We start from the raw sequence: 121,896 nt of genomic DNA on the forward strand, positions 1-121,896 counted from the left end.
CATTTCAAGTCCTCTTTTGCAGGGCTATTTACAGCTGAATTGTCTTGCAGTTGTATATCATGCCATGGGAATGGTACTGCAAACTATCCAGTACATCAGGGAAAAGCATATGTGGTCTATGCAACTTTCTTTGCTCCAGCCTCTGTGGTCTCCCATTCAAGCATTCCATCACTCAGGCCCTGCTCTCTTTCCTTAGAAAGATTTTGCCTATCCTGTTTTATTTTGACACATACATAGCTGACTTTTTGACCAGACTTCATGGTAAAAACCTTAAGTATAACTTGAAGTTCTTATAGTAACATTCTACAAGCAGGGCATGTCCAAGGGACATGAAAATATAAAAGCTGGTTGTGCTTTAGTTACACACTATGCTGGAAACTGTGCTGATTGAATTATCAATGGTATATTGTGCTTACTTGTGTTTGACTGCCTCATCAATTTTCATTTGGGAGCTGAACTGGAATTTGGAGGTGGATATAGTATTAATTCGGAAGGAAACTGGCTGCAATAAGGTTGGAGATAAAAATCTTTTCTGGTGGGAATCTGGACTTGTATCGTGGCCAAATTGTTAAAGAAACTTTTTACTGGAAAACTCATCTTTATGCAATACTGTTACTTTTATGCAATACTTTTTAGAGAAAAAGTGAATTAAACATGAGGGTGATTGGACTAATGGGGAAAAAAATACCCCAACAAACCCACAAAGTAAAAATCTGGAAAAAGATACTTTCTGGCTACAATAGGCTCTCAAGAATAAACCTTTTACTGGCAATGCCCACTACACAGCTCCCATGTCTGTGTAAGTAGTTAGGCAGTTCTCATCATCATTGGCACTTTACATTATTCAGTTGGCCACTCTGTCAGGAACGTAAGATCATTATAAAACGTTCACAAAGCCATGCATAGCTACATCATCTGCCCTATAGCTCATAAGTATTATTGAAGCACATGCTACATACAGCACTATATAATGGTCTGCATTTTTTAAAATCTAGGTAAGAGTTTGGCAGGGAATTCTGATTTCTGGCATTGGTCAACCTCAGACACCAAAACAGAGCTTCTTCAAGCTTTGAAGGAGTTCAGTTTCCTTCCCAATTGCAGATCAGAGGTTCCCACAATTGAATTGTCCCTGTATGGGGTTTCTCGCTCTGCAAGTCCTAAGTGTAAATCAGGGCAACAAGATGACAGCAGCAGGGCAGAAAAAAGAAAAGAAAAAGTAAAATTTGAAGGGTATACGCTGGTTGCAGTCAGATGTAAAGCAATGAAAAGCATCACAGGAAAGGAAGCAGGAGAATCAGTGTGGAATGCTATATTTGGGAGAGGAAAAAGCAGGCTAAAGTGGAGAATGAAATTCATTAGAGGGCTCATAAGACACAGGGAGGAATGAATATAAGGAAGAAAAGCAAAAAGTGACTGAAGGGAGTGGAAAGACTGAGTGAAAACTGGAGAGAGGAACTCCTGCAATCAATAGAAGAGTTGAAAGCTGACAGCAATCCAAGAATTTAAATTCAAGGAGCGAAAGACTGGAGCCAAGCTGACTGTCAACATGAAAACTGAAGTCTGGTCTCCTAAGGAAGAGAGGACTTGAAATGGAGAAAAAAAAAAAAATCAGGAAAAAGGAAGGAAGCTGAACTTGATGGCACATAGAAAAAAGTAGTTGGATTTCCAAAGAGAAGAAAGATAGAAGGAGAGTAGGGATTGACCTGACAGGAGAAGGCAACAAGAATGTGAGTCTGACACCTCTGCAGGGGCTCTGGGAGTGAGATGACAGGTGCCTTGATCCAGGTCGCAGCAAGACCTAGAAATTCAAGAAGCAAGCAAGGAAGAAGGTGTAAAAAAAAAACCTTCATGGGAAAGCTGACAAAAGGCAGAGAAGGGTTAGTGGCGGTCATACCACCCATGTGGTACTGGAAAACTGCAAGCAAGAGACTGGTGTTCAGCAAAGGAGCCAATTTGGGATATGCCATTGTGGTCTGATGCCTAGAGTCCAATTGCTTTGCGGGGAGTGCTGTGGAAAGGACAGTTCTGTATTTCTTAAACCAAACTGTATACTCCTAAGACTACCATGGGCCTGAAAAGCTGTGGCTGCAGCTTGTGCCTGGTGGCTTGAGAAGAAAGGGCTGTCTTAAATGAGAGTTTTAACCTTTTATATTAAAGTATATTCTATTTCTTTGCATGAAACAGCCAGTAAATTTTAGAGAGAGGACAAGCAATCAGAAGGAGCAACAATTTTGCTGTCATAGTGGAAGACTATGGGGGCTTTCCCAAAGAAGTGGGCTTTCCTGGAAGTTCAGAGTTGCAACTCTCCTTTAAGACATTCATAAAGAGGAGCTGTCTCTTACCTGGATGTGCTTGGTTGGAGAGATTGCTCTTAGCCACAACATTAAAATTAGATGTCAGAAAACTCAAGGTCAAGCTTTAGTTTTTATCAGAGCTTTAAATTTTTAAAAACTTTAAAGATTTATTTAGAAATGGTCCATGGCTGGAAAGCTCATGGGAGCGTTTAGCAGATCTGCAAAGCAGCTCTACTTACTTATACAGAAGGCCTCTTCTGCACCAGAGCAATTTCAGCCCATGAAATGCTCAAAGATGCAGTGCCACCTTTTGGACAAACGGATGTCATGTTAGGTCAGGCATGAAGTTAAAAGAAGAAGAAATAAATAGCAGGTGACATTTGGGCTCTGGCCAGAATTGGTTTTCCGAGAAATGATCAGTAGCGAATGGGGAAGATAGCTGGGAGCAGTACTCATGATGGCTGTCTGATTTTTCCTTAGCAAATTTATGGCTTTATTTCCTAATTTATTTGAAAAGCTTTTTAAGGTCAGTGAGGTCTACAACTGAAAAAAAAAAAACCAACCATGAAAGCAAAAAGGAAAGAAGAGAAAAAATGTGACGTGGTTACACAGAACTGAAGTATGGGTGTTAACGCACAGCGCTGGGCCTTGCCTGCTGGAATTTTAGATAAGCAGTACTGATTTCTCCACTGACTACAAATCTACAATGCATGATCTTCATGATTTAGAGAGGAACATTCAAACAAATATGTATGCCATCATCTAGATCCAAGGGGACCACCTCTGTGGTCTTGAAGATTTAAAGGCTGACAGCACAGAAACTGTATGTAGTTCTTGTCTAGCAGAGGGATACTTTAAATGATATATCACTCATCTTCAGTTAACTGTAAAGTCTATGTATTACTTTGGCCAAGGCATCAGCAAACAAGAGGGAAGCTTACAGAGAGGTGAACTGATTAGTTTAGAAATCACATATCCACTCAGTAGTGCTCTCCTGCTGCGCTGTACACACTGTAGGTGATCTCCACAGATTAACTATTTCCTTGAAAACACTAAAATAATATCGCACAAATAAAGTGCCCAACACTGTAAGTACCATGAAAAGACTAGGGTCTACATCTTTCTGCAGTGTAAAATCTCTGGTTTGTACCAAGGCCAAATCTGACAACCAGGTCACAGACAATTTCCTCCATTTCTTCTTCCTGTATTGTAACAGTAGCAGCAGCAACGGCAGACCTTGCTCAGATAGCCCGTTAGTCTGCCAGGAAATAATATCTATCTGTAGATCTACAATTAGGGTACCCCAGCACTTTCCTAAAAATACTATAATAAGGACTTGCAGTCTGAAGCAGGACAATTTTCTGCTATGGGGCTCTGCTACTGTTTAGAGCTGTTACCCTGTCAAGGGGCAAAATTTCAGCAGCATTTCTTGAGACTTCTCTGTTTTGTCACTGCTGCCACCTCTTGCAGCCTCCATCTTGTCTCCTAGGGACCAGAGCTATTGTTCAGGGATCTGGGGATCCTTCTTATTTCATATGAAATTACTGTATGTATCTTGGTGGTCCTGGGACACATGAGGTATTTAATCTCTCTGCCCTGTGTGCCAGCACAGGGATTTGTATTAGCACAGTGTCTGCTCCCTTTTCTTCTCACTAACTCGGCTGCTTGCAGCCACAGATGGGTTTCTTCAGAAGGGTGAATTAAAAAGCATGCACATGTTGCTTCCTAGTAGGGAAGAGGTGCTTTCAACAGTGACACAAAATTCTTGTTCCCAGCAGCATACCTGTCCTAAAGCAGCTGTTCTCTCCCCAGTGTTTCACTTGTCTTTGACATAGGGTATTATAAAGCACCATTTCTCTATCTCCTATACCATTCCAATAATGCTGTGGATTTAATGTTATTTAATCTATGGCCTTGCTAATAACACTACCTCATTTGTTATTTTAGATTGGCTGTTAAAACAAAAGTATAATAAAGAAAACTGCATTTCAACTGACAGAAATCCTTTCCATTCAATCCCAAATGAGATATTTTTATTGTTAGTTTTGTGCATTCTTTTCATACTTTAAAAAATAAAATTTAGCTGAATAGTCTTGAAATACCACTAGATTAATACTACCTGCGATAAATATAACAATCTATATATATTCCAAAATTTGAAAATATTTTGATTGTTCCAGTATTAAAAAAGAAATTATTAGACTTGCATCCCTCCACCCCCAGAAAAAGATCATTTTGATTTAATCTGTAAATATTTGTGCATTTTGCAGTGAATTAAAATATTGACAGTCCAAAGCATGTTTTTTTTTACTGACTAAATGATTCATATGTAAAAATATGTCTGACCCTAATCACAACTCTCAATTCAGGAATGTGTTAAAGAAAAAAAAAGTGTTTGCTTTCAATTAGCAATGGATCTGAGAACACAAAGAAACAAAGGCAGACCTCTCACAGAAAATGTTATTAGAAGTTTATATTATACTTAAATTTAGCGCAGATACCTCTACTTCACCTGAGTGCTGTGGGGGCACGTGCTAACAATTGGCAATAAACTGTTCATGTTTTCCATGTTATCTACTTGCCTGTTACTGTGCCACTGCTGTACTCAGCTTTATTGCAGTTCTGTTGGTTGTTTTTTTTAGATACATGCCGTGTTGTGGGGATGCTATACAATATGACATGACATTTAAACCAGAAGAAATGCAGTAGTGGGTAATTCTGCACACACAAAGCAGCTGCCGTGTCTGTGATTCTGCAAGGATAAAAAGGGTGAGTGGGGAATGTTGAGTGAAGGGCCTGACTCCAGCTCTTCTCTTACACCAGCTTTACACAGGCATCATAAAATTCAGATGCAGTAGAAGGGAGAGTTAAGCCATTGTGCCTGTCTTGTCGTAGGCAACTAAACCTGTTAACAGGCAAGGCTTCCTTTCACTTCCCCAGATAATTGAGTTTCCTAGAATCTAAAGTGCTGTAAAAGGAGGGCATGCACATTAAAAAGGTGGACCAGCAATCTACTGGGTTTAGGAAAAAAATGCCCAAATCTCATTCACGCAGCAGTTTCCAATAAATGAGATGAAGGAAATAAGGTGTTAGCCCTATCAAAAATACAGTGTAAAGTAGCTGCCATGCATAAGAATAAGGTGATGGTTTAAACCTGAGGTCAAGCTGCAATAATTTTTCCTGAGGTGCTAAGCATCTCTAAATCATCATCCAATATTCATGCCAACATGCTACAATTAGAGAGATGACTAAGGAGCAATACACAGTATGTGAGGGAGGAAAAGCTACAGACAGCTAAAAAAGCTTTTCTGCACAACTGCAACAATATAGTCTTCGAGTGAGTGCATCAATTTCACTTAGGACACTGATTTCAATTTTCAAGTCCACACGCAGAAGTTGTTGTCCCTTAACAGGACCGATATTGTTCAAGCAACACAAACCTTCTCCAGGATGAACACAGCTGCAGTGAGCAGTTTTTGAGGTAATAGATTTTCCTTTGTACTAGAAGCTGAATCAGTATAATTGTATTTAAAATATCACGCTGTAGTTACTCTGTAAATACAACCTCTACAGTTACACACGGAAATGTGCTTGGGTCTTCCTCAGATGTTGGCGATGCTGTACTCTTCGCTCATTGCTGCTGAGCCGCAAATCAACACGCATCTTCCTGTAATCTCACACGAATGCCATAAAAAAAACAAATGGTGCCCCCAGAGCTGTCATGAAATGAAATGACAGTGCATGCAAAGTCCATAGACTGCAGATGCCCCACCTCCTTTTCCCCTGAAGATTTTCAGTATTTCAGTATGAACTCTATGTGAAAGCACTGAGTGGCCTGGTTGTAAGCAAGAGTTGATTGTTCTGAGAAATGCTTATTCTTGTTGTAGAAGGGTGGGATTTCATCCACCTTAAGGGATTTTCACCCATTTATATTATGGCTGAATCAAAGCTGTTTTCTGAATTCAAATCTAGTAGGAGATTTTCTTTGTTTACTGGTCTGGATTTTTCAGTTGTGGTTTTTTTTGGGTGGGAGGAGTTTGTTGATTCAGCAACACAGTAGATCTTGCAGATTGTGTTTGCTCTGTTCTGGAGATAATAAAACCCTGAAACATCATTGAAAGGTTGCTCTAAAACTCTAGGGACCAAGCTCCTCAAGCCTTTTTGCCTTTCCCATAGCAGTTTATGTTGTTGCTAGGATCTGCCTGGATGAAGCAGGGGTCACACCAGTTGAGCAGAAGCCATGGTTCAGTGGACACCAGAAAGGGGTACCTAAGAACAGAGTGCCCATACTTTTAGTTGTACAGCTCCTACGTTATAGTTGTCTGTTTGAAAATTCTTTGCGTGCAGAAGATTTGAGGCCTGTTTACACTTTGATTAGTTCTGATGCAGAAAGTAGGAGAGAGCAATTGGTGCAGCTGGACCAGTTTTAGCCACTGCAGAAAAAAGCAGCAGTTAGATGCTGTGCTGATGGGCTGCTTAGTGCAACTGATGTGTGTCCTTCCCTCTTCCTAATTGTCAGCACTGGAACATCTACATTAATGGTCTACTGCCAACTGTTCCTAAGAAAAGCCATGAGAGTTGCAACACATATTCATGCCTGCTCAATACACGCAGCTGTGGCACTGGAGTAGCAAAAGTCAGCCCTCATTTCTGGCCCAATTCTGTAGCCATTGTGTGCAGTGGACTGTGTCAGTAACTTTCTTACGCAAATGTACTTTCTAGAAGTACAGATTAGTTTATACCTTATTCAGCAGCAGAAAGTTAAATACTGGATGGAGGCAGGATTTCCTCATCCAGATCTCTTTCTGATTTTGCAGTGTCTCTGTAGTGTTTTTTTTTTTTTGCTTTTTCTTTTTCAGGTAAAAAATTATAAAAAATAAACATTTGTGTGTTATCAGGCAGCATTTATGATGCAAAAGAGAGTGTATTTTGGCAATACCAATATTTTCTATTATTGGTAAGACCACAAAAGTATTTACTTGACTGAATTCCTGAGTAGCAAGTATTTTTCTTGAGGTAAACAACAAGATCGTCAGAGAGGCATTCACAGGAGAGAGACCAAATCAGTGAGCGAGCAGCAGATGGGGCTTGAGATTCAGAAATGAAGAGCATGGGCGACTTCGTCTCTGAAATCTATTATTGATTAAACCATGAACAGTCAAGACTCTCATTTCACTCACGTTTAGTGCAGCAGCTCTTGGCTGCCAAGCTCAGGGAGTGAGCAACCTAGCAGGAATTAGAAAAGAGTTGGATAACAGTCTATGTAGATGAAAAGCAATCGTACCACTGTTATTAATAATAATTCATGCACTGCAGAGGTCATTTGCACAGATACTAAAACCAGAGATGAAAGAAATCTTTAGCAGTACTGGTGGCAATACAACTGCACAAGTGTTTGCCTGGCACAAATTCCTTGTTAGTGAGGAACTGATCTCCTGAGTATCAATCTCTTCAACACCTCCTTTCACCCCTTACCCTTGAGACTCAATCTTTCCCATCCCTATAGTAGCAGACGCACATCTACAGAAGTATGGGCAGCTCTGCCTCTTCAGAGAGCGATGCTTTGATTTTCTCCTTTAGAACCTAGTCCAAAGCAACAGAACTTCTTTCATACCGTGTTGGCCTATTTTTCTTTTTGACACACTTGTGTGTTTGGTTTTTTTTTGAGGGGAGGAGGGTGTCCAAGTTTTGTCTCTTTTTTATCTTCCTCTTGACCCCAGCCTTCTCTCGGGTATGGCACCCAACCTTTTCTTTCTGTACAGGATTGTCTCTTTCTGCAAGCTTCTCTTTCAACAAAATCTGGAGACTTGTTTTAAGGTATTAATCCAGTGACCATGTAGCAATCACCTGTTTCTACAAGGCAAATAATGCCTAGGCTGTTAATGGAGTTATTGCTCAGTCTTTCCTACTTCCTGTTCCACCTTGTGAACAGGAAAATTTTTTGGCCCAAGTAAGGCACTGAATATCCAAAGCCAGCACATAGGATTTGAATTTGTATTCTTCTGTGTTCCTTCTTATTGAACCTGATTGGTAGGGTTCCTGCTGACTTTGAGAGATTTCCCTAAGGGCAGTTTGGCAGCACCAACAAGTTTTTTAATTACAAAATCCTATGTCATGATAATCCTGAAAATTTGCTGTCCTCTTACTTGCAAATTGTAGCCTGAATCTGAGCTATTCAGAGACAGCACTTCTGCTCTACTCCTTCACCTAACAATGTGTGTACAGCAGACCTTAGGATAGAGACTGCAAGGTGACAGCTTCTGTGCCCATTGCTCAAAAAAAAACCCTGCCCATCTCCATCTTCTTTTCCCACCCATCAGGTGTTTATCCACATGGATAATATCCTTGTCAGCTGTTTCTCCTCTGGAGGGTTAACAGTCCCATCTCTCTCAGCCTCTTCTTGTGTCAAAGATGCTGCAGTTGCTTAACCATCTTTGTGGCCCTTCACTAGACTCTCTAGCATGTTCATGCCTCTCTTGTACTGAAGAGCTCAGGACTGGACACAGCACTCCAGGTGCTGATTAGAGAGCAAAGATGACCTTCCTTGACCTTCTGGCAATGAATTTCCTCATGCAAGGAACTGTTGGCCTTCTTTGCCATGACAGCACATTGCTGGCTTATAGTTAGTTTGCTGTCCTCGAAGACCCTGAAGTCCTCTGAATAATTGCTTTCCAGTCAGTTGGTCACCAGTGTGTACTGGTGCCTTGGGTTATTCTTCCCTTGGCGTTCCACCTTGTTGAGCTCAGTGAGGTTCCTGTCAGCCTGTTTCTCCAGCCTTTCAAGATCCCTCTGGATGGAAGCGTGAATCTCTGGTATATCAGCCACTTGACCCAGTTTTGTGTCATCTGTGAGTTTGCTGAGGGTGCCTTCTCACCCATCATCCTGGTCATTAATGAAGATGTTGAACAGTACTGGCCCCTGTATTAACCCCTTGGACACACCACTACTGACTGGTCTCTGGCAGGATTTTGTGCTACCAATCACAGCCCTTTGGGCCTTCCAACCCAGGCAGTTTCCCAACCACCTCACTGTCCACTTTGTCAGCAATATCTATTTTAGGACCAAGTGGTAAAACCTGGAATTTCCATATGGAGGGTCCTGGCTTGTGCTGGAGATAGGGCAATTTAAACCATTGGCTGTGCATATAGCACAGGGGAGTTGTTACAATCAACCACCTGAGTGCTTTTGATTCTGTGGTAAAGAAGACAGTAAAGGCCCTTTTCAGCTTCTAACAGCACTTAATCCAAACAGAGCATGACCTGATCTATCTGCAAAATGCTGTCATCATATTTTGCTCTCTATTTTGTCTCAAGGGGTGGTTACATCTTGCTTCCTGCTAGACACACCTGGCCACTTTTGATTCTGCTCCATTTCTTAAAAGGTCAGGTCTTTAGGCAAGAAGTAAGAATTGCCAGTGGTGCTCAGAGATTTACAGGTTTGTTCTATATCCTGTAGGCATCAATCCTTTGCACTTGCTCAGAAACCCCTGGGATGGCTAGCTGAGCTGGTTTGTTTTCTGCACTGGGTTCTTTTTATTTTCCCTTCAAAATTTATTAGCATCATTTTCAATTACTTTTAGAACCCTGATAGTAATTTATTTTTAATTATTTACACTATGTAGCTGTAATTGCTAAATATTCAGGTCATTTAAGGTCTCTCTCTGAAAACGAGTATTATGGTTATGGAAAGTCTCTCAATCTAGTTCTATTATTCTTATTAATTCTAATTAAAATAATACTTAGTACTTATCTAGCAGTTTTATGCTGGAGCATTTTATAAACATTTACCAATTAATTTTCACACAATTATTGCAAGGTAGGCAGGAAATAACAGTGGAAAAATTTGTAGTTAGAATGAAAAGAAGAGATTTGCTTATCTACAGTAAAGGGAGCTTGTGACCGTGTGTTGCCCATAGGCTCAGTCTCCTAGAAGTCTGTCTAGCTCCCTGCACATGTGGGTGGACCTACTGCACAGTAGCAGAAATCATGCATCCTGACAGCACATAAGCTAATGCACACTCTGTTTCCTCTCACCAGGGAATAGAGAGCAGAGAAGTCCGTATCATCAGGCTCAGCTTAAAAAGAAGAAATTTAACCAACCTAAGGCTGGCATTTAAAGAGATAATAAGTCTCCCTGTCTAGGTTTACAACCATAAAAAGAATTGGATTCTTCAGCATATGGTTAAGTACCAAGGGAAAAGGACTAAATAGACAAGATTGGATTGAAAGGAAGAGAATAGATTTAAATTTCAAATTAGGGAAGCAATGATAAGTCCTTGGCCCTGTTACCAAATCTGACACTGACAGAGATTAGTCTTGGCACCACTGGTAATGAGAGAGTTGGGGTGCTTTTTAAGCTAAATTTGCTGCCAATATCTAAAAGGTTTGCCATCCATGGATGAGCACATCGTGTCAGAAGGCCAAGAGCTATTAATACAGTCACTACATAATGAGTGGGGAAGACCAGAGGAGCAGCTTCTGTAAGATTAAAAGCAGTTCCAAGTAAACACCATTTCTGCAGTGTTACATTTCTGTGGACCATCTACAGCTGAAGTCTGAGACTCCAGTGGAGAACATCAGTTATACAAAGCCATTGACTCAGACAATTGCCAAAAGAAGCCCAGGGGGCACAAGGAAATGATTACCTCAGAAAAAAACAAAACCAACCCCCCCAATAAAGTAATTGTTGGCTCTGCTCCTTGGAACAGAATTATGCTGGTATGGTACTTCCAGGCATAAGATGGATGCGCCAGTGATCAAGAACGCTGATGAAGAGCCATTGCCAAGTGTTCCTGAGAACGGAGGCTTTAACATGTCATGGGTTGAAGACTTCCCTGGACTTTTCTCATAAATGGGACGAGTACCTTAAAGTGCATGTTCCTGGCAAATGGCTCCTTTTCGAATTCAGAAGGTGGGACCCACACAGTCAAATGGAACATGAAGCAGGGTGAAGGCAGAGAAACCACCTTTATCCAGGACTGGCTAGTTTTCGAAGGTGCAACAGCAGAAGATACCCTTCTTATGTAAAAGGTAGGCTGGGTATGTGCAAGCAAGGATGCTTTTTAGTACACCCAAGCAGTTATTCCTGCTGTCATGAGATAGACAGGTATTGAGACAATCCAGAAGCATATGCCAAGAATTACTGGTTGCAAGAGTGCAGTAGGTAGTACAATGGTTATACAGAGAACAGACAGGAAAGTCAGAGGTCAATTGCAGTCAATATATTACCTTCACCTACATGAAAAATTAGAAAGCCTTGTTTACTTTTACAGGACACAGCAGACAGCTGTTTTCTGTTCTTTTGAGCATACTCATATAAGACCTATGATCAGAAAGGAGCATTTTCAAAAGTAAAACTAAAAAAAAACACTGATAGCTAAAGCCCTGAAGAGCCCAATTCGTTGCATTCTACTCTGGTGGGCAGCTGCAAGGAGACCCTGCCTGGAACACAGTGTAAGTTCCTACCCCAAGGCAACACAAAATATCATCTCAGCATGTTCTTTTTCCCTTTTCCTTTGTTCCTTGAAGAGCTGTGAATACCTGCTTCACTCTGCATGAGTCTGGCATTTACAGCCAAGAAATGCAGTTCATTTCACAAATATAATATGTTCCATACTCACTGGGACCTCTAATATGAAGCTTTGGTAGCCATGGCAAAGCTTAGCCTACATAAGCTTCTGGGTTAGCACCCACAGAAGCAAATATCTGCTGGAGCATACTATTTAAAGCACTGATTCAGCCTTTACTCAAGTCCTCGCCATGTTGTGCAGTGTGGATTAGAAAGTCCTCTCTGTCCAGTCCCCAGTGCTCTGCTCTGCCTGTTTTCCTTCAGTTTTGTAGTCAGGTCAAGGGGGCTGCAATGCCCTGCAATAGATCCTGGTGAGCTGTACTGGCCTACGTCTTCATAGGCCATGGCTATGCCACAACCCGCAGCAATGTTTCCTACATTTGCTCTACATGGCTGTTATTAGCACCCTTCCCACTCCTCATGGGTCCTGGGCCAGCACTGGTGATACTGACTCCTGCTCTCCTTTCACTTCAGCGCACCCACTGCCAACCTGTAAAAGGAAATTACCTGATTTGTTTAATGTAAGTATATGTATATATTTATATCATATATATGCTTTCTTGGGAAAAAAAAAAAAAAAAAGAGAAGCTATTTTTTTCAGATTAATAATGTTTTAGAATTTTTTTACAAAATTCAGGGAGAAAAAATATGTATTCCCCTGTTTCTATTAGCAGGTTTTGCTCTTCAGCAGTCATCAGGAATTCTGCTGATCCCCTCAGGCAGGAGCTATCAGAACAGGTCGTGGCCAATGCTGTCCAGTACCTGTTGATGAGCAGAGATGGAGTCCTGGGGACTACAGGAGTCTTTGGGCTGGACCCATGCAGGAGACTAGCAATGTACCAGCAGTGCAATCAACCCATTAAGGGAGGAAAATTCATACTTAGGAAAAAATTACTGAAGTGTCTGCTAACAGTACATATGAGGACATTTTGCCTGACTACGTAGTGCAATGCCATTTTTCCTTAATAGTATTTCTGTTTACCTTTCAAGACCCAGTGTAATGTAATTCCTTAATCATGATGGTTTGGCACCACATCTAACTTTATGGCTAAATGTAGCTTTCAGTGAAGTCAACCCCCTGCTGGCATTCCAGTGGCCATTTAAAGAAAATATTCCCTTTCACTACAGAAAAAGACAAAGGTATCTGAAAAAGAACGAAGGAGCTACTTATCAAACTGCATTTTAAATCTGTACTTTTTAATGTTAACGGGCTTCTTAAGTGACTTATTTTCTTTCTACTCTTTCTTGAAAATTGGTTGTTCTTATATAAAAAAAAAAGAAAGAAATAGATAAAGGAAAAGGAAAATTAAGTAAAAGAAAGCAGAAGTGCTGATCAGAGAATAGGTTTGATTTCTCACAGCACAGTCATGCTGTGGTTAGGCACCTGCTCAAAGACATGCAAGGACTATGCAGGAGCATATGGGGAATCTTCCAAACCAATTTCTGTAGGGCAAGTAGTGACAGGACAAGCGGCAATGGCTTTAAACTGAAAGAGGGCAGATTTAGATTAGATGTAAGCATGAAGTTCTTTATTGTGAAGGCAGTGATGCACTGACACAGGTTGCTCAAAGAGGTTGTGGCTGCCTCATCCCTGGCAGTGCCCAAGGCCAGGCTGGACAGGGCTTGGAGCAACCTGGTCTAGTGGAAGGTGTCCCTGCCCATGGCAGAGAGTTGGAACTGGATGAGCTTTAAGGTCCCTTCCAGCCCAAACCATTCTATGCTCTAAGCAATAAGACACACTGCTGCTCATTTGGTATTGGGTGAAATGATACCGTAGCCAGGCAGACTTAGAAAGATTAGAGAGATAAAGTAGGGGGCTGTCATCTGTGTACTAAAAACCAGAGTCACACAGAAGCTGTTCAGAGGAACATTGTTTGAGGTTTTGGGTTTCCTTTTAATATTGTGTTTTACTGAAATGCTACAGTGAAATAAGCTGTGGAGGGCTAGGGCAGCTGTATGTGACATTTCATTTCATTTCTGGATACCAAGAGAGATGAATGCATGGGAACCCCCAACCCACACATTTCCATTGCCATTCCTCCAGAAATGAAACATCATATATAGCAACTCTATTCTTTATATCTTAATTTCTACCTGCCCAGCAGCCAATCAGAAATGGACAAAATAAATAAATGGACAAAAGCAATTCTGCAATAAAACTGTATGTATATTATATCACAGCCATTTCATTCTGAATTTTTACTCTATCTTTGCCTAAGAATCGATGGGTAACTGGCACACAACAGGAAATATTTTGTTTACTTCTTAAAGAAAAACAAGAACCCAATTGATAATAAGAATTGGTATGTGCTTTTCTGTGAATGCACTCTAGCATGGCAATTAAGTATTGAGTAAATAATAAACATCTCACAGCAAAACTTAAACAGCCCAAATAAGACAAGTGAGCTACAAAATGTTCACTTATATAATGGGGAAAAAGTGCTTCATCATCACTGAAAGCAACATGACACAACTGACTTTACAACTCAATTCCTAGTGCTTTCTCAGCAGTCTTGTGGAATACTGGCTATCAGTTGGAAGGAATGAATTCCTTCCTTCAATTCACTCCTTCATGTGAAGAGCAACATTTTCAGGACTTCTTGAAATCTGATACTATATGAACACAGGAAAACAGGAAATATTCTCTGCATCCATTAAAGGGTTCATTTGTTCTTTTTTTAATCTGATGGCCTTGAGAGCTATTCTACTTCATAAGGGTAGCCAGCAAATGATTTGTTTCTGTAATAGTACAAAAGACATTGATTGTCCAGCTGGCAGAGTAGCAGTCCTTTAATTAGTCCAATCTGCAAGTTGGATGGTCCTCCGTGACATTGTCTGCTGTTGTGTGAAGTATTGCTGCTGCTGAAGTCAATGTTACTGATGACATCCTCTGAACCAGGTTTCACCTCTATGGACAGCTTGGTTTGGTTGGTTTGTTTTGGGTTTTTTTTTTTCAGAAAAGCATTGACACCAACCTCTCAGGTTGCCTTGGGAAAAAGTCTTGCTTTAGGTTTGACCAGTGTGAACCCTGAGCCTCACAACCAAGAGGTTCCAGCTTCTGGGAACATAACCTTTCAGGTGTCTGGGACTCGTGCTTCCCTGTGAATGATTTTCTTGGGCAGATCCCTGCTGCACTTAGGTTTGCAGTTTGGCTGTGGTCTCTTACATGTGGATAGGGTCACAGGCATGACATGCTGTCTCCTGGGAACTCTGCTTTCTATTTTTGCTTGGGAACCTTGCTTGGGTAGTCAGTTTTCACAGCATATTTTCCTGCATGGTAACTGAATGTTTCGTGTGACCAGGAATGGCTTCCCTGGGTTGTGCTCTGTATCTCTAACCAATAAGACAGACACAGACATAATGTGGAAATGAATTGATTTCTGTGAAGAGAGAAGAATGTGACTAATTACCACTAAGCCGCCTGCTGCTACAGCCAGATTGAAACATCTCTGCTCACTGCTATGTTTAGCAGAAAAATTGCTAGGTGTGAAGGTTTTCTGTCAGCAATGCAAATGCCTGGCACACAGGGGTGACTTCTTCATAACATAATCATAGAACCAAGGAACAGTTTGTCTTGGAAGGGACCTTAAAGATCATTTACTTCCAACCCACCTGCCATGGGTAGGGACACCCTCCACTAGACCAGGTTGCTTCAATCCAGTCCTGAACACTTCCAGGGATGAGGCATCCAGAGCATCTATGGCAACCTGCTGCAATGCCTCACCACCCTCATAGTGATGAATTTCTTCCTAATATCTCATCTAAGTCTACCTTTTTTCAGTTTAAAGCCATTCCCCCTTTTTCTGTCACTACTTGCCCTTGTAAAAGGTCCCTCCAGATTTCTTGTAAGCTGCTTTAGGTACTAGAAAGCTACTAAAGGGTCTCCCTGGAGCCTTCTCTTCTCCAGGCTGAGCAACCTCACTCTCTTAGTCTTTCTTTATAGCAGAGGTGCTCCAGCCCTCTGACCATCTTTGTGACACTCCTCTGGGCTTGCTTCAATAGCTCCATTTCCTTCTTATGTTGGGGGCCCTGGAGCTGAATGCAGTACTCCATCCAGATGGGGTCTAATGAGAGTGGAGTAGAGAGGGAGAATCACTTCCTTAATCTGCTGTTCACACTTTTTTTTTTGATGCAGACCAGCATATGGTTGTCTTTCTGGGCTGCAAGCTTGCTTATGTCGAATTTCTCATTAACCAACAGCCCCAAATCTTTCTCCTCAGGGCTGTTCTTGATCCCTTCATCCTCCATCCTGTATTTGTACCTGGGATTGCTCCAACCCAGTTGCAGGACCTTACACTTGGCCTTGCTGAATTTCATGAGGTTCTCACTGGCCCATCTCTCAAGATTGTCAGGTCCCTCTGGATGGCATCCCTTCCCTTCAGCATGTTGACCACACCACACAGCTTAGTGTCACTGGCAAACCTGCTGAGGGTGCAGTCCATCCCTACTGTTCATGTTACAAAGATGTTGAAAAGAAGCAGTCCCAAAACTGACCCCTGAGGAATGCTACTCCTCACTTGTCTCCAATTGGACATCGAGCTGTAGACTGCAACTCTTTGAATGCGACCATCCAGTTTGACCAACCAAACAAGTGGTCCATCCATCAGATCCATATCTCTCTAGTTTAGAAACAAGGATGTTTTTTGGGACAGTGCTAAATGCTTTGCATAATTCCAGGTAGATAGTATCCATCACTCTTTCCTTGTCCACCAGTGCCGCAAGCCTGTTGTAGAAGGTCACCGAATTTGTTCAGGCACAATTTGCCCTTCATGAAGCCATATTGGCTGTCACCAATCGCCTTCTTAATGTCCATGTGTCTTAGCATAGTTTCCAGGAAGATCTGTTATATAGTCTTGCCAGGCACAGACGTGAGACTGACCGATCTGTAGTTCCATGTTTTCTTTTTTTTTTTTCCTTTTTAAAAATGGGGGTTATATTTCCCCTTTTCCAGTCAGTGGGCATAATCCCATGACTTCAGATTTTGCAGACAAACTGCCCTCAAGCTAGCAGCTGAGGTGCTGCTAGCAAAGTAGGAGGTGCACATCTCATCCCATTTGCCTGGATTGTAGGAAGCAGTTTTGAAGGCAGTATGCTTTGTTGCAAATTAACTCTTTATGAAATAGTGTTTTACCTCGATAGGTCTTGAGATGCTTGACAAAGACTGCCACAATTATCCCCTTTACCAGATGGGAAGACTGAGGCACAGAGACAGTAGCAATTACTTTCGATCATCAAGAAATCAATGGCCGAGGCTGAAAATTAATCCAGGTCATCTGCAAAATCCCTCCTAGGTGCACTATTTCCTGCTATCTGTTCATGCTTGCTTCTTCAGCTCCCCTGGGAAGTCATTTGCTCTAAGAGAAAAGAAATGATGGATCTCACCTGACTAATTTTCAAAGCTAGTTGTGTTGTTTGCATCAGTCCTAGACCTATGAAGCTGATCTGGATGCTCAGTGTGGCTACACCAGGTATATTGCATTACAGCTTTGGTTGGTTTATACTAGGACGTACGTGATGCTTGTGCCTGTACCAGATGTCTTCATAATGCCTTGATACTATTCGCATTTTCTAGTCATCATGGTCTTCAGAGAAATTGTCCCTTCTTTCTCTGCTCACTGAGAAATCAAGCTTTTAGCTCTTCTCCCAGAATCAACAAATGTCTGGGAGAATGCATTGAATAAATCACGCTGATTTCTCTAGTGGTTTTGAGCACCTGGCTTTTTAATGCGATTGCTATTCTGATGCATGGAAAAATTTGCTAGCTCAACATTAGTCTCACAGTTATTGGTTGAGGTTTTTTTAAATGCAGGCTGGTTACCTGTCAATCTAAAGAGTATACTGCTTGCCTGACACTGTAAATTACTTACTTTGTCAACCTCATTCTCCTCCTCCACCTATTTCCAAATGGGCACACAGAAAGACAGAAGGACCTTCTCTTGCTTAAGTGGGAATATCTAGGACTGTATGGGAAGAGAGTTTGATGTCTTATATTTCAAATAACTTACATCTTGGATTTCCCTGCTTAAAGTCCCTTTGAAGTTCTTTTTTAATTGGATTGGTCTCGGAAATTAATTATCATGATTCTCAGCAGTTAGAGAGTGCTCTACCTCCTCTGAGCCTTGCTCAGATGTTAATGAATTAAGGACAGTTTGCATCTAATTTGGACTAGGTGACTAAACAACTCAGGAAAAAGACCATGCTCCTATATACAGTGTCTCATTTTGTCGCTGTTGGAGGAAGTACCTGCTGGGGAATGGCTGACGTTTAAGAGCTTGTGCAGTGAGGATACTTCTTTTTGCAGCATGGAGTCACTAGGGTTTGCTCTGAGCAGGTTTTCTTGGCATGATGCTAGAAAAATTTGAGCTCTGTCTGCTCCCTCAACACACAGGCAGCTGCACCAAGCCACTTAGAGAAACAGGCAAAAAGCACGGACAGCATGTACCAGGGTAGATGGGCATATTAACGTGCTAAACACATTCAGCCATAATCAATGGTCCATTGCTGGTGGGTTAAACAACCTTATCCCTTGCTGAAGGATTTTATTTGACAGCAAGGTTATAGTGAAACACAGAAATCCAATCTCCCTTCTATAAAATACAGATGGAGAAAAAAATTATGTGGACTAAAATTATGACTTAATATCACATTTAGTTTGTCCTTTGCTGGGATTGGTAGGCTGTGTTTCAAAGCTTTATAATTGATATTGCTCATAACACCAGGGAAAAAGAGAAAGAGGGCATGCTATAAACTAAAAGATTGGAGCTGTAAGACAAGCATATTGTAAAGTGACAATAGGGAACAAGGTGGTTAAGGGATCACTAGATGGCAGTCAGCTCTCCAGCAGGAATAATCGAGGAAGGGAGAAGGTTGTGGAGACCCAAAACCAGTACAGAGTAAGGCAGCTGTAATGTCATAAAATTATTGAAATTACATCAAATTTGCTTTGCTTTGTGCCAGGAGTCCCAGAGCTGGCAATGTTCTATCAAAAGTGGTCTCCTTGTGTCAATAGATTTACTGTCAGAAGGAAAGCGGGTGGGAGGGGTCTGCACACACAACACAAGTAAGAGAAAGGAATTAATGAAAACAAAATAAGATTGTCTTACCAAATCTTTCAGCCTTGTACTGGGATGTGAAAAAGAGGTAGTTCAGACTCAAAGCCTAATGATTTTTTAGATACAGATTGCACACATTGTTATTACTTACTTTTACAACGCCAGTGCAGGAGTGCGTGTATTTTAGAAAGGCTGAAAACACTAGAATATCTAATTGCAGAGTTTATTAATGTTGCTTATTATTTCTAGTGCTGTTTATGGTGTATCGGCCTCTGCTAACCTCAGCAGAGAAGGAGGTGTATTCCTAGTTCATAAACCAATACCAGGAAATACATTAAAATACCTGAATTTGGGATCACCTCACCATTTCCCTTGTATGGTTATGTTAGACGAAGGCAGTGATTTGGAAAGCGAGGAGCATAGCTTTTTCCCAATTCATATGACTTTCTTTTCCACATTAACACTAAATCAGAAACATGGCAAATATGACTCAGATCTCCATGCAGTTTCCTGGAATAATTCCTAATTTTAAGGGACACCGGGTTATGTGTCCTATGTATCAGCAAAGACCATACAATTACATTGAAATAGTGCTCTCCCATCAATACTGCACACTTGTATTTGAACTAGGACTACATTTTTCAACCTGTAGGGTCATAAGTTCAAGTAGATGGTAACAATGAGAACTGGGATTTTATTAGCCATAGCTTAAATTCTCCCAGCTGGCACTGCCATATGTAAGTGCTCTAATGCTGGAATTTGTTAATGTTAATCCTGACACCCTTTTTGTAACTGTTAAGATCAAACTGGCCTCCCTCGGGAAATAAGAAACGCATATTTTTAGAAAGTCATCTGGCTTTGCTTAATAACTTGTTATGATGGAGAGGTTTCTGTTTTGTCTGGTCACTTGCTTCTTCAGCATTACTCCAATAGGCATCACTCTGACACGGTGATTTAAAGGCAAAAAGCCTAAAGCCTGCTAGCACCTTGGAGCAAAAGTACACTGAGAAATCGCTTTGCTGAGAACACATTGACTCTTGAAGGTATAATCTTGGAAATAGGGTAGAAATTCTTGACTAGCAATCTTTGGTGTCTCTTTCTCTTTTTTTTTTTTTTTTCACTTGGATATCCATTTCTTGGCCCTGACAGTCTTCCATGTTATTTTATCCAGTTTTCTTAACATTCCATCCATGGTTCTTTTCTACACTTTACTAGAGCACTCTCCTATACTTTCTCTTTACAATACAGCTTGTTGCATTTGAACAAGTCATCCCTTAAGCTTCTCAGCAGACAATGAAGATGGCTCAGCCTGTCGTGCTGAAATGCAGTTTTCAGACTTTGTGTCTATTGTGCTTTCTCTCTGAACTCTAACTTTTTTTTAAATGTCATTTTCTCAAAAGCACTGACAACAGAATCAGACTAGACACAAATGACATTTTTTCCATTGCTAGAGAAAGGGTAAGAACCATCTTCCTACACCTATATGTAAGAAATGTATTAACATCCCTACAAGCAGCCATACCCCCAGGAGTTAAGAGTAAACTGCTAGGAGGTAATGGTTAGTTATTTATACAATAAGGATATTTAACAACATATTCAAGGTCTTCTCAAAGTTATTGCTTTGTAAGACAGTCACCTGGACTGTTTGGTCTCTGTTCTTTATTTCTAGAGGGATGACTCTATATTTCATTGCATTTAGATAAATAATTAAAGAATTTTCACCACATGTAAAAGAAAATGCTGATTCAATAAACTCAAAAGGGCATGGTGGGGGACACATATATTGCGTGTGATGAAATTTGTATCTGAGGCTTGTCTAATGTTTTGGACATATTTTCAGCCAAGCTGCCTTAAGAGTTCCCAAACCCAGGAGTCCTCTGTGCACTGTAGGTAGAGAAGCCTTGCTTTTCTGCTCCCATAGATCCGGGGAGCTCATTCATCATTATAAGAAAAACAAATTGTTCTCAGAGTTTCTGAAATAGAATACTGTAGAAAGGGGAAATGAAAGGAAATGCTTTGGCTCTTTGTTCTGACCTCTTCATGAACATCTTCTTCAAGGTCTTGAGATGTCCAATGGAACTGAAATTTTGGGTGAGTCTACATCAGTATTTTAATTGAGGTGGCCAGTGTATAATTGAAGCAAATTTTGGTGTAGCAATCACTACACTTAGGCTCACATTTCAGAATAGTCTTGGATTGTGTTCTTTCCCGATGAAGCTAGAGTATAAGAAGGACTCCTATGGTGCCTCCAGTATGCTCCAGTCAGTAATGGGCCTTCAATCTGTAGTTAGTCCACAGTGAAACCACTGAGTATAAGGATAGTGTGTGGCTGGGTTCTTCAGCAACAACAGTTTTGCTCCACAAATCTGATCTTATTGAGCAAAACACCTTTTTAATATGATATAGCCATTGTATCCCAGCCAACCCAAAAAATCTAAATGCACAAACAACATTTAAATGCACAAAATTTCTCACACAACATCCTTGCTAGTCTTCATTATTATTACCTATGGTATGATTTATTTATTTTTCCTACCAATTCTGTTATCAGCCCCAGGCAGGTTTCTTGGTTACACAAAGGCAGGTTCCCTGCAGTCTGATCTCAGCTTTGAAGATCTCAATTTAAAGATCTTTGAAGCATTATGAACAAAGCAGAGGACTTGATAGGACAAGGAACATCTGGACTTCTAGATGTTACCTACTGATCTATGATAAAGTTTCTTCATGCTCCATTGACCCACAAACCATAGAATCATAGAATCATAGAATAGTTAGGGCTGGAAGGGACCTTAAGATCATCTAGTTCCAACCCCCCTCCCATGGGCAGGGACACCTCACACTAAACCATATCACCCAAGGCCTTGTCCAACCTGCTCTTCAACACTGCCAGGGATGGAGCATTCACAACCTCCCAGGGCAACCCATTCCAGTGCCTCACCACCCTAACAGGAAAGAATTTCCTCCTTATATCCAACCTAAACTTCCCCTGTTTAAGTTTTAACCCGTTACCCCTTGTTCTGTCACTACAGTCCCTAATGAAGAGTCCCTCCCCAGCATCCCTATAGGCCCCCTTCAGATACTGGAAGGCTGCTATGAGGTCTCCACACAGCCTTCTCTTCTCCAGGCTGAACAGCCCCAACTTTCTCAGCCTATCTTCATACAGGAGGTGCTCCAGTCCCCTGATCATCCTCATGGCCCTTCTCTGGACTTGTTCCAACAGTTCCATGTCCTTTTTATGTTGAGGACACCAGAACCGCACACAATACTGTAGATGAGGTTTCACAAGAGCAGAGTAGAGGGGCAGGATCACCTCCTTTGACCTGGTGGTCACGCTCCTTTTGATGCAGCCCAGGATATGGTTGGCTTTCTGGGCTTCAAGTGCACACTGCCTGCCCCTCAATTTTCAAGGGATCCAAAACAGCCTGTTTTCACCATCCAGCACTGGACATCTAAAGCTGAGCTAATTCCAGGAGCCTCCTTCTGCAGCCAACAAAGACAGATGGGCTTCCAAACATCATTTAAAATTTAAAAAAGCATATCTAGGGGTGTTGCTCGGTATCATTACCTTAAGCTGAGCTTCACGTTATTGGAGTCATGTCAAATCAGTAAATTCTTTTTATTTACCTTTTTCTCTTTCATGGTAAGTATAAGGCATTTGTTACTTGTTTTCCTACCAGTATATTACCTATTTCATGCCTTATAGTCCTCACTTTTGTTTTCACTGCTGCTTTACTTGATCGTATTAAAGCAACTCCATCCCCTTTGTGTGTATGTATGTCTGTTATGGAGTGAAGAAATGAAGATAATTCATGTCATCAAACTAGGATTTGTGGATGTCATCACAATTCACTAGAACTAGTAAGTCCTGTAGCTTGTTCTTTATTGTTCTACAACACAGTTGGTATATGGAGTGACACACTAGTAAAAGCAGATGAGGACATTAAAGCTTTTTTTTCCTTAGAGAAAAATCCCTCTGTTTCATTGTCCCATCTTAGCGATATACTTTCCATACCATACACTGGGTATCAATCCTTTGCTACCAATATAAGTGCTGGTTCTATCTCTTCCAGGTATTTCCTTCTTCCATTATTTTTTGGCTTTTGTCCTCCCGTAAGTCATATAGAAATCAGTAGATTTTGTAAAGCTTTCTGCAGCATTTTAAAGCTGTATCACAGTACTTGGTAAATGACTGCACTTTTGCTAGTTGATGCTATGGGTCAATAAAACAAGATGGATAAATGCTTTCTGAAAGTGTATAGGCTTTTTGACTAACTTCCTTTTAGCACAATCATTTTTACAAGACTTCTTCCAAAGATGCACCTTGGAATGAAGTTTTATCTCCCAGGGGCATGGAAGAAAGATTTGCAATAGCTCTGAGCTGTATATCACACCTCAGTCCTGCTTGTAGATCATGCTATTAAGGGCTTGACTAGCACTTAATTTCCATCTCTGTCTACCTGTACATGTTGTCTCCTTTCTCTTTCCTTTATCTTCTTATGACTTTCAGTTCTTTGCTTGCTTTCAGGATTTCCTTCATAAATTGAGTAAACTTCTTCATGATCTCCTTCTCATGCTATCATTAAGTTGAAAGTGCATTTGTTTCTTCTAAGAATTTTATTTAGACCATACAAGATATGAATCTTCTTATTTCATAATTTCAGGTGTTTTTACACCCTAATTATTGTAACTAATCAAATGAGCTTTTATGTTTCGTTAGGGTTTTGTTTTTTTTTTTCTGTTTGGGTTTTTTTTAGTGTTTTTTGTTTTGGTTTTGTTTTTGTCTTGGGGTTGGTTTTTTTGTAGGTTTTTGGGGTTTATTTTTTCTTTGGGGTTTGGTTTGGTTTGGTTTGGTTTTGTGTTTTGGTTTGGTTGGTTGGATTTTTTTTAATTATTTGTTTTCCTGGTTGGCTGTTCTACCCCACGGCAAAGATGTTTTCAGGCAGGTTTCCTTGGTCATACATCCGGTGCCTCTCTTTCACAGTTTTAAGACAGAATTCTGTATTCTGCTGTGCTTTTGCATTTTTGCGCAACCCTGCAAAAAAGACAACTAAGCCTTTTTCTTGTGCTGGTGATCAAATTAGGAATTAAAGTTAATCCCTGCCCAAAGACTGGATCAGCACTTTTTGCTGTTGTTGCTGGTTTTATTCTTGGTTTTTGTTTGGGTTCTTTGTTTTGTCTTTTTTTGTGGTTTTTTTTTTTAAGAGCAGGCAGGAACATACAGTGCTCCCTGACTTGCTCAGTTCCCAGTCATGGATGCCTTCCAGCCACCCCGATGGCAGAAAGGGCTGGCAACAGACTTCACACCAGTGCCATAGGCACACTTGAATGCACAGCCTCTCCTGCACTATGGGGGAAGCCCTGTGGGGCATCCAGGCCTGCACTTCTACCAAAAAGCTGTCTTGAGGTGCTCCTTCAAAGATCACAGAGCTGCATCCAAAGACCTTTTGGATTAAATGTGTGGGATATTTGTCATTGTCATCTTTTGAAGATTGTTGCCCCTTAGCTGAAAGGTTTTGGCAAGCTGTGTGCTTGGTGTTAAACTGACTCTGAGTAGCCAATAATGAACTATCAGCAGAGATTAATTTATGAGTGTAATAATAGTTATACGCTTACTATTAAATATTTCCAAATGAAACTTGTGCACATATAGAACAAAGTCAGTTTTGTGACATCTCTTAACTCTGGCCCAGTTTCATTAACTTTTATTTTCCTCACCTGTTTCCACTATCATTACTGTCAGCCTGGGGCAGGCATTTTTGAATCATTCATTTTAATTACAGCACAGTAAGTATACAGCCCCTTGTGATATTTATCAGCAAAATACTCAAGAAATTTGTAATATATTGAAAATAAATCCTGTTCATAGCATACTGCTTTCCCAACTGTAGAAGATTTTAACAGTTCATGTATCCTGCATTTACCACCTTTTTAACATTTCAACAGAGCCTGGAATTTATACCCTTTCATGACTCACCAGTCCCTGCTGCTCAGATGTAATCATCAAATAAGTGTAGAAATACTGAGAGAACAGAACTAATGCTGCAGTGCTGGCCGGGCTGGTAGTGCTGAGCAAAGTGGATTAATAAATTCCAGCATGATCTATTCCTGGCAACAGACAGAAGTACCCCAGAACGGGCTGGGTCTGGTCCATACACATGCAAGGACAGGTAACAAAGAAAGTGAGACTGCTGGATACTCAGTACAGAAGCTGGTTATGAAACTTATGGTAGACTTTTACTGTCCCCTTAACATCTGAGGAATGCAACATTTGGTGAATGTATGATTAACCATTTGCTGGGATCTTAGAGAAATAGTTGGACAAAATATTTGTGGAACCTCTTTGAATAGGCTTTGGTACAGAAGACCACCTTTAACAGGCTCACTGTACCTTATTAAAGTAGAAAAACTTCATAGATCCATTAGCAAGGGAAAGACTAACTTGTCACTACTGGGAGCTATCAGCACATAACACTACTGGCCTTTTTCCCTGACATGTGGAAGGGTTGAACATAACAGCCAAGTCTTCAGCTTCACAGCTCTGCAGTTAATGTGCTTTTGCAATTAAAGACAGTCAGGCTGGTTCTGCCTTCATCTGTGGGCTTTAGCTGTAATGAAGATCAGGCAATGGCTTGGCACATCTCTGACCCTCCTGGGTATCTCTGCTATCTGTCTCCTTTAGTGATGTGCATGGTTGCACTGCTTTGGCACCCATGGCAGATGCACAGTTGGTATTCTTAGGAGTTGGGTGCAAGGAGGTATGGTAGCAATAGGTTGCAGCTTGCTGAAAGGATTCCCAGTGCAATCTGCCATAGGGGGTGTCTGCAATTCCACCTCAGCCTGCCCAGAGCCAGCTATGCAGCTCCTTCACAATGCGTGAAACTCAGCTGCTCAGGGTTGCTTGTACTGAGATATGTAATTCATGTGCAATTTAAAGGACCCAGTTTCATGGAGGCTATGCTGATTTATCCCTCTTTATGATATGACCATAAGTATTTCTTTAAAATGCGTCAGATTCAAGCCATCTTAGATGTCTCTGTGGCCCATATTGCCTTTAAGATGAAATAGTGTATTAAGTGACAAAACCCTCAGTACTGCTATTTATGCATGGTGTTGTCCTCTTCAAACAGATGCCTGACAAACAGCAGCAGAGTGAAACAAGGTGGCTCAGGGATGAAAAGTGTGTTTTAGAATCTTAGAATCATAGAATAGTTAGGGTTGGAAAGGACCTTAAGATCATCTAGTTCCAACCCCCCTGCCATGGGCAGGGACACCTCACACTAAACCGTGTCACCCAAGGCTTTGTCCAACCTGGCCTTGAACACTGCCAGGGATGGAGCATTCACAACTTCCTTGGGCAACCCATTCAGTGCCTCACCACCCTAACAGGAAAGAATTTCCTCCTTATGTCCAATCTAAACAATAGGAACAATAAAGTCATAACGCATCATCTTCTCAAGTCCTGACCCTGCCTAGATACTTTCTAGTTGGGATGTGAATGAAAGCCCATCAGTGGGAAAGGCATCTCTGCAGGCCATAGAAAGGGAAGAAAGAGAAAGATGACAGCTAGCCACAGTCAGAACTCCCTCTGAGTAATCACAGTCCCAAGCTGCTGAGTAGCGCCTCTCCAACTAACACAATCGGGACTCACTAAGCCATTTCTCTCAATGTATATTGTGCTCAGAGTAATTTCTTTCTATCCCTTAAGCAACGCGGACTTGATGGAAAGCAGTTCTAGGGAGATGCCACCTTCTTGGACCACAAAACCAGCCAAAAGGCTGGTCGCTCACATGCTGCCTCCAAAGTCCTTTCACTTCAGATACAGGCTCCTCTGCTCTCTTCTGTCCCACAATAAACATGTTTCTTATACCCCAGGTGCCTCTTCACCTTCTTTTATTTCCTTTGTTTAGTTAATCCTCTCTAACGAACTCCCAAGGAATTAAATAATTAAAAAATATGTCTGAGAATTCATTTGTTGTTTGCCAGCCATCGCTCTGTTCACATATTATATTCCTCTTTCACCTTCCCCCTGTCTTGTCTGTTTACACAAAGCCTTTTTGTGTCAGGTACATTCAGTGAGCAGCAACACACAGCACTATGTGCTCACACAATGGGCTTCTAATCTCAGTTGACCCTTTAACAACCCTTAAATTTAGAGTGCCACAAATACCATCATATAATTTCAGCTAATAGATATCAGTGAGTACCAAGCCTTCCACTTTAATCTGTGGTCCCTATATTTGCTTAAAGGGCTGATTTTTGATAACTGACAGATTGAAGAGTGGAGTACTGCAACCTTGTAGAAAATCTTTGTGTTTATTTGTGAAAGCAATTTTCTAAGAAGGTCCTAGGACTACATATAGAGTTGAAACTATGGGAGTATGCTGCAAGTAGATCACTTTTCTCGGTGGTTAGGCTGTTATAGCTGGGATTCACATCACCCCAAAATTAGGAACATAGTCTGTGGCGATCATTTGTGTTCTTTTCATAGACAGCAAAAAGAGAGATCCTCAGAGGCTGATTCATCTTAGGTGTCAAAGTTTCCCTGCCAGACGGCTCCACAAATCTGCTTTCCAGACAGTTCAGAAAACTGAATTCTTCCCTCAGTAAACACACTCCTTGGAATAGAAAATAACCTGTTCCTGCAGGACCAAATTGTGTTCATTTCTCCTCTTCGCATGAAAACTACAAACCTGAGGTCCATTTGTACTACTGCGATATTTGGATTTCACCTGCCTTTTCAGTTTATCCTGTCTCACATTAAAAAGCTGCTATGAAGATTACCATTGCCTATATTAAATAGAAAATAGGCACAGTAAGAAAGATATCATCTATGAATCATAGATTTTGCAAAATGCTAATACGGTAGGAGTTGTTTTCAGTACTTGTCCATGAGCCCATACACCCAAGTCCATACAAGCTGCCCATTTTGTATATCCGTTTTGTGATACCAGAGAGTTAAGCTGCAAAAGACCCAAGTGCTGGCTTATCCCACTTGAATCAAAAGGAGCTGCATCTTCTAAGGCAATAATTACATTGAATCTGTTTATTAAATTATTTTATCTTTATGGTTGGGTTTCTTATCAGTTTAACATATTTCAGTTCCAGTATCTTCAATTTCTTTCTGCTGGAGACAATTGGCAGGGTACAAAGAGCAAGCAATGCATTTTCACAGATTAAACAGAGAAAGCACAATGAATCATTGCTTTATACAGTCTTTTTTTTTTTTTTTTTTTGAAAGAGAGACAAGAAAGACATTGATTTAAAGAGTAAAGCAATTGGTTTTTCAAGTTTTGATCTCACAGATGAAAACATAAAAGCTCAAGAGAACGGAAAATTCACCAGAATTGATCCAGTGTGACCAGGATCTGCAAAACTTCTGAGAAGTCTTGTAAAACAAAAACCAAGCCCCCCCAAAATTCCAGCCTATCAAATTTAATAATGTCTTCTTTTTTGGGGGGCAAATGAAGGACAAAGTGAAAAAGAAAAAAAGAGGTTTAATTTTTTGTTGTTTGTTTGGTTTTGTGACTTTTTTGTTTGTTTGTTATTTTATTCAGGTTAAAAATAAATTCGACAAAAGAGATTAAATTTATGTAAGAAACTTCCTCAGATATTACAGCTTTGCAGCTGAAATTCACTTACCTTAACCTCCAGTAAAAGGTCCAGATTAGTTTAAATCCTTTTGATTTTTTAAATGGGGTTGGATCAGGTACGTGAATAAGGAGGAGTAGTCCAGTTTCTACGATAGGATGCCTTAGTCTCTGCTTTGTTGTGCTAGCAATTGCTGACCTTCAGGATGTCCTACAACAGCACAACATCTGTTTCCCACACTCTACATGAAGAAGAAGGAAGTAATTCAGTTGTGTAGATCAACAAAACAATTACAAATTAAGACATGAGATGAGCTTTCCAACAAGCTTTTTGTATCCTTAAAAAAAAAAAGTGAGAGAGAGAGAATCAATAATAAAGTCTCCACAAAAGCAAAGCAAAACTGAAATAGCATAGGGTACTCGGCATTAAGGAGGAAATTGTAGATTCTCAAGGTGAGAAATGCTTTTTTTTTCTGTTTTTGTATTGAACAAAAGCAATTGAACAAACCAGAACACTTCTGGCTGTAACTGACAGGGTGGTATTGAAGAGTAGATCTGGATGATTTCCTCTTGGCTGCTGGGCCAAACACTTCAAATACTTCAAAATATTGAAGTGACAGATGAAAGCTTTGCTATCAGGGATACACCAAGATTGTATTTGTTATTTTCCTGGTTTTATAACTTCATTTTCATTTTTGAAATCCAAGACTTTACCTTTCCTTGGTGGAGTAAATATGAAGGGTGGCTATTAAAGTCTGATTTGCTGTGAAGATCAGATTTTACAAAAATGAGATACTTGGCTTGTCCAGCAGTCACTAGACATGGCTTGTGAAAACAGAGCCTCTGGGAACATTTGTAACCTAAGATTAGATGGGAAACGACTGGCAGTGGGAAGACATGAAGCTATTGAGGGGCTCCAGAGGAGGACCACAAAAATGGTCAGAGGAATGGAATACCTCTCCGATGAGAGAAGGCTGAGAGAGCTGGGGTTGTTCACCCGGGAGAAGAGAAGGCTCTGGAGAGATATTATTGCTGCTTTCCAGTTCTTTAAAAGGGCCTATGAGAAAGATAGGGAGAGACTCTTTAGCAGGGCCTATTGTGGTAGGACGAGGAGTGATGGTTTTAAACTAAAAGAGGGGAGATTGAGGCTGGATGTAAGAAAAAAATTCTTCACAATGAGGGGGGTAAAATACTGGCACAGGTTGCTCAGAGAGGTGGTGGATGTGTCATCCCTGGAGACGTTCAAGGCCAGGCTGGATGTGGTTCTGGGCAACATGATCTAGTTGAAGATGCATGTGATGTGACATGGACAGTGGGATTCAGTGCAAGTTCGCCGATGACACCAAGCTGTGTGGTTTGGTTGATACGCTGGAGGGAAGGAATGCCATCCAGAGGGACCTCGACACGCTTGTGAGGTGGGCTGATGCCAACCTCATGAAGTTTAACCATGACAAGTGCAAGGTCCTACACCTGGGTGGGAGCAATCCCAGGCACAGCTACAGGTTGGGCAGAGAAGAGATTCAGAGCAACCCTGCAGAGAAGGACTTGGGGGTGTTGGTCAATGAGAAAATGAACATGAGCCGGCATCAGTGTGCGCTTGAAGCCCAGAAAGCCAACCGTAGCCTGGGCTACATTAAAAGGAGCGTGACCAGCAGGTCAAAGGAGGTGATCCTGCCCCTCTACTCTGCTCTTGCGAGGGCTCACCTGGAGTATTGTGTGCAGTTCTGGTGTCCTCAACAGAAAAAGGACATGGAACTGTTGGAACAAGTCCAGAGAAGGGCCACGAGGATGATCAGGGGACTGGAGCACCTCCTGTATGAAGATAGGCTGAGAAAGTTGGGGCTGTTCATCCTGGAGAAGAGAAGGCTGCGTGGAGACCTCATAGCAGCCTTCCAGTATCTGAAGGGGGCCAATAGGGATGCTGGGGAGGGACTCTTCATTAGGGACTGTAGTGACAGAACAAGGGGTAACGGGTTAAAACTTAAACAGGGGAAGTTTAGATTGGATATAAGGAGGAAATTCTTTCCTGTTAGGGTGGTGAGGCACTGGAATGGGTTGCCCTGGGAGGTTGTGAATGCTCCATCCCTGGCAGTGTTCAAGGCCAGGCTGGACAAAGCCTTGACTGACATGATTTAGTGTGAGGTGTCCTTGCCCGTGGCAGAGGGGTTGGAACTCGATGATCTTAAGGTCCTTTCCAACCCTAACTATTCTATGATTCTATGCTCCTGCCCATTGCAGGGGGGGTTAGACAGAATGACCTTCGAAGGTCCCTTCCAAACCAAACTTTTCTGTGATTCTATGATTCTGGGGACTACTGCTACTACATGTGTGCCTCCAGTGAAACACCCCACTCCAGGCAGAGACCAAAGTATTCAAGACAAGGAGCACCAGCAAAAAATCTGCCACCCCCACAGATTAGGTCAATAACAAACACTGTGCCAAAGAGGAGGCAAAAGTGCAAAATGGTTCTGGCAATAAAATTGATTCTTATTCATCTGAGAAACAGACTGGTTACTCTTACCAGATTAGAATAGGAAAACATTTATTTTTTTATTCTTTAACTAATGCAGAGGGATACTAAATGTCAACAAAGCAGAAAACTTGGGTCGCTGGCTCTAGGCTATCGACGGATGAGGTTGTTAAACCGATGTTTTCAATATAGGATTCTGGGTAAGTCCTTTGAGATATGGTGAATGTCCAAAAGATTGAACAGAGAAGACAGTAAACAAATTTTTCAATATTTACAAGGGATAATGTGCTGAAAATGTAACTATAGGTCTGTCAATTTAATGCTTACCCAGGGCAAAATCTCAGGAAGCCAAAATAGGATGCGCTCAATAAAGAATTAAGGATGAACAGCCTAATTAATACCAGACCTCATGGTCTACTGAAAGATAAAACTTTAAAGACAAATAAGTTGCATTTTTGGTAGGATTACTAGACTGACAAAATGTGTTAAAATAACAAAGTTATATGAGGCCATATATCTTTCTCATTAAAAAAAGAAAAAAAAAGAACTATTCAAACTTCAAAGTCAAGGTAAGCAAATAAAAAAATTAGTAGAGATATTTAAAAAAATTCTAAATGGGAATGATCTTTCAAAAATAACATTTCTGGTAGGCTTATCCAAATGTAGTTCAGGGGAGTTCATGGATGGGGAGGGAAGGCAAGCTTGTGGTTGGCACTGACTGAATGAGAGACAAAGATAGCTTCTAGAGAGAGGCTCAGACAGCAGGAAAATCTGGGCTTTCCTTCTTTTAATTAAAGAGCTAGGTGCAAAGATCAAACAGCTAGGAATAGGGAATGTAGCCTGTAAGGGAAATAAAAACTGAATTAGTGATGGTAAGAAAAAACCCCACCCTTTTTTAATGAGAGCAGACTGGAAAGTGTTCAGATGGGATCCCTAGAATAGTTTGAAATTTAGAAAGCCTTTAATGAGATATTGGAGAAGCCCAAGTGAATTTTCTCTCATCTTCAAGTTTGCATTTCTACCCAGTCACAGCAAATGCTTGCCCTCTACTAACAGTATCAGCATCTGTTGAATGCCTGCCCATGGTCACTGAGACTGAGTTGACTCCTTTAAGGTGAGGACAAGAGAAGGCATTTATTCCAGATAACATGAGACACTTACAGGTTCCTCCTCCACAGCTGAGGGAGGAAAATGAGCAGTTCAGACCTCAGATGCACTTAAGATAGCATTAAGGGTCCTGCAGAGCTATCCATAGTTGCCTAGGGGAGCAAGCAGACAGCAGACAGAGAGGAGAGCTACCATCGGCAGAGCTCAAGAGGGCCAAGACTGGTTGTTGCTAACAAGAAAGGAGAGTGAAGACAGGATCAGCTCTAAGATTTAGACAAAAAGAAATAATTTGAGATAAAACAACTTATTAAAAAATATTTAAAAGTGTAGAAATATTGTAAAAAAGCTGCAAAATAAATTAAAAAAAGAAAGGATGGGAAGCAGTTAAAGTTAATTGGAGTGCAAAAATTTTGGTTTATGTCTGCAGGATGAAGCAATAACTCTTTCTTTGGCTGTGAGCTGAGAATGGAAAATGCAGGCTGGAGATAGCAGAAAATGAAAATAACTATGGATATTGGGAGACCATGGCAGGACAGGTGAGGTTCACAAGCATCTCTGGAGGTCACCTATTTCAATCTCCCTGCTCAGAGCAGGGTTACCTACAGTAGGTTGCTCACTACTGTCCAGTTTGGTTTTGAATATCTTCAAGGATGGGACTCAGCAGCCTCTCTGGGCAGCCTGTGCCAGTGCCTCATAACCCTCACAGTACAAAAAAAAAGGGGGGGTTGTGTGTTTAGACAGAATTTTCTGCATTGTAACTTCTGTCCATTGCCTTTTGTACTCTCAGTGGGCACCAAGAAGAGACTGGCTCCAAATCCTTTACTCCCCCTCTTCCAATATTTACCTACATGGATAAGATTCTTCTGAGTCATATTCTCCAGGCTCAACAGGCACAGCTCTCTCAGTCTGCCCTCCTCCCAAAGATGATTCAGTCCCTTCATCTTCTTGCCCTTTTGCTGAACTCTCTCCAACATGTTCACATCTCGTACTGGGGAACCCAGAACTGGATCCAGCAATCCAGATATGTTTCACCAGTGCGAAGTAGAGGGGAAGGATCACCTCTCACCCCACCACTGGCAATGCTCTTCCCAGTGCCCACCTATACCAAGATAGGAAAGGATGGGACAAGTAGGGGAGTAGGGGACATAGAAATGTGTCAGGAAAACACATCTGCCTCCCAGATAGGAGAGAAAAACAACTGCAAAAGAAAAAAGTTAAGGTGAAGCAGCAAATATCAATAGTATTTTTTCCATTCTTTCTTCAATAAGATAAGCAGAGAGTTTGTTGATGAAGGAGGAAAGAGTGCCAAAGAAAAATCCATGGATTACAGGCACCCAATTCAATTCAGCTGGTGAAGTAGAGCAATTTAACAAGACAGGGGCATGACTGAAGGGAAAGGAGAAGGAATGCTTAACAGAGGGAACAAAAGTTATTTCTGCCAGGAGCAGGACTAGAGAAAATAAATATATGGAAGTGTAAGGGAGTGAGTGCCGTATATGAGGAAGCTGTTAGGAAAGACTACAAAGGGAGTAAGAGTCATGGCATGGGCCACAATAGGAACATTCAGCTCTTGGGCTAGATAAAACCACATGCCTTCTCGCTTCACATGAGTTTCTATTCTTTTGCGTAAAACAGAAGGCCATAACAGCCTAGGTGCTGAGAGCTAACCTAAAGAGCCCAGTAGTTAAGATATTCTCCAACACAGGAGACTGAGATTTGGATTTCCTGAATCAGAGGTGTGAAGTGAACTTAGACGAGTACCATAAAATATAAGTTATGTATTTGAGTCCCTTTCTAGACTTTCTAGCTAGCAATATTCTGCCTCAGTGTCTGAGTAGTGCAGCACATACCAAAAAAAAATACACTTATACCAAATACTATCATATCTAAGGCTTTCTGTAAATCTGAGCTATTTTTAAGAATAAAAGCTGACACGACTGCAAATTGAATGAAGTTGTCCAAATATACAAATATTGAAACAAAATAAGGAGATCCAAGTGCATAAAACTTTTTAATTTACCAGGTAAGTGGTTAAGAAAATTCAGTAAAAGCTACCTGAAAATTGTCAAGTTTGAACTAGGAGTCAGGCAGATATTTTTAAAAGCAGGGACAGTTAAGCCATTGAAACTTTTAGATACATAATAGAGAATCAATCTTGTAAGTCCCTACATGAATATTGCATTTCTTCACAGGGAGGTAGTTTCTGATTTAGGCAGACTACAAAATCTAAATGTAGGAATCTTGCTGTCAATTTATATTGGAATTCAGAATAGCTGATTATAATGCTTTAGTCAGTCTGTTAAAACAATTTTGTCTCCGCAATGAAAAAGCAAAGGGGTTTCCTTTCGTAACTTCCAGCCCCATACCACTCTCTGTTGGAAGGTTTGTTTCTGAAATAGCAAGGAGATCATCAGTGCAGATTACATTGAGAAAACAACAATTTTCAAAACAATAAAAAACCCTCCATTTACTGTTATATAGTAAGAACATCTGGTTTTATGCCACTGCATACTAGGTAATTATTTTGGTTGGTGTAAATTATAACTAGAGGAACTCATTTTATTTGAAAACCTTTGTCAAAATTTTACTCTAACAGGTAGATAGCAAACATACTGAAATATTGGTTGCTAAGTCTTGATAGCCATGAAGCCATTTCCCCAGTCTATCACCAATTCATTTCATTATAGCCCCTTTAAAGAGATGTCAAGCCTTCAAGCTTAAATTTTTGCAGGATGTGTGTGTGGGGAAGTGGTAATTCTGAGATACTGGAAGCTTTCCAACAGGATAAGAACAGCATTTCCCAGACATCCTGCTAACATCAATTTGTGGATGCTATAACTTCTTATCATCTCTGTTGCAGGCCTTGGCTCTTAAACACACTTCCTGGGCCACTGTTCATATAGATTTGTTTGTTCTGTTCAGAAAGATAGGAAAGGAAAAATTCAGATACTTTGCCATTAAAAAGGGCTGGAATAGTTAATGTCTGAAATAGTTTGTAGAGAGCATTTCAAATAACAGATTGAAATGCTGGATAAGTGGAAGCACTTTGAAGATTATGATCAAGCTTCATCTTTGAAGACAACTAGATGAAAGTAGACAAGCTTAATGGAAGAGGTTACTCAGGGTGATTTGCCATTACTGTTCCTGAATGTGGAAGTAGCAGATTAACAAAAAGTTGGGTTTTGGTTTTTAAGTATTTTTTTGTTTGTTTTTTGTGTTTTTTTTTGTTGTTGTTGTTTTTTGTTTTTTTTTTTTGTTTTTGTTTTGTTGTTTGTTTTTTTTTTTTATATCTAGAAACAGCAACATGATCACACTGAATTTTAACTTGTCAGTGACCATTGTGACTTTCCCTCCCACTCAGCCTTTGTTAGCAGGGTCTAGGGTTATCGTACATCAAGTGCAGACAGGCTGCAGGTTCTCTGCTTCAAAAAGACGACCTACAAGTCTTAGTCTCATTAGAATACAACACAAGGATCTGATTAAAGCAAAGAAATTTCCTTTAAAATATATGTGCGTGCATTTACATATATCCCACTCTGCAGATGTTTAGCCCAGCCCTGATAACTACTGAAGGAGGTTGGGTGAGAGAGTCCTTGGAGGGAGATGTGAATTTCATTTCCAAAGCAGCAGTCTGCTAGCACAGCCAAGTACCACCTGCAATACAGTGCCATTGCATAGGTATGTAAAAGTCTCCCCATAGATTTTTCCAAGTGTCAGATACTCTAAAAATGGGTAAACCACAGAGCATTACCAAGATATCCAGTATTTCCTATTAACATCAGCTAGCTAATAGAATAAATGATTTGACCAATTCTTTGAGGGGAAAAAGAGCTCAGGGCAACTGCAGAAAGTCCCAGAGGCAAAAGGAAACGTAGCAACAATCATGGTTCAAAAGAAAATTTCATGTGATCAATCATAAAGTTTCCATATTGCAAGTGTTATGAAAAAACATTGTGTCATGCCTGCACACTGAAAAAAAAATGCTCAGAAAACCTTTAACTTTGCCTAAGATATACTTATAAATGCTGCAACTAATCTCATCTGCATGGTTTATGTAACATGTTGTGCGGATCCTTCATTTCCATTAGAAATATCTTGGTCATGCATCTGACTTTTGGAAATCATTAAAATGTTGTCTCCTGCAGAAACAGATATAAATTAAATTCCATTAGACTAGAGGGACAAAAAAAAAAGTAAGAAACTAAAGCTAACCTTGGAGTAGCTTTCCCCACTCATGTAACAGAGGTTACAAAGGTAAAACAGGCAAAAAGTGAAAAACTGGTATATCGTATCATAGAAGATGTGAGAGAAATTGAATAAATTTCAGTGTTATGTCAAGTTTTATTTCTTTCATGTGTTGTATTTTTTTTAAGAACATATTTGAAAGATCCTGTCTACAATACACACATTTTCTCTTGAATATCTGCTGTTGAATACAATGGTAAAACAATTCCATAAAATCTCCAATAACACAAAACAAAAAAAACACTTCTCCTATCCCAAAAGAAAACCTTCTACCTGCTTTTTTAGTTTGAGTCTCCGAGACAGTTTTGGCTGGATATAGAGTAGTAAGTAAACACAGATATTATTGCAGCTTCTGCAGCCACTGATGTTTGCTTTTTCTGAGATCCCAAAGGCTGGGATAATTACATTCTGCAAGAGGCAAAACAATTTATATAAATCCCCACACACACATTCTCTTATTAAAAATTAAATAGGACTTCCATAATCAGCCACATCAAATATGCGCGAAGAATGACAGCTAGAAAGGAGTCTCTGCAGATTGCTCATGAATTGGGTGTGAAGCTGAAGTCAGGGTAAGAAAAAAAATCACAGTGATAAAAGAGCACTTTCTTGGAGCTTTTACAAGGTCATTTGGTCCAGGCCAGATAAAAGTGAGCATTTCTCCAATACCCTGTAACAAGAGGGAGAAAATAGAATTAAAAATTATCTTTTGCAGCAAAACCAAAAATCAAGGTCAGCTTCTCTAGGATGAAGTCCACGGGAAAATAAAGTCTGCCTTTTCTTCCGACAGGTTTTAGCATTTAATTATGTAAAGCCTTCATGAAGGGATTTCTATTTTTTGGTAAATTTAATTCACAAAATGTCCTATTTGTCTGCAGACATACTAATAACTTCAAAAAACATATTTGTAGCAAGCTGAAATGTATTTTGGAACAACAGTTAAACAACACTTAAAAAAGTACGCACATCCATAATTCTCGTACAGTTCATATGTAAATATATCATTGGTATTGTATATATTGTGGAAAAAAAACAAAGAATGCCCGATTTGAATTCCTCCAGCTGCCTGCAGCTTACAAAACCTAATAGTATTGTGGGCTGAAAAAGATGGCCATTTCTTCCCCTGTGGGGAGCTGCCTCTATCTTTTCATTGTCATATCATTAGTGAATTTGAATTAATTTTTAATAACAGTTTTACTCCTCATAAAACTGAAAAGACAGCTCATGAGAGGCCAACGATATTATTTAGATACCATCTTCAGAATACAACCCTGCTGCAAAAATACTAAAATAACTGTTGAAGCAGAAAACGAGGAAGAAAGTCACAGAACACCTTCATTTGTGGGAGAAGGGTTAAAAACAAAGGCCTTTTTTAGGTTTGATTTTTTAAAAATCCTCTTTATAAAATCCTAGCTCTCAAAAAAAAAAAAGTTATGTCAAAGCCATCTCCTAAGGCAAGAATAATATGTGTCAGTGCCTGAACTTGCTTTCAAAGTCTCCAAGCCTAGAAGCAAGGGCTCTGCAAAAATCTTTATATCAGAACTGGGAATCAGGGTAAGGAATGCCTTTCAGAAAAGATCAAAGGTGCAGTGAAACTTAAGAAAAGGTAATTTGAAAACAGAGGTCCTGATTTCTCTGATTGAATAGTGGTGTTCTACCAACAGCATTCACTGATACGAATAGTCTTTTTGCCAATGGGAAAGAGCATGAAGAATGCAGCACACAAGAGAGTCACACTTTCACTTAAGAAAGTCCACTGAAAGCTTGCAGGATTGCCTCATGCATTTCCAGCCATATTCCTCAGCTGCCCAGATTTATCCGCTCACAGTCCACAATACAGAGAACGTGGCTGTATTGAAGTTTTAGCCTAAATATCAAAGCATCCCTAACAAATGCTTTCCATGCCACGAGCACTTCCACTGACTTGACATACAGGTTCTGCAGTTCTGTATGAAAGAAGGTGTTTCAAAATAGGTATGTGCCATTGCATGGCCCCAAACACAGAGGTGGAAAGCATTTATTTTAAGATCCCTTCTCCTGTTACTTGAAAATTAAGCCGTGTAAGCTGTCATAATGAAATGCCAAATATGAAGCTAAATTAACACCAGCATTGGTACTAAAAATGAACACTCTTACCTTTCTCCTCCTTTATTCCAAGTAGTTTGGGCTCCTGGATAAAGAAAAACAAATGCACTAATACAGTACAATGTACAGTACAATCATGTATTTATGCAAGGAATTACGGTTATCCAGTGGTGTGGAGCTTTCTTGATTATTTGGTACACTTTCCTGTCTTTTGAAACTCCACTTAAAATAACAAGTAAACCCTTCTGCAAGATTCCAGTTCTAGTAATAAATATTTCTTTTTATTTGAACTCAATATGAATAGCATGATGTATCGATTCAGGAGATAAATATATCTTGCTTTTGCTGGTAAAAAAGTCAATCTAGAAATGTTCTAAATATCTTCAGATGCCTCAATCCTTTCTTGTTCTCACAAAATTTGAAAGAGTGAAAAGTTTCCACCATTCGTCTCTGGACTCTACCAATCTCTTTTAGGATAGGATTTTCAAAAGAAAGAGTGATTAAACTCAAAGTCAAGCCAGGCAGTACACATCTGCGTATGCTGTTTGAGTGCTTTGTCAGAGGGAAGTCATTAAACTTAGCTATGGCATGCTTGCACCTACTCGTCTGAGGTCCTTATATTGATGCTGATACTTCTGTGAGTAGTGTATTTACTGCCATCCTTCTGCCAGGAAAGACAAGCACATTACTCTCAGTTGAAAACCCCAAACCAACAAGTTTTATGAAAAAAAATAATAATCTTTTCAACTCAAATTGTACATAGACTAACCAGGTTAAAGTGAAGTTAGCAAACCACATTCTTTGTTAAAACAAACATGACCACTGTAGATTGCACTCTGGAACTTTTTCATATAAATACTCTATTCTCAATACGCCCATGTAAAGTAAAAGATTTTTCTTTGTGTTGGGAAACCAGCATTTTCAGTGCCACTTTATCCATCTAAAAGTTCATTAATGTCTGCATTAAAGATTGGTTGCGTATTGAAAACTGTGGCACGCATCCTGTCCTTGTGATTTCAGGGATCTTTGAGCTATGGCTCTTCACTGTGCAATAGCTGACTTCATGACATGCTCCCTCTCAAAACGGTAGCAAACAGCATAAATCAAGTGCTGGCTGAGGCTCCAAAGAAACATTCTCATGGATCATGCTACAAGAACTAAACCAAGTGTAACCCACAAACCATGTTTATTTTAAATAGTTTTATCCATAAATCATGTTTCCTCAAAACAGATTTATCCAGCATCCATTGAGTTCCTATTCTGCACATGAGAAAGGAAAAGAATAGGGTTTTCTCTCACACTGCACCTGTGTATTCAGGGCACAGTGGCTTCACTCAACAAATATCTAGAATTATGCATCCACTGAAAGAGTAGTCAGCATCCAAAAGAGCATTTCTCATTCTTATGCAACACACCAGGTGTAATGGAGACATGAAAGGAGAAGGTGTCATGTTGCCTACTAGATTCTGGGTTTACTATAACTCAGAGTTTCAACAAGACAATTAGTATTTCATTAAAGAAGAGTAGGCAAATAAATTTCATATGTTCACCATGTGACCTCTTCTCATTAATAGAACAAGCAAAAGGTTCCCCAACAGTGCTCCATTTTCACACAAAAAATAAGCAAGTGCTCTGTTATAGGCTTGCCGGGCATCAGCACTGGGTCTTTACAAGTCCCTCCATTTCTGAACATGGGCAAATATCTTCAGGGAGTTAATACAGATATGTGCAACTGTTTTAAAGTTATAATTTTGTAAAAATTGAAGTGTTTTAACATTTAAATACAACTGATAATTTGTGCTGCTATAGTGAACAGATACTGTTCCAGTCACAGGTCCCCGTTGAGCAAGGGTTAAATCTTACCGATTAAACTTTGATGTCAAAATGACAACTGTTGCTTTATTACCCTCATATCCCCTCCTATCCTAAAAGGTTTATCCTTATGTTAGAGACAACAGCACTGCAAAAGACATCAAAACTTTCTTGATAGCACACAAGAGTCAATGTTCCCTCAAGGGTGCAATATCTTACAGACAGAAGTGGAGATTTATTAATTTGTCTTCCCATTAAAAGAGAAAACCACACAAACCACCCAGAGAGTGCCCTGGCATTTATAATCTAAAAGGGAGGAAAGATTACTTTCGCAAAGACCCTTCTGGAAATAACAGCTTACAAATATTCCTAATAAAACACAAGATGTCTGGAGGGCAGATGAATTAATGAATTTCCTATTGATCAGAGGACAATTGGTCAATGCAACTCCCCTCCTCCACCCCGCCCAGACACACACAATATATTTGCCTTCCCCCCTCCTCTCCATGTCCCCTTCTGTGTCCCCTAGCCCCAGGAAAACAGAACAGAGCTGCAGCTGCTTTGGAGCTGTGCCCATGCCAATCGACCAGAGGGCTGCAGCTGAACAATGCACAGAGCGCCCAGGTCCTTCCACCACCCCTCAGAGTAGGGCACTGATTTGGAGCTTCTCCACTGCCAGCACTGAAACTTAATCACTTTTGAGACTTACACTCTCTTTCAAATTTGGCTAAGGTTGGCCAGCAGGTTGAAAACCTTATTACATGCAGACAGATAGCATGATCATTCAAACTTAATTTACTGAGGAAATCAGTCTAATAGATATAATAGTGAAAAATACAGCAGGTATATTGACGACATGGTGCCATGTTTCTGTTCTGTGTGAAGCTGTTGTGACTGTAGAGTTCAAACAGGAAAAAAAAAGAGAAGCGGGAAAGAAAACAAATATTTCTTTTTCAGTGCCACTGCACAGATGGAGCAAGTTCAAAAATTACCTGCAGGTCTTAACTTTGGAAACATTTTTAATTTCTTTTAATCTTTATTTATAGTCTGACCTGCTACAGATAGCTTCCTTGTAATGTAAACGCCATGCTGCAGACTACAGGACTTGCAAGCCCGACCTGGAGTTCAGATATTTTTGCTTAAAGTCCCAAGGGAAGGGAGAAGAATCTTCATATAATCAAAGACAGTGAGTTTGCAGCCTCTAGCCTATCTTTTGAGAATTACTTTTCTTTCTTGCTTTTGTTATAAATACCCTTTTTTAATTCCTTTCCATGATGACATATTCTTTCATGGCTTATTCTTTCCCTGCTTTGTTTAGTCTTCAAATCTCACATCACAGCATAAAGGAAAAATGGATAATCAAGCATTACCCAACAGAAGGCAGCCTCCTTGGGAGCCATTAAGTAAACATCAGAGTAGGACATTTATCATTTCTTCACACTGGGTTTTATTGCATTTATGTTGATGCAGTCCTTGACAATATATATTTAAAAAAAACCAAAAACAATAAAATGCATAAATTGGCTGCATATGCACAGAGTTGTCTTGTTAAAACTGTGCTGGGCTGACTGCACTTGTTTGGTGGTACTAACACCCACTCTGTGGAAGATGACATATGGCATTTGGCTAAAGGCAAACCTCGTCTCTTTCTGCAGACAATGGCAAGGGTTTTTAGTGCTGACAGCAGGCATTCTGATGGAGATGCTAGAGTTTACATATTGGGAATCTCAGCTGTGTCACACATTTTCTTTTGAGTTTATCAGGAAACAGTTTACAAATTTGGACAAAGAACACAACGTGAAATAAAAACACTAATTTTTGCCCTTCCTGCCTTTGTTAACCCTTCAGCAGACTTTACCTTTTGCTGCTTACAAGGCATCACTTAGCTCCTTCCTACCCTGAAGTCTGATTCTGCTATCCGCACATGTTCTATCCTTCAGAAGATGCTTCAGGCCTGCCATACAGAATACTCTCTTACTCACACTCTTTTACTAGCCTGGATATTCGTAGTCTGGCTTCCAACAACTCCTGGATTGCCTGGCATGTGATACAGGCTTTACCAGTAAAGCCTCCGACCAACTGGCTCTCCAAGCAGCTGCCCGCAGACCTTATGGGAGGTTGAGCTGGCAGATCCTGCCTCCTCTTAGCAAGACCAAGAGAATGTGTCCAAAAGAATCTGTCCAAGATGCCTGAGCCCTCTGCTGTGGCACAGGACTTCCCCAAAGCTTGTAGTGATGAAGACACTCCTTTTCCACTTCTAGTATATGGGAAACTCCAGCAGCAAGAACATTTGCTTCTTAATCATGCCTTGACTTCATAGACTCTTGAACCCAAGTCTTCCTGGCATTCATCTACCAATATACGGTCCTACTAATCCAATACAAATTTTTCTGGTTTATCAGCTAAACATCTTCACACTGGAACTAAATTTTCTTAGACTCTCATCCTTTTGCTGCTCTCTCTTTGTAAATCTTTCATTTCTGCACTAGGATCCTCCCCACAATTGAATTTCAATCTAATGGAAATTTCCATAATGCAAATACTACATAATTTTGTTTTTAACACTGAAAAGTGCAATTCTAAATAACAGTCACATTAATGCCTCATTAGGACAGCTGAAAAAATAATGGATGTTTAATAGGTTACAGTCAAGGTATCTTTTCTTCAAAGAATCTTTACAAATACTATGTACTTTATATTGATGCAGTTAGGTCTTCTATGTCACAGTTTTACGTGGATAAAAAATGAACAGCTTTACCTTTCATGTGGCATTTTCCCCTTCAATTTCAATATCACAGTAAAATGTTTACAGCATTTCCAAACATGCTTCATTTTTAAACTTTTCAAAAATCCCTTACCATTTCTGTACCCTTGTTCTGAACTTAAGGAAGTACCTTAGATGCAGTTCCTTGCAGTAAGTACCTTGCATGCAAAACATGTGCAAGTGAGTTCTGCTGCAAGAGAACCTCCCTCCTTCTATTTGAACAGCTTATACTTAAGATAAAATTTCTTCTTAAAAGCTATTGTAGACTGACAGCCAAGATGGTGAGTTCTGTCAGGCAGGCTAAAAACACACAGACACGCAATAGTATCTGAGGAAAAATTCAACTTTTAAGCAATTTCATTGCTTTCATGTTCTGCACCCAAAATCTTACCCAGTCACTATTACTGCATTAGTCCAGGCTCCCAGAATGTTCAGGCTGGTGGATGTTAGTAAGTTGTGTTTTGTTCTGGAGTTGGTCCAGGAAAGCAATATTTACCCTTAAAATACAACAAAAAATGAATAATGATTGAAAGCATCTGAGGAGTTCACAAACTTGAAATTCAGTGGCTTTCCCTATTCTCAGTTCAATACCTATCTTCCTATGTTTTTCAAGCCTGTGCTGCAAAACCATGGACAGGCATGAGATAAGGTGGATTTCATTTTCAGTTCACTGGATGCTTCCTTATTCTGTGATCAGTCCTTTGTGATTAAAAGGCATGCCTTGGCTGCTGTGAGAAATGCACCAAAATTCTCCATAGAAAGACAACTTGCATACCATCACCCACCTCATTAGGAAGATTAGCTCTTTTGACAATTCACCCTAGGTAGAATTTCAGTGTTCAGTACAGAAGAAGAGTTTCTAGAAATACTGCTTTCCTAATGCAAATGAAAAAACCCACTTCAGCTTGTTCTAACAAACACAATTCATGTAGCTGACAACTTTTCCTACCATCCAGCTCTGAAATCCACTCTAGCATTTTCTTGTACTGCTCTATCAACCCAGAAAGCATGCAGCAATGCAAATACACTTTTCCTCAACCTGCTTTAAGTATTTTCAAACCTTCTGAAAACTATGCCTTTTTTCCTCCTCTATTAATGTTTAGGATTGACACACATGCTTAGACATGACTGTTGTTTCAATGTTTTACAATGCTATTGGTGAGGACGATGTAAAATGCAAGATACTGGGTTATTTCTATCTAGGGACATGAGATGGACTGAATCGAAAATCCTTCATTAACTTCTAAGGTAATTATCTCGATATCTTTCCTAGAGAAAAAAGAAAAAAAAGAAATGAAAATGGCATGAAGAGTGGCTGCCTACAAAAGTAATTTATTTTTTTTTATATTTCCCTAATGATATAAAAAAGGAAACAAATGGTGATTTTATTTTTGAGCCTGGGCATTGTTTCTTTCTGCCAGCCAAAACCAAAGCTGAGAATACATCTGTGCTTCAAGATAATGGAAAGTCAGGTAAGTGACAGGTGTGCAAGCTTAGAACCACTGAGCACAGAGAGGGCATGGTGGTGGGGCATAGCCTGGGGCACGAAGCAGTACAGTTGCAGAAGGCCTTGAGACACTGCAGCTTTCATCTGTATCAACATCAAATCCCACACTTAGCTTTGCCTGTTAAACTTGGTGACAGTCAGCCACAAAATGTGGCATGGAGAAAGCAGCTCATTCTAAACCAAGGTAAAAATAAATAAACAAACACATAGATAAATAAATACTTCCCCAGCTGAAACCACTGTACTAGTAGTTACCCATGAAACTACTAATAGTTTCTACTCTATGCAATATTCAACACTGATAGGATAAATAAAGTCAAAATGGCACTATGGGTCATACTGCATTACAGTAAGCAGTTTTAATGATGGATATTAGTGGCTCATTTGAAGGCAAAGTTAAGCCAGAGCTAAGGTCTGGGATCCTTATTGCAATTGCTTTCTAACGCACGAATGCTTGCAATTTTGAGACACTTTCCACATAGGAATTCAATTAAAGTGTGCTCTGCATTTTTGCATCATACCTCCTTTGTTCATCTTGACGTGCTCTCATCCTGTCTTCCTCTTCCTGCTTTTGTTTAATTTCCATTAATTCAGCCTGGGAATGATAAAAGTGAAACAAACAAACAACAAACTTACTTTTAATTAACATACCTATGTTGCAAACCCAATTAATTCCACATGGTGCTAACTTCAGCTAGAGCCACTTGTCATTCCCAGAACTTTTCTCAACAGCGTTTTATTTAAGTGACAGCACTATGTTAAAAACCTAGCTAACTTTTCTGTTCTGCATTGCACAGCATGAGTTTTGTTTGTGTGTTTAAAAACTGGGAATTAACAGGATTCAGACATTTACAGTCCTACATTTAAAGGGGTAAGATAGACACAAGCCTGCTTCCCTTGCCCCAGCCCACATATTTGCATTACCCTGTGGGTCCAAGGGGGAAGACAGCCAACATCATCCAGCAGGAGCAGACACAGCTGTCATGCCTGTAGGGTATGAAGGAGACATGCCCTTCACCTCCTGCCTCCATGGAACACAAGGAGAAGATGGGAATAGGGGTGTGTCACCTCCATCTCTCTGGGGCTCTCCAAAGACTGAGGTAAACAGCAAATAGAACCTGAGCTGTGACAATGGTATGAGGCTCAACAAGGCTCAGTGCCGCGTCCTGCTCTTGGGCCACAACACCCCCATGCAACGCTACAGGTCTGGGGAAGAATGGCTGGAAAGCTGCCGGGTGGAAAAGGACCTGGGGGTGCTGACTGATGACTGAATGTGATCCAGCTTGTGCCCAGGCAGCTAAAAAGGGCAACAGCATCCTGGCCTGTATCAGCAACAGTCTGGCCAGCAGGGCCAGGGCAGTGATCATCCCCCTGTACTGGCACTGGTGAGGCTGCACCTCCTGTGTTCAGTTCTGGGCCCCACACTACAAGAGAGACATTGAGGTGCTGGAGCTGGTCCAGAGAAGGTCAATGGAGCTGGTGAATGTTCTGGAGAACAAGTTTTATGAGGGATGGCTGAGGGAACTGGGGTTCTTTAGTCTGGAGAAAAGGAGGCTCAGGGGGACGTTATTGCTCTCTGCAGCTACCTGAAAGTAGGATGGAGTGGGGTGCGGGTTGGTCTCTTCTCCCAGGTAACAAGTGATAGGACAAGAGGCAACGGCCTCAAGCTGCACCAGGGGAGGTTCAGACTGAAATTAGTAAAATTTTCTTCACTGAGAGGGTGCTCAGGCATTGGAACAGGCTGCCAGGGAAGTGGTGGAGTCACTGTCCCTGGAAGTGTTCAAAAACTGTGTAGATTAGGCCCTTAGTGACATGGTTTAGTGGTGGACTTGGCAGTTCTGGGGTAATGGTTGGACTTGATGGTCTTTAAGCTCGTTTCCAAACTAGCTGATTCTATGATTCTGTTAGGTTGGTGAAACAGCGTGCAAGCTCCCAGCATTGCAGCAGCTTGCCATTCTTACATTACCTAATATTAAGGTATACAATGTCAAAGGTAATTCTTTTCAGAGGAGAGTTTCCTTATGCAATTTTAGTCAGAACTGCGAAGTAATGTCATACAGCTTATATGATTCTGCTTTGCATATGTGCTTGTTTGTCTAACACTTGCTCTCTACAGTGCACCCAAGAACTGAAGTTGCAGATTTTTCTGCAAAGAAAATTTGGCTTGCAGGGTGAGAGGGAAGGGATAGGAACAGACCCATCTTTCATATTTTCCATAGCAACTGAGCAGCAGTAGGAATAGAAACTAAAATAAAAATTATGCGGTTAGAGAAAAGCTTCAATAACTGAATGGAACCACAAAAGTTAAAAAAAAATAAAAATCAATTCAAGTTCCATTAAATAAAAACTATGCAATAGATGTATGAAGAAAATCAATATCTGTGAATGTGTTGTGTATCAACATTTGTCTAGCCCCCTAAAAGAAGAAACAGGATTAAGAAATAAAAAAGCCAACCTTAATTTTCACTGTTTTAAATAACTATTCAACCTGAAAATTAAAACCCAGTATCTGACTTTCCAATATGCTGAGTCCTCTCTTGGAGTAATGTTCTGAAATATATGGTGTGTATATGATGCGGTGTTCAAAGCATACTGAAAATTTCTAAATCAAGCAATACATACTAAAACCTGCTCTGAGAAAAAAAGGCAGGGGGAGAACTTACAATACCTACACATTTTATAGCTATACTGTGCTAGGGGGTACACACAAGACAGAATTCACAATTACTTCAATAAATATTAGTTTCAAGTGGAAATGAGCCAACATATACCTGAGGGACAATTATTGGAGCAGTTAAAATACATATTATTTACAATAGATTTGTAAGTAGTGCATGACTCGGCGCAATAGGCAGCAGCAGCTATGAAGGCAAGGAGCACTTGGAACCGTGTGCCAAGCAAGAGCAGCCTTAGAAACAGCCAACACCTTCTTAGCAATGTGTCAAATTGGTAAAGACTCTAAAGCTCTATAAATCCTTTAAAACAAACCTTCATAAAGAAGGGGCATGCTAATTGACATCTGCAGTTTTTTTCTCTATGGAAGAATCAAGAATACAACAGCTACTAGCCTTACACCCATCAGGACTAGCTTTCAAAAATATTTCCTCTGTACAGGTCCTGATGGTAAGCGTACATCTGATGGGAAAGCCTCATTTTCCCCTCACCTTTTGTTTCCAGAATCCTGGTTCCTAGAATACTATGAAATGAGGACAGTTGTCCCAAACATTTAAAGAAAGATACATCCATGAGAGGGGTTTCTCCAGCTCTAGTAGCTCACTGTGTGAAATTTGTTGTGTTTGTTTGCTGCTACTGGGGAAGCAGTTTAACATTAATTTGGATGTTAGTAACAGCAGAGGCATAGCAAGAGGCTCAGTATTTGCTAATATGTTTTCAAATTATTTGCTAATACGATTTTCAAATGCTGCCTTCCCTGTACTTGCACAGTCACACTTAGAGCAAGGCAGATAGCAGCACAGTGCCATCACTTTCTGTAGTGAACTTTATGTGGACATGGTACTCAAATCTATGCCAGAGGGACTACAGTGGTGCAGACACATTACAGGCAATATGTGCTACATATGCAGAAAGTGGAGCTCAGACTTGCAGTTACAGCATGCCTGCTTTTTAGACAACTCAAAACTCTTCATTTAGGTGGTTAGCAAGGGAGCAGAGAAGAACATAGACTTAAAAGCAAAACTGAGAGCTTCCACATCCCCTTTTGGGAAGGCAGAGTACGTGGACCTCAATTCTTTAGAAAAAAAAAAAAAAATTATTCAGAGTCTGAGATCACCATAGAATCATAGAATCATAGAATAGTTAAGGTTGGAAAGGACCTTAAGATCATCTAGTTCCAACCCCCCTGCCATGGGCAGGGACACCTTACACTAAATCATATCACCCAAGGCCTTGTCCAACCTGCTGTTCAACACTGACAGGGATGGAGCATTCACAACCTCCCAGGGCAACCCATTCCAGTGCCTCACCACACTAACAGGAAAGAATTTCCTCCTTATATCCAATCTACACTTCCCCTGTTTAAGTTTTAACCCGTTACCCCTTGTCCTGTCACTACAGTCTCTAATGAAGAGTCCCTCCCCAACATCCCCATAGCCCCCCTTCAGATACTGGAAGGCTGCTATGAGGTCTCCATGCAGCCTTCTCTTCTCCGGCTGAACAGCCCCAACTTTCTCAGCCTGTCTTCATACAGGAGGTGCTCCAGTCCCCTGATCATCCTCGTGGCCCTTCTCTGGACTTGTTCCAACAATTCCATGTCCTTTTTCTGTTGAGGACACCAGAACTGCACACAACACTCCAGGTGAGGTCTCACAAGAGCAGAGTAGAGGGGCAGGATCACCTCCTTCGACCTGCTGGTCACGCTCCTTCTGATGCAGCCCAGGATATGGTTGGCTTTCTGGGCTGCGAGCGCACACTGAAGCTGGCCCATGTTCATTTTCTCATCAACCAACACCCCCAAGTCCTTCTCCACAGGGCTGCTCTGAATCTCTTCTCTGCCCAGCCTGTATCTGTGCCTGGGATTGCTCCGACCCAGGTGTAGGACCTTGCACTTGTCATGGTTAAACTTCATGAGGTTGGCATCAGCCCACCTCACAAGCGTGTCAAGGTCCCTCTGGATGGCATTCCTTCCCTCCAGCGTATCAACCGAACCACACAGCTTGGTGTTATCGGCAAACTTCCTGAAGGCGCACTCAATCCCACTGTCCATGTCAGCAACGAAGATGTTAAACAAGATCGGTCCCAACACCAATCCCTGAGGGACACCACTCGTTACTGGTCTCCAGCCAGACATTGAGCCATTAACCACAACTGTTTGTGTGCAGCCATCCAGCCAGTTCTTTATCCACCAAGTGGTCCATTCATCAAATTGATGTCTTCTCCAATTTAGAGACAAGGATGTCGTGTGGGACAGTGTCGAACGCTTTGCACAAGTCCAGGTAGATGACATCAGCTGCTCTACCCCTGTCCATCAGTTCTGCAGCCCCATCATAGAAGGCCACCAAATTGGTCAGGCAGGATTTCCCCTCAGTGAAGCCATGCTGGCTGTCACCAAGCACCTTCTTGTTTTTCATGTGCCTTAGCATGCCTTCCAGGAGAATCTGCTCCAAGATTTTGCCAGGCACAGAGGTGAGACTGACTGGTCTGTAATTCCCCGGGTCATCCATATTCCCCTTCTTGAAAATGGGGGTTATATTTCCCTTTTTCCAGTCATTGGGAACTTCACCTGACTGCCATGATTTCTCAAATATGATGGCCAGTGGCTTCGCAACTTCATTCACCAGCTCCTCCAGGACCCGCAGATGGATCTCACCAGGTCCCATGGACTTGTGCACATTCAGGTTTTTAAGATGGTCTCGTACCAGCTCCTCTCCTACCGAGGCAGAGAAGTCATTCAGAACCTCAGCCTTCTCCACATCCTGTGTAGCCAGTTCTCCCGACAGCTTCCTGAGGGGGCCTACATTCTCCCTAGTCTGTTTTTTATTTGCTATGTACTTGTAGAATCCCTTCCTCTTATCCTTAATACCCCTAGCTAAGTTTAATTCTAACTGGGCCTTATCTTTCCTAACCTGGTCCCTAGCTTCCAATCGAGGAACCTCCTGGATTGCTTGTGCGGGGCCATACTGTCATTCCAACAGATGTCAGGGTGGTTGAAGTCACCCATGAGAACAAGGGCCTGTGAGCGTGAGGCTTTTCCTATCTGTCTATAGAGTGCTTCATCCGCAGGTTCTCCTTGATCAGGCGGTCTGTAACAGATCCCCACAGTAATGTCTCCCATAGCTATATTCCCTTTAACCCTGACCCACAAGCTCTCTGTTAACTGCTCACCTGTCCCCAGACAGAGTTCCATACTCTCCAGCCTATCCCTAACATAAAGGGCAACTCCCCCTCCCCGCCTGCCAGGCCTGTCCTTCCTAAAGAGCCTGTAACCTTCCATTCCAACACTCCAGTCATAGGAGCCACCCCATCATGTTTCTGCAATGCCTATTATATCATACCCCCATAGATGTGCCCACATCTCTAATTCCTCTTGTTTGTTCCCCATGCTATGGGTGTTTGTATAGAGGCATCTGAGCCGAGCTCCAAATGAAGCCGGCTCATTGGCTGGAGCGGCTGGGATACCTCTACATTGCTCTGAGTCAGGTGCTGGCAACTGACTGGGTGTGTTGGGATGGAATGATGCCCCCTTCACCCAACACATCTAGTTTAAAGTCTCCTTGACCAGTCTGGCAAGCCTCCTACCAAAACTGTTCTTTCCCTTCTTTATCAGACCAGCTCCACCAGCCCCCACTAGACCTGGCCTACAAACTTGGGTCCCGTGTTCAAGGCACCCAAACCCCTATGACACCACCCTTTTAACCATTTATTAACCTGGCCAGTCCTCCTAGCTTTTTTTAGGTCCTCCCCTGTATCCTGGAGGATGAATGATATTCAGAATATCATAAGATTACTTCTGCCTGAAAGAGAGGGAATTGGTTTCTTTAGCCTATGAAATCAGGTGGCATGGTCAAAAAACTTCTCTGCACAATTTTTCAGATGGAGAGGTGAACAAAGCCAGTCATCCAGATGTAGATAGCCTTGAGCCCAGAAGGTAATTGCCCTGTCCCTGTCCAAATTTTACAGCTTGGTTCATCTCTCTCACAGTATTTGAAAACAGTGACTGAATCACCTTTGCTAAAGAGAAGCTTTGTGCGTAGGCTACAAGTAATCAATGTATTTAATTGGTTTCACAGCATGCAAAAATGATACAATATGCAAACTGTTAATGTATAATTACCTTCCTCCGTTGTTCTTGCTTCATTTCCTCTAATCTTCTGGTTTCATCCTCTCGAAGAGCTTGCTTATACATACGGCTTCTCATCTATTGTTCAACAAAGAATATGAACATATTGGTGTGGGGAGAAGGGGGACAAATTTCCAAATCTTATTCCCAAATTGTTATACAGGTATTTAAGATAAAAGAACCAGTTGAATGATTACAGTTATTTAAAAAATAGATTAGTCTCAAGACTAGAATTTAAATAAGAAGTGGTTTAAAGTCTCTTGGTCATTTGGTTTGGCTCAATGTCCACTTCCACATCACAACCTGGTAGCCAGAGCACACACTACTTGGTGTCCCAGTGGCAGGGATAAACATGCCCTGAGCAGTCAGAAAGCACAATCAGGAAATCTGATAGCTAGATGGGGTATTCTGGGAAGAAAGAAAACATTACCAAGCTAACAAAGCAGAATGGAGGCCTGGTAACAGAGAGGAATTATTTGTGGAGGTAGGGCAACAGAAACTGAGAAATCAAAACTGTATTATTTGTGGGACAGCCAAGAGAACTGAAAATACGAACTACACATCACGAATAATGCATTCAACTGTGTAGTAGTTTTTCAGTACAATAACTAACCCTGGTCTTTCACAAGTTGTAGTTAGCAAAGAGCCAGCCTACCATTAAGATCTTATAGGATCCTTAGGATCTTTTACATAGGAACTTATACTGTAAAGTCTTTGATCAGGCACATAGTGTAGCACACTAAATAATGAGCCAGTACACTTTAATACAAGAAGTGTGCAGGTTTGACTTTGGTGAGGAATTTGTTGCAGGCCCACACAATGTTCTCGAAATTTGATATATGCATGCAGACTGACACCATTAAAACAACAGGCACATAATTTGCTAAAAAGACTGAAAAGAGAAAGCAATTATTAATAGCTCAATTTTGAGCTGGGAGAAGTTGTTACATGTGTCCAGGGAGACTCATTCTAGGTCCAATATTATTCATTACTCTCTGTAATGTCTTGGAGAATTGTGTGAAGTGTGTGTTAATCAAGTTGGAAGACAGTAAAAATCTACACAGGATTGGTAACACTTTGAAAGACAGGATTAAAATTAATTATGGGCTTGATTAAATAAGCAGGCCAGAGAAGTCACCAATGACAGAGTCACTCCAAAGTAGTTAAATTTGTTCACGTACATCAAGTAATATTTAACACTAATATTTGAATTGTGTGCTAAATGAATACAACTACCAAAGAAATTATGTGAGTGAAAAAAAATCAACTTTACATTGCCCCAAACTTTTTTCTAACATAAATTTTAAATTTAAAAAATCATACATTTATCCACCACCACTCTTTTAGCATGCATGTCAGGCGCTTCCTAAGCTTAACACATTTCACTATTTCAAATATGTTGCTCCTGAATCTTTTAATTACTCTAGGCAAAGGACAGGTCCATGATAACATCAAAATTAGAGTTCAGGTTTTCCACTGGTTTAGCATTTTGGTAGTACACCAAGTCTATTTAGATAACAACTCATTGGTTATGTGCTTCAGGTTCCTCACACAGAGCACAGAGGCTGCCTGTAAGCCTACAGACTGTACCTCATCCAAGCTGGTTGGGAAGACATTTTGCTAACTATGTTGCTGCATTATAAGCAAGTCACGTATTGATCAACAAAGCTATAGAAATGCTGTCATTAAAAAGACATGTATAATATCAGCTAGTATTAAAGAACATTACAGATAAAAGATGTATATTATTTGCTTTGATACTAGTAAATCCAAAAATGAATTATGGTATGTAATTTGGCATAACTTATTAAAAAACCTTTCAAAACTGATATGACAAAGGCACATATAGGTAAGTGAAGTAGAAGGCAAAGACTGCAAGTAGGACCTGTACACATGAAAGAATTCAGTGTTCTCTCAGGCATTCACCCCCTTCTGTAAAGATATGAAGACACCAGAATACTGAAGTCCAAGTCAGTCCTGAGGACATGAGCTTGGTTGTCTTTGCGATTCAACGTTCACACCATATGAAAGGCTGCAGATCTGGGTCTCCCCTACCAAAGGACAAGCTCCCCAGTGTTCAATGTTGGATTCTTCAAGAGGTAAGTAGAAGTGGTTTCAAGACATATTTTCTCCCTTCCCGTAATCCTTCATCTTACTTGTACACCCAGGATTACAAAGGCAGTCTGAAAGCCACTCCCTTTGCAATTGACATTCTGCCAAACAATGCTGGGCAGAGATTGGCTCCTTCAGACTGTGTATCTGCCCACACATGCTAAAATTTCTTTAGGGTTCTTAGAGACACAAAATGACCTGAGAAATCAAAGTGAGAAAGAATAATTTTTCTATCACCTTCCCTTTTCATGCAATGAAAAGCAGGAAGCAACAGTAGAGGCAAGACAGATCTGTCATATATAATGCCTGCAGCCATCTCTGTACCAGGAGGATCTTGTGCATTTCCAAAGCTTCTTACAAAATATGGAGGTAAAGCTTTCTTTCTCTTTAGTCTGCTGTTGGTTCTGTTCAAACCTGTTCAAGGTTGAATGCTACTGAGGGCTACTCAGATTGGATAATTCCAAGTTTCTGCTGACTAAGGACTATTGCTTGTAACAACAATTTCTGTCCACTTGGCTGCCTGCTCTTTGTCTTTCCCCCAGTTATGAACCTCCTAAAGGAGAAATACTTCTGTCTCAGGCTTAATATCCATCACTGGAAGCTTTTACATTAGGAGGAAAGTGGTTTAGACATGAAGAGACTAATCATACGTGGAAAAGCCTTTCTGAGGCAATTAGAATAATGAAACTTAAGCAGTACTTTATCTACTTCCTAGTTACATTGATACTTAAAAGGTTCATTCAAACTGGGACAAAGTCCCCAAGCAGTCTATGGAATCACTTTTTGGATGCATGAGGAATAAGCTTCTCTTCTGACTAGAAGTTAAGCATCTGCTGACATGAACTAGTTGAGATTTCATAAAAGCTTGCCACCAATGGATGGGTACAGAGCACATTTAAGATTCTGATCTGACCTTAGAATATAAATCTGGTTCTCATTTACCAAAGAGAGGTCTGTGAATAATAAAGGCAGTCCCCTAATATGTAGGATACTGTCAGTGTGTAAGAAACAATGTAGACAATCTCATTCACCCAGAAAGAGCCCTTGGCACTTGCTGAGTTCTGTCTAGGCAATTAAGCTCAATTAGAATATTCTAATATTACACTATTGACAGCACCTGGAAAGCTGATAGAAAATATAGCACATGCCATGATTTTTCTTACCCATGCTGTAGATTCTGCACCATGATTAGCAATCTGACAGGAATCACTCTTTGGCAAACCCACGTCCAATCTGTTCAATAATTCATTGGTTTTGCTATGAAGAAATCCAATCCAAATAGAATCGTTAGTGTTTCCATAAAAATAAATACAGTTTTTTATTCCACCCTTGGAATCTAGCCTAGACATTTTATCGTGTGCCAGCTTAAAAACACCACAGGTGGAACAGAAGGTTACGGAGACAGGCAGAATGAAATGGGACAGAGGGTAAGAGGCTATATTATGGATAAGACATTTGCTGGGAGTACGTTTTAAGCAAACAATTCTTGTTATTTGCATATTTATGGTTTACAGTGGCTACGCTTTCTTTCATCATTGTAAAGCATCTAAAACACAGACTCACATACTATTGGACTTCACCAGGATGCAACTGCTTCACTGAATTGTTGCAAATCCTTCAACCAGATCTGTAAATCTCAGATAAGTTATTTAAAAGATTATTTTAAGGATATTTCCTTTATGCTTAATACAATGCAAACTTACAGCAGATTTCTTAATTAACCAGAGAGACTGAAGCATTTTGTAGCACTGAAAAAAAAATGCCTGCCTTTAGTTGAAGCAGAATTGCACAACTAAACAGGATTTTCACAGTAGCATTGCTTTGTTCACAGTTTTAATCAAGTACAGTTAAATAAAGTCACTAGCAGAAACAAAACCAAACATCAAGAATAGGAGTTTCAGTGCCATGATCAGGAACCAGTTTGCAAAACTGCAATCCCAGGCATATCTATTCAAGTCTTTGCTCACTCAAAGCAATAGAATTAGAGGAAAGAGGAAACTTTATTTCTATATACAGCTTTGGAAAGCATGAAGGTACTGAAGTGAGAGCAGAAAGAGTGCTTCAAAAGGCATTGAACACAAAGATTTATTCTGCTAGCAGCACAATCAGCTAACTCTGGCAGTGGGAGAAGATGTTGCTACCAATGATAGCTGCTTAACCTTGGAGAAAAAGACTTGGCCTATGAGTGATGCTGACTAACTGCTGAAACAGACTACCAAGTGTGCTTTTTTCTTTCACCCTCTGATCTCAAATGGTGCGTAGATGCATTTTTGGAAAATGTCCTGCTGGTCAGTGGGTGACTTTCACTTGAGAAGTCGGGAAAAACAACAGGAACCCACAAGTTCTCCGCTACTCTACACAACACAAAACCATGTTACCACTTCAGGTACAGTACTTGATCAGGCTGTAGCAAGTCATGCTTTTAAAGTCTCAGCATTCCCAGTTCACTCCCTTTTTTTCCACTACCTGGACCTCAGCCAACTCACAATACAGAAAGAATCAAGTGAAGCATAAGATTCGTTATATACAAAGTATATCAAAGTTAAATAAATTAATAGTCCTCTTAACCAAACATAAAGTTCATATGTTTTTTACATGAAAGATGAGTGTTTAAGTACTGAGATTGCACAGAACAATTCTGGGAACTTGAGGTTTTACATCGCAGATTTTGTGTTGCTCTACCTATGCTAAAATAATTTATTTCTGCACCAGAAAGAGTCAGAACTCCTACAGAAAGTCTGGATATATTTGAGAAGGTTGAAGCTCTGCAAAGAAATATCTGGCAACTTAGAGGTATACCTGGATGTTCTAATTCCTTATGGATGGCAAAAGAATGACATGGGGTATGTGGGAGTTCTCATTTGTGTAAAAAGAGGTAGAAGCTTAAGACACTGCATTTTCCAGGTCAGCACATGGATAGATGAAAAACTAACTCAGTTTCAGTATTAGAAAAGATGATTACAAGAGCAGAAGCAAATAAAATTTCTCTGCAAGATTGTGCATTGCCTTTGAATACAGAAAACACCCTACTATGCCAATTAAGTAATACGTTAGTAAAGTGTCCCTGTTACAAGAAAAGGACTCAGGTTTCTAAACCTGACTAAAGGTGAACTCAGTCAAGTCAGTCATATACGTTAATTCCTTGTGTAGCATCTCTATAGAAACCTAGCAATGCATCTGGAGTTGTCAGACTATCAAAATATTGTCTGAATAGTGTCTTTCATAATATTAAACCTATAATCGTAACAATGCAGAGCATAGCATAAGCCATGCTGCAGGAAAAAGAGGAAGTCAGAGATGACAGTCCAATTAATGTTCCAGAGAGGAAAGCATTATCTCCAGAAGGAAATCAGCATATCAATGTGTCCATAGGTGTTCTGCATTCAAAGAGTTGGAGCAACATCTTGCTTGCTTGCTAAAACTTCAAGGGCTAATCAAAGATGCTAATTAAATATGTTCCTCTAAACTGATTAATATTAAGGAAAGAAGAGCATGAGCTAGAGAAATTAATTTGAAAACAGCAGAATCCTGATACCCTTCAAAACTAGCTAGGCAAAAGGAGACCCAAAATTTAGACAAAGAAGATGGCAGCATCCTAACAGGCTGCTGACCTGAGCTCTGATTACACTTAAGCTTCAGGCTGACAGGAAGAGAGCCATTCAGAAATATTGGTTAAGGTGGAGCAATCTTATGGTCTTTTGTCTTCTCGGTAGCCCTGTTTCCCATCACACCATTGGGAACAAGCCTTTTGCTCTGCTAAGTAAAATAGGCTACTCCCATACTAATACATTTAATAGCACCCAGCAATGCTTTTAGCATGGAAACTCAGCCATCTATATTGTGGTAACAGTTCCTGGAATAGTTTTGACCTATTTCAAACAGCACTTTCCCAAATAACTCCTGGATGCTGTTCAGGAATGAGGATCAACCACAATTAATTCCCAGCAGGCACTTTGGATGCAACTGCCCCAATTTAGGGGTGGATTCATCCTTAGGGACATGAATAAGGACATGGGCTCAGGCTCCAGCATCTTCTTCCACCAGAGTTGCACAACACTGCTTGCTAAGTAGTGCATACAATTTGAGATTTTATTCCTCTCAGTACAAAGATGTAAAGAAAATATTTTTTTCTGCCTACACATAAAGTTCTTGGGTTTAAGGCTGTTTTACAGACTAACATTAAAAATGCATCAATTAAAAGGGCTTCTTGTAATATTCATTATTCCTTCCCAATGACACAAGTGGCAGTTAATTCTTTTGCTTAAATTGATGGATATTGAAATGCCAGGATACAGAAAAATATACCGGCCTTTATGCCAGTGCTTTTGAAAATAAAAGCAGCACAGTACTGTTGCATATATCATAAATCTATTTATTTCTCTTGACAATTTTTTAAAGATAATGGCCACACTTATTAATACTGAACACAAGACAGCTCCTTGTTTTCTCAAGCTGCAGGATCTCCAGCAATTCTACTCTAATGAATGTCCGCAAGCATGATAAGAGCTATTCAGAAACAATAATAATAAGTAGAAATAAAGAATCCCAAGTCAGGTAAATCATTATAGCAGTTTCAGACAACATGAGTAGCTGCTAAAACAATAGAAGTAGTATCTAGTGCTGAATAACACAGACACATCAGCTTCCAAATTCATTGTCAGTAAGCAATACTAAAGTGATACATCATAATTTTCTTCCAATTCAGCTGAAAAACTAAGAACCACACATAATGCATACATAATGTTAGTTTCACATATCTGCCCAGAAGTTTCATGGTGGCTTTGAAACAATAGCAGACCTCCCACCCCTGCCCCCCCCCCAAAAAAAACAAAAAACAAAAAAGAAAAAAAACCCAAACTGAATTTCATTCAAGACGCATCTTTTTGCAGCACCAGCAAACATATCTACACTTCTCCACACTTCAACATATTCAATTGGCCAAACATAACAACTTCCTCAAATTTTGCAGGAATTTACCTCAGCTGCTTAACACTACTAAAGCCTACTCAAAAGAAAAGCTACCCTTCATTTCAGTAAGCTCCATGGTTACTGTGTTCTTACTGATGCCCTTGTTCCTTCCTCAGGAAGAGTTCTGCCTCGTGAATTGCCATACACATCCTGATCAGGCATTTGCTATGTACTACAGCCAGCCTGGCTAGTAGTAGGGCCATTGGTTCTCCTCTGCCTAACAAAATCAAATGTTAAAATAAAAGAAATTCCTGAAGTCAATGCAAAGATTGATGAGATTGTGATCCATTTATGCAGTTTTCCCATAGATTCTGATTTGGGAAATGGAGAAAGAGACTTCAGAGGGAGGTATGCTTGGGATTTTCACTAATGAAAATCATTTGTTGAAGTGGGAAATGAAGCTGGGGAGTCCATAATACTATTTGCAAAAATAATCCCACAAAAGGTACGTATTTCAAAATTAAGCCATTAAGAAAGTTGCAAGTAGCCTGAGTGGGGACACCAATGATTTTTGATGGCATACAGTTACACATTCCTCCTATCATATCCCATCTTTGCTGAGATGTATCACAGCAACAAGTTTGCAAGTTTTATATAAATTAGAAGGCTACAAGCGAATGCCCTGTTTTCCATAGCTGGGCCATGACAAGGGGCAAGGTTGTAAAGACATCTTCGTCTTTCAGCAAGAAACATGCCTTCAACTCTACATGGATTCTAGTTTACTTGTACCTTAACTTGAATCTATGCCTGCAGGACAGAGTCCAGTTTTCAATAAGAATTAAAAAACAGACATCAGCCATGTGAAAAGTTGCCAGTGTGAACTAATGTCCATTCTTTGTGTGCATGTGAGTGGGGGATTCATCTTTTGCTGGAAGCTATAAGGTAAAAAATTACAATATGACATAATTAATCCATTAAATTCCTGTATGATGTTGATGGCTTTTCAGCAATGCCCTTCACTGGGAAGAAAGGCCATCCTCTGGGTATTTAGTTCACTTGCTTTCCAATAAAAATCCTTCCAATAGCCACATACCAAGTTGAATGCAGCATTCATGGACTTCAGTGGGAGTAAAGCACAGGCATAGTCAGGAGGACTTGGACATATCTAATTATAGAGATCAAAACTGTGCTGTCTTTAGCTGGTAGGCTTTCTTGTCTGCGAGTTCTTGAGCATTTGTTCCTGTTCTTGGGGATAAGAACAAAAAAATGTGGCACTAGTTCATTTCAGGTATAAAGCTTCAAGAAAGTACAAAAATAGGTTAAAAAAAAATTCTCAGCAGAATTATTTTTGTCACTTCTTACCCACACCCAAAACTAACCTTTCCTGTCAACCAACTTGCTTTTTTTTTTTCCCTGGCTGAGTGAAATAATACAGCTAGGCTATTCTTTCCTCCCACCAACTGATCCAGTATTCTTCAATGTTATTTTAGACGTAAGTTTAATTTATTATCTGAAGTAATAAGCATAAATTCAGTTTTATGGAAAATGCAGTTTTGTGTAAGTCTGTTGCATAGATCTTCCATTCTGTGTGCTCCATCTGCATGTGCAATCTGCTTCGATATTTTCAGCCAGCTTGCATGGGCAGAATAATGCATACAATTAGAAAGCAACCTCACAGGCATTCAATAAACTGCCTTCATTATTACACTCAAGAGAGTCCCTTTGGATGTCTATAAAAGCCTAGTTTTCTGCCTGTTAGCTAAATAATTGACAATGCTTAAAATAATAAGGAGCAAATGAACAAAATGAAGACCATTGTGGTGAAAAGAAGCAAACAAAAGATTCTCAAGGCTGCAAACCCTTTTTGTGCAAGCCCTCTTTCATTCTCTCTATCAATCTATATTAAAAGTCCGGTCAGGTTTCCACTTGCACTTCTGTGGGGAAAATTTGTTACCAGCCTGTTGTTTGAACCACACATCATAGGGGACTGAAAACTGGCAAGGACACCAGTATTTATCCTGTGAAAATAGATAAAAAAAAATAAAAATTCTGGTCTGATTCAGGCTTTATTTTCTTGCATTTTATGACTTTTGAGAAAACTGCTTTGGCAGGCGCTTGTATATCAGCTTGGTTTGGTGAACCTTCTGCATTGTGCTCAGAATACGCGCTTAGAGGCACTCTGGCAAGTTCTGTTTCCAGCTCCAGATTCTGAGCAGAACATATTGAGTGCACACATGTACCTGAGTGCAGCAGTGCCAGGAATTTTTACAGAAGCACAACCTTCACAAAAACAGAGGCATGAACGCGTAACAAAGGGAAGGATGAAGTGATATAACAGCCATGGTATACTGTTAAAAAGTAACCCTATGTTCTAGACTGCTTTTCTCATTATGTAAATAGGTAGATGGCTATTAGGAAAGCAGCAAACCCCTTCAAACACTACAGTTACTGGGAAGTCAAATCCAAATTAAATAAAAGCACCTTACTAAAGAGCTGGGCTCAAACCACATGGTTTGAGCAGTTCAGGCACAGATTCACACAGCCTGCACAGCAAGCCACAGAGAAAAGTAAGGCATGAGTTAGCCATCTCTCATTACTGTCTAAATGACAATTTGTGTCTCCCATCTAAAGAGGGATGTCCTAAAATGTCCTGGGCCAGCCACCTAACCTCTTCTTTGCTCCCACTTAAAAAGAGAACAGTTAGTCCTTTCCTCACCAGGATTAGCAATTGCAAAGTAAGGATTACACAGTCATTTATCACCTTTTAATGCATTCTGACAGAAATGCAGTCTCTGTCACAGGCCATCAATGTAAAATACATGTAAGACACCATTACTCAGAAGCAAGGGCTCCATTTCATGTATGAGCAGTTTCCGGTAGAAAAGGGGACAAATACTCATTTTCTAGATCTGGCAGAACTACAGCAATAATAACACAAATCTCTCAAGTGCTTCTCCTCTGTCAGTAGAAACCAGTCACACAGCAGTTCCCCCACCCCAAAGTCTGTTCCTGTGTGCTCTTCAGGCTGTTTATACACAGCTGCTTTAAGAGGTACCTTGTAAGTTTTGTCAATCTTTGTCACCTAAGAGAGTCTGAGTCCACCTGGGTCAGAGGAGCTAGAGGAGCTGCTGATCCCAAAAGAGAGAGGCTTGCAGAATTTTCCACAGCCTTCTGTATGCATGCCTAGACCTCATTCTCACGAGACATAAACACATAGCCAAGCAACTGTGACAACAGATACAGCTGACTTCCAAGGGCTAGTTGTACACAAAGAAGCTAACAAAGCTCCCAAAAGATAGGAGGTGACTGTATTCTGAAGACAGTGGACAATATTGCAGATAATTTTCCCTTTTGGCATTTACTTACTTCATGTTACACCCTTTGAAAGGTGATTTCAGTGAGATGTTCTTGGTTTTAATAGTGATAGGAATTTAATCAGAACAACAAACTCCTGGGCAGCATCATACTTTATTGCCAGAGTATGTTAATGACATGAGAATCTTAATTGCCTTTCCTTATCAAATAGAAGTGGCATTTCATAAAGGAGAGGTGCTGATTGGGCTGTACCCCGTGGAGACTGATACAGCTGGAGGTGGTGATCAATTTTAAAAGGTTTCCCAGCTAATGAGACTGCTGGTAGGCATTGATCTCCTCAGGAAAATTGTGATGTTGCAGCTGCACAGGCTTACAGAGGACAAGCTAACAAGGCAGCTTATCTTTTGAAAGGGCTCCACAGGATATGACTTTGCAGAGGTCACTGATTTATATGCAGTGCATGACCTTCCTTTACCTCTCTCCTAGCAAGCATGGGAGGAGATCAAAATACTCTAGCAGAGGCAGCAAGGAAAGGGGCAAAACCTCATATTTGTTCTCTTTGCCTCTAGACATAAGGGTCCTAAATGATGGAAGTAATGAGTTACTCATTTTTGCATAGTAGGCAAAATCACATCTTTAAATAGAATCATAGAATAGAATCATAGAATAGTTAGGTCCCTTTTTCCAGTCATCAGGAACTTCACCTGGCTGCCATGATTTCTCAAATATGATGGTCAGTGGCTTCGCAACTTCATTCACCAGCTCCTTCAGGACCCGCGGATGGATTTCATCAGGACCCATGGACTTGTGCACGTTCAGATTTTTAAGATGGTCTCGAACCAGTTCCTCTCCTACAGTGGGCCCAGGGTCTTCATTCTCACAGTCCCTGCATCTACCTTCCAAGACTTGGGTGGTTTGGTCAGAGCCTTTGTCAGTGAAGACCGAGGCAAAGAAGTCATTCAGAACCTCAGCCTTCTCCAAATCCTGTGTAGTCAGTTCTCCCGAGAGCTTCCAGAGGGGGCCTACATTCTCCCTAGTCTGTTTTTTATTCACTACGTACCTATAGAATCCCTTCCTGCTATCCTTAACATCCCTAGCCAAGTTCAAATATCAAGCACTTCTATGTGAACATGTCGAACAACTGTCAGCACTTCAGTGGAATTACTTTACAAGATCTGATATGTCACACAGTATCTTTCCATTACTTCTGGATGTTGTGCTCTATAAAGCCAGTGTCTCTTTGCGATACAATCTCAACAATGTCCAGTGGTAAAGACTCCTCTTCCAGGGCCCACCAGAAGCCATCCTTCAGATCAGGAAAGGCACTAGTGTCACTGTACGGTATGGGAGGTTTTTGCTTAACCAAAATTGTATTCACTGTAGGTAGGTTTTCACCTCACTGCCTCCAGGTGCAGTATCTGCAGGGCCCTCATGGTGTGTGCTCAATACATGATATGTACACATAATCTTCTGATAGTTGAACATAATCTTGAGCAAAGGAGCTCAACAATACATCTTTACCTTCATTTGCATCAGTCAGTTTGATTTCCTAAGATGACACAGACTGAATACTCACTGATTCGTAAATCAGGGGACAAAACAGCTGTCAAGCAGCCTCCTTCTCAGTGTCCAGGAAGCTTCTGCACCACCTGGGGACCAACTGACTGTCCACAAGAAGTTGTTTCAGATGGTTTGGGCCTGCTTTTGGCAGAACCAAGACTACTTTTAATCGAAAAAGTGCTGATCAGCAGAATTCATTTCACCCTAAGCAAAAAAATGTACCAAGTGAAGGTGAGGGACAGCAAGAGATATGTCTGTGTGCATAACTGAATAAGATTTAAAACAAAAATCAGTTTAAATGGGAAACTGACAATCCCTTCAGGAAAAAGCAAGTCCCATAACTGAGGACCCTGCAATGAAAAGATCTGATGAGTTCATTATTGAGGTAGGCTCAAAGAGCATGAAGGTGTCTGGTCTCTAGTAACAGGCAGAGATCTAAAGCTGTGCAGGGTCTTCAAAAATCCTGAGGAATCCAGGTGTGTGGGAAATCCACACTGGGACAAACAGAGGACAAACAGCAGGCAAAATACCAGTATCTACAGGCAAACTTTGGCAATGCATTTAATGAAAGAGCTGTACCTAAAGCCAAATGGGAAGAAATAAAAGGAAAAAGTCAAGGAAGCCAGAGATCAGTGAGAAAGCACTAAAATGTCTATACATCAGAGAACAGTCTGGGCAAATGATGAAAGAACTGGAGCTACTAGCATGGGACAAAATTGACTCCTTTAAAGGTCACAGAGGAGGAAAGAGCAATCAATCATGCTAAGAACACAGTTGAGCAATTTCAGGAGCCAAAGATAAAAAAAGGTAAAGGTGACTAAACTAAATAAATAGGGTAGAGTGAACTGGCAGGGCAGGAATTTCACTGCCAATGGAATTAATTATGCCAGAAGTTAAACTGTATCTAAATCTGACATTAAGGAGGTATTCTTAGGAAGTAGGTCTTCACAGCAGATCTTTACATTTAAGCTGTAGGACCATGCTACATATAGGAAGTCTTCATTATTTTCATGTGGGTTGGATTTCTTTACTAGTCACTAAAATAAATGGGTAATTTAGATCCCATTTCAATAATTAGTCTTGAATGATCATATATTGATTCAGTTAGAGAAAGAAAGCACAAAGTCATTCTATAATTCACAGTTTTCATTTCAAAGTGTATGTTTTGAGAAGCTAAGAGAAATCTACTGAACCAAATTTCTCAGAGTAAGGTATGGACAAAGCTTGCAATATTTCACAGAATCAGTGATTGAAGTTGGAAGGCACCTCTGGAAGTCATCCAACCTCCGGCTCAAGCAGGGCCACCTAGAACCAGTTGTCCAGAACTTTTCAATATCCTCAGGGACAGAGACTCCACAACCTCCCTGGCCAACCTTTTCCCATGCTTAGTCATCCTCATCATAAAAAAGTGTTTCCTGATGCTCAGGAGGAACCTCCTGTAGTTTTGCTTGTGCCCATTGCCTCGTTCCCCAAAGTCAAAAGTTTCAAGTCAAAAGGTGAAAAAACAGCAACAGAAGCTAAACCCTCCCTGAGCCCCAAACTGGAAAAAAGCAAACAAATAATAAATAAAATAAAATACAAACCCCACCCAAACCAGAAGGACAAGCAGATGAAGAATTTTAGGTAATAAATTTCAGATTTTACTTACTAATATTGATCTTCAAGGAACATCTCTCTTCTTTGCATTTCTTGCTGCCTCTTCTTAACTTCAAGTCTCTCTGCCTATAGCATTAAAACCAGGAAAACGTAACTGAGATTTTAGTAAGCCAGAAACAAACATTGATTATTTCAATTTAAGAATTTCAATATTATGGTTATGGTTGTTTTTTTGTTTTTTTTGTTTGGTTTTTTTTCCAAACAGCTATAGCAGCAGTTGGGTGCAGAAGTGACCCAATCTCAAATTTAAAAGTATTCAGATATGACCAAACAGCTCCTAATCAAGAGACCAGTCTGAAATACAAAAGCACAAGGTTCAGCGGGAAGAGCACTCAAAAGCAGCTCAGTGTATTAAAAACACAAATCAGAAGTGCCAAACTGGGATTTCAGCCCTACTGTATTTTGAGCAGAAGCTCCCCCACTGCAGCTGGGGGGGGGGATGCTCCAACAGGAGCTCCTACCCAAAGCTCACAACGAGTAGCACATTGAGCAAACTGCAACCTTGGACTGTCACTGCTCATCACCCACCCTGAGAATGAAAAACAGTAATTGTTGGGTAACCCAGCAACCAGGCATTGCTCTAAAGAAAGTGCCCTGGAAATTTCAGACAATGACTTACAGAGAAGAGAAGGGAGGTGTAAGTGGGAATGGCCTGTTTAATCAGAGCCCCATATCAGGGACAGGACACTGTACCTGGGTGGAGGTTTTGTGCAGGGCCAGGTAAAATGGGGTGTGTGCTTGTGTAAAAGGGAAAGTGGTGTTAGGAACTGGGCTATAACCCCCACCCCCATCATTTTCTTCTTGTTCTGCAATCAATAACATTTCAGTAAAATTACAGTTCTACTGGCAGTTAATTACTTTGCCTTCAGTGATTTCAGGGTGAGCATTTTTTAATTGGATAAAGAATGACTGTCTGGAAGAGATTTGCAAAACAAGTGCAAATTCCTCCTTGGCATGTATTGAATTAAGGCAAAAAAAAATCCTGTCAGATGTCTGCTGATGGGAAAAGAGCCACTGTGCTGTGCAACAATACAAACTGTTGGAAGGCAAAGGACTTGTTATTTAGAAAAAAGCAATAGGAAAATAAACAAAAGGAGGAAGATGAATCTCTGAATAAGATGTCCCATTGCTCAGTCATTTGTCATGCTGAGACAGTGGTAGTACTGATGCAATTAAAAAAAATCAAACTAAAGCAAGGGATTTCACCCCACAATATAGGTAAATTTTGACAGTGTTCAACGAACATCTTGTTTGCTCCTACTCAAAGACAGATGATTTTTTAGGCAAAAGGCTCCTTCCCATCTGTGCAACTTAACAATTTACAAGGAAAAAAAGGACAGAGGAAGAAAGGAAATCTGACAGCATCTATTATTGTCGAAATTGATGTTGCTACCCTCAGACGTCAGTAATAGCTCCCAGGCTTTTCCCCAACATGGCTCAACATAGCAAGCTGATACCTTCACCTCTGAAAACAACACTTGATGTGGGATCCACCATCATATTGCAAGGCTTCTGAAAGTTCAAACCCGAAGTTCACCAGAGATGCTGTGGTCTAGCTCCTAGCTAGAACACGACAGTATTGTTAACTTTGAACAGTTCTTCAATATCACTGCCATCTCACAGTAGATAAAAACAAAGGAAATACCCTACAGCTATTCAGAATGGTGCCTGAAGAAAACTCCAGCATATTGAAATTATTTACTTGTGGCTGGTGTGATTGTTTTCTCCTCTGGAGGTTTACTCTGGGACCCCTGCTTAGGACAGACAATGGGACTCTAACTAATGATAATCTATCAATAGACATTGCCAAAGTACTCCACATTTGGCACAGCCTTCAAAAACAAAGCCAAGAGCAGAACAGCTGTGATATTGAAGGTAACCATGTTGAAAAGCATTAGCAGAAGGTCTGTAAAGTGCCTGGTTTTAACAAATTCCCGAAAAAGGCCTTTCATGCTGATTAACACAGTCAAATTAAAGAGCACATGATCTGATAAAGAATAAAATGAAATTACAGCTTATTCTAAATAGGACAGTTTCCATCTAAAGATGGTAGGACTGTTACTATGTAATGTAAGCGCAAAAGAAATTTGCACAGAGTAGAATTACACTAAGCCTTTTAACATCTTTTGAATCTTTAAATATTTCATCAAGATTTAGACTATACAAGGAAAGACTAAAAGTAGGGTAATAGGAACAGAGATTGAATGGCAGGAAACAAATATCCAGTGTACTAACTTATGCTATTTTCTGTAAAGCACAAATGCAGAAAGCTTAAAAACCAAGAAGCCAAATATCACCCACTTGTTTATTTTTCTGGGAACTTTGACAATCCTTCCACCCAAAATCACAGAATCACAGAATCAACTATGTTGGAAAAGAGCTTTAAGACCATCAAGTCCAACCATTACTCCCGGACTGTCAATTCCACGACTAAACCATGTCACTGGGGGCCTCATCTACATGGGTTTTGAACACTTCCAGGGACGGTGACTCCATCACTTCCCTGGGCAGCCTGTTCCAATGCTTGAGCAACCTTTTGGTGAAGAAATTTTTCCTAACATCCAGTCTAAAGACACAAAGAAAGTGTGATTGGGTCTGATCAAAATCTGTGATGTGAAGGGCTACACAAAAGGTATCTAAGGTACTAATGGGTAACTAATAACAGTGCTACTTCCCATGTACTCCCACACTTTCTTCAGAACAGACACACATCTCGGCATTAGGGACAAACACAGAAGTACGGACTTCCCTGCTAGTGTTACAAAGTCTTTCCAAAATTATTTCAGTGAGCACTGAAAGATCACTAGCTTACAATAATATCCAAACTCATGCAGCCCAGAGTTATCCCATGAACAAATCAAAGCAGTCCCAGGAGAAGCTCCCTGACGTGGAGTGCAGGGGATCCCAAATCCCATTCACTGCTCCACACAGACACCTGAGTGCCAATTCACACAAACTGGGCCTGTGGGGGGACCTCACAGAATGAGGGGGAAGGGTCCACCCTACTCTATGGGAGCTGGAGAAGGACAAGGTAGATGCCAAGATCATTGGCAGTCCAGCACCAAACCTCATGGTTAATGAAAATATGGCAGAGACAAGCAGGTGGACTTGCACAGATGGTAAGGCAGACCTTCCACATTTGGGTACTGCTTTGGCAGGCACTCAGTTTTCTCTTGGTCACAAAGGTAATGGTAGAGTGGATACAGCTTTTCTCTGCAAAACCAGCATTAAAGCAGTAACATAAACAGATCCTGTGTTTATAAGCAGCACTGGCTTACAGTACATCATCTTTATAATCAAGGAAGAACTGAGTTGGGCACCAGCACCCATTCTAGTCATTGCACATTTGTCCATAGGTCTTCAGCATTCACATCTGATGGCAAAGCAGCTTTCCAGCTGTGAAAGTTTCAGAGGCCCTGCTGATAAAACTGGCTAGCCATTATCTTCTTTCAGACTGTCTGATGATTTGGGTTTTATTGAATCATAGAATCATAGGATCATAGAATGGTTAGGGCTGGAAAGGACCTCAAGATCATCTAGTTCCAAACCCCTACCACAGGCAGGGAAGCCTCACACCAGACCATGAGTAATAACCTTCAGCAAAAGGACTTGCCAGCAAGAAAAGGAAGCTTGTGCATTTGTAGAAAGGCATGCTCTCCACTGAGTTCCCACAGGTGCAATTGTCTACAGATCTATCACTTCAAAAATAAAGTTCTCCTGCACTAACCAGGGCCTAATGTTGCTTGTACAGTACCAGTTCTTTAGGATCCCTTCCCTGTCATACTCTGCTCTTGAGAGCCTTTCATCTGCAGGCAGGATGAGGCAGCCAAATTGACACTAAAAAGAAGCTTTTCAGCATGCTTTCCTTACACACAGAGCTACATTTTTTATATATAAAATATCTTCCAAACAGAAATCATCATCAGCTCAATCACTGTTGTGGAAGACACACCAAATAAAGGAGTTCAAATTAAGAGTTCCCTTTCATGCTCCTCTGTTTTGTTTGTTTGCTTTGTGGGTATATGTTTGCTTATTCAAATTAAACCGTCTGTTTGGCAAAGATGTTTTGCCATGACGTAGCATTCTGCTTTATAAGAAACTGATAGCTACAGTTTTACTATCTACAACATCTATAAAGATTTTATATTCTGTGGGAGTGAAGGGAAAAAAATTTAAAGAGCATGAAAAGAAAACTGATACATCAATATATTTTTTAGGTGTAAATTCAAATCATAGCAGTCTTGCAACATCTTTTGTATCAAAAGCCCATGGGGAAACAATATATTTAATAGGTAAATAAAGTATAATTAATCCCCTTTCTACAATTGCTATCATCATTGCTTCTGGAGCTATACATGAGCTGGTAACTGTTTATGACATTTTCACATGACAGTATTTATTGCCCCTGTGAGCTATTGGGTATGGGCAAATATTTATTGCTCAAAGAGCAATGCTAAGCACTGAAAGACTGGGAACAGACTAACCCTTACCTAGAGGCAATTAGTGCTATTTTTGTTTGTGGGTGCCATCGTAAGCCATCCAGCAGTGGTGAGTTTTTAAATTAACTCTTCTGCACAGAAGATCATTTTTACTGTTGTGAAGACAAAACCTGCAAACCTGAAATCTCCCTTTCTGTTATCATTACTACATACATCAGTATCATGCTCCTCCTCTTTTCTTTTTTTATTTAAGTTCTACATTACAATCTCAAGAGATTGTTACTTGGTTGCCAGCAAGGAGACATGAGTTAACTTTTGCAAAGGTTTATGCAACACACAGTGTAAGATCCTCTGTGAGAATAACTAGGGAAAAAAAAAAACAAAGAAACACAAAATCAAACATAGTATTTGAAAGTGAGCTACCATTGGTGTCAATGTATGGTGAATATTAGAAGGAAAGTGACCTTACATATTAGCAATACACCTGGGTGTGCAAGCCCCAGAGGGGCTGGAGTGGCATTTGAATTTCAGGGCGAGCTCAGCACAATGCAGATAGACTACACTGACCTCTTCACGATTTGGATTCCTTTTCCACTAGGACAGGCTATATTTTCTTGTATTTTTCCCATGTGTACAGCAGGCAGCTATGGATTTCTATGAGGTCTTTGTGTGATCTGCCACAATCTGATTTTACAGAGAAAGCTCATGCCAAAGTGAACTATATAATCTGTATGCACAACAGTGTGTGACCTGTGTTCCCCTGACCCTAGTGTACTCTCTTTCTGCTAACTCTACAGGATGGGTGCGATTGAGATACTGGAGTTTCTGAAGAGCCAGAGGAATGCTCAAGCCCCAAAGAACACCAAGTAAAGCATCCTTTAGTCAAAGGAGAACTGAATTTCCTAACTCCTTGATGCAGTCCAGGGCTACCATTTAATTTGCCTGTTCCGTGTAGTTCAGCTAAATCAAGTATCAAGACATGTCCTTTGTTTTATAGCTCTAACTCTGCAGCAACCATACTCACCTTTTCTCTCTGCAATGCTTTCTTTTTCAGGATTTCAGTTTCTTCAGCTTCCTTTTTTGCTTTTATATATTCTCTTCTCTTGTGCTGCATTGACATAAACATAGAAAATAATTTTACATACATATGCATACAAAGAACACATAAGGTGACTTGACTTCGCTCCTGCAATGCATGTCTTTCAAATCTAAAGTGTGTTTGAGGAAAGTTTCCAGAATTTTTTCTTATGATGAGACACTGAATAAAGCAGGCCATGCACCAGCTACTCCAGTATCAGCTTTAAGATGGCTGAGAAATCTAGGACTGATAAATGGGTATTTATGCAAGGAATCACACAGTTGATTGATAACTTAATAGCATTTAAACCTTTTATAATAGGAACAACACCTCTATATAAGCACTGGATGGGGTGGTATATTGATCAATTAGTTGAAGTGTAGGCAGCGTGCCAGATGATACAGGGAGGCATATAAGTAGCTTTTACAACCGCATGGGTTATCACTTTACATATGATCTGTGATACTGCTTGCTACATATTTATAGACAGATTTCTCATTTTCTTTGGTGCAGAACATTTGTTTCTAGTTTTCCGCTGCTTCCTTCAGGTTTCATGGCTTTCTTTTGTAAAGCAGCTGTGAGTTCATTTTATAGCCATATGAAACACTTCATGAAAAGCAAGGGGTTTTGAGTTCTTATAATAAACAAATTTATTCTTCCTGACCTTTTGCTGGTATTTGGATTGCATGAGCATCATTTGCTGGTTTTGCCTTACTTGAGCTTCTGATTGCTTTCCACCTGAAAGGGAAAAAAAAAAAAAAAAGGATAAATTGCATTTTGCATGAGCATTTTAAGTTCAAATACCAGCCATTGCAGAACAGAGCAATAAAACAGATTGGATGTATGCATATACAGGAAATTTTTCATAATTACAGTAGCTGCCTGACATTAAAGAGAACAGATAGGAGACCTTTTTGATCATTTTATCCATCCATCAAAAGCACTAGCTTGTTATTTACAGAGCATCCACTGTATCAGCCATTCTACCAGCAAATAAGTCCTACGGTAGATGATCAGTTTACTGAGGAACTATTCCATTCTCAGAAAATCAGTTACACTTTGCAGGTGAGCCTTCATTTTCAGATCTAGCTCTTGCCACCTTTGCTCAGTTTGTCACACATACACATATAGATTCAGAAATTTTGTTACCAAAAAGTTTCTTTTTTATCAAGTTTAGGAGCTTGGAGTCTGCCAGCTAACAGGATGCTATCATTTGAATATCTTCTAAGTAATATCTTGGAGCTTTAGGAAGAATCACCTTTCTGAAATGGAAATCAAAGCCTTTTCCCACAGACCTCTTATTCATATTCAGGTATCAGAAGGTGTCCTTTCCAAAGGCATAAACTCTCTTTTGAAAACATCTAAACCTTTGTCCGTAATGTTCAGCCTTCACTTAAACAATAACAACAACAACAAAAACCCCACCACAAACAAACCCAAATGAAAAACCAACCACACAGAGAAAGTGTGTCTTAAGGGATGGAGAGAGTGGGTTTAATTCTATTATTTTGTCTACTTTTTTCCAAAGTATTTTCTTGCTTTAGGAAAACCTGGTGAGGTGCCTGACATCCTGGGCTGCATCAAATGGAGTGTGCATAGGTGGAGGGAGGTGATTCTCCCCCTCTGCTCTGCTCTGGTGAGACCCGACCTGCAGTGCTGCATTCTGCTTTGGGGCCCTCAACATAAGAACACGGATCTGTCAGAGCAAGTCCAAAGGAGGCCGTGAAGATGCTCAGAGGGCTGGAGCACCTCTCCTGTGAAGACAGCCTGAGGGGGTTGGACTTGTTCAGCCTGGAGAAGAGAAAGCTCTGGGAGACCCTGGAGCAGTTTCCAGTGCCTAAAGAGGGCCTGCAAAAAATCTGGAGAGAGATTTTTGCAAGGTCATGTAGTGACAGGACAAGGGGGAATGGTTTAAGATGAAAGAGGGTAGATTTAGATTAGATTTTGGTAAGAAATTCTTTACTGTGAGGGTGGTGAGACACTGGAAGGGGTTGTCCAGAGAAGTTGTGGATTCCTCATCCCTGGCAGTGTTCAAGGACAGGTTGGAGGGGGCTTTGAGCAACTTGGTCTAGTGGAAGGTGTCCCATGGCAGAGGGGCTGGAGCTAGATGATCTTTAAGCTCCTTTCCAACTAAAGCCACTCTATGGTTCTAGGAAACATAAGACAACTATACTAGATCTTTCAGGAGAGATCAATCTTCATTAAAGTATCTTTCTCCAATTAGTAATGAAAGGTAACTAATTTTTAGGTACTTTTGTGAGGTTCAGTGGATAAGAGATCAATTCCCTAATTGTGGCAACTTTTCTATGCACACAAATCCAGACCACATCTGAAATATTGTGTCCAGTTCTGGGCCCCTCAGTTCAAGAAGGACAGGGACCTGCTGGAGAGAGTCCAGCGCAGGGCAACTAAGATGATTAAGGGAGTGGAGCATCTCCCTTAAGAGGAAAGACTGAGGGAGCTGGGTCTCTATAGTTTAGAGAAGAGGAGACTGAGGGGTGACCTTATTAGTGTATATAAATATAAAAAGGGGGAGTGTCACGAGGATGGAGCCAGGCTCTACTCAGTGGCAAACAATGATGGGACAAGGGGTAATGGGTACAAACTGGAACACAAGAGGTTCCACTTAAACTTGAGAAGAAACTTCTTCTCAGTGAGGGTGACAGAACACTGGAACAGGCTGCCCAGGGAGGTTGTGGAGTCTCCTTCCCTGGAGACATTCAAAACCCGCCTGGACACATTCCTGTGTAACATTATCTAGGTGTTCCTGCTCCGGCAGGGGGATTGGACTAGATGATCTTTTGAGGTCCCTTTCAATCTATAGCATACTGTGATACTGTGATACTGTAATAACTCAGTTAAGATTAAACTCTCAAGAAAGACTGGCCATACGGTATACAAGCAACAAGCTTACAGTAGCAATAAGCACACAACTTGCATTGTAGAGTGTCTCTCCCCCAAGTCTAGAAAATAGGATCGCTACTGACCAAGTTTTATATCTTTTTGGATGTGTGGTCTTTCTTTCTAGTCTTTTATTGGCAACATTTAGAACTCTTGTGTTCACTGCATTTTTCTGCATGTTTTGCTGGACATAAGCTCTCAACAGTTTTTTCTTCATTATTAGCCACTGCCTATAGCCTTTCAGCCAGGTTTAATTCATTCGGTTTGGCTTGCATGTAATGCGTCCAACATTCCACTGAAGTCAGAGTATGTTGTGACTGGTTTTATATAGCATGATCAAAAAAAGAGACTATGGCATTTATCAAGCTTTGCTCCACTTATTGGTCATGGAGAAAACAGCGGAACATGCATCTTTCATTGCTCTCAACCCTCCATGGTACCTGAAAATTTGCCAGTCGAATATTAGAGAGTTGAAATCCAGAATATCTATTACCCTATGGAACATTAGAAACTTCAAGAATTCTCTGGTGACTTGGACCAGATGTGTAGTCTCTTAAAATCACTCTGAGGAAATAATATACGATACTTTTTACCTTAATGAGTACCTACATTTGTGAAATTAGAGATGCCACTTGTGTTTTTTTCTCCTTCCTTGAGCTCTCTTCTGTTCCAAATTTGTTCCTGTGGGAATGATAAGATCTAATGATCTTTGCACCTTACCTCTTTTCAGAGGCACTGAACATAGTGCATGTGTCTCAAGTCTCCAGGGGTCTTTCAAAGTGGCAGCTAGACTCTGACTGAAGAGCTCATATAAACTCCCTGAGTTCTTTCAGCTTTCTTTCCCCCTCTTAATTTGCTTCTTTCCAAAAAAATGCAGTGGGACCAGAAGAAGACTTCCCACACCCAGTCACTGCAAGTTTGCCACCACACACCCAGGCACACAGCCAGCCTGCACACATTCTGCATAGACAACACACACAAAACTTCTGGGTTTAGATTTCTCTTTGTGTTCCTCTTGGGACAGAAGCATGTCTACTAGGAACTGCTCACAGGCAAGAAGAAGCAGCTTGAATTCACAAAGAGTACATCCATCTACATGACTGCACATGGATGGCTGGGAACACAGGGTGTTACATCGAATTTCAAGGTTAGTCTCACCACTGCAACCAACTGGGACTCAGGCTGCTGGGCAAAAGAAACATGTGGGACCAGTATCATCCTGACCACAAACACAAATCTTCATTGGAGTCAGTTTGAATTCCTCCATCTCCCACCTGGTACAAATTTTTATACACAGTGCATCACACGAAACTTACATTGTGCAGCATGGCAAAGAAAGAACTTAGTTCCCAGGTCAAGACAGATGATAACCTGCACTGTTTACCCCAAATTCTCCTATGACAGCAAAGCAAAGGAAGAGCAGTTCCAGATCTACAAAATTAATAGAGGAATCATTTTAATCCTCCACTTTGTCAGAATTAATTTTGCCAATTTCTATTAGTGCAGTTCCTGAAGGTCATCCCATTTTTGCTGTGCAGTATCCTCATCATGTTCTATATGGATGATGCTTTCAAGTTTTGTCTGGCTAGCAAGTTTCATCAGCTCTTTCCTACCTTTTATGCCAAAGACATTAAAGAAAGATAGTAAAACAAGATAGGTCTGAAGACTGGTACTTCAAAAGCACTTCTAATAGCTTTCCTCTTGCTTCAGCATAATCTTCAGTCTTAATTTCCATACAAGGTTGGAGGCAGGTTCATTAGTTTTTTAACTTTTCATCTTTTTTATTTTTTTTTTTAGCTAACACCCAAATAGCACTAAATTAAATTATTTATAGTGCTTACAATTGAAGAGATCACCTGTCTAGAAAAAAAATTGGCTACCTTATCAAACACATCAGTTCAGAGTGACTTAAGTTCCTGCAGCCTTTTATCCTGTTTTCCATTTACCTGTGTCTGTTGTTGTTTTTATAAAATTGGTAATCCAGAGCCTCATTCATTTAGCCTGCAAATGGCTGAAGCTGAAGGGATCACTTTTGCCTTTTAAAGAGCCAGCAGTCAGGAAAGCACATGTACTGGCCCCTAACACAGAGGAGTTTTCTTGTAGGTAACTGGAGGGTCTCTGACACATGCTGTCCATCTGCACACTAATGCCAAGTGTGCACCCCAACAGAGACACCAACCACAGACAATGTCACCAGCAGGAGGGATAATCTGCCTCTCTTCCCAAATATTAGTATAGATTTTCTACACTGATCTTGACAGATTTCTTGGGTGACAGTCTATGCTGTTTTGTTTCAGAAACATCTTTGTTGCCATGACCATCAAAAAACACAGAGTACACACAGTAGGCTCATGTTAGCCCTGATGGACATTGAATCTCTTTAATAAGTAGCATGAGAGAAAAAGTGAAAAATGTCTCATGACCTGGAAAATAAATTTTTATAACTCATAATAGATGATTTGCATGTCTTACCCAGTCTCTGTGGAACCAAGTTAATCGGCCTTTGCCTGTGCGTTTCCTTCCACCACTGCAGGTCATCCAGCTCTTTCTTAGCAACTGAGCAGGTACAAAAAGAAACAAATATATGAAAGTTAGAGGCGACACTAAAAAGGAGGTATTGTTGTTAATTTTATGTGACCCTGAAGACCATCCAAGAACAGACAAACTTGTTTTCAAGGGGTGCAGACACCCCCCAGGAGGTTACATAGTCAGAGCAATGATCAGCTAACAAAACAAACATTTTGCCTAATTTCAGACTGTATGGTGAAAAAAACCTTAGGACTTAACCTGAGACAAGGGGCGGGGGCACAAAATTACAAAATGGAATATATAAACCTTTAGAATCAGTTCTAAGTAATGTTAAGTTTCATGGCTTTTTAACAATAGCAGTGGAAAATTACTGAGGTGCATGATACATAGAAAAAAAGTACAGTACAGCTAGAGAGCATACTGAGAATTCTTGTACAAGATAAATCATTATAGTTGACATAGTTTTAAGAAAAACAGTCTAGAAGAACAGGACACAGGGATAAGGAGTATCTGGGAATGGTGTGTGTCCAGGTTGGGCTACAGTTAAACTAACTGATAAGTAGGAGGACAGGAGGATTATTATGTCTCTGGTGCTAACGAACCAATTAAGCTGGTATAAGCATCTACTGTGCATGTTTCAAAGGCTGCCAGAAGTGATGAAGATTGTTGGAAGAAGTAAACAACCCTGAGAGACCACCACCACAATTCTGTACACATGGGGAGAACTTTCTGGAAAATGATGTCATTCATACGTAGCCTCATGAATATGTATATATGCCCAGTGACTATATAAGGACGGCTTGTGTAGCAATACGGAGACACACGTTAGGAGGAGCTATCCATCGTGTCTCCCGGCGCCGCAATAAAGAATACCTGCTTGAAAACTTTGTTGGCAAGTTTGTTCCTGGAGTATTCTCTGAATCAAACCCCAAAAGCAAAACAACAAAAAAGAGTAAAGGGACAGATAATAAACTGCTTTTTAACCCCTAGGAACCTGTAGGCAAATGCCACAGTGTTTACTCTTCTAGACAAAGCAGAAGCTGTTACGTTTAAGATGTTATTGCTGCATGGAGGGAAGTGCTTGTAGTGTAACGCTCCCCAGCAGGGAATAAAAAAAGTGATCTTCCCTCCCAGCTACATGCTCCCTACATAACAACAGGAGGAATGCATAATTCAGCTTCAGAGTAAGACACTTCAACATCTCATCCATGTATGGTAGGTGGCAAGTTCCCGGTGTGGTCAGGTGAAGTCTAGTCAATACAGCCAGAGGCACCAGCCGCATGGTCAGGGATGGCTGGTTGGTTAAACTGTGCTTTCAAATTGACTGACAAAGGGAAAAAATAGCAAGGCTGACAAAGCCTATGGAAAGCGGAGCTTTGTTTTACAGAAGTACATAATTCCTCTAGGCACTCATTTCATTCTTACTAAAACTAATATGAATCATATTTTCTAGCGGCAGTCTATGGCTATCAGATGATAACACCAGCTCTCCTCTAACAAGACAAAGCTAGTTCCTGGGCAAGTCCCTAAAGAGGCTGAAGATAGAAACCAGCTTGTTATTTCACCTTTGAAACAAGTACTTATGTAGAGACTGGACTTGTTGAGAGTATATTTCTGGCAGCATCCAAGGCAGAAACACCTGGCATGCTTCAAACTTGAACACTGGTGGCACAGAGTGAAAACAGATCTTTATTAGAGCAGAAGCATCTTTGCTGCTGACGTCAGAGCCAGCTCTAAGATCATGTTTTTATTTCTCCTTCCAGAAGATTATAGTTTGATTCAGGAAAAATCCATTTTCTTTCTTGCAGCCAAAGGAAACCCAACCCTATACCAATCTAATGGTGAAGCATTTGAGCTGAACTCATTATGTTAGAGAAAAAATTATTTAATTGCACTGCTTTCTTGAGGGCTCAAAATGTGAGTGACATTCCTTCAGACTTTCATAACTTGCACAAATAAACAGTCAGGAATGTAGGGCTGCGGTGCTTGGTCACCTCTGCATACAGAATTTCTTTTACAACCACCTCTTGTTGTAACTTCACCAAATCTTTCTGGCAGAAGTTATCCTGCTTGGCTACTTTCAAAGGCAAGACTTAAAGCCAAATAAAAGTGAACTTATATCCACAGATATTTTCCATCTAAAATGATCTTTACAAGCTTCATTAAAAGAGCCACCTACAATCCTTACATGGAGATTCAAGAACCAACAGTGGTTCTAGTTGCTTTAGTCTTAACATTTCTTACTTACTTTTCCTTCTTCCTCCCCCTAACCCAGAGAGTGTTCTGCCATCTGACCTCAATCCTGTAAAAGTGGGACAGAGCTAATTCCAGATGAGTCTTGTAGAATCCAACTTGAACAACTCCGGCACTGAAATTACCAAAAACCTTTTCCTGAACAAGGCTTATTCTTCATGAAGTTTAGCCAGGTGAGAAGTTATTCCTATGAAAAGCCTACATTATCATGAATAATGCTCATAGCACTGACTTCACTGTTACTGCTGCACACAGAAAAACATCGTGAAAATGAGGATGAAAGTTGCAAAGGCAATAAAGTGCACAAACCCATACATTTATTCAAACAGAAATAAGTTGTTATCATATTAGATGACCCAACTTACTTTGCTGCAGCTGGTTTCTTCTGGTTTCATTTGGAGTTATCAAGACATAAGGGCCGACACTAAAAAGAAAGAAAACACTCAGTTTCCTGTCTTCACAAAACCAGGACTAGATGGGGGCTCCTTCATCAGCTTTCTGCTGTTGTACCAACTAACTTTGTATCAAACCTGGTATTTAATTTGATTCAGCTCTTCAGGAACTTTTTGTAAATATTCCAGGAATATTTGTTATTGTTGGAGTTGGTTGCAAATACCAAGGATAACATTTTAGCATAGCCTTCACTCTTCTTATTCAAGCCTCATGCCAGATTGCTGACCTCAAAACTCATGCATTTCAAATCAAATTACTTCCTTGAATCAGAATGTTCCATGCAGTAGACAACTACTTCCACAGCTTGCTCAGGCACAAAGAACAGTCTACTGGGAAGAGCACTGGTGCTCCAGTCCCACCCCATACATCAAGGGCACCTCACAGTCACCACCTTGTGGGTTTAGGCAGTCTGCCCCAAAATAGTCCAAGGAACATGCAAAATCACACTGTTTGTGATGGACCCAGGTGACTCGCTCTCTTCCCAAGCCTTAGCTTCTTTGTTAGCCTTGTGTTTGTCAGGCAGGAGGAATTCCTTGGGTGTATTTATCTTGCTGTCATGCCTAAGGTGCGACTCACTGAATCAGGACAAAGGCCCTGTTTGCTAGACTCAATTCAAAATGCAGTTGCTGTCTCAGGGAGCTATCAATCTAACGTGACAGCAAAGAGGCAGGACAGGGTTCAGAGTGTATTAGAGACTCCAGGTGATCAAAAGAGTGATGAAAACATGTCAGTTCCACTTGGAGAAAACAAAGGGTTTTGTCAGACAGTGTATTGTGCAGGTAGGAATTTATACTGCTCCCGCTCAGCAGAGGCTGAGCCACAGGGGTGCAGGTTTACCAGAGAAGCACTAAGAGCACTTGGCTCCATGTACCAGAGTAAGCTCAGTCTGTCTGCAGCATTCAGCAAGGTTTTACCTGAATGCATGGTGACAAGTATTTCATCTGACTTCATTATGAAGAAGGCCCAAGGAGAAGAGCAGACAACAAAGAATAATGAGGGGTGAAGGCCAAGCCTCTTAAAAGAAGAAAGGGCCACAGAGGCTGGCTAGAGGACAAAATAGAAAGTGGAGAGACCACTGTTGGCTGTGGAAAACTAATGAAAGAATGTGGCCTGAGACTGAAGCTGAAAAGTGAATAAAAATCATGCAAAGAGATCAAAGTGCAAAAAGCTGCCTGCTGCTGTATCACTGTAATTCAGGGTTTGGGAAGGAAAGTATTTATATCCAATTACCTCTTTCTCTTTGAAGACTTATTCCAGGAGGCTGTGGGTTAATTTATGAGATTAAACTAGTAAAGATAGAGCTGTGAACTTTAATGGTGCCATTTAGTATGATCCTTTCCCTTCCTGCCAGCATAGCCTGGCATCCACAAGACTGCTCTTCACCTCTCCACCAAATCCCAGGCCCTCAAAGGCAGGAGCTAAGACAGCAGCAACACCCCTCTGGCATTCATTTCACAAGTACAACAGTTACTTAAAATAAGTTTTGACAACCCTCTTGCTTATGGCATAACATTCCCCATCAGTGACGTTTCTTCAGAGTTTTCTTTATTTGACTGAATAGTAGCATTTGCCTTATCCCAAACTGCCTTGACAAGCTGCTGTGCAATTATCAGTGCCACAATTTTTTTAGTAGTTTTTCTTGGCTGTTTCAGATATTAAGATCATATTTCTCTCAAGTTGAAACATAAAAAATAAGGATCTTACAGCCCCCTCTCTTTGTTAGTGAAAAAAAAATGTCTGGGTTGCTGGGCTACCTATTTCCACCCCCCAAAAAAGCCATCAGTGCATCTCAGACATCACACTGCTTCACAGCACTAGAGGACAACAGAGTTTTCACATCATCAGATGCACTTTGATGACTTACAACAGTGTTTGAATGGTTGCTTTTTTAAAACATTAGGAATCGTTTTCAAAAGAAAATGTCTGTCTGCACATGCATGAGAAATCACGGTATCAGTTCTAGTCCTTGTGCCATGAATCATTTCCTTTATCTGCTTCTGGTTTTTAGCTGGAAGGCTAGGAGTCTGGGAGGCCAAGTGGGGGTCATTCTTCTGACATATGACCATGGTCATTATCTCTGAGCTCAGAAGAACAGCATATGCAATACAGCAAAGGCCAATCAGTTTATGAAAAGCTTAGAGGTGACGATACGCTTATCGCCAGGGAAAGCTCTGCTCTGTCTTCCAAAGAGAGGTTTAAAGTTATTGTGATTAAAAGAATGTTTAATTAAAGGCCAGTTTGGTTTCCATGTTATTGAAATAAAGGCAAAGGTAAAATAAAATTAGGATGTCAAGTCACCAGTGGGAGAGGGTAAGGAAGGATACCATCTTTCGGTTGTCTGTTACCTAGTGCTTATACTACATGTTTTGTTTTACTCCAAGTTAAGAGTACATAAAACAGAAGAAAAAGCATTATTAAGTTTATCTAATTTTATACTGTTCACCTTTGTCTCCAGAGAGATAGATATGTAAGGTATGGGTACTGGGATCAGGGGAAAGAAAGAGCATGCACATGGTAAACTTCTTGTGGAGTGGGTGAAAGTCTACAAGCCTACAGCAGAAGGGGAGACAGATGGGCTTTTGCTTTAGAGACTTCACCTGCCCTACCAGTTTTAATGCTAAAATTAAAAACCATACCTAGTGTCCCTTTTTTTCTTGAGATTATTTTGAAGGAAAGCAGGTTAATGGAAAGAAAACCACCACCAGCTTTCACCTGGGGTTTTTTTTAGCCAATTTGCAGGATATTGCATGTTATTTCTTTGTTCAGACAAAACCTCTGTTCCAGTAAAGCCCATAAAACCCACTACAGCCTGTCAATTTAATATTCCAGTCAGCTTCTGAGTTGTCACAGTAGCCGTAAGTCTGGAACATATTATCCTACTTACCTGGGTAGCAATTAAGGAAATGTGAAAATCTGAAGCTATCAGTGGTGTACAGACTTTTTATACTTTATATCAATATATGAAGTGCTTCAAAATTCACAACCAAATAAGATGATAAAGAATTTAACTTTACAGGTTCCCTAACAGTGATTCTTATTGTTATATGACTTGAGACTATCTTTGAAGTAGGATTGTTTTATAAATAAAAGTACAGAAGTCACTGGAGGAGGTGGGGAGAACATCTTATCCACTTTATAATTCTTCAAAACGGAGAAGCAAATTGTCTTCTGCCTTTATAGATCATATAAAGCTTGATAAGACTTTTTTTTGTTTACTTTGTCCACAGAACATGGGAATGTATTGACTAATTAGAGAGACTGAACAGATATTAATGAGAATAAGAAAGTTATAACCCAATAAGAGAATGTATCTGTATTGAAATAAAACCAAAATGCAACCTCATATGATTTTTCAGATAGATGTCAAATACCACAGTAGTGGGAAGATAAGTACCTAGATAACAATATATATATATAAAAATAGAAATATAGAGAGAAACGTTTCGGTCTGGAGAAACATGCAACAGAGTCACAGAAAATTGCCAAGGAGAGTTTATAGTCTGAGTGACCAGCAACACAGAGAACACCATGTTTGCCATCTTAAATTCTGCATCCTGTGTGTAAGTCTATTCATCTAACTAGCACTACTCAAGAGCACCTTTTCAATGTTTTAAGGGTATAGACCACAGAAACCTTTGTTCTACTTTCTTTCAGATTTGTATAAAATAGCTTATTTCTAACACTGAAAAAATATTCACTAATAATGTTTTCTGTATGTCTGTGTCCTTAAGCATTTCCTCAAGCCTACTCCAGTCACCTACCACTGGAGAGATTTCCAAATGACGTGTGAAGTAATTTAAAGAGTTACAAAAGTAATGGCTATTGTAAAATATTTCCAGTTCTACTGTGTTTTATGCTGCAGTGCACTAGTACATGAATGCCACAAAGCTAAAAGCTAAATATTTTGCTCTGCTGGGCAATGGGCTCTAAGTAGGAGACCGAATCTGAGTGTAGTTGGAGAGCAATGCAGATGATTAAAGCTTGGGAAGAAGATCTGGGCAGGTTCAATTTGGAGAAAGGACAGAAGTGAAGATATAGGTGAAATACTGCAATAAATACTGTTAAGACTGAATTTAGAAGAGAAAAGGGACCAAAGTGCCAAACACAATTGTTAATTCTCATTCAAAGATGCACCAAGCTAAACGTTGCAGTCAATTATCAGGAATTGCTTTAAAAGCATCCATGACACCACAAAGTATTGTGTTCACCAGTGCTCCCATGCCTGACGGAACATCCACATGCTGCTAAGCACCATGGAAGCTGTCAAGTCAGAGGGCTACAAGAAGCCAAATCCCAGGGAGTAGACAACTGTCCTGTAGGTATTCCTATTTTGCAAGGCCCACCAGGCCAGATGCTATCAATAACTGACAGCCACAGCTCAATATGCTCTATGCCATGGCACTGCCATAAGCAGAGCTCCAGGAGGGTATACAAACCTTGCATGCAGGCTTGAGTCTCTCCCTTTCCATCTTTATCAGAAGCAGCATCTTACCAGTTTGCAGCTCAGAGACAAAAGTGAATTACTGGGCCTAAACACTATACACTGTCTGATTCATCCTAGCTCCATGTGTACTCTTTACATGAGAGGCAGAAAATAAAGTGCATTAGCAGAAAATGTTTATCATCAGAAGTCTACATTCATGGATTTTGTCCTCTTTTTGCCACAGGCTAAGTGTGAACTTAATTACCACAGTTCACCTGATGCCTGGAAGCTTATTAAGCCAGGGTAACTCACTTCTCTATCTGGTCCCTCTGGTTAGCTAAAGCTTTCATTAAAACAGACAATGTTTTTGCCATAGTGAGTTAAATCCTGCAGAAGTGAACTTATGTGGGGGAAAAGCAGGAGGAAAACAGCAGCAGAGAGAGGCCCAGGAGAAGGTAAGAGTCTGAAACAAGCAGGAAAGCAACAGAACTGTGGTTCTGCTGTTGGCAATCAAATCTCAGTCCTGTTACCCACAAGATTGTAGAGAAATTTCAGAAGTTACAATTTGGTCCAAAGAGTAAATCTCAGAACTGAATTTCCAGGAATTAAGATGGGGCTCAGATTCAGCAGCTTGGTCAGGGTTTGGCATATGACAGCACAGTAGAAAGAACAGCAAGTGCTTCAGCCAGCATCTCATTTTGGACTATCTCAACCACCTTTCTAAAGCTCTAAGGAAATTGTCACAGTGATGGACTAAACCAGTGAGCCAAGGGGTATCTCTCAGCCCAAACCTGGCTCACAGAAAAGCTTTCTCTCTTCTCTGGAAATGCTAACATGCCATTAGTCAGCATACACTCTCGGGCACCAGTGTGAGTTCGCTGTGCCAGTGTGATAGGCTAATATCAGACCCAACAAAGTCTGATGAAATCAAATACAGCTGTGTTTATGTTGTCCCCAGGTCCCAAAGCAGCTCAGCTACCTCAGCACAGCACAGTGCCAAGGATGCAGCGGGTGTGCCAGAGCCAGCTGGAGCACATGGTAGTCACTAGCCGTGAGGAGCACAAAGTATCCATACACGGGCAGGCTGGGTAATGGGCTTGGCAACACCAGTGCTGAGCAGAGCTACCTCCTGCAGAGGTATCCATGTGTTGTGAGTCAGGCTTGCCAGCATGCTTGGAGAGCTGAGCAGGTCAGATGCAGTATCCTATTAAGATTAAGACATATACTAGTGGCGTATTCACCTCTGCTTTCCCCACTTTCTTTTCGACAATATATTTCATCTACCTCTGCCTTGCAGTATTTGTTGTCTGTTCATTTCCCCTGCCCAAACACAGTATCCTCCCATATGTTCCTTCTCCACCATCTCACCACAGCTCCTCATCAAGCTATGCACCAAGGGAACATGCCAGGTCTTGTGCACATCCAGCTCTTCTGAGAAAACCTTCTAACACAGGATTTAGGAGGGCTTGCTCCCCACCTCTATAAGGAACACAGCAGCCACCAGAATCCAGACTAACAGAAGTCTTACTGCAGTTATTCTTTTATGCAGACCTGCCACCAGACACTTGGCTGCAGACAAGGCTGGCTACTGACCACTGTGAAAGCAGGCATCTCTAGGCTGTAAAGATTAGTACATCAGCCTGAAAGATAGAGAGTTGGGAGATTTCTCCTGCGCAGCAGAACACAGCTGTAAACAGATTGTCCATAATTCAAATTACCCTTCTAGCACTCCCACTACTGACAGGGCAGGGGGTAAAAAAAGAATTTTGCTAAGCATCTGCCTGCCATTTCATAGACTAATTTTGTGCTTTTAAAAAGAAATTTCAGACTGTGAAACAAAATAAAATTTTCAGAAGAACTGTTAAATATACTCTGTCAGAAAAAGATTGAGAAGTCTGACAATACTATGGATATTTTTCTTTTTAATTTAGGATGAAGAATGGAAAAGGAAGAAAAGAAAAACCCTGATGGATTTGGCTTCAGCAGTCAAAGAATACAACTTTATGAGTCAAGCATTCTCTGCTCTCGTTTCATACAAAATGATGAGGGATTGTTACCAGCTGTGTGACAATGTATCTTCAGATTTTATTATCTGAATTTGATTTTTTTTAATGGATTTTACCAGAACCAATATTATTCTTGCCAGCTTTAAAGGTGCCAAGGGCAGAATGCTGAATGAGAGCAGCATTTCCTTTTTCAGGCGGTAGCTATAGTTCAGCCTCTAATTTCCCCAATTTCCTCCACTTTTTCTTCATACAGGCTTTTGTTTCTGAATAGACATGAACAGGGGCAATTTGTGAGTTCACTTTCTACAAGTTAATTTCATGGCACTTAGCAGACAAAGTGAAGTAACTTACATTCAAGCTTATTATTATATGCAGTTTCAAGCACTTGTCATCCTGGTGATTTTTTTTCTATGGCCTGAAATCATATACTATATATAACTATAAGGGGATGTGCAAAGTTTGATCTGAATTTTACATTTGAAAAAGTATTTTTCTTAACTTAATTAGGACCATTTTATTATAACTTCTCAGTCTTGACATATATAAGGGCTTTTCCAAAGCAAGAGAAAAATTACCCTCTAATATCAGTTGCTCACCTTGTGCTTTTTAATAGTCAAGTTTGAATGTTGACTAGTGGATAAGACCACAACATGCCACATCCCATATGTATTTCATGTGTCCAGTCTACATGAAATGTCACCAGATATCACTGACATGCTGCAAAGGTGTTTTCTCACTCCCAATTGCTCTGAAGCACAGCTTCAGACTGAGGGTTTGCATGGAAGCAGTTCACACATAGACTTCAAAAGAGACTCCAACTTCTGCTTTGCTGCCAGCAAAACCACATCCTGCTTGTTTTCAAAAAATAGGAAGCAGCAGACAAGCTGGAATAGAGGCACTCATTGGCACAGAGGTATCCAGCTTTGGCCCCTCATGCTCCCCCTGCTATGCATATTCCAAAAAATCTTCTAGGTTAATGCTAGTCTGTGCATCATTTCTTCTACTGATACCTTATGACTTCAGCTCTCCAACTGCTCTGTTCAACCCCTGGTTATCTCAGAGTCTGAAAACCTGGACTACTTTGAGGGTGTCTTAGCATTTTAATTTTAAAGATCATGTTTAAAAGGTGTGTTGGCTAAAAGGCTGAGTCAGCTTTATCACTGTTAAAATCACATTTTAATCTGAGATCTTGTTTGAAACATAACTTGAGAGAGCTGAAGAAAACAATGAATGAAATAGCAATTTTATTTTTTAAGACTAAATAGCAGCCATTGCGTCCTTCAGCATTTCAGACACTATCTACCATTTCAACCTGGGTTAGTTAAAGGAAATTAGAGTTTAAGCAGTTTCATCCCATCCAGATTGACTGCTAGCATCCCCCTCCTCAAGAGAAGGAAGTAAACACCAGTCTTGTTTGCTTTTTGAGTATGTTTCCCACTCATACTACAGAGTTTCTGTTTGAATCTGCCTTTCCCTCACCTCTCCTCACTGGCTACATAGTAACGCTAACTTTAATTTGTACGCTCCATGTTTAAGAATTAATTCTTTGTTGCAACTTTATGAAAACACAGAATCTCTCGTATCACGTAGCAGAAAAACTTTCAGCAGTCCCTGCATTGGATGCACAACAGCTTTCTGTAAGCATCATACAAAGATGAAAAAGAGAACAGGGTTTTAAATTATTCTTCCCCCAAAGCTTATTTAGCTTTAAGGAGGATTCCATCATAGGGGTTGGAACTAGATGCTCTTAAGGTCCTTTCCAACCCTAACCATTCTACAATTCTGTGATCATCTGGTCAAAATCTGGGTGAATATATTTGCTCTAGCCTTCAATTCTATGGGGATCTCAGGCTAACCAATTGGTTAAGCATTTATGTAACCTGTACAAGTGGGTTTGCATCCCAGAACAAATCTGTCCAAAGACAGTTATACCAATGGGAAAACTCTCACTATCCATCCCCTGGCCTCCGTGCCCCTCCAAAACACAACAACAAATTATACATAGCACAAATACACAAGCAAACTTAGGGCTGCCTGCACTCTACTGTGGATATTTGCCAGTGTTAGGGCAGGCAAGAAGGAGGGTCTTTCATGTTTGGAAGTGGCAGGAAATAAACAAAGATTGTAACTCAGGAATTTGCTCTCCTGAAAGTCAGCCATTAAAGCGCTGAGAGATTCAAAGCTACCCAGCTCTTAATAGTCCCTGTATCATTACTGCCCAGTAGGCAAGCATTTGTGGGTTATAATGGAAAGCTGCTGATCACCGCTTGCAGTCTGCAGCCTGCCACCTCTTTCACAGCATGGCTTCACATTCTTCATCCAAAAGAAAGGAAAGGAAACCGAAACAATCTTCAGTTTCCATCAGCTGCACTTTGAAAGTGGGGGGGAGGACAGAAAACTAAGCAAAGTCAGCACATATAATAGCATGCAGTGTTACATGCACTAATAGCTCAGCAAAAGCACATTTGGGGAAAAAGACTGTAAAGAATTAGATTGGGTCAGCTAAGCATATTTGTAGTAAGCACACATAAAATACACATACACACACATGCTACTTTCAGTTTCTATTCTGTATTATACGTGCAAGCTAGAGCTTATACAAGCCATCTAAGAACTGCCACTAGAAAATCAGAGATGGGCTGAGCATAGGTGCCAATAAAACCTAAAATGATATTGAGGGCTGAAGCTTTGGTTTTACTTTTGTCAGCATAAGCTGTTTGAAGCTGTTCTGTGTTCTGGATTGCATTCGGATCAGTGCTGGAATATAGCCTTTATCCTTTATCTGTTAAGCCAAAGGAAGTATTTTTAGACTTTGCAGGATGACATTTTAGGAGACAGAAAACACGGAGCTAGAATCACATTTGAAATTTCACTTTGAAAAAGAATGCCAAGAAACAGACACCACATACACCAATATCTAGATCTACAGAACTGGCCACTGCTATCACACGAGGTGTAAGCCATGCTATCCGGAAGCCTGCCAGAACAACTCAGGTCCCATGTAGGAAGCAGGTGGCTGCAGAAGGATGAAGACATTCTGCTTCTGTGCCCAGTCCTATTTACAGGATCTCTATAAAGTATTTCCACCTTTGAAGGTGCACACTTCGAGTGAAGTGAACAGGCACCAGATACATGAAACATCATCTTAGTCAGGCTCCTTATTACTTACTACTGCTCTTGCTGTTGTTGGTAGCCTGATGCTTGGCCACTTTGCTCCTTTTTAGATGTTGTTGGTTTCTGGGGGTTTTCAGCCTCCTCTCTTTTGTTGTTGCTATCCCAGAGGTAATCCTGAAAGGATCCTGGGGTACTGGAGGTAGCAGCCATCCTGTACCTGATGCCATCCCTCCAGCCTCGAATTCCAGACATTGCTTCAGGAGTACCTTGCCTTGTCAGAAAGGAGTATCACTGCTAAGGCTAGAGAAAGACTCAAAACTTCTGACTTCTCACAATTTAGTTTCAATTCCTTTTAAGACCCACCCCTGCCTGGACTCTCAGCTGTAACACATGCAAACACATGCACTAGATTCTGAGTCACTCCCTAGCTGAAGCTCAGTTTGGTCAACTTAACCAACTGGAGTCGTGGGGTGACAGCAAAGCTAATAGAACAGTCAACAGCAGTTTGTGCTGTCTTGGAATAGACTGCTTCATCCTAAGATGTGATTAGTAGTGGACTTGGCAGTCTAGATTAATGTTTGGACTTGATCTTAAAGGTCTTTCCCAACCTAAACGATTCTATGATAAGCATGGTGAGGTCTGGCTGAAAGCCATATTTCTGACAACTTTTTACCCCAGCATTTCAAATTTCCCTGTGACAGAGGGGAATAACTCTAGAGGGTTTGCTGGTTTCTGTTTTGCAGGAGTGTACAAAGAAAAATGAAAGTGAAACTCAAAATTAACCCTCAGATAAATCCTAAGGTAATGGTCCTGCACAACCCTGATTCTGCATTTCAATTCTGCTCAACCAGAAAACCTTTTACTTTTACTTTCCTAATTCTACCTGATGAATAGAGGACAAATACATGATCCTCTTAAGCAAAAACACAGATTCCTTCAGTGAATGCATCTAACCACTGTTACTGCTATCTATGGGGTCTGCAGGGCTGGGGAAAACCAGCAACCTGCTCAATATCACTAGTAAAATAAAGATGTTTGGCAGTTCCTAACCAAAGAAAAAAAGAACTAGTAATGCCACTCAAGCTTCGTGCAGCAGAGCTAGGGAAATCCAACTCTACACACGCAGATCCTGTCGCTTTTGGTGCTCAGCTGCTCAAGCTGCACAAACTCCACATTGCTAAAGGGATTGTTTTGTGGCCAGGTGTCCTGACAGTCTAGACTGTGTATGTCTTACAGCAAACACTACACATGCTGGGAAAGAAGCAAAATAAAATGCTACATGGAGAGCCACAGGCTGCTTGGTGTTCATGCTGCTCCTTGGGGTGCCATATGAGACCCCATCACCAGCAGCACACCTCCAGGAGGTGCCACATCCAGCAGGACGTATCTCCTAGGGCGGCCCAATGATAACAGCATCAGTAGTCTTTCCCACCCAACATCTCTCCTAACACACTCTGCAGCTGGGATGATTCTCATTTGTACACAAATCATTCTGCAGAGACTCTGCATGCAATGGCAGTGTGTTGCAAAGGACTGGTGCCTAGTCCTTCGCACCTCTTCCAGAACTGTCTCACTTTTGGGCCATGATTGGTCTAGCCTGGACTACGAACACACAGAAACACTGTGGGAGAGTCTAGTACGCTCACTTCCCGGAGACAGATAGCAGAAATCACCCAAAGGTCCTCTGCCTGTCTTCTACCAAGCCCTGATCTCTCTAATCCCAATGCAGCATCAGATTGCTTGCTCACACAGCCTCCGTTTTAGTTTGGAAAATACCCATGAGGCCAGAGCAAAAAATAAACATGGACTGTAACAACCTTCTTTGCCTCATATCATTTAAAGCTGTATGCTGTGGGCAAAGGAGTACATCTTGTCTGTAAGACATTGCTGGGTCATAGCTCCAAGGCAACTCTAGACATTGCCGACAGCCAACATAGGCAGGTTTCTTGTTTAAGGGTGTTTCAGGTTGGTCTGGGTAAGTGTCTCCTCTGCCAGATGTCTTCAGGAACTGCTAAAAGACAAAAGGCATTACAGTCTTGGACTAGATGTGTGGAGTTATTCTTTACCTCTCTGTGGTAAACACAGACATTTTGTCCTGCATAGTGACAGGGCTATTAACAGAAATCAAATGCATGGCACTTCACAATCTGAGCCATCTCCTAAGTTGAATGAGGTGTTCAGGTAGGTCAGAAGGCTCAAGGCTTGCTGTCCTCCTTCATGAGCTGCCGGCACAGATAAAGGCAGGCCGTGGGGATGATCTCTTCACACAGGTTCCCCCTCCTTTTCATATACATATACATATACATATACATATACATATACATATACATATACATATACATGTGCAAGGTGCTGGCAAATGAAAGTAAGCACAAAGGTTAGTCCCTTATGCAGGAGTGTGGGGTAAATACTTGAGTGTAGAGAGGCTAGAAGTATGAAATTATAGCAAAGTCATGTCTGAAGACTGCAAAGATTTGGGATAACAGCTGTGCCTACAGCTACACCCTATTTGGTAAAAAATCCATCTTTGACATCTGGTTTCTTTTTAAGTGATGCAGATTGATGTCTTAATAACCAAAATTTAATGACACAAATTGATTATAATTAACGTGGCCACTGCTGCTGAATCTTCAATCCCACATTGTTATGTAAAATTCAGATCTAACGTCTGTTTCTTGTTGAAATTTAGAAAGTTTTGGCTGCAAACAATAACTATAGAATCTAAAGAGTTTACATCTATGTTGATCAAAAAAGAGGGATGTAGAATGAACCCAAGCACTAGAAGCTCAATCACTTACATCACTTCAATGCTTTTATTTCTCAGCTTTGTTGTGGACAAGCCAAACTAATTCTCTCTGGGACAATGCCCAGTCCCAGCTCTAAGGATGGTTCATGCCAGACACGACTCCCAGAAAAATCAGTACGAATACGACTACACCAGATTTATCTTCCTCCCCACAAAAATATCTCTCCAACAATGTCCCAGCAATCTCTGCATCTCAAATTCATCCAATGTACCTCTGTGTGGTGCTCCACTATATGTCATTCAGCAGCCCAGTTTCACACTACTAAACCACAATGTTCAATGGGCTGCAACCCATCCCTCTTATTGCTTCAGACACAATGAGCTGAAATATCCCCTAAAATAATAATGAAGTTTTAGGATCAAAGCAGTCCCTCCTAAGCCTCTCAAGACACTTGGAGCTTACTTAAGTGCTGTGCAGTTAGGACATGCATATTGCCTCCACCAGGCTCCTCCTAGCCTCTTAGGCTCCTCCTAGCCTAGTGGAGTCTAACTTTAGGCAGCATGTATATGAACAAGCCCGTGCTAGCTGGTTTTAGGATGAAGGATCACTCTCCAGCCCTATTTTATTTAGTGTTGTAGGTGCTAAATAGATGCTAAAGCATCTGTGCTTCCTAAGTATCAGAATGCCAATGTATTCAGACTCCTGAAACATGCAAGCCCCCCCCCCCCCCCCCCCCCCAATCTCAACCCTTCCCAAACCCTCTGTAAGAATTATACTGGTACTTACTTTTTTTCTACATCCACCAAATATTTGCTGCCTATTCTATCTGACGGTTTATGTTTATGGTATTCTTATATCCCTAACTGGGTCTGATGCTGTGGTACATTGGCCCTTGCTAACAGGCAAGCACCCACACAGCTGGCGGCTTGCTCCTTCCATCCCTTCCTGCCAGTGGGACAGGAGAGAAAACAGGAAAAGGAGTGAGAAAATTAATCTGACAAAATAAAGCTTCTTTGTCTGTAAAGCTCTGTTGCCTCCAGCTATTAACAATTTTTTTTTCATATATATATATATTATGTGAGACCAAAAGATAGAAAACAGTCTTTCTTTTGTTTTGAGAAAATCCCTCAGTGGACATATGAAATCTTAAGAATCACCACATTCCCTCCCTCACATGTGTTTTTCATGAGATTACAATATTAAAACAAAATAACTTATGTAGAGGAATATTCTGTATTGGATCTTTATTTCCAACGCAACAGCACCATGAACTATACAAAAAATGAGAGATGTTAGAAATCCTTTCTCACTAGAAAGGATACTGAGAATCCCAGCCAGCTGCCTTAACCTTTCTTTGGAAATGTGAGATAGGATAAAACTCTCATCTAGGGAAGAAATAGTACTAAAAAAAAAATTAAAAAATAATAAAAAAGAAGTATTTAAAACAGTGCAATGCCCCCTACCTTTCCTTCCCTGAAAACACCTATTCATTATTTCCCTGTTGGTTTACAAATTTTAAGGTTTTGCATTTTTAGGGTTTTTTTTCCACAACAACAGACATGTTTTGTTAAAAGCTAAGATGTTCATTTAATCCAAAGAGACCAGAAGATCACAGCCTGAAGAAAAGTGTAAAACTGCAGGAGACTTTTGAGAAAGAGAGCCAGGACAGGCTAGCTTTCCAACAGCCACTCTCTTTTTCCCAGGAACCAGCAAATGGTATCAGAAGGCTTTGACTGCTAGAAAATTGCTTTTTTCTTTGCTGTCACTTAAAATACGTAGTCTTGCAGCTGAGTATGATGCTCAAGGTAGTTTTTTCCCTGGATATTTTGGCTAAGTATGCAAGACACCCAGCTAAATACACTACAGAGCATACATGTGCAATTTATCATTGGGAACATCTCTCTGTATTTTAGGGCAATGACAAGGGATAGCAAATATACCTAGAAGCATACCTGTAACTAGCACTGCATATAGTTTTTTTATACCATGATGGCAAATTAAAAATTCAGTTTTTAAAGATGCCTTTCATTTTACCAAAGTTTTACTGGCTTAAAACCATAGCTTGCTGCACAATTAGTTGTGAACAGAAAACCTTAACTGGACAAGTAATGTTCAGCTTGACTTTGAAAATACATACTTACGGTAAGCAAATTATCCAAGCTCACTGTAGACAAAACCCACAAAACATGAATATGAATGAAAACTATAGTATCATTTTTGGTTTTGTGCACTTCACAGAAAATGTTGTGTTAGGAGCAAGTCCTCTTTTGTGAGGACAGTGTACTCTGCAGTGCCTGCAGCACTAATTGTTCCAACTCAGGATGCTAGAGAAGAGAAATTTCTCTGCTCCCTGGAGAGGTAGTCCCTGAAGGAAGGTGAAGTGTCAGCATTCAGCCAAGATTTATTCTTGTTTAGATTTAGGACTGGAATTTGTCAGGCTCAGCAGAAAGAATTCCATTAGCTCTGACAAGTGCATGTGTGTATCTGTGTTGGGTAATCTATTTAGGAGATGTAAAATGCTGCACACACTTCCCATTTTGTTGCAAAAAGCTGAAATTGATGGTCCCTGTCAAAACTATCATCTCCCAGTCTCTAAAAGAAAATTGACCCTTGGTTTCTCTGCAGTACCCTTCAGCATTAGAGGAGGTCCACCTCTCCTTTAGCTAATACTACTTCAGTAAAAGCAAGTGTAATTGAAAATATAATTGACCTGATGTCCAGAACTTGCTATACTGAGGTACTGAAGTAGTGCCTGAAAATTATTGCTATATTTTAGGAGTATTCTTATGCCTGGAGAGTGCTATGCATATCTACATTCCTACATAAATAATAATAAGTAATAGAGCAGGGCTATTTTAAAGGTCTGATGTTATACAACCAATCAGGGATACAAATGAATATTTCATGCCATTAAAAATGCCTGCCACAAACCTATTGGAAAAGACAAAATTAACTGGTAAACTACACAAATGCTGTCAGAAACAAAAAACTCTTACAGCTATAGCTGCAGCATTGTGACCAGAAGGAAAAAGTCCTTGAGAAGTCTGACAATATTAAAATAGGATTTGTAAAATTCCTGAATACATCTCTTTCTTAACAGTTTTTAAAGCAGAGGAGATTTGTTTTTAAAGCAGAGGAGATCAGTGGCGCATAAATTATTTTAACACTCTTATTCACAAAAGATACCTGAGCCTTTTGCTGTATATACCATCTTCTTCAAGAAATAATTGTACTCTTGTAATTCCTGAAGGCCATGATTAGTTCCATTTTAAGATTTTGCATAATATACTACCCTGTGGTACCTAGTCAACCAAAGGTGTCATACAGACAATTATTACAGTATCTATAAAGAACATTACATTTTTTATTGTTAAATGTTTTGGGATATGTTACTTAAAGAAATTAGTAGACGTCCACAGCTCATGCTTCTTTTTGCTTTTATAGTATATTGCGGTAATGGAAGAACAGTACAAATGCTTTTAGGAGCAATGAACTCTTCCAACCTCTAATTCTGGTGCAGTGGCTGGGAAGATTTATTCTTTATTCATTTGTATGCACACGACAATTCAGCAAGGCTCAAGTACTGACTTTACCAGTTTTATATGATACGCCTTATGATTTCCTTGATAACTCTCAATTATGCTCTCTTCTCTGCCTGACCTCAGAAACTTTAATCTTCAGCATGAAACTTTAGTCCCTACCATTTTAATGTCAGTGGGCATGTGCCACACTTACTTTGGAAATTCTCAGTGGTAAAGAGTAAACCCAAAAGGCCTCCCCTCTTTGTTATCAATTTAACAAGCTTTAATCTGGTTTCTGTTTCTAGATTCTCCTTCATTCCTGAGAGATTCTTGCCGGCATTGATCCCAACTGCATCATGGAATACTGTAGCACCAGACTGTTTAGGAAAGTAATTTACAGAAAAAGTATGCAGACAATTAACTTAAATGGCATAACAAATCTGGACAACATTGCTACACATTAATAGTGACAATATGCTGGAACATACCAGTGTTTAGGATTCAATTGAAATAGTATGGACAGATTGTCTTTACCAGCACCATCCTGTGCATAGTGTAGCACACAGCTGTGCCATGCTGAGAAGAATTTTGGGAGGGAACCATAACCAAAGACCCAGCTGCTTTCATTCCCCATCTCCTTGTTTCCAGGGGAAACAACCTACGGTCTCCTAGCAAAAGATGTATTTTCCTTGTGTTGATTATCTGGTTTGCTCTGCTTAATCTATATGCTTCCTGAGTCTTACTTTCCAGAAATACAGTAGCAGTAGCATGGCTGGTGATAAAAGGAAGGCACTGTTTTCTATTTTAGAGCTTGCCTACGTGTATTTGGATCAACCATAGTCTGACCCAGTGTTTTTAAAGCCCAAATTTTGCTACGCTTACGATGACATAAGGTGTTTGTCAAGCACATTGATGATAACTTCCTTGCAAAGGTTATCAAGGACCTGACAAGGGGAAGTGTTCTTCTGTATCTGATATTTACAGATGGGAAAGAACTTGACTACAGTGACCATGAAACAGTAGAATCAGGGCAAAATAACAGAATCACAGCCCCAGACTTAAAGAGAGCAGACTTTGACCTTTTCAGGGGTCTTGGGGATCAGCTTGAAAGGATCCAATAAGATACAGTACTGAAGAGAAGTCCAAGAGAGTTGTTCTTATTTTCAAGGTTCCCTACCTTAAAGCTTAAGAACAGTCCATCCTGACAATAGGAAATCCAACAAGAGTGGTGGGAAGCCTGTGTGGATGAACACGCTGCTCTTGACTAAGCTCTCAGGAAGAGTACAAGAGGTGGGAGCTGGGGCAAGTATCCAGTGCCTGAGTGTACAAGAAGGAGAATGAAGGTGGCGAAATGAATAATTCCTGGTGGGCAAGCTGACAGTAAGACAGTGTCCTGGGTTTAGCAGTAGCAGTCAATTTTTTCTCCTTCTTGGTAGCTGGTGCAGCGCGCTGTTTTGACTTCCAGCCTGGGAACAGTGCTGGTGATACGGATGTTTTCAGTTGTTGCTAAGTGATGTTTACCCTGACCAAGGACTTTGTGAGGCTCATGCTCTGCCAGGGAGGAGGGGAAGCCGGGAGGAAGCAGAGACAGGACGCCTGACCCAGGTTAGCCAAAGAGGTATTCCATACCACAGCACATCATGCCCGGAGGGGGAGGGGGGTAACTGGGAGTTACCCGGAAGGACACGGGCTTCTGGGTGGGACTCGCTTCTTGGCTGGTGGTATTGTATTCTCTTCCCTGGTCATTTTCTCTTATCATTGTTGTCGTTGGTAGTAACGGTGGTGATTTGTGTTGTACATTGGTTGCTGGACTGTTCTTGTCTCAACCCGTGGGAGTTGCAGTCTTTCGATCCTCCTCCCCATCCCTCCGGGAGCGGGGAAGGGGAGAACCCCGGGTGGCGGGGGGGGAGGCACCTCGATTGCTTCCAGCCCTTCACCACTCACTGGGAGTGACTGAACAAGCTGTCTGGCTAGGGTTTAAACCACAACAGACAACAAAACATTTGGGATTCCTCACCCTCCTGTATTTCACATAGATTTTATGTGGCACCACTTAGCCAGATTTTGTAAATTATGGTTGTATACCTGGGTATTAGAGAAACTATTCTGGACTACTCTGGGGTTTGGTTGTCCAGAACTGCAAAGCATTGTTAAAATTCATTGCTGTTGATGTTCTGCTGAGTTTTTTCCACTGAGTCTTTTAAGTTTTTCAAAGCAATGCAGCAATTCTTGTTTAGAACCACACGTGTACTTCCTAATTGCCTGGCCAAACACTGGTGGCTAAAAACGGTAACTCTCATTCACTTTGCTGTCCCATCGAACTCAAAAGTGCTATTTCTATGTATAGGTACTTTTCTTATAGCTGATTATCTTTTAACAAAGAGCATTATATCATCAGGAGAGGCCTGGATTTTTTCAAACAACTTGCAATAAAATGCAGAATAGGAAAATTAAGGGAAAAAATAAATTCTAATACTTGTAATTTATTATTTTTCAAACTGGGTTTCTTAATCTAAAAAGTGGTAAGTTGACATACATTACTTCTATGCAAATCAATGAAAAAAAATGATTACTCGGGGACATTTTTATTGATTTTAAAATACGTTTCAAGTTTACAAGAAATTCAATTTTTCTGAAGGTTTAAAAAATTAATCATATATGATTGTATGTTATATGTTGAATGAGAGAGTAAAAAGGAATGCATTTCTTCCCAAGTGAATCATTATACAACTTCCAATGACTTCTGTGTTATAGAAAGTTAAATTTATGCATATGTCTAAGATGGATGAAATGCTCTTTATGGTCAACTCACCTTTATAGTTAATAGCAGCTGTACTTTAAAAAGATACTTTAGAGCGAAAGCAGTTGCCTTTTGGTGTTGTAGGACTGATGAGTATCAATCAGATATACGATACCATGACGTGTGCTCAGAAAGATGCCTCAGCAGAGCAATTAATGTTTGAAATAGGAGATGAGGAGAGTAATTCTCTTTGTTGAGTCACACCACTTAGCAATCTGTGGATAATTCAGTTCCATTGCCAGCACTACGAGACAGGACAGCAGGAAAATCAGCATAAGGGCAAGAGATGAGCTGCTACGCTGCTGTACAGAAATGAGATTCATCATTTTACATTTTGTGATACAGGACTAATGGTGATTGACAGCATCTGCTTATGAGTTACTGCTTGAAGATCTTCCAAAGGGTGAACTATGATCCTATTTGTCAGCATTTGCAGGAAATCACAGAGTTATAGAATTGTTTGGGTTGGAAGGGCCCTTCAAAGGTCATCTAGTTCCAACTCCCTTTCAAAGAGCAGGGACATCTTCAGGTTGCCCAGAACCACATCCATCCTGGCCTTGAGTGTCTCCAGGGATGGTGCATCCACCACCTCTCTGGTAAACCTGAGCCAGTGTTTTACCATCCTCGTTGTAAAGAATAGTCTTACTCTCATCCAGCCTGAATCTCTTCTCTTTCAGTTTAAAAGCGTCTCCTCTCGTTCTATCACAACAGGTCCTGCTAAAAAGTCGGTCCCTATCTTTCAAACCGCTCAGGAGGGCAAATAAGGGAGACACCGACACCAGTCCCTCACCCTGCGTTAAGCCTCTAGGTGAGAAAAGCCCCCCGAAAAGAGCCAAGCTCTTAACCGCCGGGCAGACCCTGTCCCCTGCGCACACCACCCCCGTACCCGGGCGCCGGGGCGGGGCTTGTCTGAGACGACAGCGCTGGCCCCGCCCCTCGCGCGGAAGATTGGCAAGGGGAGGAGGGAGCTTCGCAGCCCGTCCTTCTAACTGGTTTGTCCCTCCAGCCGACCTGTAGCGCTTTCTCCTGTTCCCCCTCCATCATGGAAGGAGCCGCGGCCTCCTCCGAGGCTCTGCGCTATGCCGAATACGCCAGAGTCCCTGCGGGTGCCGGCAAGGGACAAGCCGAGCTGGACCGAGGGCTGGTGAGTGCGGCGGGGGGGTTGGGAGAGGGGCAAGCCATCCCGCGAGTGGCGGCTGAGGAGAGGAGAGGGGAGGGCAAGACCTCTGCCATTCATCTTCCTTCTCGTCATGCCCCACCCCCGCTGCCGGCAGAGACGGGGCGGAGGTCGCTCCTCCCTTTGATTCCCCCGCAGACCCAGGAGGCGTTCGGACACTTTCACCCTCCCCAGCGCTGCTTCTTAGCCGAGGGCTTTCACACCCAGCGAGTGTGAGCACCGGGGCTGCGGCGGGCAGGCGTTCCGAGCCCCCCGGGGTGGGCAGGAAGGTCGGGGGTGGGGACCCCTTGCCTCGGGCGTGAGCGCACAAGGCCTGAAGTTGTGTTCCCTTGCCGCAAAGGAATGATACCTGTGGTGTTTTCACATACTGTGCTAGTTTTATTGTGGCTGGTTCAAGTGTTAATGGTTTTGTAGAGCTCTGTTTCAGAAAAATAATTCCCATCTGATCTTTTTTAGCATGGGAGAGGGTGAATGGGTCTGGAGTGAAAGGCAAAAATGCTTTCAAGGTTTCCTATGCGGTAGTGTGCTGTAGAGGGAAGGGTGCTGGAACATTATCCCACTGCTTCTGTCTGGTCTTCTTTCCGCTAGTTCATGTGACAGCAAGTTCTCTTTGGAAGAGAATTGGGTATTTGTAAAATATGTGTGGAACACTGCTTAACATACTGAATGGTGAAGTCTTCACATTTTTAAAATGGCTTTAAAAATGAATTTGCCTTCATTGTGTGCCTGTTGTTGTCTCTAGAATACTTTGCTTTTTAACACAATTTTTAAAATCATAGTTGTCTCTAAGTTGTTAATCCATTATTACTACAGTGTAGGACTTCTTTTTCTCCAGGTCAATCTTTCCATGTATTTAACAGCAGCCTATGTAATCTGAAGAAGCTGACTCCCAAACTTATTATTGTCATATCCATGTACTCTCCCTCTGTGGAATGCTAGAGGGGAAGTTCCTGGTGAATTTTGTGGAGTCTTTGGGCCTTCTTACCTGTCTGGGGTAAAAATTGCATCTGGGATTTAATGTGGCTTTGTTGGTGTGAGTTTTTTGTCAGGTTCTTACTAAGGTCCAGAGACTCAGATTGGTCTTTAGAGACTAGAATCTGGATTGCTGCAGTTTTCTGTTGAAATATATTGTTTAGCCAGATGTTTCAGCGGAGAATGCGGTGTTTTTCAGGCATATATACATTGTAAACTGTTAGCATACAGTTGGTAGTAAAAACTCTTTGTATAACATTAGATAGTGGAAGAAAGGACAGTATTTGTACTTAGTGCTTTCTCAGCTAAGGAATCCAGAAGGAGATCAAGTTGTGTATAACAATATTCTAAAATTTAGCCAGAGAGAAATAGTAAGATCAACTGTAGTGCTGTGCATCTGTTCCTCCGGTGTTCTGAAGGGTTAAGAAGGCTGCCTTGCCACAGTAGAAGGAAATAGTAGGAGATAACAGCAGCATTCCTCTCTTGGAAGTAATAGAGCTGTGTTCAATACCATGCCCTGAATCTTGGTTGTGAGTTGTCCAGGATGTTAGCTGAAGACTATTCTGCCTTTGTAGCTGTTTTACAAAAGCATTTTGAGTGATGGAAGAGAACAGTAGGAGCACAGAGTGTTCGCAAAGACAGGTCGTTGTTAATACACACTCAAAAAGATTGGTTTGAATGCTGTATGGTAATGCTTTCATTAGTGAATCCTTTGCTTTGGTACCATTTCCTATGAAAAACTGTCAGAAACTGTAGGCATAGCTTTATATACAAAACAGAAAAGTTGCTATTAAAATAAATGACTCAAATTGACATGAGAATTGGGTGAATATGTAGAACAGCATCTAACTGAAATTACTTTTAGTTCACTGTTGAAAAACAAATTAAGTTTCAGAGGAAGGTAAGACAGGAAGGCAAACATTAAATTATGCAATCAAATCTGTTGCAGATAGTTTATAATATAGACCCACTTCAAAACGTATCTGGCTCCACATAGAGTTAACTAGGTGATTTGCTCTGAAATAGTCTTCCAATAAGCTGTACCTACTCTTATGCGGAATAGGACCCTTATTCTAGCTTCTGTACCGAACAATCATGGATTTCAAGTCAAGAATTTTTACATAAGGGAAAATGTAGTTTCAGAAATATCTTTTACACTTGGTTAGTAAAATTATGTATCCTGCTGCTTAGTGGAATACAGCACTTGGGGGGGGGCGCAGAGGGGGGAGTCAGTAAACCTATTCAAACTTTCTTAAAATGAAGGGTTTGGTTAAGCAATTTACACTTGTGTACTTATTTGAATGTAAGTACATACTTCCTAGTTTGTTGATCCATGATTAAGCATGGACTAATTACAAAATGCCATCCAGTCCATCAGAACAAGTTGTTATTTTCACTGTGCTTTTTATTCTGTTGCACTGTAGGTTCAGAGGCAAAAGACTGTGGAGCTTTTGCTGTGTGTCTAAAAGCTAGTTGTGAGAAGAGCAAAATATTTTTCATTTGACCAAGAAGGGTGTTTTCACTGCTTGTGGTAGAAGAGCTGGTGTGTAAAATCCAAGTCCTGTGCAAGCAGATATGTTTTAAAATTTCTGAAGGTTGTTCTTTTACTTAGTCAGATGTAAAAGTGTTGTGATGAAATTTTAAAATTATGCATTTGCAATTCTCCTTTTGTTTATAAGTTTAACTTTTTTTCTGCTTCATAGAAGGAGAAGCTGCAGTGCTAAGAATTACAGAAGTCTTATTTTTGAGTATGGTTAAGTTAACAGAGCAGTGTGGTTTAAGAATGTGCAAAAAGAATATCTTACTCTTGCCTGTTTCTTCTAAAAAATTTAGGCTACTGGAAAATTAGATATTAAAGGATTAGACCACAGATGTCTGTATGCTAACAGTATATGAAATATATGTTAATTAATATGCTTTATCCTCTTGTTTGCCAGATGCTTTGGTAAGTCAGCTCTTGCAACTGCCTTTCTAATGTTTGTATTTTCTTACACAGGTTTCTGAAAAGAATTTTTTTAAAAATCAGGTTTTGCAGATTTGGCAAAAGCTTATTTGTTTTCTGTAGCTAAGAGGATTTGTTACTGAAAGGTGAACTGCATAGTAAAATTAAAATATTGAAATCAGCAGAATAACATAGGGTTGATGACTAACCTTTGGGAGCTGATTCATTGAATAAAGAAAGGTACAGATGTTACTTTTTAATCTTTTATTTCTTTATTTTTCCCTCTTGGGTCTTAACAGAATACTTTCATTTAAAACTTGTATCTGAGAAATTTTGTAATGGCATTTTTTACAGTGGGGGGGGGGAAAGCAGCTCTGTCATAACTGAAAGCCAGTAAGTGTATTTATTTACTTATTTATGTATGTATATATATATTTAGTTTTTATGAGTCTGAAATAAGAGGTATTTTTAAACAGTGGGACCCAAAAATAGTTCTTGTAGTAGTTGTATTAGCATGCCATAAATGAACTGATCCCTTCCTCAGTGATAGTTACTTTTATTTAATATTGATGTGAAAAGAGTTTTGAACTTTATAGTCTACGTTTCAAAGCACCGTTCTTCTCGACTTACTCTTCTAAATAATGAACTGAGTTAAGTGAGCATGGGAAATGAGTCAAGCTGGACTTAAAGGACTTTCTGGTTAGTACTTAAAGTTGCCACTAATGTTAAGAGTGGCTGGGTCAGTAAGAGACAAACTGCAATCTTTCTTACCTTGATTGAAATTCAGTTTTTATGTCATGTATATAGTTTGAATGTTAACACTGTAACATTGAGGGTGCTTTGGTATGACAAGTTATCACTTCTTTGCTACTTTGTGGTAGGTAACTCTTCTGTAACCTGCTCATAATGCAAACGAGGTGAGGTACTGTCAACCAGTATTTCTTAGCTTTCTTGGTGGTTGTGCCTCTCTTCAAAATATGGACAGTCATTCGAGCCTCTCTGGTTTTAACTTTCCATCACTTTTACCTAGTTTTCTGGCTTGTTGTCATATGCCTGTGATCCTACATCCTGCTCCTATTCTAGAGCTGTTGCCGTGCTTTTTTTGCCCACTGTTTTTCAGGCAGCCCTAGCTTTCCACTAACTGCTAGTACTTTCCGCAGATTGAAATAATGCAGTCCAGTGGACATGGCTGACTCTGTAGAGACCCCTGAGAGCCTTTGATATTGTGTTCCCAGACTACTGTGCAAAAACACTTAAGCTGTTTCTGCACTGAACTGACAGAGTCCAGGGTTATTTATTAGCCTGGTCTCAGTGCTTGGCCTTACCTGTGATAAAGTGTCTGCTGCTAGTGCCCAGTTGCAACCAGCATACCTTATTGCAGACTGCTAACTTAACCCACCTCTTTGGTGGCAAAGCAAGTATAACTTAAGTTGGACAAGTACAAGCTAGTGTTTTGGTTTTTTTGTTGTTTTTTTTTTTTTTTCCAACGTGATCTGTTTAACACATTGAGCTCTTAATTGACTGTAACAACATAGATTCTCACTGTCACTCTGAACCAGTCAAGGAGTCTCTTCAATATAAATCCACAGTCACAAACCACAGAACAGAATAATAATAGAATTTCTGTAGGGTTATGATATTTTCAGGAATGATGTGGCTGATATTGGTTGTTTTCTAAACAGGAATTAGAGACTTTTAGAAGGTTGAATATTGAGAGCCTGGGAAAAAACGATTTGTGAGAAGAAATGACGAGTTTTAGTTTAGTGTGGAGATGAATGGTATGCTTCACTATTTTTTATCTTCTGCCATTAAAGGTAACATTTTTTCATGGTCTAAAGACAAGGGGAAATTTTGTGGAACTCAACAACAGACATAAAACTACTGTGTTATTTTTGCATTCAGAAAAGAGTGCTAGTATTGAGACTGAAGACTACACTGAAATGGAAGAGTTACACTACTGAAATGAGTAGATTTTTAAGGCCAAAACTCCCCGAGTCTTAACTTTGGAGCTTCACTTTAAGTATGTTTATTAAGTCTCTTCTATTCTATGAGAAACCTCTAGGCAATTGCAGCATTGTGTTATGTGAATAGCTAGAATAGCCCCAACTGGGTAAGCAGGAGGTAAGTACTTAGTTAAAATGCATAGGGTTCAGAAGCTAGATAGAGAGGAATGCATCCTCTTCTAGATGAGCTCAGAGCAGACTATCCCTCTCTCTGTTCTGAGCTCAGTACTACAAGCAGCAATAGCAACCACTTGCCTTTGCAGCCAAATCTGTAGGAGCTACTCGGCGTGATGGCAGTGCCTACATCTTGTACAGCTGCCCTTTTGCTGGGAAAGTTGTTGACCTGTGTTCTAGACCATGGTTAAGACAGGTCTAGGAGGCTTTAAAACTGATATTTCCCAACTCTTTCCCCTACTCCCCCTCTGTGTTAACAGTGCTTCTCTACCCTAGGTATCCTGTAACAAAATCTTAGGCTCTAAATACAATCATTTATTTGAGTTGGTGCAGTGGTAAAAGCAGCTCAAGCTGGTTACCTCCAGAGAGGGCCCTCAAACAAAGATATCCTCAAGCAGTTGTACCCTTACAATTTAAGTTTCCCACCCCTCATGCAACAGTTTGGTACGATAATAATATTAGAGTTTGGAGTTGACTTGTTCTCAGTTAGGTCCCTTCACTGTCTTTAGGCAGGCTGTTTCTCTTCCTGAGTTTGCAGGTTCTGCTGACAAGGGGTAGTGTCCTTCCTTGTTTCCTTATCATACACTGGCTCTGGGGCTTCCTTTTACTTAAGCAGGTAAAAAGCTCAGCATATCTGTGGGAAAATTCACAGCTTGTGGCCTGAGGCTTCAGCACATCTAGCTACTAGTGCTAAGTAAGTTACACTAAGTGACTAATTTCCTTTATTTCTTTACAGTCTAGAATTGAGATTGGGTACTATCAAAAGGCAGAATTTTAGCCCCAGGAGGCTTAGTAGCAAAGGCAACTTGGCTCCAAATTCAGTTATTAGGGGACTCGTGTTGAAATTTGGACTTTTAAGTCCTGGTGTCAGGCTTGTTGGTAGAAAAAGTGTAAACCAGTTACTGGATAAATACAGAAGCAAGTCATGTTTAGAAGAGACGGTCTGGTGATAAAAGCATTTTCATTGTTATATTTTGAATTCAAGCTAAACAGGCAGAATTTGATTCCTTGTGTTTCCTGGGGGAAAGTTCAAGGCATTATTGAACTATTATATGATAAGACAGGTAGTGCCACAGATGACTATTTAATCTGTTTTGGAGATTACATCTTGCCTTTTTGGAAGTGGAGAGATGCCCCCAACACTTGCAGTGCTCATCATCCTTCTTGATTTCTGCAGGTGTGTGAAAAGTCAGTACATTCTTCAGGGTTTACTACATAGCTTTCAGCAGCTTCTTGTTTGACATGGAGATGATACTTATTGTCCTTGAGGTGCTGGCTTTTTTCAATCACTGTGTATGTGACTGTTGTCTGCATCAGATGTTTTAAGTCTTTTTTTCTTTTTTTTTTTTCTCTCCTTTCCTTTCTTTTTGTCCTTTTTTTTTTCTCTTGTGGTTTTGGTTCCAAAACCCCAGTTAGACTAAAAGTGAATCTATAAGGTAGAGTCCAGTGATTGATGTGAAGTAATGAAAAGAGGTTTCTGTGCTTCATTTCTCTACTGGGGCTTCCACAAGTCAAAGCATGAACAATGGAAGATGCTAATGTATGTTTGTGGACATAGAGGTTAAGTTAATATTCCAATATAATTTTCAAGCTATATCATGATGAAATTCCCAGTGAAGGACTTTGCGCAACAATATATATTTTTTAAGCTCTTCATATTTGTGTAATAAACTGATAATCTTTGTGTTGAATCATTTGGCACGACTAATTTCAGGTGATCCTGAATAGTTGTTTGCCTTTTTTTTTTTATCAGTACATGATGTGAACTGCTTTGTCAGTGTTTTACAGATTTGCTAATGGGTAGTTCCTGGCTAAACCTGATGTGCTGGCAGGGGCTAATGGAGCTGAACTCTAAAAATCTAATGTAGCCTGTGGAATACAGAACTTACTTTTATCTTTCTTGTAAATGTCAGACATCAGAAATACTTGCTGATAAAATAAAAGGTGCCTGTATTTCAAATTAGAATTTGCCTGTTATTCTGATTCCTGTTTCTCTGCTTTAGGCCAGAACAATGATAGCTGTTGGACTTGGTGTTGCAACTGTTGCATTTGCAGGTAAGCTAAATTACCAGCTGAGTGTGGAACTGTCACTTGTGAGCTGCTATTTCCAAAAGGTTAATGAAGCTTTTATAAATATAAAAATTGGAAAAATAGACTGTTTGAGCGTGCTATGGAGAACTGTGTCCAGGTATAGTTCCCATCCCTCCAAAATCCTGGACATGCTTTCCAAAATTCTTTTTTGAAAAGTCACAGTTTGAAACTAATTTTATGGACGGCAGCTAAAAGGTTCCATCTGCTTTTTGCCTGCAAGATGTAATGTGAAAAGTTTACTTTGTTTATTTAATAACATATTGCAAGGTGGATGCTCTGTAGTATAGACTGCAGCAGGATCTTGTGATGTAAAGGTAACACCTAACAAATTCAAAAAGAGAAAAATAGAAGGTTTAGGTGGCTGCAGTGATTTATCACATTAAACTGTTCCCATAGTACATTGTTTGTTACCTGAACTCTTTGCATCTGGACTGTATGTTATTCTGAAAAATAGGTTCTAGTCTGAATACAGCTGTTGAACTTAACATGAGTAATACTTTGGGTTACTTAGACTGGATGACTGTGGTCTGTTTTGGTTTTCAAATACACAAACCAATTTCCATAATTTTCAGTATATAAAAGCAGCCAAGGTCAGCTGTGTACAAACGCATACACCAAGAACTTACTCAAAAGATGAACAAGTTGCACCAAAGTTCAGTGGCTGTTTTCTGGGTACAATGATTAGGGGAATGAAAGCCAAGATCTTTGGTAATGTATGCCTTTAAGCAGTTGGTTTATATATGTGTTTGTGTAGAAGCAAAAGAGGAATGCTTTTTAGAATTTCCGCTAGGTGAGCTGAAAAATTAATGGCAGCTAGCAGAGAAGTGGTGGCAGAAAGCATGAAGAAGGTGAGATCACAAGTAGATCACAAATAGATCACAGCATTTCAGCAGTGATGCTCTAATAGTGGCTTTAGCTTCTGTGTTAACATAAACATGGGTTTAGATAGCTAAAATAACCTATGGTTATTTTAAGAATTTATTCTTAAAAATTTATGGTATTTTAAGAAAGCAGGGTGCTATCTGAATGAAACAGCCACAGTTTTATAAAAAGTTTTTCCATTGTGTATAACAATAAGTTACATTGCTAATGAACAGTTAATGAAAACAACAATTGGGAAGAGGGAGTGTAGAGAGAAAATTCTCAAGTAACATGGCACAAATCTTGATTCTGAAATTGATAGACCTGCTTTGTACTTCTGAGAAAACAGTCTAATATAGTTTACTCTAGCCTTTCCTAGCTGTAGATATTCACTACCAGTGGGGAGTTGAATGGCTCTGAATCCCAGAAGATCCTCTCTTTGTAGCAAAATAAAAAATGCAGTACTTACAAAATGTGTGATTAAGCATGCAACATCACAGCAAGAAGCATGTAGTACATAGATTTCTTTTCTTGAAAACATAACCTTTGAACAGTATTTAATAAATAATATATATCCAAAGCTAATGTTTCATACTGCCCTTTTTCTTGAGGTTCACAAGGCATATCTCTTCATTTATTGTATTGAAATGCATTTAAATCTGTTTTGTGAGCAAACACAATGGATCTTTGCAATCCCTGACTAGTTTTTTAGGTGAAGTATACTGAGCTTCTTCCGTTCCCTTCCCAAAGAGTACAAAGATTGAAAAATGTAAACCATAGCAAGTTTACTGTGGGATGACTTCTGGGCAGGATCCAAAAATGGCTGTTGAGGGAACATCTTGAAAAGCAGTAAAGTGCAGTGGGGCTGTACTACAAATAAATGAGACAAAAAGATTAAAAAGGAAGGGGTTTTATTTTATTTTATTTATTTTATTTTATTTTATATTTTTTAGAAACCAAAATTCTTTCTGCTTTATGCTGATGAACGTAAGTTGGAGACTTTTTTTCTCCTTTTAGTGAATGTTGGTTATAATTTCATTTAACTTCAATCTTTTTCAGGTCGTTATGCTTTCCAGCTTTGGAAGCCGTTGGAACAGGCAATTACAGAGACAGCAAAGAGGATTTCAACTTCTGTAAGTTTAGCGGTTACTTTATGCTGAATTAATGATTTTGTTTCAAGTATTTAGAGAGGAGACATTTTATGTTACATACAGCAAGTGCCACTTTGATTATCCTGTTTTCCAGGATAGGGGTGCTCTTTACTGTGCATGTTCTGGCATATTATCTGGCATGTTTTTAAATTCATGTGGATGTAGCTATATCAAAAGATGTTTGTGAGCTTGATAAACAGAATTTCCTGGTGATGCTCCATGTTTGAGAACTGTTTGCTAATAAGTGTGTGATAAATGGTTAAAGGCTGCTGTGAGAAAATAGCTAATTCCTAGAGATTACAAAGTGATGACACGCAGTTTCATTTCAAGAAGCTAAAAATGTAAGAAGTTAGTCTTTTTTTCCTTTTTTTTTCTTTCCCAGATACAGTGTTAAAGTCAATAAGGCAAATTGATAAACTTCTAAGAAAGGTTGCCATAGAGATGGGCATAGAGATATTGTTTTCTTGTTCACATATAAGTTGTCTTTTTTAATTCCCTGTCTGATTTGAACTTTTAACCAATTTTTTGCTCTTTGTTTTGCCCTGTATATTTAAAAATGTGATAATGAGGTAAAAAAATAAGAGATGGGGTGTTGTGAGAGGAGCATATGCATGGAATATTCAAGAGCATTTACTTTTTTCTTCAGTGGCTATGCTGTCCTCTGGTAAATAAATAAATGCATTCAATTCCTGTTTGATTAAAGTAATTCCTAGTGAGGTAGATGTTTGATTGTAGAAGTATATTCCTTCAGAGTTCATGCTCTGTGAGCGCTTTTCCACAGTGGAAGGAATACAATTCCTCTATGAGAGTGTTGAGGGAGTAGTAGATTATTATTTCCTGAAAAAGATATTAAAGGTAGGTGGTTAGTTTGTTTGTTTTTAAAGTAAACATTTGCATTGTACCTATTAACACGAGGCCAGTTGCAACATTGTCTACATTATATAGAGAGATGCTTGAGTCCAAATACATTTGCCGTCTGTACTTTGTGTGTCCTTTCCTGGGGAGGGAGAAGACTAAACATGGGCTGTCCTCTGGGGGTTGATCCACGCTTGTTCTTAATTGCAGTATGTATCAGCCAGAAATGGTGCTCCTCAATCAGTCTTTGCCCGCTGTCCCTCTGTTGCATTGCTGTTGTGAGGCCAACTGTTTTTTTTTTTCAAAGTAATTTTTTGAGAGATTCCCAAGTTGCCTGCCAGAACAGCAGAGGGGATTTTAGATACTCTGAATTAAATTGCTTTCACATGATATGGAAACAGTCTGACTTGCATGCTTGCTAGAGGTAGCTTGCAGTAAGGACATGTGGTTTCAAAGTAGGGAGTGCTTCTATCTTCACCCTCCCACCCCAGCAGTTTTACTTCAGCATTTCTTCTATACATTTGTAGATACAGGCTAGAGAATTTAAATTCAGACATCTTCATGTAAGAAAGCAGGCAGTGACTCTTTAACACATTGAAATATGACATGCTACTGCACAGAGAGTTGTCTGTTCCTAGGAAATTGTACCCCCCAGTACTGGTATACTGGCTAAGCCAAGCTCATTACAGGCCTATCTCATTTTTACCGCAATGACTTTGAGAGTCTTGCAGAATTCATGAAAAACCATAAAGAGCAAGCCATGTGCTTTTGCATTCACAGTATTCCTAGTCCCTGGAGCTGCATCCTCTGTCTGCCTTCACATCCTGCCTTACAGCCCAGAACGTGTGTTGATTTCCAGTAGAGTATCTCTTGTCTGCTATTCTATTCTGAACTTGAAAATACAAGTTTACAGTGCAAGATGAGATTGACTGAATAAAGTGAAAGCTGTCTCTTCCTGGTTGTCATTAACTGTATGTATTTGTCAGTTTTACATTTGTGAAGGTAATAGTATTTTCTTCTACAATCATAGTGCAAAGTTAAGACCCTTGTATAATTCTTAGCCAAGGTTATTTGTTCTTTACTACTCTACAGCTACTATTTTTTTGAATTTTTTTTCTACCTTTTTTCCTCCCCTTAACAATCAGTTATTTCCTATTTATAACTTTTTCTCTAAAAAAGTAAAAACATTGTGTACAAAGATCCCATGTAAGTGCTTACTGTGAAAACTTCTTGCGTTAGCTGCCTTATGTGATTTTGTTTGGGGAATTTGAAGCTGCTGAATATGATCTGTGAATTAGCACTTTCATCACGTTTCTTTACAGCATATTGCCCTCTAAACTCTACTGACAAAGGAAATCGAGCATCTACCTATGCTTACTGGATAAAGCCTCTGATGTGACTATGTGTCACATAGCGTCTATGCTTAGTGTTACTTTGCTGGTTTTCTGTGGTGTTTGGGGGTGCCTAACTTAGTCATTGTGGTAATTTTCAGTTGTTACTCTAGCTTTCTAGAATCAAACCCTGTCCTTCATCACAACTGTCTTTTGAGAGGCTGTGAAGCAGCTGCCTATTTGGCTTGTTCTCTCTGTAAGCCACCACTCCTCCTCACCCCATTCTCATCTTCCATTTGCAATAGAAATCACAGTTCATGTTGGTTGCAGTCACCATGCAAGGTAATCCAAATGCTGTTTATCCTTTCTTCTTGCTCACTAAGAAATTACTTGGGTAAGGTCAAGTTGAGCAATTACGAAGCCATCATTTAAAATGCCTGCTTGTTGTATTTTGAGTATTTTACACTTTGTATTTACTTACCTAAATAAATAATGTGTACATTCAGCAACTGCACTCATCTTTTATTCAGAAATAGTAAGTAAAAGCAACTAAAAGTGTTACGTTTTGTTCTGAATTTCTACCTCTAATTTATGGCAGTTAAATATATATTCTAAATATGAAATGTAAATGCTACTGTGATTTAGTCCCTAATTTTTCTACTATCTCCTTTTCAGTGGAGAAAGATATAAGAGGAAACATTGTCAGTTCCCCTCTATGTCAAATCATAATGCTTGTTTCCAGAGAAATATTTTTTTTTTTCTTTCTGGTTTTAGCCTAATTTTGTTGCTGGTATCACAAATGCCAGTGACGTTGTTCTGTTTCTGTGTGTAATGACAAGAGTCTGTTGCCAATAGAAGGTGTGTAGCAGTAAGCAGTCATTTAGCTTTTCTTCCTCAGACCTTAATGCTGTTAATTAGAATGTTAGTATTTCCTTAAAATATGAAATTAAAAAAGTATTTCAAAAGCATTCATTACATTTCTTTGTTGAATCAATGATATTGTATGTTGAGAGATAGAAGATACTGAAGGTAGAACCAGCAGTTCTAGGCAAAAATACACAAACCCCACAGTCCTGAAAATTCTGTGTTCCAGAGGAAAAGGGTATCTTCTATAGTACGTTAGAGGTTTTTTGCACTGTTTCCCTTGTTGGATCCGATTCTGCTCGAACTCATAGAATTCTGAATTGAGAGGAAAAGGTAACAATCATCTCCCTTGTCCTTCATTGAAAATAAAGTTTTGAGAGAATAATGTAATTGCAGTTTGTTTCATATATTTTATTTTCTAACTGAAGTTAAGGATGCTAAAATTGATCTTAGCAAATTGTAGATTATATTTTAATGCAGCTTTAATAGTTTGTTATTGTAGTTTGATGGGGTTTGGTTGGGGTTGTTTTGGTTGTTTGTTTTTTTTTTTGTTGTGTGTTTGTTTGTTTGTTTGCTTTTTCCCAATGTTTGTTACTTTTCCAATAGAGGACTGTATTGGTAGTGGAACAAAGCAAAGGTTTTGGAAAAATTTACCACTTCATGGGCTGTGATAGATGGTCTGAATTACGGAATTTTGCGTCTCTTGCTTGGCATGGAAATGGAGATTATGCTTTCCCTGCACTATGCCAGGAAAAGTGTCTTGAAGATGTCACAGTCCAAATGGATTCTTAGCTGACTGCTTTTGTGAAAATTGGCAAGAGTGAATAGTTATTTGCAGAGCAAGTCCAGCTGTTTTGTGTCATGTCTCGCTATGTCCATGTCCCCCCTACCAACAGCATTTGCTTAGAAAGCAGAGCTTGCTTTATATAAGTACCTGAACAGTAACAACATGCAAAGAAATTAAAAAAATTAAATTATAGCCCCTGACTTCAAATAGTATGAAGAAATAGAGCTTATTTCAATGATTTTTCCAGCACAGAATTTGTTTGCAATAGCTGGGGTTAATAAATAATCAAGTGTCTAGAACTGCCTGCTCATTGAGGACTTCTTGTAATAGAAAAATACCTTGAGTATTGTTTCATTTCATTGCAGCCATTACTCAGAATTTACAACTGGGAGAGCAGGGGAGAAAAGCTTTAATTTCAGTAGCATGCAAAAGTTGTTTCATTAGGGAACTAGAAATTTGCTGAGATGTTTCCTAAAATGAAGACTCGCTTTCTTCCCTTTATTCTAAGCAACAGGAAAAATGGCTTTTGTATCTAATTTCCTTTTGCTTTAAATTCTGTTTAGGAGCAAGACCTTAATTTAAGAATTGATTATTCTTGCTACATGCTTCACGTCTGAGAAGAAAATGCTTTTTCGTGATGACCGATTCAATGAACTGGTTTTGCTGATGTGCCAAAGGACACAGACAGCAGAATTTCCTTTTTCTTTTTTTTTTTTTTTTCATTCCTCTTGGATGTGAGCTGCATCAAGGCTCCCCCAGGGTTAGAACAGTGTCAAGGACGTAGGCTTTAAAAACACGAAGTATTTCTGAATGTAAGCCTATAGCCACCTCTCCCTATTTTCTTATTTTGAATAGTGTTTTAGATGAAATCTGCCAAGAGCAGAGATGAGCTTTGTTAGGGATAATTCAAGTACTGGTCTTTACATGGATACTGAACCAGTATCCTTGTGTGTAAGAGTTGTATGCCAGAGGTGACGGGCAAAGAATAATTAACCTTTCCAGAAATCCATCTGCACCTAAGCTGCTCTGGGAGAAGTCCTGGAAAATCTTTCAGAAGCCATTAAAGTGTGTTTTTTCTCTCCTGGCTGTAGTAACTGTTCAGTATCACTGCAAATTTCTGTGCAGTTCAGCCTCCTCAAGAGTGTTACCTGGTGACCATTAAATTATTAGCATCGTTTCCTCTTGGAGGACTGGAGAAGCCCTGTGTATTCCTTCAGAGTTATATACTCTAACCTGTAAAGTCAATGTGCACTAACTATTGCAGACCTCTGTTGTGTTACGCTGTAGCTATAGAAGTGGTTTCTCAACAGGCTTTTGTTGTAGGTGTGACACATCCACAGTTACTTCAGCTTTGATACCTGTAGTGTTATAGTAGCGCTTATTTCGTGTAAGGTTTGGGGTGGGAAGAAGGAAGATAAAATTGTTTTCAAATCATAACAGCGCAACAGAAAATCTATGTGTGTGCTCTGTATGACTTCATGGTAGCAACAGGTGAAGTATTTCTGGACCATGCTTTTGGTGAATGTTGCTTCAAGCTTAATGAGAGGCTTTGCTTCATATCGTAGACAAAGCCCTTTAAATGCTTTAATGCTTTTGAAATTATGTAAAAAAGAGTTTGAGTAAACATAAGGCAAAATTCTCGCTGAACATGAATGACTGTATTGGGTGAGAAAGGTGTTTAATAAGGGCCAGGCACATTTTTACTTGTGGGTAAAAGGAACACTTAAAAATAATCTTAGCTCTTGGGCCAGACTTCCCTTTGATAGCAACAAAGGAAGCTTATTTTTCCCCAGTTGATAGGTTTTGCACTGAGGAAAAACCTCCAGTCTGTTGAGTGATTTCTGTGTGCCAGTTCCAAAAGGCAGGCTGGCTTGGAGCTACATCTGCTGCCTCTGGGATTTGTGCAGTGTAAGACTATTGTTTTTGTAGCAATGGTCTAGTTCTTAGTTCTACTTATAGAAACCTTTACACTGAAGACATCACATGTAACTATCAGTCGGGGTTCAGTATCTTTTACATTTTAAATTAAAAAAAAAAATTGGCAAATATACTTCTAAACCATTCCCTCTAACATTTACATACTGAAATTTACTCTTACCTCCATCTCCTCCTTTTTAATGTTCTTTTCTGTCCCCTTCTTAAAACAGTGGCTAAAGTATCTCATGCCAATGAGTTTAGAAAAAACCTCTCTCTCTCCAGATCCTCTATCTAACTGTCATCAGTCAGTGGTGTCCAGGGAAGGCTGTAAAGGCAAAAGTTGGTTAGGATTTCTCCATGTACTCTGACACTTTCCACTGTTCTCCAGCTTTCCTGAAATAGATGTTGTAACTTTATGCTAAGCCTTTTTGCTTTTACTTTTTTTTCTTTTTTCTCTTTTTGCTCTTTGTATATTTTTCAGGGTTCCTTCAAAGAACTCACGATAGATATTTTTTTGAAGTAACATTCTTTCCCATGAAAAGTTATCTGCTCTTACTCTTTTATTGATTTTACCTACTTTGTAGAAATATCTGGACTTCAGAGTGGTTGTCCATAATTCCTTGGATGCCAAAGTATTTTGACTTTTGTAATTTTCTACTGCAGTGGTACCAAAGCTGTTCCAAATAAGTTTCCCCCTTTCCCTTTCTTGCCCTCTCCAAGACATACACTGTACCACTCTGTGCCAGTTTGTACTCTGATTCTGGACCCTTTTGCTGAGAGACAGGATTTTTAACGGTTGTATCTATTAATATCCCTTATTGGCAGTAGAAGATTGTAAAAACACAGATAGTTATTTTTAAGTTGTTTTTTCATATGTGTTAACACTCAGGAGAAATCCTTTCAGATTACCTGGTTTGTAGTCATTCCATGCCTTTAAAATAAATTATAGATGAATGCAATTTTCTGAATGAGGTTATATAAATATGATTTAGGTCCTGGCACCTTGTACATGAAGCTAATTATTGGTTATTTTCCCTTTCTCCTTTTTAGAGTCTTTCATCATACTATAAAGGAGGATTTGAACAGAAAATGAGTAGGCGAGAAGCTAGTCTTATTTTAGGTGTAAGGTAGGTGTGTTGCTTTAAGATGTTTTTGTCTGGTATGTATTGAATGAAAAAAATGCATGTTGTGAGAATGTGCAGTGCTCTTGCCAAAATCTTAACTTTTTAAAAAAGACATCTAGTGGCTTATAAAACATTCTAATATTCTGCTTAAGCTAAAAAGCAAACAATAAAATGCTCATAAAACATGCAACTTGTGTTTGGCTTGAAGGCATGGTGACATACTGCATTGGAGAATTAGTGCTCTAGAAGTAATCAGAATAGCACATACTGTGCTAATTAGTGTAATCACGTGGCCTGGTCTCCAAAAAAACCTGTGAGACAAGGAATATTGAAGATTATATTAATAAATGAGAATAAATCAATTTCGCTTGTTTTTTTCATAAGTCAGTAACATTTTTTTTCTTTCTCCACTCTGATTTGTTTGGATTTAAAAGGTTGAGGCATATTGCAAACAAACAAAAAACACCCCAAACAAAACAACCCATCAAAAACCCCAACTTGGAGAGACTTGTCATTTAAAGTAGGTATGGTAAATAATTTCCATTTTATGTGGAAATAATTTCTGAGTAGTCAATGAATTTTTCAGTGGATTTTTAAAAAACATTTGGGTGGCACATGGTAGCACATGTCTTGGTGTTTTCTGTAAAGCAGGTGATGTGGTGGGTTTGAGGACTTTCCAGATGAGGGAGCAGATCTAACCTTAGGTAGTAGATTTCTCCTTTATGGTCTAGATCAGTGAGTTCTGAATAAAAAAATAAAAAAAAAGGGATGGTTTTAATTATCCCTGGAAGAAATTATTTCAGATGGAGAAAACTGGGACTTAAAATCCTGTTCAGTGTGTTATTTGTGTTTACTTCTAATATAATGGAAATTATATACATTTAGTGTTCGCTTTAGAAAATAAATTGCATCTATTTGAAATATTTCATGCTTGCACAATGAAGAAGAGATTTATGGGAATGCTCTTCAGAAATATTTCATTTGGCCTTTAAGTTCGATAATGTATTAATGCTACCACTTTGTAAGGGCACATTCAATGATACTTCACAGTAGCACATGGCAGCTTATTAAAGTGTGTTTACAGTGGCAATGCATAGCCTGAACAGTGCTCATGGATGTGTCTGAAGTTTCGTCACAACTGAAATCAGTCCCCTTTTAGTTTTAATAGCTTGAGTCTTCACCAGGAGCACTGATGCTGCTTGTTGTGTTTAGACTGAGTCTTGCATGTGTTAAGACTTAATCAGATTTGAGGAAAGTTCTTCTTAATATTTAAAGGTTTGAGCTTTGAAATGTATAGAAGCCCAGCTAACATTTTTATAGGAAATTTTGACATTGTTTAAACACACTTTTCTAGACCAGATTTAACTCACTGCTTACTGTATGATATATATATTATATACCCCCCCAAAAAAGGGGGGTATATAAGTGTTATGGAAAATGCCAGGGTATGCACAAACTGCATCTGTTCAGGCCCTGATCTTATTGTAACGCTTGTCCTCTGTGTCACAGCTTACAAATCATACTAAATTTTGAGGTAAAGACTTTCTTCAGTATTTCAAGTGCTGAGTATGCGTGGGTAGTATAAATGCTAAATACAAGCCATGGTAAAGGTGAGCATTTGATGGTAGCTTTTAGATTTTCAACATACCAGCCCATTACACGTTCCTTCCCGTAGATGCTGAGGAGGCTGTTGTGAGGTCCCCCAGCAGCCCTCTCTTGTCCAGGCTGAACAAGCCCTGCTCCCTCGCCCTCTCCTCGAAGGGTGAGTGCTCCTGCCCCCAACTATTGTGGTGGCCTTTGCTTGGACCTGCTGTGGTTGGCCAGTGTCTTTCCTGTACAGAGGCCCCAAACCTGGAGACAGCAGCTAGATGTGTCTGGCTAAATAGAGAACAGCTGTTGCTGTTGACCTAGTGACCATGTGCCCCTTCACCCAGCTCAGGAGGTCATTGTCCTTCTCTGCAGCCAAGGTAAGCTGCTGAGGCTTTTTGTTTTGCTGTGTTTCCAACAGAGCTAGTCCCCAGCCTGTAGCACTGCAAAGGGTTCTTCCTTCCCAGACACTGGGCTCTGCATCTGTCCTTGTTGAAGGGTTCCTGTAATCCCATTCTGGCAGCCTGTCCAGGTCCTCCTGAATGTCAGCCATGCTCTCCAAGTATTGATAATTCCCACCAAGGTGATGGACTTCTCAGCCAGTTAGTGATGTTGGAAGGCGCCGTGATTTGGCTGGTTGGTGAGACTCAGGTTGTCAGGCTGTACCAGTTCAACAAAAATGTGATTTTTCAAATTAAAGGGGTTTTTGATAGTGATGAAGAATCTTTAGAAACCAGTCTGACTGGGATAAACTATATCTCAGAAACTAAACAAATTTGATTTAAACTACCTAATTTTGTAGTTGAAGCAGAGCTGCATGTTTTTCCGTGGTATGCAACTGCAACATTTCCGCAGTTACTCTTTGGCCATCTGAGTTTCTAAATGTGGTGTATTGACTTTCCTTTTTATTGCTAAACAACAGCTTTAAAAATCAAAATATAGATGATTGTTATTTTTAGCTGTCCAATAACAGAAAGTTTCATTCTGGTATTTATATAGTTCAAGGCCTTCCACCCTCTGTTTAAATCTTACTTTCTGGGTTACTTTCTGTTCCATTGAAGTACTCTTTTCTTATGCAGTTCTGTGAACTATTTTTGCAACATACCCTAATTTCCCTGTGATGGAATAATAATTAAAGGTTGTTTACCTCAGGAATTTAGTTAGACTGATACCTCGCATTCAGACTGTACCTACAAAAAGATTAATTAATTGATTTCATCACTGATTAAGAAGTCACCTGAAGTGGAAAACACAGCTTCATTTCTTCATGCTAACAAATTATGAAAAACTAAACCATTCAAACTGTCTTTTTGCATATGATAGCCATACTGTGTTGGCCTACTGCATCCGTAAGTGATTATTTGTCTGGTAAGGTACATATTTCGTTTAAGCCAAGTACATATTTTATGTATCTGTTATTGAAGAAAACAACATCCTGTAGCACTTGTAAATCAGCATGTCCTTGAACATAACACACTGAACAGCTTTGCAAAAATAACATACAGCTTTGGTTTTGGTTTGGGTTTTTTGTTTTGTTTTTTTTTTTTTTTTCCCAGGCTCCTGCAGAAAGAAGAATTACTTCTAGTGGCTATAAAAATATTTACAGTAGAACAAAATGTGCTAATACTAAATATTTGTTGTTTTGTCTCTGATCATAAAAATATTTATTTTCTACAAGGAAAAAGAAGTGTTTTCTGTGTTTAATGATGAGAATAATAAACTAGATACACCCTAGAGCTGTTGGACTTTTCCCTTTTTTAAAATCATTTATTTTAAATAATTTTCTTAAAAAGCCTGAAAGATACTTGTGTGTCAAGCATGCAGGCTTTTGAAAAAATGTCCTTCCTAGTGTGTCTTACATGCCTTTGTTTACTTCTTTAGAGGTGCAGTTTTATGTTTTGTCCACAAGATGGTGAAAATCTCAAGTTTTAATTATTTTTCAGCCAGTATAAACTGTTAATTTATAGCCTGAGCTCAGTGACATTTATGGTAAGCACTTCAATTTATTTTTGCAGTCCATCTGCTGACAAGGCCAAAATCAGAACAGCCCATAGAAGAATCATGATTTTGAATCATCCTGATAAAGGTAAATAATGATTACTTTTCTTAACCAGGGTTGGGAAGGAAGAAGCTTAAACGAGATCCTTTAAGTTTATTGTGTAAATAACCACTGAGTGCAAATGTATCTTGTTTATTTATAGACTTGAGCTTCTGTGTGTCTACTTGCAGATAAACTAGGCTTTATGAACCACAGTTTTACCCATTTTTCTCTAATGTTGTTTTCTATACTTCAGTTAAAACTATGAGCTCAGGGACCAGTCTTCCACACTTAAAAATAATTAAAAATATGAAAAAATTAGTTATAACATTTTTGTATTAAACTGACATTCCTGTTTTGAACTGAGAGGGACCAGTCACACATATGAAAGTAACTTTCTGGGAGCAAATGTTCTGCAGTCACTAAGTACATCATTGATGAATTTCAGACTTCCTGGAATTCACTTGGAAGAAATGTAAAGCTGGGCAATGTTGCCTTAGTGGCCAGTTTTTTAATGTAAATTTATCTTACGGAAAGGCTATTATTATAACTTTAACTACACTACAGCTGGTTGAGAAAGAAAGCCCATATGTTCATTGCTGTTTCTACTTTAAAATAACAGATGGTGAAGAATTGCAATGTATTTCAGAAGTCAAAAGGGGAAATTGGAGGGTTTTTATATCTTCTTGACAGAATTACAGGGCTCCTTGCCAGCACCCTGTTTTAAGAAAATGAAAAAAATAACTGGCCATGGAAAGGTTTTAGGTGTTGCTTTTCTTTTATGTCTTCACCCCTCACTTTAATTCTAAAGTTGTCTTGCTTATTCAATTCCATGCTTTCATTTTTTACACTTTTTATAATGCATAAACTGCACAGCTGTAGAAATCTTCTGCTGCATTTGTAATGTATTACGATGGTCAAAGGCCTCTTAACCATCAGGGTACCAATTACGTCAAAATTTTTTATAATAAACTTCTAAGCTTATTGTAGCAGTACTTAGAGATGTGAGCCAGCACTGTGAATCTCTCTGTGGAATGTTGAGCAGACCTAAAGAGGCAGTTCCTGTTACTAAGATCATACATTTTAATAACCTGGTCTTACAGCTGTAATGCACCTGCAGTTGGGCACAGTGTAGGTCTGGATGGATGCAGTGAGCCCTCCTGTGTGCTATTAAGTTGGAGCATTTTCTCAGTAGGGACACCATTTGAAGGAATTTGTGCCTCTTTGCTGGGCCTGCAGCTCTTCTGGCATGGTCATAGAAAAAAAGCTTGTGTAATGTCTTCAGCTGCAGAGAGAGAGGGCCTGAAGTCATCTTGAACATGTGGCATCACAGAGAGACTTCTTTGCTTATGTATATCTTGATTTCTTCTGGCTGTGGGTAGCACAGATGTGCTTTTAAAAATAATATTTGACATTAGAAAGCTATTTTAAATTACTGTTTAAATTACCAGCTGGAGTTGACAGAAGAAAGGGCAATAATTACAGACTTTAAAAGTTACATATGTTATGAAATCAAAAATGTTGGAGAGAGTTACTAGAGACAAATAAGAAATATATAGAAGTTTGCATTAAAACTTTCCCCAGTGAGCAGTACTAAAATGGTTGCTTATTAACCTTTACAGTTCAGTTTTAAAGAGTTTTAATTGATAAATTGTATGTTAATTTGTCAGTTAGTAATTTTGTGAAAGAGTATTTGCTCACGGAAAAAGAGTGAGAGAGAAGCCTTTTGGACTTGCCCTAATTATAAACAAACACTTAGGCAATCATGAGATTGAATTTTCTCTCATTGGAGGGCTACAAAATTAATATGGCACTTAAGGATGTAAATGTAGTGAAAACACTTCCAGCAGATTTGAATTTACTTTAAGATCCTGCACTCTAGACATGTAGAAAATCAGTGCACATTTGGAAATTACTTGGGATACATTGTTTATTGCAGTTTTTAGTCTTTACTGTTTGATCCTCCTGGCTACTCTTTGAATGAAGCAATACCTGATGTAGTAAATCCTATTCCTGTATAAAAGTCCAGTTGTTTTTAAAAAAAATAATAAATAAATTTTCCAGTAACCAGTTTTCTACCCTTCCCCTGCCCTGCCTTGCTTTCTTCCAGTGTGTCTTCCATTAGGACTACATTCAAACAAAACCAAAACATGAACAAGAGAACTCTATCACCTTTTCCAGTTGTTTTATTACACCATGATACAACTTTATAATGATTTGGATTCCTGCAGGAATGTCCTAAAGAAGCCTTTAAGCCAGACTTACATTTTGGTTTGGGTTTTTTTTGTGTGTCTACAACTACTTCTGTGTATTTCTTCTATCATTATCTTTTCTGATTAATAGAATGAATGAAATGATGAATGAAAAAATATGATTGAATAGATGCCTTGAAAAATGCTATTCAGTGCACAATTTTGTTAGAATCACATTTTCATGTAAATGTACAGGTGTCTTATAGTAAATGGTAAGTTATTGAGACAGACCTTGTCAGGTTGGCTTCAGTGACTGTAGGCAGATGGTTGGCACTCAAGGGGAGAGTGAAAAAAATCCCAAACACAAAAAGACCACTGAACTGTAATCAGATTGTTAGATGGAGCATGAAGCAATGACAGTGTTCAGGGCTAGAAGTTAGAAGGCGTACAATGTTTAAATAGCTTTAATGTGATGGTTTCTGGCTGGTGATTTTGGGTATCTAGCACACAAGAGGCTTGGGAGATGTACGCAAGTGCACACATGTAATGATTCTTTGTCAAAATTACTTATAAAATTTTACCTCTTAGTTTTTTGGGGTGAGTGGAAATAATAGCTGTTAGCTCTAGCTAAATGTTCAAGACAGCTGACCTTGCATACATTTGCAACAGCATTGCACTGCGAGTCTAAATCACAGTGATGTAAAGTGACTTCAGATCTCGAGTCTTCTCTCTGAGATAAATTGTTCAGTGTAACTCTTTAGTGACTTCAGTTTTGGTTACATTTCTCATATTTATCAATTGGTTTGCTTCATGTCAATGTCATTTTTAAAGCAGTTGTATGAAAAGGGTCAATTTAGGAAGGAAGAGCTAATAAAAGTGAGTAATAAAGAGGTGTTGCAAGTGAAGAGTTTGGTACTTAATACTGATGTGTAAATGGTATTACTGTCCCCTTTTTCTTCTCAGGTGGATCACCTTATTTAGCAACAAAAATAAATGAAGCGAAAGACTTGTTGGAATCCAGTGCCAAAAACTGAAATCCACAGCCTTGGGTCGTAGGAGATTCAGCAGATACATTGTGCAACAGCTTCATTTCTGCTTGCTCGGCACAGTTTCCTAATGCTGCATTGATTTTTCCTATTTATTTTCATAATTAAAATTTAAGATTATTTAAAAGAAAACTGAAATATTTTATGGTTGTGTAAAGTTATATACAGTTATGCTCCTGTGAGGAGCAGGCAGTTGGATTTGATGATCCTTATGAGTCCCTTCCAACCCAAGATATTCTGTGATTCTGTGTTTCAATTTTAGTGTATTTTTACTGAATAATGATCCATTATGAGCTCTGAAAATATTCTCTTACTGTCAGTGTTTTTCTTCAGAAGTAGTATCTTCTTTCATTAAACTTTTGGAATTCTTTAAGATCTAAGAAATAGTCTTAAATACAGGGATTTTTCTTCATTGAGGAAGACTTGACTATTCCAGAAATTCTGTGACAATGTTTTGAGTCACAGTAAGTATGGCAGACTTGATGGCAAGTTTTCAGTGTCACCTTACACTTGAATCTCATTCCCTGGTCAAATAGCAGGGTTTATTTATGAGTGCAGTTTGAGAGGTACAACTTTGAACAAAATTACTAGCAATACTACAGATGGCATTTTCCATTGGCTGTATATATGGGGTTTGAAGATACGGAGAAAGAATCTTGGTTTTGGTTAACATTTTGCATACA

At 40.0% G+C, this 121,896-nt stretch overlaps 2 protein-coding genes across 6 annotated transcripts; one reads left to right on the forward strand and one right to left on the reverse strand.

The window, feature by feature from the left end:
* Window positions 1-26,547: 26,547 nt before the first annotated feature.
* EPSTI1 (epithelial stromal interaction 1) lies at window positions 26,548-88,409 on the reverse strand. Of its 5 annotated transcripts, XM_061457296.1 has the most exons (13): window positions 88,089-88,409; window positions 78,403-78,461; window positions 75,728-75,811; window positions 71,019-71,092; window positions 70,301-70,384; window positions 64,830-64,903; window positions 54,562-54,655; window positions 51,281-51,364; window positions 45,012-45,085; window positions 43,375-43,480; window positions 38,459-38,492; window positions 28,553-28,838; window positions 26,548-27,700 (listed from the first exon to the last, which is right to left on the reverse strand). In XM_061457296.1, the coding sequence occupies exons 1-10, from the start codon at window positions 88,283-88,285 to the stop codon at window positions 43,393-43,395; spliced, it is 912 nt and encodes a 303-aa protein (XP_061313280.1). In that variant the 5' UTR covers window positions 88,286-88,409; the 3' UTR covers window positions 26,548-27,700; window positions 28,553-28,838; window positions 38,459-38,492; window positions 43,375-43,392. The 5 variants fall into 5 exon arrangements, with proteins under 5 accessions (XP_061313280.1, XP_061313278.1, XP_061313279.1 ...); XM_061457294.1 differs by lacking the exon at window positions 26,548-27,700 and having other exon boundaries at window positions 28,431-28,838; XM_061457295.1 differs by lacking the exons at window positions 26,548-27,700; window positions 28,553-28,838 and adding an exon at window positions 35,340-36,216.
* Window positions 88,410-98,050: 9,641 nt separating this feature from the next.
* Window positions 98,051-121,518, forward strand: DNAJC15 (DnaJ heat shock protein family (Hsp40) member C15). The gene is made up of 6 exons (XM_061457298.1): window positions 98,051-98,245; window positions 105,373-105,424; window positions 107,381-107,454; window positions 114,277-114,353; window positions 117,953-118,023; window positions 121,131-121,518. Exons 1-6 carry the CDS (start codon window positions 98,144-98,146, stop codon window positions 121,199-121,201), a joined length of 447 nt encoding a protein of 148 aa, XP_061313282.1. The 5' UTR covers window positions 98,051-98,143; the 3' UTR covers window positions 121,202-121,518.
* The last annotated feature ends 378 nt before the right edge of the window (window positions 121,519-121,896 follow it).

This window comes from Pezoporus flaviventris, unplaced genomic scaffold (genome assembly GCF_033815535.1).
Source record: "Pezoporus flaviventris isolate CSIRO_AGI_PZ_B2104156 unplaced genomic scaffold, CSIRO_AGI_Pfla_v1 ptg000025l, whole genome shotgun sequence".
In the NCBI taxonomy this organism is placed as follows: Eukaryota; Metazoa; Chordata; class Aves; order Psittaciformes; family Psittacidae; genus Pezoporus; species Pezoporus flaviventris.

Excerpts from the sequence above, each read along its gene's own strand:
- EPSTI1 (XM_061457296.1), bottom strand. The coding sequence starts at position 88,285 with ATGTCTGGAATTCGAGGCTGGAGGGATGGCATCAGGTACAGGATGGCT. Across the intron at positions 70,385-71,018 it reads AATCCAAATACCAGCAAAAG|CACAAGAGAAGAGAATATAT; the intron begins GTCAGGAAGAAT and ends ATGTCAATGCAG. Across the intron at positions 45,086-51,280 it reads AGCAAGAACAACGGAGGAAG|GCTGAATTAATGGAAATTAA; the intron begins GTAATTATACAT and ends TATCATTCCCAG.
- DNAJC15 (XM_061457298.1), top strand. The coding sequence starts at position 98,144 with ATGGAAGGAGCCGCGGCCTCCTCCGAGGCTCTGCGCTATGCCGAATAC. Across the intron at positions 114,354-117,952 it reads AGTCTTATTTTAGGTGTAAG|TCCATCTGCTGACAAGGCCA; the intron begins GTAGGTGTGTTG and ends TTATTTTTGCAG. Across the intron at positions 118,024-121,130 it reads TTTGAATCATCCTGATAAAG|GTGGATCACCTTATTTAGCA; the intron begins GTAAATAATGAT and ends TTTTCTTCTCAG.